Here is a 144,179-nt window from a genome sequence, read left to right on the forward strand (position 1 = left end):
TTCCAAGGTGTCTTTGTTCAGCAACACTCTCTAGGACCTTACCACTAAGTGTATAAGTCCTGCTAAGATTTGCTTTCCCAAAATGCAGCACCTCACATTTATCTGAATTAAACTCCATCTGCCACTTCTCAGCCCATCTGGTCCCGATCCTGTTGTAATCTGAGGTAACCCTCTTCACTGTCAACTACACGTCCAATTTTGGTGTCATCTGCAAACTTACTAACTGTACCTCTTATGCTCGCATCCAAATCATTTATGTAAATGACACAAAAAGTAGAGGACCCAGCACCAATCCTTGTGGCACTCCACTGATCACAGGCCTCCAGTCTGAAAAACAACCCTCCACCACCACCCTCTGTCTTCTACCTTTGAGCCAGTTCTGTAGCCAAATGGCTAGTTCTCCCTCTATTCCATTATATAGAACCTTGCTAATCAGTCTCCCATGGGGAACCTTGCCGAATGCCTTACTGAAGTCGATATAGATCACATCTACTGCTCTGCCCTCATCAATCTTCTTTATTACTTCTTCAAAAAACTCAATCAAGTTTGTGAGACATGATTTCCCAGGCACAAAGCCATGTTGACTATCCCAAATCAGTCCTTGCCTTTCCAAATACACGTACATCCTGTCCCTCAGTTAATTTCTTTTCTATGAATACTGAACCTAAAGAATCATTCACCATCTCTGCCATTTCCCAGTGGAGATTGTCAATATCCCCACTCTCAGCCTTCAGTGAGCCAATACTGTTAACCAGCTACTTTCCTTTTATATAACTGTAAAATCTCTCAGTATTGTGCCTATTTCTGCAGTAAGCCTCCTTTTACAATACGTTTTAGCCACTCTTATAAGCCGCTGTATGGTCCTTTGTCCATCTTTGAATTTGTCCCATTCTGTGGGATCTGTACTGTTTTTGATTTTTTAAAATAATATCATTAATATGCTTTTAATTTTAATGCCTTTGCTTACATCCTTAGATGCCTTCTTTGTGAAGAGGAGCTTTTCTTTCTCATGGGTGCAAACTGCTTCTGAATAGCATTAACTATTTCTTTGAACACTTTCCATTGTTCCTTAGTTATTTTACCTAAATGCAGAGCTTTCCAGTTTATGACAGACAGTTTCTGCCTCATCCCATTAAAGTTTGCCTTACTTAAATCCAAAATTCTAGTGTCCAATCTTTGCTAATCTCTTATAAACGCTACATGAAACTTGATCATATTATGATCACTACTTGAAAAAATGCTCATCAACAACTAGGTGACTGATTAAATCAGGCTCGTTGCTCAATACTAGATCTAAAATTGCTTATCGTTTGGCGCATCCAAGACATTTTGCCAATCGAGATTATTCCAGACACATGCTAGAAATTCACCACCTTTCTGGCAGGTGATTATCCATCTCCCCAGTCCACTGGAAGATTAAAATCCCCCATTAATACTATTTTAAGTATGAATTGACAATGCTAAAGAGAATAGTCAATAACATGTGAAATAGTTCAATTTAACAGCACAGGTAAACACAGAGCAACATAGGCATTAAACTATCTGGAAGAATGATTAATATGAAAAGTTTGGTCTGTTGTTTCTGTATTGGGTTTATTTGCAGAAAGCAATAAGTCTGAATTTGATTTAAGTTATTCTGTGCTGTGTATGAATGGAAAGTCAAGTCTTTGCGTACTCCTGCAGTTCTTGCTCCCCACAATGTGCTTCTTCATGGTCCAGAAAACTGAACATTTAGGCCTGACACCTAAGAAAGGGAGCGGTGTATATATTAATGGCAAGGGAAACATGAGAATATAGGGGTCATGCCAAATTTAATGAAGGGACGTCAACGGAATTTATACTCTTTTTCTAACTGGCAGCTACACAAACTGAAGGTTGGTCAGCTGCAAAGCCTGTTATAGTCAGATCAGGTCTACACTTGGGTGAATGAGCATTAACAGACTCTTTGTAGGAGAAAGTCAGTACTACAGATGCTAGAGAATCAGAGTAGAAAATGGAGGCCCTGGAAAAGCACAGGTCAGGCAGCATCTGAGGAAAACAAGAGTCGACGTCAGGAATGAAGGAGTTCAGGGAAGTGACATCAAGGCAAGCTTGTTTGAAGAGTCAAACGTAGAAGACTTCCTCCTCCTCATGGTCCACAAGATGTGCTGGAAAAGCACTGACCCTTAAGCTGTTCCTAACTACTTCCAGCAGTTGGGTTTTCCAAGCCCTGCATGCAGATGTTATTGTTGAAATGGTTCGCAGAATCTGATGTTTAATTATCAGACAGCTGTTTCTCAGAGTAGGTTACTTGACCACTCCCAAATTCTGTGATTAAACCAAAGGTAGACATGTTTACAGTGAGTTGCACCTTTTTAGAACAATACATTACTTGTTAAGACCTTCGCCCACCAGTCATAGTATGGGTTAAAATTAATTCCTTTTTATCACTTTGTAAAAAATAAACCCATTACTAAACTGAACAGGTAGTCCAGAAACTAGAATGTCTGAAAGTAAACAGATGTCCACCTTGTATATATTAGGCTGATAAAAAGCAGAATGCTTATTTTGTGCCTAGCCATACTTGCAACACAGTCACAAACTCTTTTAAGCACGTCACAAACATAAGATTTATTAAGAAATCTCATATGAAAGTATTGTGCAGTCACCACTAGGAAGTTCTTTTTAATATTACTTCTATTGGCATGATACTGCTAGTTGAAGTCAATAGAGAAATGGAGCAAACCAAAATGGTGACCACACAGGAAATCACTTTAGTACAAAGTTTGTTAAGGTGAGATATAAAGTTCCACACACATTGCACTGAAGTCCAACAACTGAAATTAAATGAACACTTCTTGTATTATAACTAGCTAAACTACAAATAGTGGTGCAGACTTTACCTCTTCAACTAAAAATTTTATACATTAAATTTCTTTTTGCAGTGCTATGTGCCCATGAGTAAATTACTACTACTATTACTACTACTAATAATAATAATAACAACTCATCCACTTTAATTGGGACATTATTTTAAAAATCAAGTGACGACTTGATAGGAGTGACATAGTGACACAGTGGTTAGCAATGCTGCGTCAGACCGCCAGGGACTCATGTTCAATTCCATCCTCAGGTGATTGTCTGTGTGGAGTTTGCACATTCTCCCATATCTGCATGGGTTTCCTCGGTGTGCTCCAGTTTCCTGTCACAGTCCTAAAATGAGCAGGTTAGGTGAATTGGCCATGTTAAATTGTCCCATATAGTGTCCAGGGATGTGCAGGCTAGGCGGAGTAGTGATGAGAAATGCAAAGTTATGGGGGGTGGTTTTTGGGGGGGGGGGGGGTGTGATGCTTTCAGAGGGTTGATGGGCTGAATAGCCTGCTTTATTATGATTCTATGACTTTAGCAGTCTCTTATTCAACTTCAAAATGCATGAGATTCAGTGAGCTTCCTATTTTCCCTCAGTACCTTTGTCTGAATATTCTCTGACAGCACACGTTTTACAGAAAATATATCTACATAATATGGGTCGAAAAACTAAATAGAGATAACAATAGATGTGCAAGCCATGAAAACATCCAGCACCAGACATAACGTCAGGCCGAAATTGCATTTTGATGTATTGAATAGCTCGAGGTATGAATAGACTGAAGAGGAAAAGCACATAAAATAACTAAACAGAGGTTTAGCTAAGAGCAAGAACACAAGTAATTAATTAATATACCCTAGCTAATAAATCTTCTGGAATGTATTGATGGAGACCAAACATGTAGGCTTAAAGTTTACAGATTACTTTAAATTTTGAGAAGCACTGCATTACTACAGAACCTTCAAATACACCAAACTAGCTAAGATTAAAATACAGGATCTGTTTGGGAATTAGAGTACTACCTTAAACTGAGGACAACTCAGAGGATACAAATCAAACAGCTTATGGTCTAAATTTTTACAATTCAGTTGTACAAACTCAGAGGAAAATGTGTACTGAAACATGAAATTTTCATTTTATGGAGTCATTGCAGACGACTATGGTGTTGTACATGGAAGCTGCCAAATGCCGAGGCACACTGAGTGGTAGGTCTGCCACATCCCACCAGTATGTTTTGAGAATATATAAAAAAAAACAGCACTCCTCCAGCTCCCTCAATCCCTGACTTCTGCATATACGCTTCAAGCCCAATTCATGCTGACCCATACCCAAGGTCCCTCATAGACTGCAGACCAATCTATGTCTTGTACCCTTATGAGAACAAGCATCTTACACAACAAATTAGATTTAGCCATATGATGAATGGTTTCTGTTCCACAAATGCAAAAGCAAACAATGAATATCTGTTCAGGCACTTCTTATAAGGCTAACCAATACCATCCTCAACTGTCAGAAGTGATTTACAACTAAGCACTGGATGTGGTAATTATCCCTCCCCCCAAAAAATTCAATGATCTCTGTGCTCAGGTCTTATTTACTGACACAGATCTTCTGTCCAAAACAAAAGCATTGAACATAATGATTTTTCATGCACAACAAAAAAAGGCAAAGTCTGCAGTGAAATCTACTTCATGAAGGCAAAGTCAACACGGCACAGTGGGCTATGTCATGAAGGCATAATGGGCGGCACGGTGGCACAGTGGTTAGCACTGCTGCCTCTCAGCACCAGAGACCCGGGTTCAATTCCCGCCTCAGGTGACTGACTGTGTGGAGTTTGCACGTTCTCCCCGTGTCTGCGTGGGTTTCCTCCGGGTGCTCCGGTTTCCTCCCACCATCCAAAGATGTGCAGGGTCAGGTGAATTGGCCATACTAAATTGCCTGTAGTGTTAGGTATGGGTGGGTTTCGCTTCAGCGGGTCGGTGTGGACTTGTTGGGCCGAAGGGCCTGTTTCCACACTGTAATCTAATCTAAAATCTAATCTAAACACAAAGTTGATTATTAACCAAATTGCCATATTCAATTAAAATACTACAAAAAAAAAGACATTGCAAGCGATATATTTTTGTCGCTAATTCTAGAAATACTGCAATAAAAAATGCAAAAATACAGTTTACTTTATCAGAATAAGAACTGACTAATGGTTTTCAGATTCATTCGCACAAAAAACACCGAAAGCTAACTTTACTTTCCATTATGACGTAATATGAAACCAGTGGTGAGTGTAACTATATGCTTTCATATATGTCAGTCTTTGGCTGTATAGTGCTGTTCTGTGCTGTCTTCTCAAAAATAAACAGATCAACTAATTTAGCCATACAAACACAATTAATATTTCCTAACAATCTGATTAAACTCAGTTACCACTGGTAGATCTTCTAACCTCAATACTCTTTGCAAACAATTACAAACTACAAAACAAAGCTCCGAACTTCAGGAATTTTTAAATCGCAACCACATTTCCCCAGACATACACATTAAAAAAGTGCAAAATTAAACTGCAGTAGTGCCATATCTGGACAAGGTGTCACACAGATTAGTCAAGCAATTGCTTGACAATAAGCTATGATTCCTGGAGTTCAGTTATGTCCCTGACAACGCCATCAACATCCCACAGACAAGAGAGAACCAGGTGGCAATACAGTGACATTGATTTGAGAGGCAGTTGCCCTAGGGAGACCTCAAAATTGATGCCAGACCTCCTGGACTCCCATGGCTGCAGTCAGTGATAAGCATGGGCAAGAAAACCTCCCATTGACTATCATCTACTGTTCCTGCAAAAACATTAACCCTCCCACCAGATTCTTAATGTAATCCGGTCAGGGAACTTCAATGTTTATCAGCGAGTGACTAGGAACACCACTATCGATTAGGCTGGCCAAGTCCTAAAGGACATAGCTGCTACGCTGGTTCTGTTACCAACTGGAAAACATTTAATTGATCTCTTCCTCAACAATCTATTTTTTATAGCTGTGTCCATCCACAACACTATTAGTTGGAGTGATCACTAGACAGCCCTTCTGCAGAAGTTCTGTTTTCACGCTGAGAATGCCCTATACATTGTGTGGCTTTACCAGAGGCTGAACAGTTCAGACTTTTGACTGGTGAAGCACTGGCGTTCTGTCCTGCTTGCTATTTATCTGTCTTGGTCTGTTGTGGTGGGCGATTTCACTTCCAGTTCTTTTTCTGAGTGGTTGATAAATGAGGAGCAAATTGATATTTTTGTTAATGGAGTTCTGGTTTGAATGCCAGGCCTCTAGAAATTCCTGTGTGTGTCTTTGTTTGTGCCTGTCCCAGGATGGATGTATTGTCCCCAGTTGAACTGGTGTCCCTCTTCGTCTATGTGTACGGATACAAGTGATAGTTGGTCACGTCTTTTGGTGGCTAGTTGGTGCTCATGTATCCGTCTATCCAATATAATGTCTGCTGCAGCCCTTGCAGGGTATTTTGTATATTACATTCGTTCTGCTGGCTGTTGGTATATACCCTGCCATACATTAAAGACATCTCAGGGATGACAAGCAGACTACTCCAACCCCTAGTCATCATGGTAGCCCACAAATTTACCACCACACTGAAAACAGCTCTTGATGAATTCAAAAGGACCCCATATTCTGGAATTCCTAGAGGAGTGGCATTCAAACCGGAACTCCATTAACAAACACAAATCGATTTGGACCCCATTTACCAACCTCTCAGAAAAACAACCAGAAGTGATACCACCCACAATGGACCAAGACAGATAAATAGCAGCGGGACAGAACACCAGCGCTTCATCGGAGGCTCACTGACGATGTTACCTAGCATGGTGATGAAACCGTCTGAGAACAAATCTGTCAGTTCAGTGAGCAAACGTACAACCTGAACCACAACCTGAGCTACAAATCCTCCCCAAAACTGCAAGGGCTAAGCAATCTCAAACAAAAGATCAGATCAAGCTTTGGTGATTTCCCACTTGCAGTTATAAATTATGGTGGACAATTGAACAACTAACAGGAGGAGGAAACTCCATAAGGATCCCCATTCTCAAAAGGTGGAGGTGCCCAGCAACATCAATATAAAAGACAGGACTGGAAACATATACAGAGGAAACTCGATTACCTAAACGAGATGGGTGGGTACTATTTCGTTCGGATAATCGATTATTTGGAAAGATCGATTAAATGCCTTTCCTCTGGGGCGCAGAGATTTAAAGTCAGCTACCCATTCAAGAGACTGCAGTAGCACACATCGTGTGAGGCCCCGCTCCTGCCCCCAACCCCAACCCACCAACAAACCCCCCCCCCCCCCCCCCCAACATAAAGCGTGCAGGTCCCGACCCCCAACACTGCTCGCAATCCCATCCAACCCCGCCCACCCAAACCCAACCCGCCCCCAACCCTGCCCACCACCCCCAACCCCATCCAATCTTGCCGCCAGCCCCCAACCCCTTCCAACAGTGTCCAACCCCACCCCCAGCACAAAGCACGCAAGCCACTGCCCCCAACACAAACCCCGCCACCGCCTCCCCCCACCCGGCCACCCCTGGCCCCTCTCCGGGGCTGCTGGACTGGACACCAACAACAAGACTGCTGCTGCTGCAGTTGCCTTTTGGGGTAAGTCTCCAAAATAATATTAACACACACAAAATGTTTTACTGCAACTTTTTGACAGGTTCCATGTTTGTCCTGTACAGAACAATATTGGAGAGATTATCTGGGGAAGCAGGGAGTGGGTTAGGGTACACCCCTCTGTAGAACTCCAAGGAAAAAAAGTGTGGAGACAGAGAGAGAGGGTCGGGGGGTGTGGTCAGTTAATTGGAGACTGTGCCAGTTTAATCACTCTAATAAAAGATGCAATCACTGTTGGAAAAACATCTTTGATGTAATGTTTCTATCGGGATCTCGAGATCTCCGTCGGATAATCTGATTTTCAAATAATTGGTATTCAGATAATCGAGGTTCCACTGTACATTCATCTTCAGCCAGTATTGTTGAATGGATGATCCTTCTTAGCCTCCATCTGAGATCCAAACATCATTGACTCCATTTGATAGCTAATTTAACTCACTCTACACAATATCAATATCAAGATGATCAGGAAGCACTCGCCATTGCAAAGGTTATAGGCCTGACCGTATTTCAGCAATAGTACTTAGGATTTGTGCTCCAGAACCTGCCACATCCCTAGACAAAAGTGTTCCAGTGAGCTACAACACTGACATCTGCCTGAGTATGTGGAAACTTGCCCAGGTTGTTATGTCCTGTCCACAAAAAGTAGGACAAATCCAAACTTTACAGTTACCACCCTATCAGTGTACTCTCAATTATCAAAGCGACGGAAAGCATTATTAAATGATACTGCTTTCAAGTGGCACTTGCAAAGAAATGACGTGAATACTGATGGTTCCTTTGGATTCTGCCAGAACCACTAAGCTATTGACCTCATTACAAAAATGGACAGAAAAAAAAACAAACTCCAGAAGTGAGGAAAGCGGGACTGGCCTTGAACTTCAAGACTGCTTTTCACCAAGTCTAACATCTAAGAGCCCCAGCAAAACTGGAATCAATGGAAATGACTCCACTGGTTAGGATGATATCTTACACAAAAGAAGATGGCTGTGATTGTTGGAAGTCAATCATGTGGGACATCTCTGCAGACAAGTTTCTCAATGCACATTGTTTATTTTAAAATATTGTCCAGACATATTGTATTATGCAGAAGGTAAGGGCATCACCATTGCACCATAAGAGCCCCTTCCTCAATTCAGACATTTTCCAATCAATCAATCTGTTCAGATGTATTGCACACTTCTGAAGATGGGACTTGGACTTCTGGCTAAGAGGTAGGCACGTTACACTGTGCCACAACAGCTCCCTAAAATTAAGGAGAATTTCTTTTCAAGCAACATGTTCAGATATATTATGACACACATCTGAAGCAGGTGGGACTTGAACCTGGATCTCTTGGCTCAGAGGTAGGGACACTTCCATTGAGGAAGTGGAGGGATCTTGAGGCACAATGTTGTTATGTCATAAGCACAATTATCTTCCATTATGAGGTCAGAAGTGGGGAACATTCATTGATGACAGCACCATGTTCAGGACCATTCATGTCTCCTCAGATAGTGAAGCAGTCTTATCCATATGCTGGAAGACGAGGACAATATCTAGACTTGGGCTGATAAGTACCAAGTAACATTCATATCACGCAAATGCTTGGCAATGCCCAGCTTCAATGAGCAAATCTAACCATCACCCTGTGACAGTCAACAATACCAATATAACTGAATGCCCCTCTAACAACATTCTGAAGGTTACCATTGGCTACAGATTGAACTGGATCGACTCCCAGAGCAATACTGTCTCTATGAGAACAAGTCAGAGGTTAGGAATTCAACCTGTCTCCCCAGTGCTTGTTCACTACTTGAAAAATCACAATTAGGAATATTCTCCAATTGCCTGGATGAATAAAGTGCCAACACTCATGAAGCTTGACACCATCAAGGACAAAGTAGCCCCCTCACTGATATCCTAACCCCATCTTCAACAGTCACTCTCTTCAACACCAACATAATGTAGCAATACAAGGTAGTATGTACTACCTACACGCAGCAACTCACTAAGTCTCTTTGGCAGTACCTTCCAAACCTCTGCTTCATGACCTCTACCATCTTAAAAGGACAAAGAGGAGCAGATGCATGTGAAACCACCACCTGCAAGATTCTCTCCAAGTTAAACACCATCCGAGTTAGACCTATATTGTTGTTCGGCCAAAATTCTTAGAACTCAGATTATTTTTTTTAAATACTCTCCCTTCACTTGAACACAGGTGTTAAACATCGTTTATCAATACTGAATATTTAATTATGCAATGAGACTAAGAATTATAGTATTACTATCAAATTAAAATTATTTTTATTTTCCAAAATCCAAATTCCAATCCCATATAAATATATTGTGATCTCACAGCAAAAGTAACAATGTTTTCATAATCTTTGATGATTAATCGTGTTGTGTTAAGATTGTAAAGTTAAGTTTCTGGTTTGAAATGTTCTCCTTTCGGTTTTACTTTTCTTATACAACTGCACTGTGGTTAACATGCTGCCTTTCAGCAATTCTCAACTTTGCAATCATGCAGGCAAAAAGGCAGGGATGACCTAATTAGTCCTGAAGGCCTGTCTTACTAAAGAAATACATTATACATAAGATTGGCAAAGGGCTTTTGTGGCACATCAGCAGTGCCCCTACCTCTGACCCAGGAACCCTGGGTTTAAGTCCCACCTGCCCCAGAAGTGTGCAATAACATAACTAAAACAGGCTGATTAAAAATAAATCCACATGGAGTTGACAACTGATTGTATTCCTGGCAATTTCATTTGCCTCTAGCTACCACTTCCAGTAAACAATTTTTCATCTTCAATGAATTATTTTATTTTGTTTATTAGTTATAAAAACATAGTTTTAATGCTTCCAGACTTTTCACTTTGGTTTTGTTCACATCAACCAGCAGATTAGTATTTAACTTTAGGAAACTGTAAATGAGAACCTTGTTTTACTTAGTACCATTTACAATCGCATTGTATCCTTACCCATTTTAAACTTAAATTAATGATTTGTGATGGAGGAAACCCTAAGCACTACTCAAACTTCGGGAAATTATAAAACATAGCACTACATTTTTCAACTCAAGATATAATGTTCACACTTTTATAGGGGTAACAAATAAAAGCTAATTTAGATTCATGTCAAATAAGAATACTGAAAAATCAATTGAACATTTTGTTATGCTTCAAAGACTGTCGTAATAAACATTGGGAACTTTACCAACATTTTAATTTCAACTCAAAAAATTGTTTTCAATTGCTATTATTTTGTGTCTCTCTATCTGTCTAGCAGAGAACAATTTTGACTAGGTACTCTTACACAGCAGTTTATTCACTAAGCTTTAATTCTGACTGACTTTAAATACTGAATTATTTTAAACAATATAATTTAGAGGGCTGCACATATGGCTTGGAACAGTTAAATAATGGTGAAGCTGTTAATTCTCATGTCTCTTCGGCAGAACAAGAGAAACAAAGGTTCTAACATATAAAACATACCTCTTATTAAAACTAAAATGCCAATGACTGGGAAGATAGAACATTAGGTTTCTAGGTTCACCAGACTCAAATGCTTGGGTGGTCTATGCTCTATGACGCATTAAAATTCTAAATATGCAGAATAGATTTCAATTTGAAATTGGTATGGTTGCAATGCACTCACTAATTTAATTCCCACAAGCAGTTTTCTATTTTAACATTGAACTATGAAATGAATGGTAATTAGAGGCAAAATGGAAGTAGTGCACAAGATATCTAACAATTAACACAGAAGTATTATTTTTAAAAGTATGTTGCCACAATATCAGCATATTATACTAAATGGAGGCAACACACAGTGCCAGAATATACAACTATACCAACTGCATGGGGTAATGTAATCCCCTTTTTCTAAGAAGTGATCAAAATACATGCCCCAAACACATCTGGAACATACAAAGAGAATTAAATAAAAGGCTGCAGGGGATGGAGACATACTTGAATAATGTTTTACCATTATAATCTGAACTGATATGTCCAGTTATAATATCAGATCCTAGGCTGAAATCTGGTTTGATTTTTTTTTTAATTTGAAAAGGGTGTCATTCACAAAAAGCACGCAATGCTACAAGTCCGGTATTAACAATGAAACAGAAGATAAAATAGAATAAACCAAGCTATTCACAAATAACATAACAATAAATATTTTCAAACAGAGTAAAATACAATTCCACTTCTCCCAACATCAACACTTCACAGTACTAAAACACCAAAGACAATTTGCTATTCTACCCCTTCTACAGGTAGAATGTTAACTGTTTCTTTCAATTTGCAGTCTTGAGAATTTGGCAGCCTATTCTTTAAGTATTCACACAACTGAAATTAGATTTCCTCAGTTTTGAATAATTCCTTCATTATCTAATCAAACACGCAGGTCTGGATCTTTCAAACTAACTTCTTTATACTAAAGTAATCTATTTCCTAACTTTTCCGAGTTAACTTTTTTCCAGAACTGTTTCATACATCCAGCCTCAATCAGAAGTTCTGCAAAATGAACCCCAAGCTGTCCAAGCTGTGTGCATTCTCCCAATAAATTAAAACAAGAAATTCATAATCTTTCCAGTTGAAAGCAGCTTAATATACCCTGTCAGCTGATAAAACTCTCTCAATGCAAACAAATTCCCATGTGCACTCCAGGAACTCAGTCCCATACTGAGTTTTGTTTAAAATGCATTTCCAGGAATACTGACAATTATAAAATCTCTCCGTACACATACAGCCAGGAAATCCTCTGCCACTAGTTTCAAAATCCAAACTCTAAACTAAACAAGAAAATGTACATATGAAAGAAAACTTAACATCACAATACTGTGAAAGAAACAAGTCTTCACATACACAATTTTTGATTATCTTGAAATAGCTGCAGCTTTTAAACTACTTCCAGGAGATGTATCTCACTGCAGCTAATGTTATTAATAAGGAAGTAAACATTTAACTTACATAGAAAAATATTTTTCCCCATTTCTAAAGAACTGGAAATATTAGGATGTTCCTATTCACAAGGTGCTGTTACAAATTTGGTCTTTTGAAATCACTATCAGTACATGACCTCTAAAATGGAGTATCCTTCCTCATTCTTGTAAACCAACCAAAATATCACACCTTCTGCTTCTGGTTTCAAAATCAGTTTGCTTAAAATTCAGCTTCAAAATGTGGGAAAACTGAAGTTACACTCACTCAGGACTACCCACTTAACAGACCAAGTTCACAGAATTCTGAACTGTGCTTCCTCCTTTCAAACAAAACTATGTTCCAAATTCTTAAATTTACATTATAAAAATATACACAGTTCATGCTGTTTTTAGTAATAATCTTGATGCATTTTAAACAGGCAGTATTTTAAACTATTTATAGTATTTAGTGCTAGGAACTGAGAGAAACATTCATGATGAGGTGGTGTATTAGTACAATTTACCTGATTGCCTCAGCTGACGTCTACAGAACTTTTCTTCTCTCTCAAGACTTTTCTCAATACACCTTTATCACACTTTAATGCTGAAAGGCAGAAAGAAATAACTTTGATATAGTGTAAACTGGTAGACAAAAACTTAAATGGATAAGATAAATAAATAAACAAACAAATAAACATCTCAAAATCATTAGGCAGAAAATTGGTCAAATGGACAGGTCATATAAAAAAGTCTTACAACAGTAACTGACAGCAGAAAAATCACTAAGTTAAAAGGTAGGGAAAAGATGATCCTGATTTTTGGTTCTCCAAAAATGTATTCTATGCACAGAGAAAAACAGTCCTTCAGCGTACTGTGTTTGTTTTGTTTTACTGTTTTTCATAAACTATTCTGCAAATGGTATCAATGTTATCTTTAATGCATTGTTTAATCTAATCTAATACAGTGCCAGATTTAGCTGACCTCAGCAAATATTTTCTCAGATTCTTGAAAACAAAATGAATTTTCCCCCAATATTCGAGGAATTAAAAATTGGTGATGCCAAACACCGCATAGACTTTGAAAGAATCTACTCACATGTTAGCTACTCATAACGTTATAGAGTTGTATGGCACTTTCTGTATCACAGACAGAAACTAAAGCATCAGTAAATGAGCAATACTGTGAATTTGTTGAGAAGTGAAACAAATCCAAGCAGTATTATTGCAGATTTAATGATTTTGATATAAAACTATGTTCAATCATACATTATAACCACAAGTGACAGGGGTGATTCCACACTGCTACATTGAACTGATATTTTAATACCCAAAGTTTAAGTAGCTATTGACTACATAATGAGCAAGACAGAGGGTTACCAGAATCCTCCATCATTTTAGTACTGTTTTGAATACACATAGTGATTGGGGAAAACACATGTGTAACAGATTAAATGAAAAAATGTTGAAGATCAACCAATAAACATCATGACAACATCGTGCCTGTCCAGTTGAGAATCATTTATCAAAGTTAGCAAATAGCCCACCCTTGTCATAAAGGACAACACCTCCAGGTTTACAGTAGTTATTTCCTTTACATAAAGCATTTCAATGATAACCCACATTGACTGAGATTAAATCTGGTTAACATTTCATTCAAATTCTATGCAGCTATACAAAAAATAATTCCACATGCTGAATCAGAATCCCATAATTAAGTAGAATGGTCTATGTAAAGATTAGAGTGGTGCTGGAAAAGCACAGACCAGGCAACATCCGAGGAGGAGGAAAATCGACATTTCAGGCAAAAGCCCTTCATCAGGGATCTATGGTTAAGTTTGGATTTTAAACACAACAGTTTTCATAAATGATGCTTTGTTGAAGGGTTATAGGCAGCATAAAGATTACATTTGCACGCAATAAATACAAAGTAAATGCACTACTCTGTGATAAAATACCATTTAAGCACCAAGACTTCACCAGAAGCTGATAAACACATTCACCATGCGTCCACAACTCTTCCCTTTAACACAGCAACCCCACTTCCTGTTCGCGGTCGCTGAAGGACAATATTTCAACTCGCAAGTGATACCTCCTATATTTTGTGTTTTTGGGGGGGGGGGGGGGGGTGGAGAGAATGTGAGTCAGGTGTTAGCAGTCCATTTACCTCGGATCAGGCTGCGCTTCCAAAAGGACTCTAAAACACAAGTCGGACAGCCTTGTACGCTTTTATTTTGAAATCAATAATTGCCGTAACCCTGCTGCGCCACACTGACTGGATCAGACTCAGCAGCCTTGGAGACCAAAATAAAACTCCAGAGGCATTCAATGATCACTTACCTGTCAAAATGCTCCACTCGATGCCCACCTGTTGTTATTTAGTCACTCCACACTTACTGTAAAACTTTCAGCTTGGCATTCTGCTGACGAGGCCTGCTGCAAATAAGAATAAAATACAAGACACATTGTACCTGCAGCAATAAAACTTTCCAGACTGACAGCCCCAACTTTCTGACACCTCGACCTACAGCTGGGACATTCTTAATCCCGTCAAGGCCTCGGACGCGGCGATACTTGATCCTCTTTTCACCTCAAACAAAACGTCTTTTAAAAACCTGCCGATTCGATTATATTTTTTGACGCACTTCGCCACGACAAGATTTTTTTTTAGGAAAACAGCAAAAGAGTGACCCCCCCTCCCCCCGCGTTAGAGGCACGACAACCTACCGCGCTGACCGGGATTGACAGCCGGTTCGACCAATCGACCGACGGCCTGCTCCCGGAGCCGGCCCGCCCCCCGGGCGTTTTCGGCCAATGGAAGCGAGGAAGGGGGCGGCAAGTTCTGTTGTGGGATGCCACGCCCCCCTCCCGGCTGTTCCGTCTGCCGCCTCGCTCCCCCCGCATGCACGCGGTGTGCCTGTAGGGTTGCTTGGCACCGGAAGCGCTGATTGGTGGGGGGACAGACCGCTCCCTGGAACAGCCCGCGAGGCGAAATCATCTGAGTTCCTGGCAGCGATGACGTCTTCACTCCAGAGAGCCAGTGCCAGAGTCCAAATTGATGGGAGTTTTGTTGTCAATCAAATGACTAAACCTTTTATTTCCCCTTTCCCCGCTTAAAAAAGGAAAAGCAGGCGATTGCATATTGTTTAATGCAAAATTTTGTATATTTATCATCTCTTTTGAAAAGCTGGATTCTGATTGATGAAATTATATGGGGCTTTTGAAACTAAAACTAACTAGCAATGTCTCTATTTTCATTGAGTGATTAGAATTATGACACTAAGTTAGGACCTGGAATGGGAAACAAAAACGGAAATTGCTGGAAACGCTCAGAAGGTCTGGCAGCATCTGTGAAGAGAAATCACTTAATGTTTCGGGTCCGAAGACCCTTGCTCAGGATGTGAAAATTGCAGATTATCACTTATGAGTAAAGTTAAAAATCACACAACGCCATGTTATAGTCCAACAGGTTTATTTGGAAGTTAGTGTTCCCAAATAAACCTGTTAGACTATAACGTGGTGTTGTGTGATTTTTAACTTTGTCCACCCCACATGGCTTATTAGCAAAGTTTTTTTTTCTGATAACTCAGCACTTAGAACAGAATCTGCAATCAAATCTATATCTATATTTGTACTCAAGAATTTCCAGTAAAGCAATTGAACTTTCATGCAAAATGAAATACTGCAAATACAGGCAATTAGAAGAGAAACGTGCAGGAAAGACTCAGCAGGCTAGCCAACATTTGTTGGAAAGACAAGTAGAATTTGCGTTTGTGATTAATGACCATTTTCTGTAAAATTGAAACTTTCATGTATCACCCCCACCTCCCACCATTCTAATAGCTGAACGGCAAGGAAACCTACAGTTCACATGGGAGTATTAATGGCAATTTCCAGTTTGCTCAATCCAAACTTAATTTAGAAGTGCATCTTTCTTTTCAACATCTTATCATCCATTGTTCAGGGATATTAAATACATGGTGTTTTTTGGCAATGCTAGAAGGACGTTTTCATCGGGACTGTAAGTTATTACGTTAGAGTGTAAAATAATAGGTTTATATAACATATGTAATTATGTATTATTTAAATTTACTGCAGCAGCCAATGAGGTAATATTTGCACTTCTTAATGTCGTCTGTTCCAGGAATTTAACCCGCCCAAAATTCCCCTCAAGCAGGAGTATTTCATCACAAATGTAGTTTATAAGTTCAAATGAAAACAGGAAAAATTAGAAGTACACAGCAAATCTGTCAACATCGGAAAGGGATTAGATAAATCAACAGACCTCTGTCTGATTCCTCTTGACAACTGCCACATTTTCCAAACTTCCAGGATTTGAATAGGAAATTAAAATCAATTCTGATATTATATTTCATTTCCGTTAGCCTTATATGGCTCGATGTCTTTTGGCAATTCTTATGGTTTGTCTTGGGAAGATTTTAGTTTTCTTTAGGTGCAGCAGAGATGCAATTTGTTTTTAGTACTGTTGTGTTTGTTAGTAAATAGAGCTGTCTTTGATCCCTGAGTTTCTCGCAATTCCAGGTCCAGTTGCATTATTGGGGTACGCAGTGGTGCTAATTCTTCTCAAGAATAATTTAGTGGTTGCATGTGTACAGATGTTTCTGACTCTGTGTACAATCAACACATGTTTTAGATCATTCATTACAGGAGACAATTAACAGTATGATAACAAAATGTTTAGAGTTTAGAATAAACAATCGCTATTGCAGAACTTAACTATTTAGCTGCAGTGAGCCTGTCAGATATTTTCTAGATTAGAGTGGTGCTGGAAAAGCACAGCAGGTCAGGCAGCATCCGAGGAGCAGGAAAATTGCCGTTTCTGGCAAAAACCCTTCATCAGGATTTTCCTGCTCCTCGGATGCTGCCTGACCTGCTGTGCTTTTCCAGCACCACTCTAATCTAGACTCTGATCTGCAGCCTCTGCAGTCCTCACTTTTGCCTAGTCAGATATTGTCTGCCTACTGGCAGTTTGGCAGGCTTCTGAATACATTTTTAAACAGTTACTGTTACAGTTACTTTAAGAAGCACATTTTTTTTCTTCTCTCCTTTCCTGACAGAACTGACTGATACTGACTGGAATATGGTCACAAAGTGCCACATTTTAAAGTCTTTATGCCAGTGTTGCATATCTCCTGTTGCAGTCTGGTACAACAGCTTGGCTTGCTAGGTAATTTCAGTGGTTCACTCAGACACACCTACATTTTTGTGGGTCAGATGCCATACACAGACCAGACCACATAGGTGAAGGAGATAAACCACATATGTTTTTAACATAACCTGCACAGACATGTTATAACACACCTTCAGAACAGGTAGTACTAGAAATAAGTGTCGAGAGTGTGGTGCTGGAAAAGCACAGCATCCAAGGAGCAGGAGAGTCAGTGCTTCCTAATGAAGGGCTTTTGCCCGAAACGTCGACTCTCTTGCTCTTTGGATGCTGTCTGACCTGCTGTCAGCACCACACTCTCGACTCTAATCTCCAGCATCTGCAGTCCTTACTTTTGCCGAGCCGTACAAGAACTAAGATCTTCTGGTTCAGAGGTACAGGCATAAGACCCAAAGATGGCGTTTTTACAAAAATATGAGAGCTTCATAACACAACTACTGAGAGAAACTTTCAGATTTATTAACTATTTAAATTTGAATGTCAGACGATGTTAGGTGGAAATTTGAATCCACATCTCCTGATCAACTTGGGCTTCTGAATTATTACCCATGTTCTGTGAAGCTCAAACTTATCATTAATGAAAACATGTAAATAGAGATATGGACAACTGTTACAATCTTCCCAAAAGGAAAACCAAGCTGGACCCTCTAGAAATAGACACTGATGAAGGTTTTGATCATTTATAAACATTTATGGACAAAAATTACAAAAGAAAAAAACATGTTAAATGTATATGAAGCATTCATAGTAGTTGTTTTTATGAAATCAGTGGATTTAGAGTTTACAAATCCAGCTATTTTTGTATTCCATTAACCAAGGTCAATCTCCTAAACAAAATATTTAACAGGTGCTATTGGTATCAGGAGAAAGAAGTTTAAAGGAGGAAATGCTAGTTACCTTAAATTATATTGGCTGTTTGTGCATCCATTTTCTCATAGATTAAAAATTCAAGTAAAGAATGAATACAATAAACATTTGAAGGTGATCAGAGGTAAATGTGAAATATGTAAAAAGGAAAGGAGAACATCATCATGATCAACAATGAAGCTCCTTGTGGAAATAGACATTTTAAAATTTGTCACAACATACTTCAATGTAATGAATAGAAAAAAAATAATTTTGCACTTAATAAATATTGTGACTAGATTTATCCAGTCCACATGAACATAAGGTAATGGAGAAATAGATACAATCCAAACTAGGGGAACTGGCTAAATTTCCAACTGACAATTTGTACATTGTGAATTTATGGATACTTGTGAAAACATGAACATTGTAACAATGAACACTGCAGGAATAAGTCCCTTTGGTATGGAATCCGTAAAATAAATCATACAGTGATGGATGATAAAAGTTTAGTGGACCAACATAAGTTGTAAGTCAATATCTGCCTTGGCTTGGACAGTCCAAGCAAAGAATTCATTGCAAATAGTTGGGGGCTACAGGCCATACCAATTGTTTTTTGGGAGAAATCCAAAAGTTGCTTCAGTAATGAGCAATCATCTCCCTGGCTTAGCCCACTTTCTCTGAACACTTGAATGTCCCACATATAGGGAGAAGACTGTTCGTTAAGATGAAGTTTCAGAGAAAATTCAGCAAGCCTTAAAACATTGTGGAGGCCATCAGAAATAAGTTTTTATACATGGGACATGAATCTGACTAATGAGCACAAGCTACTTTATTTCCATACATTCAGATCTCATTAATAGCTAATTGCACCATATTTCTACGCAAGTCATGATTCACTCCTCCTCTCCCAAATGTCTAGAAGGCACTCAATTCCCAATATTAAAACCAGAGCGGTTACCTGGCAACAATAGTTTGCTACTGTTTTCTCCGTCTCTCCATTTTTAATGCTCTTCCATCAATATGTCTTTGAATGCTCCATAAACAATGTCCTCAATATGTTCATCAACTGAAGTCAGCATCAGCAAACCATCAGCATCACAACATCAGCATTGCTGACGTTGGACCAACTCACAATCCATTTCAGCTCTTTACTTTAGAGCTCAGGTATATCTTTGACTTGCAAGGTCCTGTCAGATCACTGTTCACCCAGGGAATCACATCCATCTCACACATCTACACAGGAAATGCTTTAGGGCTCTTAGTTTCATTTCTTAGTGCTTCACTTTGTGCTTACTTGCTTAGCACCCAATCTCTGTGGTAGCTTTTTAGCTAAAGGGCAAGGATATAGAAAATAGGAGCAGAAGCAGACATTTGGTCCCAAAAGTAGTATCGGCCATTCAATAAGAAATTGGCTTACCTGTATTCATTTCAAATTTCACTCCCTTTTTACCACTGATAAGCTTTGATTCACTTGCCTAACAAGAATCTTTCTACCTCTGCTTTCATAATATTTAATGACACAGCTGTCATTGCCCTTTGACACAAAGATCACAGCTCTTCATCTCGTGGCCACATGACATGGTCAGTGTACAGCTTGGGCATTGGTATTGGCAATATAGCTGGCTTCCTCCTGCGCAGGGTGCGATAGACAGTACACCCACCACAGGACCATTTCAAATGTAGCTGAGTACCCCATTAGAAAAGACTTCCAAACCATTAACATCCAAGTAGCCTGTGATCATCAGTGCCATTTCTTAGAACTGTGTGACAGGTACACTGGGAGTTTCATAATGTCTATATAGAATCATGATTTGGAGATGCCGGTGTTGGACTGGGGTGTACAAAGTTAAAAATCACACAACACCAGGTTATAGTCCAACAGGTTTAATTGGAAGCACACTAGCTTTCGGAGCGACACTCCTTCATTAGGTGATAGTGGAGGACACAATTCTAAGGCACAGAATTTATAGCAAAAATTTACAGTGTGATGTAACTGAAATTATACATTGAAAAATACCTTGATTGTCTGTTGAGTCTTTCATCTGTTTGAATACCATGATAGTTTCACTTCTTTTATGTGTAAATCACAAAACCTTTTTTTAAAAGTTGCATTCTCAGGTTAGCTGTAACAATGGGCATTAGCTAGACAATATGTTGAAGGTGTTAGCCCCCTGTGTTTTCTATCTATGCCATGATGTTTAGATTGATTCTAATCTAAAAAGTGGGAAAACAGAGTTTTACATGAATTCATGCAGTTTTTGAGCAAAGTACAATGTAACCCTGCAAGTACAAATTCGCCCCACAAAATATAACTTATACAATTAATGGTAAGGTCCTAGGGAGTGTTGCTGAACAAAGAGACCTTGGAGTGCAGGTTCATAGCTCCTTGAAAGTGGAGTCCCAGGTAGATAGGATAGTGAAGAAGGCGTTTGGTATGCTTTCCTTTATTGGTCAGAGTATTGAGTACAGGAGTTGGGAGGTCATGTTGCGGCCGTACAGGACATTGGTTAGGCCACTGCTGGAATATTACGTGCAATTCTGGTCTCCTTCTTATTGGAAGGATGTTGTGAAACTTGAAAGGGTTCAGAAAAGATTTACAAGGATGTTGCCAGGGTTGGAGGATCTGAGCTATTGGGAGAGGCTGAACAGGCTGGGACTGTTTTCCCTGGAGTGTCGGAGGCTGAGGGGTGACCTTATAGAGGTTTACAAAATTATGAGGGGCATGGATAGGATAAATAGACAAAATCTGTCTTTTCCCTGGGGTCGGGGAGTCCAGAACTAGAGGGCATAGGTTTAGGGTGAGAGGGAAAGATATAAAAGAGACCTAAGGGGCAACTTTTTCACACAGAAGGTGGTACGCGTATGGAATGAGCTGCCAGAGGATGTGGTGGAGGCTGGTACAATTGCAACATTTAGGAGGCATTTGGATGGGTATATGAATAGGAAGGGTTTGGAGGGATATGGGCTGGGTGCTGGCAGGTGGGACTAGATTGGGTTGGGATATCTGGTTGGCATGGACGAGTTGGACCCAAAGGTCTGTTTCCATTCTGTACATCTCTATGATTCTATGACTCGATGTGTGTATGTGGGTCTTTGACTGTGTGTGCATGTCTGGGGTGGGGGGTTGTGATTGTCTGTGAGAGAGAGTGTATATATGTGTGTAGTGAGTGTAGAGTGTCTTAACTCTGTGAGGGGGTGCGTGTGTGAGTGTGGGAGTATGTGTGTCTGTAGGGGTGTGTGTGAGTGTCTGTGTGCGTGTCTGTGTATATGTGTGTCCGTGTGCATGTGTGTGTATAGGAGTGCCTGTGTGTGTGTGAGAGAGTGTGTGTGTGTAGGAGTGTCTGTGTGTGTGTGTGTATAGTTTTTTGGTGGTCACCTGTAATGTGAATGAACCCAAGGTCCCGATTGAGGCCCTCCCTATGGGTACCGAAATTAGCTATCAGCCTCTGCTCGGCCACTTTGTGTTATTGCCTGTCCCGAAGTCCGCCTTGGAGGATGGGTCACCCGAAGGTCCGAGGTCGAATGTCCTGGACCACTGAAGTGTTCCCCAACTGGGAGGGAACACTCCTGTCTGTAGATTGTTGTGCGGTGCCCATTCATCCATTGTCATAGCCTTTGCTCGGTTTCCACAATGTACCATGCCTCAGGACATCCAACGTATAAGATAGACAACGTTGGCTGAGTCACATGAGTACCTGCCACATACAAAGTGGGATGTGTCCCCACGTGTCCCCATGTTCTTCGTGACCTGCAACACATTATCAATGAGGATGAGCATCTTGCCAAGGCCTTCCCCACTCCTCCACTGCTTGCCTTTAAACAACCGCCAAACCTCAAACAAATCATTGTTCGTAGCAAGCTGCCCGGCTCTCAGGACAACTCCATACAACCCTGTCATGGTAGGCGCTGTAAGACATGTCAGAGTGTGGACATAGATACCACCATTATGCGTGGGGCCACGTCCCACCTTGTACATGGCAGGTACTCATGTGACTCAGCCAACATTGTCAATCTTATACGTTGCAGGCAAGGATGTCCTGAGGCATGGTACATTGCGAAAACCGAGCAAAGGCTATGACAACGGATGAATGGGCACCACACAACAATCAACAGACAGGAGTGTTCCCTCCCAGTTGGGGAACACCTCAGCAGTCCAGGACATTCGACCTCGGACCTTCGGGTGACCATCCTCCAAGGCGGACTTCGGGACAGGCAGCAGCGAAAAGTGGCCAAGCAGAGGTTGATAGCTAAGTTTGGTACCCATAAGGAGGGCCTCAACCGGGACCTTGGGTTCATGTTACATTACAGGTTACCACCATTGCACAATACACACACACAGACACTCCTACACGCACACACACACATACACACTCCTATACACACACATACACATGGACAAACATATATACAGACACTCACACACGCCCTTACAGACACATACACTCCCACACCCACACAGGCATCGTCTCAGAGACTTAGACCACTCTACACTCATGCACACACATATACACTCTCTCACAGACACTCACAACCCCCCACCCCAGACACACACATGCAGACAAAGATCCATATATTTTGTGGGGTGAATTTGTACTTGCAAAGTTACATTGTACTTTGTTCAAAAACTGCATGAATTCATGTAAAACTCTGAGCTCAATAACTGCATGAATTAATGTAAAATTCTGTTTTCTCACTTTTTAGATTAGAATCAACCTAAACATCACCTGATGAAGGAGTGTCATTCCGAAAGCTAGTGTGCTTCCAATTAAACCTGTTGGACTATAACCTGGTGTTGTGTGATTTTTAACTTTATTTAGAGTCATATAGATGTACAGCATGGAAACAGACCCTTCAGTCCAACTTGTCCATGCCGACCAGGTATTCTAATCTAATCTAGTCCCATTTGCCAGTACTTGGCCCACATCCCTTGAAACCCTTCCTATTAATATACCCATTCAGATGCCTTTTAAATGCTGTGATTCTACTAGCCTCCACCACTTCCTCGGCAGCTCATTCCAAACACACACCACCCTCTGCGTGAAAAAGTTGTCCCTTAAGTCTCTTTTATATCTTTTCCCTCTCACCCTAAACCTATGCCCTTGAGTTCTGGAATCCCACACCCCAGGAGAAAAGACCTTGTCTATTTATCCTATCCATGCCCCTCATGATTTTATAAACCTCTATTAGGTCATCCCTCAGCCTCTGAAGCTCCAGGAAAAGAGCAGTCCACATTTTGCTGCGTTTCAAAAGCCAGATGCCTTACAAGGATAGTTCCAGGATACAAGGGTTATCCTCTATGATCACGAATAATGACTCTGTTACACCACCCACCAACCCTACTCCCCTGACCCCCCAACACTGTGGCTGGGTTCCGATACAATACAGCCCATTCTTCAGCCAGGGTGATCATGGAGCAGATGGTGGACCTGTTGAAGATGAGATTCAAATGCTTGAATCAGTTTTGGCGGGGACTTATTGTTTATTTAATACAGAAAGAGCACATAATCCTTGCATGCTGTGCTCTGAACAGCTGGAGCAGGTAGTTAGGAGATGTGATGGAGGCTGACAAACTGGGAGAGCAATGTCAATCTTCCCAGGAGGAAGGTGAGGACACTCAGCTGGAGTGACATCACTTCATGCATAATAGAGCACAGCAGTGAGACAGACAGTCAAGGCTTGACCGGATGTGCAGCTAGACTTCCAGGAAGACACTGACACCAGGGATCCTGGGACATCCCAGCAGTGGCAAATAATGGCTTCCAGTGAGTGGGCGAATTGGGCTAGAGTTGGAAAAAAGGCTTCGTATCTAATTAATGAGCTGGACTTGCAAGAAAACCTGCAGGAAATGCAACAAAAGATTTCTGGTAAAATTTACCCCACTGAAGCAGAGAGATTTTGGAAGCAAATTTTACAGCTTAGGGTCTTGGCAGTTGTGGATGTGCCATTCATGGTATGCCACTCAAAAGGCAGGAATTAGTGAAGTGCAGATATGTTCTTGGGTAATGGGTTTGAAGGAGATTACAGAGATAGGAAGGGCATGGGGCATGAATGAATTTAAAACAAAGGATGAGAATTGTTAAGTTGAGACATTACTAAGCTGGTAGCCAACACAAGTTAGCAAATACAGGCATGATAGGCGAATGGAAGCTTGGTTTTTTAAATGCCTGAATGAAGAGCATTGCAGTGTTTACCAACATAATAAGCACTGTGTCGATATAAATTCTTTTGAACACTGATATTTCAGATGCCATCTGTTGGAAGGCATTACCTGCAGGCTGGATATGATATTATATTATATTATATTATATTAAAACTCATGTTTCAACAGCCGAATGCATCCTATGAAGCTGATTCAGGTTTGGAAATACAGCTACGTGATTTTGGAAGCCCATCACCATTGGGAAAAGGACTATCATGGCTGAAAGTAAAAACTTGTATTCCTAAATTGATGCTGGCAATGTAAAAGATACCAGGGAAACAATTCTTGCCAGTGGGTCATCAAAGGCAGCAGTAATGTGCTGATATAGCTATTGCAGCAATGGATGGAGTAAACCATGAAGGTACAGTGAGATAAATGGAAAATTAGAGAGCAGTTTTAGGTTAAGAAGGTATTCCTGCTCATTTGATTCCACCCTTCCACAATAACAATCTGGTCTTCAACTCAATGCAGATTCTAACACTTTCTGAAATAAATTTAGTGTTGAAGCATCAGTCACTTTTCTTATTACGAATGTCCAGCTTTGATAGTCTATTGGGTAAGGAAATCTGTGCGAGACCAGACTTTCAAAACTTCAAACTTATATCTTAACCCTCAGCCCAGTTATGTAAAAGCATTTATCCTGAATTATTTTATCCCAGTAATCCCTTACCATTTCTCAATGAGGACTCCTCTAAGAAGTCTCTTTTACAGGCTGACAAGGTTAATTATTTAATATTTTCTATCCTTCCCACCTTGCTTCAGCTCTATATTGGGGCAGCACAGTAGCTCAGTGGTTAGCACAGCTGCCTCACAGTGCTAGAGAGCCAGGTTCGCTTCCTCGGGTGACTGTGTAGAGTTTGCATATTCTCTCCATGTCTGCGTGTGTTTCCTTTGGGTGCTCCAGTTTCCTTCCACAGTCCAAAGGTGTGCAGGTTAGAAGGATTGGGAAAATGCAGGGTTACAGGGATAGGGTGGGTCTGGGTGGGATACTCTTCAGAGGATTAGTGTGGACTTGATGGGCCAAATGGCCTGCTTCCCCATTGTAGGGATTCTCTAATTGTATATATATTCTCCTTCGTATACAACTGAAACAAAACTATAGTGCAACATTAAGAGCTTTCCACTCAACACTTAAGCACATAGCCTAGGATTCAGTTAACTCTATTTATTGTTGTGACATGTTGTTCAGTCATGAATCCTTCAGGTACATAAAACCTCTTGGGGAAAAAACAGTGAAGTTAGTTGGCAGCATACCTGAAAGCAAGAACACTGATCAAGGAGCCAAAGATTTATGTAATCAGTAATTTTTACACATCACTTATGATGGTAACTATGAAGGAGTGCAAACTATTTTATTAGTTCAAACATTGTATGACCAAGTAGTAATTTGTTACTGTGTGCGAAACCCAAAAATGCCTGCTTAATACATGCCAGGTAGGAGCAGTTCAGCTTGGTTGGCTTTGGTTTGGTTGGTATTTACAAGTGAATAGCATTGCTTCAGATTGCACTGGAACAGCTTCTGTTAAAGGTGGAGACCAGAAATTATAGCTGTCAAGCAGAAAGATTCAATCAGTTGCCAACTTAACAATAAATTCTGACGTAGCAAATACACTAGAATGATTGAATTGCTTCACAGCAAAAATACACCCAAGTTTTCCTTTCTTTTGGTGAATCACAAGATAATACATAAATTATGTGTGGCACAAAATACAGATTTTCAAAAAAAGTTCTATTGTATTTAGGCACCATGAGTAAATCCAGATATTTGTTGCTCACTTCTAACTGTCATTGGGAAGGTGAGAAATTGCCTCTTGAATTGCTGCATCACAGTGGCTCAGTGGTTAGCACTGTTGCCTCATAGCACTAGGGTCCCAGCCTCGGGTGACTGTCTGTTGGAGTTTGCATGTTCTCCCTTGTGTCTGCGTGGGTTTCCTCCCACAGTCCAAAGATGTGGTGAATTGGCCATACTAAATTGCCTATAGTGTTAGGTGCATTAGTCAGGGGACAATGGGTCTGGGTGGGTTACTCTTTGGAGGGTCGGTGTGGACTGATTTGGCTGAAGGGCCTGTTTCCATACTGTAGGGAATCTAATCTTAAAAAAAAGCCTCAATATATCAGTGCAGGAGTTCTTCAGGATAGTGTCCTTAGCTCAAACACCAGCATGTGCTTTATCAAAGGCAGAGTTTCAGATCTTCACTGGTGATTGCAGTTTCATTTGTAATCCTCAGACACCAAGTCCCAGCTGACAGGCAACACGACTAGGACAACATTCAGTCTTGAACCACTAGAAGACACATAACACTCATTTTACGCAAGTGCTGGGCAATGACCACCACCAACAAAGGAATGGCTAACCATCTCCCTTGGTCATTCTACAGCATTAACAATATCTGTGCCTCATCATCAATAACCTGAGGGCCATCATTGAGCAAGATCTTAACTGAATCAGTCAGATAAACTTTGTGACGAAGAGCAGACCAGAGGCTGAGCATTCTGTGTTAGCTGTCTCACTTTCTGATTCCCCAAAACCTTTTCGTCATCTTCAAGGTACAAATAATGAATGTGATGGAATACTCTACACTTGCCCGGATGAATGCAACTCCATCAAATCTCAACGAGCGAAGCAAACAATGACAATATAATTCATTTGATCATCACCCCATCTGCCATTTTATACAGTACCTCCCTCCACTGCTTGTGTGCCATGACCATCTTCAACAGCAAATTCCAAATCCATAACCACTCCACCTCTATTGCCTGGAAGAACAATGGGAGCAGACCCAGAAGAATACTGGTATGTCCAGATCAATCTCCAAGTTACATGCTATCTGGCCTTGCAATACATCACTGTTCTTCATTGTCACTTGTTCAAAACTCTGGAATGCCCAACCTAACAGCATTGTGAATTGCTCTGTATCAGACAGGCTTCAGCAATTCAAAAGGCAATTTCTCAAATAACCACCAAAAAATTAATGAAGCGAGATAAAATTATATAGAGTATCAGAGAAAGCTAACCAGAAATACAAAAAAAATTGTTAGAGTTTCTCTAAGTATTGAACGACAAAAAGAGTTAATAAAGTGAATGTTGATTCTATAGAAAGATAGACTGGAAAATTAATCATGGAAAATAAGGAAACGGCAGATGAATTGTACAGGTATTTTACATTAGTCTTCACTATAAACATTACAAGTGATATCACATATGCAGTAATAAATACAAAATAGAATGAAGGGACGAACCTAAAAATCATAATCACCGGAGCTGTGATACTAAATGAATTGTTAGAGTTGCAAGTTGTCTAGTGTCTGGGTCCTGATGAGTTTTACTCTAGCATCTTAAAAGAAGTAGCCAATGAGATAGTTGTTTAATTGGATTGAATTTTCCAAATCTCCCTTGATTCTGAAAAGGTTGTTATGGACCAGGTCAGACCCCCTCAAAACATTTCAAGAAAGTAGCCCAGACTCTAACTTTTCTAGTTGTTTTAAGCAGGTGTATAGTGGATATTCCAGGAGTAATGCAACTGCCCCGACCACTTAGCTTTAAACAAAACAGAATTTATTTGCAAGATTACTGAATGAGACACGAACAATATGGGTGGCATTATGGCTCAGTGGTAAGCACTGTTGCCTCACAGCGCCAGGGACACAGATTTGATTCCAACCTCAGACAACTGTCTGTGTGGAGTTTGCAAAATTCTCCACGTATTTGCATGGGTCTCCTCCGGTTTCCCCTCATAATCCAAAGATGTTCAAGTTAGATGAATTTGGCCATGTTAAATTGCCCATAGTTTTCAGGGATGTGGAGGTTAGGTGTGCATAGTCATGGGTAAATGTAGGGTAATCAGGTAGAAGAATGGATCTGGGTGGGATACTCTTTGGAGGTTTGGTGTGGACTTGTTGGGCTAAAATGGTCTGTTTCCACAATGTAGGGATTCTATATTTAAAAAAAAAGAATATGGAATAACTTAGCCTATCTGAGAACTCAACAGATTATCCCAACTTAATGACGCTGTTCCAAATTCCTGCAACCATCCCCATAAACACCCCATTTGGCAAAAAAGTTAAAATCAAACACAAGGTCTTACAGAAGAGAGAGAGAGAGAGAGAGATGGCAGAGAGATTCAGCATGGAGCATCTTCTTCCATAGGCTGTTTTTTTGGATTCCCAGCTAACAACTGACCAGCTGCTCTAAATAGACCGACTGCTAAAACGAAACTAAACCAGAGAAAAACTGAGCTGGGAGAACTGGCCACTCCTCTGTTATTGTAGAAATGTATTTTTTTAAACTAAAATGTAGATAAACCCAAATTAGCGAGTTTTGAGAAGATTTGTAGCTCAGGTTGAGGTTCTGGATGTAGATCTGCTCACTGAGCTGGAAGGTTTGTTTTCAGATGTTTTATCACCATACTAGGTAACATCATCAGTGAGCCTCTAAGCTTCACCTGGAGGCTCATTGATGATGTTCCTAGTACGGTAATTAAATGTCCGAAAATGAACCGTCCAGCTCAGCGAGCAAACATACATCCATAAACCCAAATATCTTGGAACCCAATGACTTTATGACTTCTGAAAAAAATACCAAGGACAACATGACCTTGTTAAAGGATCAGCATCGTCACAAGGTCATATTAAATTGGAAGATAGCAATTGTCTCTCTTTTATTCAAAAAGGTAGGGAGACAGAAAGTAATTCAAGCCAGTTAATTTAATACAGAGAAAATATTTGAAGCAATTCTTAACAAAGTTATAGCAGTGCATTTGGATAATTTCAAGGTAATTGGGCAGCGTCAACATGAATTTGTGAAAGAGAAATATGTTTGATTAATCTATTGGAGTTCTTTGAGGAGGTAAAACTGGATAAAGGAGCACTGGTTAATATATTGTACTTAGATTTGTAGAAGATATTTAGTGAGGCACCACATCAGATAAAGGTATATGAGTAGCGTATTGGGATTAGCTGGCTAACAGAAAGTAGATTAGGTGTAGATGGGTCTTTTTCAAGTTACAATGACAGTTGTGCAGCTGGGATCAGTGCAAGGACCTCAACTGTTTACAATGTATATAAATGATTCAGTTGAAGGGATTGAAGCTTTGGTTGCCAAATTTTGCTTAATACACAAACACGGGTGGAACAGCAAGTTGTGAAGAGGATACATGGATATTTTTAAAAAAGGATATAAATGTGTGAGGTGTTTTGACAAAAGTATGGAAAATAGAGATTAATGCGGGAAGACGTGATCTTGTCATTTTGCCAGGAAGAATAAAAGAGAAGCAAATTGATAAATGTTTGCAGAGCTCTGCGATGCAAAGGGATTTGGGTGTTCTTGTGTATGAATTAGAAATTATTAGCATTCAGGTCCAATAACTGATTAGGAAAGCTAACAGAATGTTATAATGTAGAGGGAAAGGAATAGATTACAAAACAGGGAAGTTATGCTTCAGTTATACTGGCCACTAGTGAGACTGCCTCTGGAGTACTGTGCATAGCACTGATTGCCTTATTTAAGGAAGGATGTAAGTCCATTGGAACCATTGGAAGTTTAGTACTCTACTACACGAATGGACGGTTTGCCTTATGAGGAAAGATCTAACAAATTAGGATTGTATCTGTAACAGGTGACTTAATTGAAAAATATACAATCCTGAAGCGTCTTGACAGGGTAGATTGGGAAGGCTATATACTCTTATGGGAGAATCTAGAACTAGGGGCCACAGTGAAAAAGGCAGGGATTGCTCATGTAATACAGAAATTCTGCAATTAAAAAATTCCCTCCGAAGGTCATGAGGTTCTGGAACTCTCTTCCTGAAAATGTGGTGGAAGCAGAGTCCTTGAATTTTGTCAGGCAGTGGTAGATAGGTTCTTGTTAAGGAACTGAAAGGTTATTGGGGTAGGTGCAAATTTGGATTGAGGTTAAAATCAGATCATTCATGATCTTACAGCATGAGGAAACAGGCTTGAGGGGCTGAATGGCCAGCTCCTGCTCCTGATATGTGTGAGTGTGTGTGTGTATGTGTGTGTGTGTTTGTGTGTGTGAGAAAGAGAGCATGTGAGAGACAGCGAGAGAGTTTGTGTATGTGTAGGGTAGCTTTCCACTTTGTTGAGTAGATTCCAGTGTTCTATTTGTACTAGAAAATCTTGGCTAGAGGTACAGCTAGTTCTGAAACATAAAACATCAATGTTATTGCCAGGATGTTGTCAGGATCCAAGGTCTGTTGTGCCCAGTGCACTCAGGTTTTTTGATGTTTCTAGAGTGGATCGAACTGGCACAAAGCTGGTATCTGTGTCATTGGAGCTCTTGGGAAAATGTGGAAATAGATCATGGACTTGGCAGTTCTGGCTGAAAGTGGTTAGAAAAGCTTAATTCTTGTCTTTTGTATTTATGTGCAATATTCTTCCATCATTAAGGATGGCTTTGTTCATGGAGCCTCCTCTTCCTATTGGTTGTTTAATTGTCCACTACTGTTCCTGACTGTACTCCAGGAATTTGATCTGATCCATGGGTGGTGGAATCACTCAGCTTTCCAACAGCATACTGCTTCTGCTCTTTTCCATGTAGTCTGTGTGACTTTATCAATGTTGTCATCGCATTGTTTGGTATGCCAAGTGCTGCTCTGGCTCTCCGTATGCTCCTCATTGAATCACTCATGGCTTGACGATAAGAGGGATATTTTCTGACCATGAGATTGGGTGTATCTGCATTAATTTTATAAATATAGGCCTTTATTTAAGTTTTCTATTTTTGCTATGTTTTAGGATTGCATGCATTCCACAAGAATATTAAAGATGTTATTTGCAGTGACCAAATTGTAATAAATAAGAGAGTAATCTATTGGAAAGATTCAGACCTGTGCTGTTAACCCAAATGTACAAAGGGACAAAAATATAGTTATGTATCTACATTTCAGAATGAAAATCTAGTGATACTTTTGAATGAGATATATTGATTTGTCTCATCTTGTAAACCTCAAAATTATATTCCAGAATGACCAATACATTTATTTCCAAGTATTCATTAACTTTCCCCTCTGTTGTTCTGCATGTTGTTTCAGATCATCCATCTTGAGATGTCTGGGCACATTTGTAAAGTTTAAGTGCAGCGTTTGATACATGAACAAACTTTCTTCGGTACCAAATTAGTCTGCAATCGAAAATTGCAGAGCTGGACAAGCTGGGTTGATCCCAGCTGATTGTAATGACAAAATCTGGGGGATGATGAGCCATAATGTTACAGATTGAAGTTGATTGCAATTCTATGGCTGATGATAATGTACCTCATATCTGCCCAGCTTTCAGCTGCTACATCAGTTCCAATATATTCCATTTAGCACGGGGGCTTCCACTTTTGCCTATACTGTCAGGACTAGCTGCCCTATAACAGGTAGATTGGGGAGGATACAAACAAGTAGTTTTTGTTGATGTATTGATTCACTCAGCATCAAGTCATAACCACTTGCCTTCAACCTTGTTTGAGAATGATGTCCCTCAGAATTCGACAAGTTCAGTTGGTCCCCTGCTATCAAGATAGTCATTGAGGTAACAATGTCCGTTTTGTCCCTTCCCATCCTCAGCATTTGTTCTAAGAGCTGTTCAAAATTACTCATCATTAAGAGACGGTTGTATTCAGCAGGGATTTGTAATTTAACAGGTATTTTGCTCAGAAAAAGAAGTACTCTCCACCATATCTAAAACTTGCATATAAAGACAAAACAACTGCTGCAACAATTCAGCAGATCAGGCACCATCTGTGGAGAGAAAAGGAGTTAAAGCTTCAGGTCAAGTGACTTATCTCAGTCCAGCTCTCCAAAGTGAGTTGCAAGCTATTGGGAATTCTGAACATTAGTAAAATTACAGAAGAAAAGATTATGCTCTACACTGATGGTATTAATGATCAAGGATTTCCCTTAGCTATTATAATGGTCCAATCAATCTGTCCATGTTAATTCAGACACATTCCCTCACATTGACTGAACCATTCCAGCAATGGAATTTAATTGAATGTGTTATTCACACACTTTGTGAAAACATAATGACTAAAACTTAACAAAAGTAGAAGTTAGGATTTTAAAGTTTGGCATCATAATTTGTAGCCTATGTTTTTGGAGAGGATACTGGTCAATATTTTATCTTTGACATTCCCATAGTCTGTAAACTAATGTCACAAAGCTGTTGGTGAAGTGTTAAAAAAAAACCCACCAGTTTAAGTCATATCTGTAGCTGTGTACAAAAACTTTAAGGAAGAGGTTAGTAACTTGAGGGGTGAAGCTTCTCACTGATTATCTGAAATAGTCAACATCCAGGCAGTTTTAGGCCAATGATGAGTGAAGGGGAAACATTTATAGACAATTTCAATCCCTTGTGACATTATCATATTTATTCAGAGAATCATTTTGGGTGCAAGGAGTAAAATAAGTCTAAAAAACCCTTCAACCCATTTCTAAGATGCTATTAACCACAATTGCAATTATGAGATGAGTTCCTTTTGAGTAATCACTTTCATTTTGTGCTTTTAATCCAGTCCCCAAAGTCCACTTTATTCAGACCATAATAATATTGACAGTAATAACGCTGCGTGGATGATAGATGATGGCAGGCATAGTTAGAAAACTCATCTGGTGATTAGCTATAAACTCATGGTTTATCCCTAACTGCACTAGTTGCAGTTACTGTCTGCAAATAATTTTGGACCCAGGCAAATCTTTGCCATTCAGCAGCCAGCCATACCTCTCTGAGAATTATACAATAAGACAGTAATATGTGGACACTAACTTAAGTCCAACATTGCAAATAAAAGTCTAATTGTATGAAAATCCACTATTTTCACATCCAAGTGGTTATGCATTTGGAGGACAAACAAGTAAAGAAATACACAATAAACACAAATTAAAAAAGAGTAATGAGGGGTGTAAAGTCACCATAATGTCCATCCCGTAAGGCTGCTCTCTCATCAGAGAGAGATAACTGGTAATGGTTTGAGGCCCTCACGCTGTCACACATCTCCTACTGGAATATGCCTTCACAAAGCAAGTCTGGAGAGAGATGTAATGGTTTTTTCTCAAGGTTCATCCCAAGCAGCTCCGTAGTGCAGAATGATAGCCTTTTTGTATCTACTTACAGATTTCTTTTTAATGAATAAAATGCATTTTTGTAAGAAAAATCACTTGAGGGTTACCACAATAATGGGAAGGTGTAACCTTCATGGTATTTTTAACCAATAGAAGAACTGAAGCCATTCTGTTGGTGTTGCTTTACACTACAAATCAACTATCCAGCCAACTGAGCTAAGACAGGTGAAAGAAATGACAGCCTTAGAGTCTTTAAAGGAGGAGGGATGGGGAAATCAGGTGATTAAGAAAGTACATGAGATGCTTTCCCTTATTGGGTAGATCTTGAAATCAAAAACAGGGGGGTAATGCTCGAACTATAAAAGATACAGGTTAGACTACAGCTGAGGTTTTGTGCACAGTTCTGGTCACCACATTACACAAAGGACATCATTACTCTAGAGAGAGTACAGAGGAGATTTACACAAATGTTATCAGAGGTTGACAATTGCAGCTATAAGGAAAGATTGGATAGGATGGGTTGTTTTCCTTAGAACAGAAGAGGATGAGGTGATGACATAATTGATGTGTACAAAATAGTGAGGGATTTGGAGAGAGTGGCCAGAGAAGACCTGTTTCCCCTAGCAGAGAAATCAATGAAAGTGATTGGTGGAAGGATTAGAGTGGCCATAAGAAAAAAATGTTCCACCCAGAGGATGTGGCTATCTGGAATTCACTGCCAATTTGGGGTTGAGGTGGAAACTTATAATTCATTTAAAAGGAATCAGAACCTGAGCCTGAGCATTGTAACCACAAAGGCTATGGACTAGGTGCAGGAAAGAGGCTTTAGAATGGATAGTTTGTTTATTTAGCCTGCGCAGACACGATGGGCTGAATAGTCTCTTTCTGCACCATGATTTTTCTAAGGTTTGGTTTTATTGTGAGGGGTTTGACATGATAAACTGTCGGAATAATGTGCCCAGGAAGAGTCAAGGTTTATGTTCGATCTTTGTTGAAGTAGCTTAGGTAAATCATGGAGAGCTAAAAGCCCGGAAAGAGAAATCCAGTCATTGCTCCAGCAGCCAATTGTTGTACAGACATTTACTGCAAGCATGTCTCGTATGAAAATTGGCTGAGGAAAACTGTAATGTCCTCTCTCAGTATTAAAGGCCATAAATGAGTAACAGTCAGAGGGCAAGATACTGGAAACTCATGGAACTGTGCCCAGTGAATGAGTCATCATCCCAAGAAGAAGAAGGGAGATCACCAGAAAGAAAATTAAACTGAGGGTTAAAAACTCAGTTTTCCAATTGTATATTATTTTTTGTTTTTGTTACCTTCAATACATTGTTAATGATGTCGCTTTGCAGCAGTTTCTGTTAATTTATGGACTCATGCTGACACAATTATTACACTACAGCTTCTTTATCTCAATTGCTATGAGCTGCTACACTGAATAAAAGATGCTGCGTTGCTCAAATCAATCGGGGCCCAAACAACATCATTCAAACTTGAGGTTTGTGTTGAAAGGAGAACTAGTGTAGCTTCAATGCAAGGTCAACTCTGGAACACCAGCAAAATCTTACAGAGCATTTTCTCTGCCTACCCACAGTTTTCTGTCAACTGCATACAATTAAGAATCATGAATAGTTGCAATGCAGAGGCCATGCAACCAAGTATGGACTGTGTTGGATCTCTGCAAGTGCAGACCATTTTAAACACCCCTTTAAATATTCTACTCTACATCCTATTCAGATGGTTTCATGAGGTTAATAGGCCTTGATGCAATGAGACTTTCTGGACTGGTTAAACACAAACTACAGGCTAGCCATGCTTACACCCGAACTGTAGTGATACACAACTGACCATGACCACCCCAAGTGGCCGATTAACTACATCCAAGCCCCTGGTCAATGCCCTTAACCTGCTACACTGGGACCCCCTGATCGAAGCACGTCGAATGGACTTCACCAATGACAATAATCCTTTATTGTTTGTCATTTATATAAATGATTTGGATGACAATTTCAGAGGCATGGTTAGCAAGTTTACAGATAACACCGCAAATGTCATTGGTAGTATAGTCAATAAACCTATCTAAGATTACAAAGGGATCTTGATCTTTTGGGCCACTGGGCTGAGGTGTGGCAAATGGAGTTTAATTTGGATAAATATGAGGTATTGCATTTTGTTAAAACAAACAAGGGCAGGACTTATACAATTAATGGTAGGGCCCTGGGTGGTGTAGTAGAACAGAGCGGCCTGGTACGGACTTCTTTGAAAGTTGCAATACAGGTAGACAGGGTGGTTAAGAAGTCATTTAGCACACTTGCCTTCATTGCTTAGCCCATTAGGTATAGGAGTTGGGAAATCTTGTTAAGGTTTTATAGGATTTTGGTGAGGCCATTTTTGGAGTACTGTGGGCAGTTATGGTTACCCTGTAATAGGAAGGATATTATTAAATTGGAGAGAGTTCAGAAAAGATTTACCAGGATGTTGCCGAAAATGGAGCGTTTGGGTTATAGGGAAAGGTGGATAGGCTAGGACTTTTCCAGTAGAGCACAGGAGATTGAGGGGTTACCTTATTGAGATTTATAAAATCATAAGGGGCAGAGATAAGGTGAATGGCAAAGGTCTTTTCATTAGGGTGGGGGAGTTCAAAACTAGGGGGCATATTTTTAAAGTGAGAGGAGAAAAGTTTAAAAGGAACCTCAGTGGCAACTTTGTCATACAGAGGGCACTTTGTATGTCGAATGAACTGCCAGAGGAAATGATAGATCCAGGTACAGTTACAACATTTAAAAGACATTTGAATAGGAAAAGTTTAGAAGGATATGGGCTGAATGCAGGCAAATGGGACTAGTTTAGTTTTGGGAACGTGGTCAGCATGGACGAGTTGGACTAAAGAATCTGTTCCTGCCACATTTGGTTGAAGCACATGCAGTGTGTTTACCATGCAAGCTGCTGGCACATGTGCAGGGATGAGACTGAGACACCAACATGCTGGATGGCGAGGTGTTCACCCCTTTGACTGATGAGCACTGACCATCAAGACAAGCCACCTAGCTTTGTGTCCGTGCTGAACAAAACAATACAGCAGTACTATGAGCAGCAGAGAGCACAATATGCAAAAAGACAAGGCAGAGTACGGATCCTGTAAGAATCTAGGTTGGCGCTAGGAGAGTGAGTTCGAAGAAAGTAAGCGAGCAGACCTGAGGTCAAGCCCGGTCTAGTTATTGAGTTGGCTGTCTCTCTTTGTGTGCAACGTGTCCTTGCAGCAACTCCAAAGTGCAGGATTGAGCTGTGGAAGAGTACAATAAGTGGATTAGAGATGTGATAATGCTGCAAAGAGGCTAGCGAATGTCAAAGTGAATGTGAGGTGCATCCTGAGATATTGGTGCCAGGTGGCAAAGTTGGTAGTCCAAAGAAATAAGCAGTTCACTGGAGTCACCTACTCTGACTTTCAGGAACTTTCATCCTCTAGTTTCTATCAGCCCTATGATACGATAAGAATCTGCCCATTAATGAAGTGAGATTTATAGTCAATGCGGGTGATGACAGGCAATAATCCTGTGCTCATTCAGAAGTCTGCTGGAAAATGCACTTAATTGCTCTTAATATCAAGATGGACCTTGCTTTACTACTCACAGGATTATGTCATATTTCTCATCATAGCTCTTATCAAGCAAGGATCTCTAAGAGTCCGCCCAATGTAACTGATGATTCATCTTGGCAAAGTCTTTGCCTTTCATTGAAATTCTGACATATTTCTGTGAATGGTGGCTGTGTACACGGAAGTAAACCATCAATTCTGAGAAGTTTTGTTGCTAAAGGCTAGTTACTCAGAATTCTCGTGACAGGGCATTAATGGACTGGATGTGACTAGTGGAATCGCACAAGGATCTGCCTTGTGTCATTAACTTTCATAGCAGTTGTTAATTTCACTTGGCTGAGGTAGAAAACAACATCCAGATTCACCAAAGAAGCAGTGGAGACAGACACATTAAACTACAAATAAGCTATTGATGGTTACAGTGAAAAGGTAAAACTGTGGTGAATGTATTTAAATGTCTATAAACGTGAAATAATTCACTAGAAATTGTGTTATAATCTACTTTCTTAAGAGGGAAAAGTTCGAAATAGTGGAAATCTTAGGAAATTGGACTTCCAGGTACATGGATCTTTAAAATATTATGTACAAGTCCAAAAATAATCAGAAAGGCTCCTATAATGCTAGGAACAGAACCTTAAAAGTCCAGACCATAAGGCTGCTCTCTCCTTAAAGAGAGATGATGACTGCTGGTTTAACCTGAGGGTCACCATTCCTCAGGTGAAGGGAAAGGTTGTGAAGGAGAGTCCTTCATGATAACTTCAGAATAGAATATGAGATGCCATGTTTCAGCAATATAGGAAGCATGCTTTGATGAAACCTGGGTAACCAAACCTTGAGAAGGATATCGACTGCCTTTGTCCTTCTTGACATGTTTGGAAGTTAGGAGACAGTTAGGGGACTGTAGACGCTGGAGAAATTAGAGTTGATGAAGCGTGGTGCTGGAAAAGGCATAGCAGGTCAGGAAGCATCCAAGGAGCAAGATAGTCGACATTTTGGGCAAGACCTTTCTTCAGGATGGGGAGAGGTAAGGGGATTGAGAGATAAATGGGGCCGGAGGGGTGCAGCTAAGGGAAAGGTAGGTGATAGGTGGGCGAAGGCAGGAGATGATACTGATTGGTCAGTGGGAAATGTGGAGTGGATAACTGGGAAGGAAGATAGATAGATAGGTCAGGTCAGGAGGGTGAAACTGAGTGGGTGGGTTGGATCTGGTATGGGGAGGGGGAAGGGAGATTTGGAAACCGGTAAATTCAACCTTCATGCCGTGTGGTTGTAGGCTCCTGATGCAGAAGATGAGGTGTGCTTCCTCCAGTTTGAGGGTGGCCTTGTGTAGGCAATGGATATGTCCTTCAGGGTATGGAAGGGGGAGTTGAAGTGGATGGCCACAGGAAAGTTGGATTGGTTAGTGCATACAGACCAGATATGTTCCTTGAACCATTCTGCAAGTTTGCGCTTGCTCTCTCTGATGAAGAGGAGACTACATCAAGAGCTCCGGATACAATGGATGAGGTTGAAGGATATACAAGTAAATCTCTGCTGGATTTGAAATTATCTTTAGGGGCCTTGGAGGGAGGTGAGGGGGGAGGAGTGTGCACAGGTTTTGCTGTTGGAGGAGCCTTGGCAAGTTACCACAGTGCATCTTGCAGGTGGTACCCACTGCTGTCCCTGTGTATTAGTGGTGGAAACAGTGAATGTTTGTGAATGTAAATCCAATCAAACAGCTACATTGTCCTGAAATGTGTCAAGCTTCTTGGGTGTTGTTGAAATTGCACTCATCCAGACAAATGGGCAGTATTGATTGGAACTCTTTCGCAAATTGCAATTGATGCTAGATGTATTGTTTATTCTAAATCTAGGATTGATAGATCTTTGTTATCAAGAAATATTAAGTGACCTACAGTAAAAGCAGATGAATGGAGTTAGGATGTAGATCAGCCGACATTCACCAAGCCTACTTAAATAACACCTTCCAAACCCATAACCACTACCCTCTAGAAAGATAAAAGCAGATACATAGGAGTATCACCATCTACAAAATTGCCATCAAGCTACTCACGATCCTGACTTGGAAATATATCGTCATTCCTCCAGCGTTACTGGGTCAAAATCCCAGAACTAGCTCCTCAAAGCTCTTCCTCATTGGTCTACCAATGCCAAATAGACTGCAGTGGTTCAAGAAGGCAGCTCACCACCTCCTTCTCAAAGACGGCTAGCAGTTTTCAGTGCTGACCCAGCCAGCAACATCCACATTCCAAAAACAAATTTTAAAAATGCCTTGATCTCAGATTCACAGAATTATTACAGCGCAGAAGGAGACCATTCGGCCCATTGTGTCTGCACGGGCACTTTGACTAAGCGCCAAGCTCCTGCCTTTTCACTGCAACCCGACAAATTGTTTCTGTTTAAATAATCACCCAATGTCCTCTTAAATGTCTTAATTGATAAGGGCAGTGTTTGTCACTTGCCACCCGGGTGTATTCCTATCTTCCTGGTGGTGGAATTTGAATAAAGATTCGTGCACTTTGTGTCTTTCACTGTGTCTCACACCTGCACACTCACACCATGGGTGCTGGGGCAAAAATAAGCACTACCGCACTTAGATGGTAGTGTGGGGGTTAAAAAGGAAAAGAAAAAAAAATGTCTTAATTGAACATAGTTAAAAATCACACAACACCAGGTTATAATCCAACAGGTTTAATTGGAAGCACACTAGCTTTCGGAGCGACGCTCCTTCATCAGGTAATTGTCATCTCCAAATCAAATCTTAATTGAACATACTTGCACCATGTTATTAGATAATGCACTAACTACTCACCATGTGAAAGACACTTTCATACTTTGCATCTGCTTCTTTTTCAAATTTAAATCTTGCCCTCTCATTCCTGATCCTTTTACAGCAGTAAGAGTTTCTCCCTATTTACTTTCTCCAATCTCCTCATGACTTTGAAACCTTCTATTAAATCTCGTCTTAGCCTTATCATTCTAAGAAAAAGAGTACCAACTTCTGCCACCTAATACTGTAACTGAAGTTTCTAATCTCTGGAGCCATTCTTGTAAACCTCATCTATACGTTTCCAATGTGTATACATCCTTCCTAATATATTTCACGTGGAAGTACACACAATACTGTAACTAAATCTTTTCCTTTATTAATTATGCCATGTGTCCTTGCTCTTGTCCTCAATGCCCTATTAATGAAACTCAATGCTGCATTCTGTCCTTCTATCCCAGCATTTTTAAAGACTTAAACAACTGGTCCTGTGTACCCTTTGGGAGAAAGTGAGAACTGCAGATGCTGGGGATCAGAGCTGAAAATATGTTGCTGGAAAAGTGCAGTTTCGGGCATGAGCCCTTCTTCAGGAATTCCTGAAGAAGGGCTCATGCCTGAAACGTCGATTATCCTGCTCCTTGGATGCTGCCTGACCTGCTGCGCTTTTCCAGCAACACATTTTCAGCTCTGTGTACCCTTTAGAATGGTATCCTTTTCCTAAACACTATATCACTTCTTCTGACCAAAATGCATCACCTCACATGTCTCCAACTGCATCTGCCCCCTATTTGCTCACTCCACCAAAATGTCAATGTTCTTATAAAGCTCTGCACTTTCCTCCTCACAGCTTATAATTCTCTCAGCTTTTGTGTTGCTATGAATTATGAAATTTTCCCTGGTAGTCTGAGATCTCTAGAAGAAGCAATGGTAGTTATAGCTCACAGTGTGGAAGGAGTAACGGTACAGTGATTCCGTGCTACCTCACACCTCCAGGGACCAGGTTTTTGATTCCACCCTTGGATGTCTGTCTGCATGGAGTTTGCACATTCTCCCCATGTCTGCATTGGTCTCCTCTCTGAGTGCTCCGGTTTCTTCACACAGTCCAAAAGGGTGCAGGTTAGGTGGATTAGCCATGCCAAATTGCCTTAAGTGTCCAGGGATGTGCAGGCTAAGTGGGTCAGCCATGGGAAATGCAGGGTTCCAGGGATGAGGTGGGATGCTCTTTGAAAGGGGTGGTGTGTACTCAGTAGGCCAAATGGCCGGCTTCCACATTGTATGGATTCGATGATCTAGCTCATTAATTTGTAACTGGAAAAGCAAATGTCCCAATACCACCCCCTGGAGAACTAGCCCATTGTGTGACACTGTGTTAAATGTCTTTTGAAAATCCACATACATCACATCAACAGCTTTGGTCTCATCAACACTTTCTGTTATCTCTTCAAAAAACGCTAGCAATTTAAACATACTTTTCCTTTAACTAATGAGTCAAATGACTACAAATGATCCTACATTTTTTCTGTCTGACTATTAATTCTATTGAAAACAATTGTTTTGAGAAGTTTTCCCATCACTGATTGATCGGAAATTGTTAGGCTGATCTTTCTGACCTTTTTCGAACAAGGGCAATGTTTTGTAATTCTCCACTCCTCATGTGCCTCACTGAATCTCAGAAAGTTTGTAAGATGATTATCTGTTCCTCTGCAATTTACGTTCATACATTCTTTAATATCCTTGGATGCATTGCATCTAGTCCATGTGCCTTATCAAGTTTAAGTGCCAACAGCTTGCCCAATACCTGTTTATCAATTTCAAACCCTTCTAATGATTGAGTTTCCTCCTCTGTCACATGGCCTGGGCAGTATGTATCTCATAGGTAAACACAGATGCAAAATATTCATTTAACAATCCGGCCATGTCTCTTGTCTCTGCATTTTCCCCCTTTTTGTCCTCTAATCAACCCTACTCCTCCTTTTACTATTTTTGTACTGTTGACTCGGTTATAGAAGACTTTGCAGTTTCCTTTTTCTTGTCTTCTTTTCAAAACTCACATTGTTTCTCTTATTTGCTTTCTGAGGTAACTTCACAGAGGCTGGTATCCTTGTCACCAAGTCATTCTTTATTTACACAAGCACAGCACAATGGCTCTGAACAGCTAACTCAGAGCCAGTCCCTGGAGTGAAGAGATTCTGAAAATCCTGTTTATTTTTTCTTTTTATTCTTTTTTTTGATCTTCTTGTTTATTTCTTTTTTTCAGAATCTCGGACACTCCTATTTGTTTCTTTTTTCTTTTTCCCAGCACCCATGTTGTGTGTTGGCAGGTGTGAGACACAGTGAAAGACACAAGATGTACAAATCTTTATTCAATTTCCACCACCAGGAAGAAAGGAAAGACACTCCTGTTTAAATCTGTCAGCCAGGGCTCCCTGATTGACCCATTTTAACAACCTCAATCAAGGATATCATACTCAATGATATCCATCTATATTTCATTCCAATCACTACAATTTTCAGGCTCTGCTTTTGATCCTCTGTATTCAGCCAGGTTCTCAATTGTATTTGCAATTGTCTAGTCCTGGCATGGAGGTCTCATCCCAGCATGGAGCCCTAGTCCCAGTGTGGAGGTATGGTCCAGGCATGGTAGTCTAGCATGGAGGTATAGTCTTGGTGTGGAGGTCTAGTCTTGGTGTGGAGGTCTAGTCCCAAAGTGGAGGTCTGGTCCCAGCATGAAAGTCTGGTCCCAGCATGGAGGCTTCATCTCATTTTGGAGGTCTAGCCCCAGTGTGGAGGTTGGTACGAGGCCTAGTCCCGGGGTGAAGGCTTAGTCCCATTGTGGAGGTCTTGTCCTGGTGTGGAGATATAGTCCGAGGGTAGAGTTTTAGTCCTGGTTTCGACATCTAGTCTCTGCATGGAGGTCTAGTCCCAGAGTAGATGTCTAGTTCCAGCGTGGAGGTCTAGTCCTGGTGTGGAAGTCTAGTCCCAGTGTGGAGGTCTAGTCATAGTCTTGAAGTCTAGTCCCGGTGTGGAAGTCTAGTCTTGGAGTTGACGTCTAGTCCTGGCATGGAGGTTTAGTACTGGAGTAGACATCTAGTCCCGATGTGGAAGTCTGGTTTCAGCTTGGAGGTCTAGCCCCAGCGTGGAGATCTACTCCCAGAGTAGATGTCCAGTCCCAGCATGAAAGTCTAGTCCCAGCGCGAAGGTCTAGTCCTGGAGTAGGTGCCTAGTCCCAGGGTAGAGGTCTAGTCTTGGTGTGGATGTCTAGTCTCTGCATGGAGGTCTAGTCCCAGAGTAGAGGTCTAGTCCCAGCGCGAAGGTCTAGTCCCGGAGTAGACACCTAGTCCCAGGGTGGAGGTCTAGTCTTGGTGTGGAAGTCTAGTCAAAGTGTGGAGGTCTAGTCACAGTCTGGAAGTCTAGACCCTGTGTGGAAGTCTTGTCCCGGAGTTGACGTCTAGTCCTGGCTTGGAGGTCTAGTACTGGAGTAGATATCTAGCCCCAGTGTGGAAGTCTAGTTCCAGCTTGGAGGTCTAGTTCCAGTGTGGAAATCTAGTCCCAGCGTGGAGGTCTAGTCCCAACATGGAAGTAGTCCCAATGTGGAGGTCTTGTCCCAGTGTGGAGGTCTAGTCCCGGTGTGGAAATCTAGTCCCAGTGTGGAGGTCTAGTCCCGGAGTAGATGCCTAGTCCCAGTGTGGAAGTCTAGTCCCAGCATGGAGGTCTGGTCTCGGCATGGAGGTCTAGTCCCAGCATGGAGGTCTAGTCCCAGCATGGAGGTTTAGTCTTAGCATGGAGGTCTAGTCTCGGCATGGAGGTCTAGTCCCAGTGTGGAGGTCCAGTCTCAGCATGGCGGTCTGGCCCCAACATGGAGTTTTCATCTCAGTGTGGAGGTCTAGTCCCAGTGTGGAGGTTGGTCCCAGCATGGAAGCCTAGTCCTGGGGTGAAGGTTTAGTCCCATTGTGGAGGTCTAGTCCTGGAATAGAAGTCTATTCCCAGCGTGGAGGTCTGACCTCAGCATGGAGGTCTGGTCCCAGCGTGGAGATTTGTCTGTGAGTTGAGTTGTGGTCTCAGCATGGAGTTCTAGTCCTGGTGTGGATGTCTAGTCTCTGCAAAGGTCTAGTCCTGGATTAGAGATCTAGTTCCAGTGTGAAAGCCTAGTTCCGGAGTAGATGTCTAGTCCCAGTGTGGAGGTCCAGTCATGGAGCAGATGACTAGTCCCAGCATGAAGGTCTAGTCCCAGTGTGGAGGTCTAGTCCTGGATTACAGATCTAGTCTCAGCGTGGGAGATCTAGTCCTGGAGTCTAGTCCCAATGTCTAGTTTCACCGTAAAGGTCTAGTCTCAGAACGGAGGTCTAGTCCTGGAGTAGATGTCTAGTCCCAGCATAGATGTCTAGTCCCAGCGTGGAGGTCTAGTCCCAGCGTGGAGATCTAGTTCCAGTGTGAAAGTCTAGTCTCAGAGTGGAGGTCTACTCCTGGAGTAGACGTCTAGTCCTGGTGTGGAAGTCTAGTCCCAGAGTGGAGATCTAGTCACAGCCTGGAGGCCTAGTCCTCGAGTAGACATTTAGTCCCAGCATGGAGGTCTAGTCCTGGAGTAGACGTCTAGTCCCAGCATGGAGGTCTAGTCCGGGAGTAGACATTTAGTCCTGATGTGGAAGTTCCAGCATGGAGGTCTGGTCCCATCATGGAGGTTTCGTCACATTGTGGACATCTAATCCCGGTGTGGAGGTTGGTCCCAGCATGGAGGCCTAGTCCCAGGGTGAAGGTTTAGTCCCCAGCGTGGAGGTCTAGTTTGGGAGTAGAGGTCTAGTCCCAGTGTGGAGGTCTAGTCCCAGCATGAAGATCTAGTCCCAGAGTGGGCGTTTCATCCCAGTGTGGGGGTCTAGACCTGGAGTAGAAGTCTAGTCCCAGCATGGAAGTCTTGTCCCAGTGTGGAGGTCTAGTCCCAGCATGGAGGTCTTGTCCCAGCGTGGAAGTATAGTCTCGGCATGGAGGTCTGGTCCCACCGTGGAGGTCTAGTCCTAGCATGGAGGTCTAGTCTTGGCATAGCGGTCTAGTCCCAGAGTGAAGATTTAGTTCCGGAGTAGACGTTTCATCCCAGCATGGAGGTCTAGTCCCGGAGTAGACGTCTAGTCCCAGTGTGGAGGTCTAGTCCTGGTTTGGAGGTCTAGTCCCAGTGTGTAGGTCTAGACCCAGTGTGTAGATCTAGTCCCAGTGTGGAGGTCTAGTTCCAGTGTGGAGGTCTAGGCCCAGCATGGAGGTCGGCCCAGCGTGGAGGTCTAGTCTCAGTGTGAAGGTCTAGACCCAGTGTGTAGATCTAGTCCCAGTGTGGAGGTCTAGTCTCAGCGTGGAGGTCTAGTCCCAGCGTGGAGGTCGGCCCAGCGTGGAGGTCTAGTCTCAGTGTGAAGGTCTAGTTCCCTGTATGTAGGTCTAATCCCAGCGTGAAGGTCTAATGCAGTGTGGAGGTCTAGTCCCAGCGTGAAAGTCTAGTGCAGCGCGGAGGTCGAATCCTAGAGTGAAGATCTAGTCCCAGAGTAGACGTCTAGTCCCAGCATGGAGGTCTAGTCCCAGTGTGGAAGTCTAGTCCCAGCATGGAGGTCTTGTCCCAGTGTGGAAGTCTAGTCCCAGCGTGGAGGTCTAGTTTCAGTCTGGAGGTCTAGTCCCCGTATGGAGGTTTAGTCCCAGCATAGAGGTCTAGTCCCAGTGTGGAGGTCTAGTCCCAGGATGGAGGTTGAGTCCCAGTGTGTGGGTCTTGTCTCGGAGCGGTGGTGCAGTCTCAGCCCTGCTTTGTGTGACAGTTTCGATCTGATTTTCCAGTTTACTCCAAATCTAGGAGTCATTGATTGAACTGTGATGAACCTTTACATTTTTTCTTCTTATTTATGACATCTGTCTTTACTTTAGGCACTGTGGTATGGCGACTTATAAAAGGGATTCACGGATTATTTTTGGAAAAGTACATGTGACAATAAATTGCTATTCTAACTGTACTCCATATATTTAACTGTTTGCATTAGACTCTGATTTAGAATTCATCACTTTCTCTCTTACTTGAACTCCACCTATGAGTGGAGACTTGTGAGTCTCTATTCTAGTGTTATCAGTCTCTCCCAGTGTGTTCTGTACCCAGATATCAGCTCTTAGTACTCTCTCCTGGTTTGTTTGAAATATCCAAACAGAATCAGAAAAACACTTTGCTAGGAACTCAGTCCTAGCTTTGTTCAGCTGCAACCTGTCCAGCTTGTTTGGTGCCATCTCTCCCAGTGTCAGTGCCAATGTCTAGGAATGTAAGTTCATTGTGATAATTTTTTTGTCATATCAATTTGTGCTACAAGAGGCAGCGGGCAGTGAACATTGAGATATTCAATTGTAAAGATAAGGTGATAGGTTTGACAATTTGTCATAAACTACTTATTCTTTGTTCACAAAAGAAAACTGGTTGTTTTGTTTCTAATACTCAAGCAGATAACCATATGATTGTCCACATCATCATCACTCTGGTCACATTTCATTGTTATAATTAGTGGAGGAGTGAGATAGAAAAATATTGTCTCACCTTCCATCCACATGGTCAAAGCATCAATTATTTTAGTCCTTTGCAGTGTAAATTTCCCTGTTTTTAAAGATTGAGCCCAATTTTTTAAAAAAGCTGGTAATACATTGTTGAGTTGTTTCTCTGAGTTTAGCTAATCTTGGTGAACTTTACTCTTTCTGTTTGAGAGCCATATGTTTGCTGCAATAGACTCTTCTCTAGAGAGGAGTAAATGTGCCATTTAGGATCAAGCAGCTGTTACACAGAATTCATTATTTATCTTAAATGGATATTGTCTATCAGTGTGGAAAACATTATCCCACTGAAATATTACACTGGATTAAATAGACAAAATGGCAATGGTACTACTCAGTGGAATAAGTGAGATCTGGAGGGGTGGTAGTGTTGTGGTATAATTGCTGGACTGCTATTCCAAATACCTCGATAATGTTCCGGGGACTTGGGAACTGACCGGGTGAGAATGTCCTCATTCATTTCTCCTTCAACTTGCTGGGAGGAGCAGGCTTTCTGATCAGTCCCTCTAAACAGCAGATCAGGATCTCAGCAGGATTGGGGATCTATTTTGTCTCTCATCTTGATCAACTGCTTAGTGCCTGAGCTTGCTACCCAAGTTTCGCAATCTGTATTTCTATACAAGAATTGCCACAACAAAGTATTTTAGTATGCAAAGTTTAGGACAGTGGAGTCTGATAACCAGATTGTAAAAGTAGATATGTGTAGTACTGTCTGCCGTTTTTAACCTTATCCACAGTTGAGTAGCCTGCCATTCTTCTACATGGCGGTGAAGCCAGTTAAGGAAAGCATGAAGTTCTTATGAACTATTAAACAGGAACAGATGCAGGCCATTTGGGCCCTTGACTCTGCTGTCCCATTCACAGCTGATCATAGCTGATCTGTTTATGTTTCACCTCCCATGTTCCCATCTTGCCCTTTATTTCCCTGGTTAACAAGAATCTAACAATCTTAAGTATGCTTAATGCTCCCAACTCCACTGCCTTCAGAGGTAGCGAGTTCCAAAGCCGCACAGTACTCTGAGAATAAATGTTTCTGTTGTCTTAGAGTGAGACCTAATTTTAATTCAGTGCTCCCTCGTCTGGATTTACCTACAAAAGGAAATATCCTTTCCACTCACACCATTCATGATTTTATACTCATTGATCAAATCACCACACACTCTTCTCAACTCCAGGGGAAACCAGCCCAATGAGTTCAATCTATCCTCATAAGACAACTCAATCATTCCAAAGATCAGTACAGTAAACCGCCTCAGAACTATTTCCAATGCATTTATATTCTTCAAAAATATTTTGGTAGTTCAGTGTTAATTTGTCCACTCAGTTATTTTTCGGTAACATGATAAAGGGCCACAGCTCTCCTCTATTTCACAACTGGCTGTTAGTTAGGCTGTTCAGATTCTACCAATGCAAGTGTCCAGTAACATTTGAGTGTGTGTGGATGTTTAATGAAATTTTAGGTGGTTGTCAGATTTTTTGTTTGCTTCAGGGTGTGTAGGAACTGGAAAATGTTTAAGTTTATCCCAGTGTGACTAAGGAGTAGCTTAGACAAAATGGGAGCATGTTAGTGGGCAGCAGGGTGGTACAGTGGTTAGCACTGCTGCCTCACAGCGCCAGGGACCCAGGTTCAATCCCTGCCTCAGGTGACTGTGTGGAGTTTGCACATTCTCCCTGTGTCTGCTGAGGTTTCCTCTGGGTGCTCCGGTTTCCTCCCACAGTCCAAAAATGTGCAGGTTAGGTGATTTGGCCATGCTAAATTGCCCATAGTGTTAGGTGAAGGGGTAAATGTAGGGGAATAGGTCTGGGTGGGTGGTGGGTTGGTGTGGACTTGTTGGGCCGAAGGGCCTGTTTCCACACTGTAAGTAATCTAATCTAGGTAATAAGCTATCAAATTGAAGAAAGGAGTAAGGAATACCATTACAGAATAACCACATAAGGTACATATTACATGGTTGTTCTTTCATCTCATCCTGTTGGAAAGTGATGATCATATTACTCTGGACACCTTAACACAAAGCAGTAATACAGATTTGCACACAATGACCTCTTGTATATGAGACTGTTTTTATTATGAATTGTTAAGCGTTTGCCCACATGAAAAATACAATATATAGAAGGCAAAGATTTAAAATCTGCTGTGAAGTGTATATTCATAAACACTGCTGTTGTATTGAAAAAAGTGTAAGCTAAATATCAGTTCTGTTTTTCTATATGTTTGTTTCATACAGATATTATATGTCTGTTTTCTTGCTTCATGCTGATCTTTAGGATACAGTTATACTTTTTCCCAGTACATGTTATTGGTTTGCATTCAGATTGCTATTGACTCTTGTTGGAAATGTACACTTTGGAAATTTGGATTTTGCTGTAAGGCACCTGCTATAAGCATGGAGCAGCTAGTATTGCTTTGCATTCGGACATGACTGGATTGAAATAAAGTCAAAATATAGATCCATAAAAATAATCTAATTTTAAATGAGAATTTGTAAGATGCAAAGAGATATCAAAGCGTCTCTGTATATCAGTTATGCATTAACAGAAAAGTGGTCAACAGGAGGTATATTATGGATTAGTAAAGACCATTGAAACTGACGGTATAAATGAAACAAAAGACAGTTGGGCTTGCTTTTGGAAAGGTTGGAGGGGTGAGAATGTGACATATGGTGAGAGCTGCGTCTGTTTGACCTATTTATTTGGGTCAGACACATTAGCCCTAATGGCCTTTTCCAATTCCTTTAACATTATGATATGACACTATTCCCAACAGGCAGAAAGCTTTTATATGCTAAATAAGTTTTTGTGCATTTTTCAAATATTATGCTTGGAACATGTTTGCTATTTACAAGTCACAAAATATATAATTCCAAAATACTGTAACTATCTACTTCCAAATAGCATAGAATACCAGCAGAAGTTTCTGTTCGTGGAATCAAAGCTAAATCAACATTTGAAATATCAACATTGAAATTAAATTGCACAGTTTTGGCTTTAAGAATTTCATAAATTTGTGTAAAATTTCTTTGTCTGTTATTTGAGCACAGAAAATAACCAATGACTTAAAAACAATTGAACTAATTACATTAGCAGACAACAGAATTTCATATGAAAAACACTAAGTTTTCATCTGTAAATATTGTCCAGTATAATTTCAAGGTTTAATGATCACATATGCCCTGCTTCTAAATTTGTTTGGGAAAAGCTTACTTAGGGTGTTACACATATTCAGACAAGACTGAGCATTACCTGTACCCTGTTATGGGAAGCAGGTAGTTTAATGACAGAGTATAGTTGTAATTCAGTCGTCATTTTGAAGTTATATATTTTGTGTTTAGTTTTATATTTTTGCTATAACTTGTGTTGTCTACATCTATAATGGGCACTGCCAATGTGAACTTGTCATGCTGTGATTGGAGGTCTCTGACAAAAATGTTACCACAAAGCTTCTAGTGGTGGGAGGATGTTATTCCACTAGGACAGGTTTAGAGGTGGTGTTCCCATTAAAAATGTATACAAATGAATTTACAGTAGCAAAAAGACAACGGTATATGTAGATATAAGATTTTTAATAGATTCTAAATAAATGCAAAATAGCCTTGTATATTTCTGAATGCAGTTTAAAAACAGTATGATTAAATGCTGCAAAATTATAGACTGAAGGAATATGTTTAAAGGTATTTGGATATGGTGCAAAATCTGCTTTGCAGCAATTAAAAGGTTAATTCCACAAAGCATCAAATAACGTCTATGACTTGTAAGTAGCTGCTAACAGGAAACTGATGTCAGAATGTATATAAATTGTACAAGGATTTATTATACAAGAGTGATGCAGTTTTAATGACTGTAACATGCAATGCATTACACCTCTGCCTATTACTATGGTTACTGTGTATGAAAGCAAATTAAACAAAACTGCAAAGGTAAGGTAGGCCATGTAATTGATACGCCAGCAATGTGAACATGTTTCATTTTTTATAGACAAAAAGCATTGATGCCATACAACGTCTCATTCTCACTTGTTGGCAAGAGCAACATTTTGTTTTACTTTTAAGAAGTTCCATTGCCATAGTAATATGATGCATAATAATCTTCGGAATCATTCCCCATTCTCTGGCCTTCTTTTCACATCCTAATGTGCCAAGTCTATTCCTGGCTTATAACAACGTTAATTTAGCCTTTAACACCCTGGCCTGTGTTGTCTATTTGTTCTTTACTATTTGTTACAACAAGCTAATGTACTCTAAACTTAGGTTAGAAAGGCTATTGAGCTACATTTTATTCTGCATTGCTGCTTGATGATTTAGTTCTGGATGGCAATGTTCTAGACTTAATAATATTTGTTGCCAACTGGAAAAGGCAAATAACATCTCACTTTTCACCGAGCTTTATGAATATTGCTGAGATTAAGTTTGTCATTGTTTGATAGAGTCAGCCAGTACAATATCACATTTTACGTTGCTTGGGAAAGTAACTAATTAACAAAATAAGATTATGAATCCTAAAAGAAAGTCAACTCTGATTGACGATGACTTGTGTTAATCTTCATAATAGTTGAAAAAATGTCTTTACCTTTAAAAATTTTCATTATATACAAGCTTCTCCCCAATTAAAATCTTCAAAATTATAAGTTTTCATATCAGATTGGAAAGCAAGCATGAATTTTCTTTGAAAACAACATTGATGCCCTTCATGTCGAATTATTATTTAATGTGTTCAAAATTTTAGATTAAAAACACATAAGTGTACATTTAGAAGGCTGATTCTTCAAATTGCAATGATTTGAACATTAAATTCTGTTCAGAATTTTACCAGGGAAGAGGATACAGCTTGCTTTATTTAATCAGAGCAATGTTTGCTGACCACACGTTGCTGGAACCAGGACTAAGATTATCAGGTTGCATAAAAGTCATTTCTTAATTTACCCATACTTTAACAATCAACTATTGCCGAAACATTTCACTCTTCCACTTCAGCTTATTTGCTTTAGCCAACTAGCAAGAGTGACGTGACATCACATCCATGAAATAAAGTCATTACTCTACTCCTCTTTTCTGAAGCAGCAGGAGTTCGGTCTCCTCTGAATCTCTATCTTCCTCCAGTGATTCCTCAGGGATTTCTTCAATGAGGAGCTCAGTGTTGTCTTCATTTTCTGTCATGTGTTCCTCTCCCTGGCCTTCCATCATCTCCACCTCTTGGACCACCACATCTCCATCTCTCATCTTCTTAACCCAAAATGTAAATGGCGGAATTCTGTAGACAGTTGTCCGACACCTTGCTGTTTTCTGATGATCCGGTGTAAAGGACTTCTTCAGTCTTGCTCGTGAGTCTCTCAACTTCTCTCTCCTTTCTTGTGTTACTATCTTGTTGCCAAGCTTGTTCATCTTCTTTTCAAAGTTGTGCTTTGTCTTTTGCAGGTTTTCCCTTGTTGCTTGTCTGGTCCTCTCCATATTCTGCTTGGTTTTCATCTTGGTCTTCTCTAGGTTTTCCCTTGTCCTTTGCTTAGCCTTTTCCACCGACTCTTTGGAGAATGCCTTTTTGAACTCATCCACACGTTTCATGCTGCTTTTTTTCAGGCGGATTGCAGTTGTCTCCTCTTCAATGACTTCGAGTTCCACCTCTTCATCAGAGGAGAGAGAGATTGCTTCACCTTCAGGATGGTTCTCGTTGATCGCAAGTTCTCTTCCTTCCTCACTTCCTTCTGGTGCTTTCATGTGTTCTTTTACAGATTTGCTCAGGCTTAGTCTTGCAGGCATTGGTGTTTCGTCCTGAAAGATATAAAATGCAATATTATAGCAAACCATGTCAGTTTCTTTGACAAAAATCCTATAAAAGCTATTCACTTACAGTTTTTGATAATATATTATTCAGATTAGCTCACTGTTTCCACTATAGCTGGAATCCTAATATCTATCAACAAGACAGGGCCTGATTAATTATGATATTTTGTGATGTGCTCTCCAGTCCAGCATTCCTTTTGTGTTTTTTCTCTTGTAGTCATGGCATAGAGGAGGGGAATGAATGGGCAGGATACCTGGTCCCTCCATTGGAGGTAGAATGGGCAAGACATGACAGCCATTCATATTATAGAAGTGTTGAAGAATTGGGGATTTTATTATAGTTAATTAAATAAGTCTAGAATTATGAAACTAGTGTAATATGGCCACAAAACTATCATTGATGTGTGTTTGGGCATGAGTGGTCCTTAGAGTCTGCAACATTGACTCCAGACCTCACAAAAGTTACAGACAAGAATGAGCAAGGAACCCTCATGTCAACTATCACCTATTGCCCTTCCTCAGCTGATGAATCTTTCATTTTGAACATCATTTGGAAGAAGTGTTGAGGGAGGCAAGAGTAAGAGGATTTTTCTGGCTCAGTCATCGAATTGCCCATCACCAAGAGTTTCTCAGTTATTCCAATAATGACCAAGCTGGGCCTGGATGGAATGGAGCAGAAGAGTTGATGCTTCGAGCATATAGCCTTCGTCCAGAATGACATTACTGATGAAGGGCTTATGCCTGAAGCATCTATTTCCTGCTCCTCGGAGGCTGCTTGACCTGCTGTGCTTTTCCAGTGCTACACTTTTCAACTCTAACTCTCCAGCATCTGCAGTCCTCACTTTCTCCTGGATAAAGTGGACCTGGAGAAGATGTTTCCACCAGTAAGGAGAGTCTAGGATCCAAAGTCACAGCCTCAGATTGAAGTGACAATCCTTTAGAACTGAGATAAAGAGGAATTTCTTCAGCCAGAGGGTGGCAAATCTGTGAAACTAATTGAGTGTATTTAAAACAGGGAGAGATAGGTTCCTGATTAGTAAGGAGATCAAGGGTTATAGGGAAAAGGCAGGAGAATGGGGCTGTGAAACATCAGCCATGATTGAATGGCAGAGCAGACTCTAATTGCCTAATTCTGCTCCTATATCTTGTAGTCTTATTGACCACATCTTGTTGGAGATTTCAGCCAGCAGCTGGTAAGAAAAACAAAGGGGAGGACATACTTGAACTTATTCTCACTAATTGACCTGCCCGCAGAGGCATGTCCATAGCAGGATTGGGAATCCCACTCAATCTTTGTGGACATGATTTGGAGATGCCGGTGTTGGACTGGGGTGTACAAAGTTAAAAATCACACAACACCAGGTTATCGTCCAACAGGTTTAATTGGAAGCACTAGCTTTCGGAGCGCCGCTCCTTCAATTGTGTATTCCACAACCACCTGATGAAGGAGCGGCGCTCTGAAAGCTAGTGTTGGACTATAACCTGGTGTTGTGTGATTTTTAATCTTTGTGGCGACTAACCTCGCAGCCTGATATATCATCCAATCTCTCATTACAATCAAACATGGACTTTACGCTGGTTCAATGAGGAGCGGAGAGAGCACAGCAGGAGAAGCAGGAAAAGCAGGAGGCAGAAGTGAAAATGCCGTGGCGACCCAATGAAGCTACAACAAGGGTTTCTTTTTTAATTTAAATGCAGGAAACAACAGAGATAGAGCTAAAAGCAAATCCTACCATCAACAACTAAGATCAAAGTCCCAACACATCCCAGTGATGAATGGCAGGGATAATGGTGTGACAAAAGACACAAGGCTTCACTGCACAACCATTGTCAAAGATGGAAGAATCCTAACATCTGAGTGCAAGGCTGATGCTTTGGCAATCACCGTTAGCCAGGCATGCTGAGCAGACCTTTTGAGTCTTGTGCATCACAGACACAAATCTCCAACCAATTCGAATGATTCCACATAATATTAAGTGGAGCTGTGGTCACTGGACACAGCTAAAGGTTCTGGCTCTTGACATCATCCTCGCTATGGTGCTGAAGACTTGTGCCCCAGAGCCAACCTTGTCACCACTAAAACTATTCCAGCACAGCTGGCATCAACTGGCAAAATGAAAATTGGACAGGTATATTGTAGCCGCATGATAAAATAAATGGAGAAGGACAACAGGTAGTTGGAAAAATAACATAATGAGACAATAACAGTCTGTATAATGACAATGATGTCTCATGATTTAATGATGATATTTGTGTCATATGATTGTGCAGGGAGAACTGGAAGGAGGCAAAAGTTTCAGCAAAGTCTTGAGAGAATGTTTGTATCAACTAAGTTGCACATAAAGAGTTCCTACAAAAAGTACCATGGACTCAAAAATCAGTACTTCTAAGGCTGATTGGGGTTAGATGCCATACACATGACTGAACAGGGAACACCACTATCCCTGAAACTCTTCATTCCATTATACATTAGCCTTACTTGGAAAATGTACTGCTGTTTTTCATTATCATTGGTTCAAAAACTTGAGAGTCCCTCCCTAACAGCCCTGGAGTGCTCAAGGGCAGTTCAGGACGGACAATAAGTGGGGCCTAACCTGTGACATCTATGTTGTGTGAACAAATAATTGAAAGTACATCCCTTTTGATAGCTGCCTCAAATGTGACAATTTGTCCAGTAGATTTACTTTATGAATCAGCAAGCAAGATGATCTCAGGGAAGTACTTATAATTTAATCCAAGGATTAATCTGTACAGCCCCAGGGGAAAGTCAATAAAAAAACCAGTTCTACTTGGAAATGAAAATACTGGTCACACTGACCCTCCATTTTGAAGATACAAGATGAATTGGACCATTATGTGTCATTGGTTATTTTTACTGGTGTTTCCCTCTGGGAGAGGGGTTTTTGAGCATGGCTCATTTTGCTACTGATCCAATAGGGAATAGGACATTCAGCAAATGATGGATGAGGATTGATTGTCACTGTAAACACTGAGGGAAGTTATCTTATGTGTGTTGGCCTTTATAGTCTCACTACTGACTCAGAAGGGCCATATTCAAGGCCCATTCTAGAAACTTGAGTAGACATATAGGCAGACAACCTGAGTGTAGTACAAGGGAGGGGCTAGATTTCTTTCTTGATGTTGTACCAAGGTTCCCTTTGTCTTCTCAGAAACTAGAAAATTCCATGACAGTATTCAGACAAAGAAAGCAGAGAACTCTCCTGATATCCAACACCGCACAAATTGATGATCTGAGACTTGTTCTGTTATGTTTTAGTGGACCTCAGTATGTTTAATTTGATTATCATGGGCTCTATCTTCTGGACTTTAAAATTTTCAGTCTTTGGAACCATTTTCTCAGTTCCTGACCCCCTCTTGCAGCAATCACAGGCCTTTAGGTGTGACCTCAAAGAGTTGGTCAATTGAAAAACAACCTCTGGGATCACAGTCCTATTGGGGGCAGTGGGTAGCCTGAGGGTGCAGAGGGATCAATCAGTGCCCAAGTTATGAGGCAATTGACACCCTGGCAGCAGTGGGAGTTCTGCCTGGGATACAAGAGACATGATGAAAGGGAAATGATGTTACTGATGCAAAAGGCTTTTGTTTAAAGCAAGGACTTTCTATCTTAACGCCTCCTTGGGAGACTGCTAAAATGGCATGAATCATCATAATATTGTCACCGCTACAATTTATTTCTTATTTATTTAGCAAAAATTATCCCCCAAAGCCAAGTGATAGCATTTCTTTTTGCTGAATTGAAGGTGATACGTCTGCCATAAAGTTTGTCGAGGGACCTCTCTTTGGTAATGTGTAGCTTTGTTTGTGTCTCTCAAACACTGTAGAGGGGATTTAATCGAGGGCCCAGCAGTGGAAGTTGGCTGCACCAGAGTCCTGGCCTCTGCAGTCTGTTGTCATGGTGATGGATGATAGTAGAGGTTGTGTCCTTGGTAGGATCTAAAGAGATTACTTGTTTAAGCTGTTGGTAAGATTGATTCCCCATCCACTTAAAATTCTGCTGACTATGTGCCCCATGAGGCTTAATATTAGACTATACACCAGAACTTCTCTCTCCAGGTTCTGTTAACATGCAATTTCTTACATCATTTCTGATGTTGGCTTACTATTCACATCTTTGAATAATAACCTTTTTGTCTATATCCTGAACCTGTTAATCAAAGAACTACTACTCTCGGTGTAGTAGTTCAAACCCAGGTTAGAGACAAAAAAAACTGCAGATGCTGGAATCCAAAATAGACAGACAGGAGGCCGGAAGAACACAGCAAACCAGGAGGTGGAGAAGGTGTAACTGAAGAAGGGCTACACCCGAAACGTCGACTTCTCCACCTCCAGATGCTGCCTGGCTTGCTGTGTTCTTCCAGCCTCCTGCCTGTCTATTTTGTAGTTCAAACCTTGCCATTCAACAACGGGGTTGGTCACAAGGCACTTTGTGACTCGCCATTTCCCAGTCCAAAGGTTTTCCACAAGGTCAACATCAGCTTGGTTGTATCTGTCAAGCAGCTTGGATCCCCCACTGCACACTGGCCTGAAGAGGTTACTTTCTTCAAACTTCTCCAAGCCCATCTTCATCCCTTCCTCGCTGTATTTTTCTGTACAATGCAGCATTGAGGTACTCAACAATCTGAAAAGGACTATTGTAAATGCTCATTTTGTCCTTTCTCTCAAAGTTTCCTACTCAAGGTAAAATCTTGTGCCAAAATCTCTGTTTCCGGGTGACCTTTGATCTGCTTCATTTCTCAGAGCTGAGCAGTCGTGGGATACCCACAGATACCTCTCTCGCAACATAATGTGGCCATAAGTTTCGTGCCGCAAACTGATGTATTATTGACGCTTCTCACAGCAGCATGTAAATTCTTCATCGGCCTTGCAATATCAAACAGTCGCTCAAACTTTCAAATAAATCTAAACGATGAAAAAACATTAAAAGGACATTTACAAAGAAATGCCCACAGGGATTTTCCCCGGAGGAGGTGAGAACAGATTTACTGCCAGTGACAGCATGAACAGCAGAAGGGAAAAACCCACCCATATTAGAGTACAATCAAAATGTTTCAGAGCAGTGATAAGCTGTTGTATTGCACGATTATGTGTTTCACCCTATCAGCTAAATTGGTGGCAGCGGAGTTGAATCTACTGTTGCCGGGCGCACAGTTTTAAAATCGTCGCGGTAACTTTCACCTACGCGAAAGGAAGCCCCAGAATCTGTTCTGAGAACATCATCATTCAGGGGAATTAAACAAGGCCACTTTGTAACCCCACACTCTGCCGCCTGGTGTAACGCAGTTGAGCTAAGGGCAGGATCATCCTGGTTACACTGCGGGGTTAGTCAGTTCAGGACTCACAGTGACACTTCAGGTGTCAGTGTTTGTACTCCATCACTAAGATACCCACCCTGATCTCCATCAGTGAGGGAGCCTAGTGCCTTTGAAAAGGAGCAACAAAGTAGAGGCTGCTTTAAGGGGGAAGATGTACCTTGATGTGGCAATTGTTTTGAACCCGGAAGTCGGGGAGGGGAGGGGCAGGAGTTCTAATGCCGCTCTCTTCCGAAAATCAACCAAGTGGGGATTTGTCACCGCTGTCTCAGGTCTGCCACCATCATTGATGTGATATCAATGAACACTCTATACAGAACTGCACAAGAGAATGGAATGGTGCAGTCTGAATGATTGCACACATACCCAGCTAATCGAGGGCCAATTTGTGATGTTTACTCTGGGGAACCTGAAGCTCTCAACCACCTCCACCTCAGCCCCATTGATACAGTCAGGAGCATATCCTCCACTCCGCTTCCTGAACTCGATGACCAGCTCCTTCATTTTGCTGATGTATAGGATAAGATTGTAATCTTTACAACATGCCACTAAACTGCATGCAGTAAACTGATCAGAATGATCCAGCCAGCTGTACAATGCTGTGGGTCACACCTTAACCGGCCATAGAGGAGCTCCCTGTGACTCTGCTTAGTTAATGCTTAATGCTGGAAGTATGAGATTGGGATTGTCTGTTTGCTCTCAACACTAAAAACCATTGAAAATAGAAGTACCCAGGAAGATAGTTAAACTACAGCCAGCGTCTGGCTGAAAACAGTCCTCTCATCTCTTTGCTCAGTTTTGCAGATGGAATCTTTTAGGCAATTAACAATAACATAGAGAATTTTAAATTGCTGTCATCAAGGTTTTGATAATTGCAGAGTCCTATCCATACTGGTGTTAGTTCAACAAATGACAAATGAATTTACATAGCTCACATGTGCCCTCTGGTGACAATAACTAAGTACTGAAACATATTCCTCATTCTGAGAACAAATATTGAAAAATAAAATTCTGGGGAACACTTAGCAAAAACGATTCAGGTGGATTTCTGATCTAACTCACAATGATTCAATCCCTTCTTTATTTTAGATGTTTTCATGTCTGCAGTCGATTTCATTTTTTCATTATCATGACAGAATTTTAACCTGAATCGCAGCATGGTGGCCCACAGTGCCAGGGTCCCAGGTTCAATTCCAACCTTGGGCGACTGTCTGTGTGAAGTTTGCACATTCTCCCCGTGTCTGTGTGGGTTTCCTCTGGGTACTTTGGTTTCCTCCCACATTTCACAGATGTGAAGTCAGGTGAATTGGCCGTGCTAAATTGTCCACAGTTGTTAGGTGCATGAGTCGTGGGGGATGGGTTACTCTTTCGAGGGTCAGTGTGGACTTGTTGGGTTGAAGGGCCTGTTTCCACACTGTAGGGAATCTAATCTAAAAAGATGCGTTACTGTTAAAGTGTTCTGTTGTAATGATGTTTCATTAGCCATTACAATGGTGAACATAAGAATTTGTAATGACAATTAACTTTGATGTAACATTGTGTGATGCTGTGGTTGAATTGGTAGCACTCTTTACTTCTGAGTCACAAAGTTCTGTTTTCAAATACTGCTCCTGAGATGAAAAAATCAGAACTGATACTCCAGTGCCCTGCAAAAGGAGTGTTTCATTGTCAGAGGAGCTAATCTGATGGCATGTGAAACCACAGTCCCGTCTGGCTGTTCAGCTGGATGGAAAAGATCTTATGGCAAAACTGACAAAAGAGAAAGAGAGCAATCTCTCTCTCCATTGTGTCCTGGTCAATAATTATTCTTCAATCAACATCAGAAAAACAGATCATCACATCATTATAACATTGCTGCTTATGGGATTAAGCCCTACTGCATACCCTACATTACGGCAATGAATATACTTCAAAAAATACTTCTTAGCGATAAGGCACTTTGAAAATGGTTGTTAGAAGTGAATACAAGAATTTATTTCCTTTTAAGTTGCAAGATCACTGCCTTAATTTTTTTTAGATTCCTGACAATGTAGAAACAGGCCCTTTGGCCCAACAAGTCCACACCAATCTCTGAAGAGTAACCCATCCAGACCCATTTCCCTCTGACTAATGCACCTAACACTATGGATAATTTAGCATGGCCAATTCACCTGACCTGCACTTTTTGGAGTGTGGAAGGAAACCCATGCAGACACAGGGAGAATGTGCAAACTCCACACAGTCACCCAAGGCTGGAATCAAACTTGGATCCCTGATGCTGTGAGGCAGTAGTGCTAACCACTGAGCCACCAGGCTGCCCCGAATGTAATTAGGCAGCTCCCAAGTGTGGATACTTAATAAGATAAACTGGGTGTGCAGGTTCAATCATCTTTGGAGTGGAGGTCAAACAATGTAAGATGAGAAAGCTGAACTCCTGCAACTTGTACTCAATTCTAAAGATTTCTGTGTGTCAGACACAAACATGTACAGATATCATTTATCTGACTTTAATTTTGTCCAAGTGGGTGCATTTTAAATAAACTAAAAACACATTTTAAAATTTTGTTTTTCATAGTTGCAAACATAGCAGGAGTAGAAAAAGTAAAAACAACCTGCATTTGTTTCTTTTTAAAGGGCCAAACATTATGATGGAAAATCTTTCTTTAACTGTTCCACACTTTTCAGAACTATAAACTTGCTACTTAAACTTAAAACTAACACAGTGGGTGGCACGGTGGCACAGTGGTTCGCAGAGACCCGGGTTCAATTCCTGCCTCAGGCAACTGACTCTGTGGAGTTTGCACATTCTCCCCGTGTCTGCGTGGGTTTCCTCCGGGTGCTCCGGTTTCCTCCCACAGTCCAAAGATGTGCAGGTCAGGTGAATTGGCCATGCTAAATTGCCCGTAGTGTTAGGTAAGGGGTAAATGTAGGGGTATGGGTGGGTTGCGCTTCGGCGGGTCGGTGTGAACTTGTTGGGCCGAAGGGCCTGTTTCCACACTGTAAGTAATCTGTAAGTAATCTAATCTCATTAACCTGTTGTTTGAACTTCAGGAGATTTATTTTAAAGGAACCAAATCTGGCCTTAGGGGTGTGGGTGGAAGGGGGGATGTATAGAAGCTGAGACTACAAAGGTCCAAATGAAAAAAGGGAACAGGGGAGGGTACACCCTAATTCTAATTGCAAGCTTCGAGATTCAAAGCTTTTCTTTGCATCCTTGCCAAGCTTACAAGCAAGTTGATGAAAGGAATTTTCCAGCTCTGAATTGAATTAACTAAAGTCGAATTAACTTAAATTATCTCATTACTGTACTTGCAATGAAACAACTGTGATACGTGGCATTTTACTTTGAATTTACAGCACAGTTACAGGCTCTTTGGTTCAACAGAGGTTAAGTAAGTCTTAATATTATGAACTTCATTGAAACTTTGTTCATTTCACTTTTATCAGAGTATCTTTCCTTCTGTTCTCCCTCATGTACTGATCCAGCATCCACTAAATGCACCTGTGTCTATTTTCTAGTGGATGGCAACTACTCTCCATTGGAGACATTTCTCCCAAATTCTTGACTGGATCTGGCTGTTGCTCTGTGCAACAATCCTTCTTGCTTCCAAGATGCATTCAATCGGGTATCACCGCTGACTGGATGTGCATGTATTTTGTGAAAGGAGATGATGCCGTTAGAATTCTAAATAGTGCTAATTGGGATGGGGCTCTGAGTATCCAGGCTGGGCAGCAAGATGCAGGGCCCAGGGGTGGGGTGACATCAGTTTGTGGAGAGGGAAGGTGTAAGTTTGAGTCTCCAAGACAGGGGCTCCCCAATGCCCCCCACTTTCAGCAACTCACATTTAGATGGTTACAGAATAAGATTGATCGGGGAATGAGTTACCTTCTTAGCAATGGGTTGGTGCACTGAGCAGGGAGACTATAAAGAGGAAGCCAAGGAAATGGAACAATGTAGTCAACAACAAATCAAAACTGAATCTCAAAATGCTTAGAGTTATTGTAGCTGCATGTCTGGAAGAAGCAGAACAACTCTGTTCTTGTCAGAAGTTGCAGGAGACTTCTGGAAAATATTTTGTTCATCGTTGGAAGTGATGTGAAGGTATGTGTCCCTGAGGGAAACATATTTCTTCTGCTTGTTTGGAAAAGATTAGCAGAAGAGCCATGCCCAACACAAGCAATTGTCTTTGCATTGAGAGATATCAAGACAGGGTCCTTTGTCCTTTTCTTCAGTAAGGGCAATAGGGAATTTAGTCTTCAATCAAACTCTTTTGACTACCAATACCTGGGCATTGTCCAGATGTGAAAACTCACTTCCCAAGAATGAAAGTGAATGACAGTAACTGAAAGCATTGTGTTTCTGCTCCCTCACCAACTGGCTTTTTAGCCTGGCTTAAAAGATTTAGAGGGGAGCTTTTCAAGTCCACATGAACAGGGAGCTGCCTTGAATTTACTATCCAACAGTTACAGAGGTAAAGGTTAATTTAAAACAGAAAGATTGTAGATGGTCTCTGGACTCAGCAAGTGGAGCTCATGAAAGTGGAGGTGTGGATGAAAGGGTTAAGCCTACCTTTAGGAGAAAGTGAGGGCTGCAGATGCTGGAGAACAGAGCTGAAAATGTGTTGCTGGAAAAGCGCAGCAGGTCAGGCAGCATCCAAGGAGCAGGAGAATCGACATTTCGGGCATGAGCCATTCTTCAGGAAGAAGGGCTCATGCCCGAAACGTCGATTCTCCTGCTCCTTGGATGCTGTCTGACCTGCTGAGCTTTTCCAGTAACACATTTTCAGCTAAGTCTACCTTTACTCTAAGAATAGCTGCAGAGCATGTGCAAAAGCAGCAGTGTCAGATTAACATCAGATCATTTGGAACCAGAACCTGAATCTGTCAGGGGGACTCCTGAACATGTCCTCTCTTACCCTCCCTTGTCTCTAGTTATGTCTAATAGAGCCTGCTAATGTTCATTCACATGAGTCTAGACCTGATTTTATGACGGGGTAAAAACTGCAGATGCTGGAAACCAGATTCTGGATTAGTGGTGCTGGAAGAGCACAGCAGTTCAGGCAGCATCCAAGGAGCTTCGAAATCGACGTTTCGGGCAAACATCTTATCTTACTGCAGGAGGCAAAAGATTCGGTGAGAAAATGGAGAGAATGGTGTCCATTTGAAGGCAACTAGAAAGCACAGGAACCCTAAGTAGAGCTCAGCTGCTGTGGGAGGATGGGAATTGCCAAATCTTATTCTGTGTGAACTGGGAGGTTAGAGAGGGTCTGTAAAGTGTGCGTGCGCATGTGTGAGATTGTGTATGCGTGTGTGTGGAGGGTGGGGGGTGAGGGTGGCTGTATGTCTGTGTGTGGGGGGTGGGGGTGTGGGGGTGTGTGGGTGGGGAAGTAAGTGTAGGGGTGGTTGCATGCATGGGCTAACAATAGTTTCCAGTAAATGTACTTCAATGTTGCAATCAAGCTCCTAAGGCCATATAGGATTCCAACTTGCATTTTTAAACATCCTCCCACTCAAACAAAGCAGGTGGATTAGGAGCACATTTACAACTCATTACCCAGTGGACCCTGGAGCCAAGGGGCTAGCACAGAAAGATCCCAGCTGTTAGAGAAATACAGGGGAAACTGTAACATGTGCCACGTTACCTGCACTGCACCACTCTCCCCCACTTTCTAAGTGTTGCTTGAGTCAGGATTCCAAAAGCACTGTTCTGCCAATGAAATCATTTTCAAAGTGTTCAGTTGTTGTTGTTAACAGCAGCATGCAATTTCCTCAAAGAGAAATGCTGTAAGTAATCGTGAGATAAATACACACATCATCCATTCTATGAATGATAATTGATTAGTGCTGTTCGGAAAACTGGAGTAACTTCTATGCTTATCTTTGAAGAATACACTGGCTCTTTTTATGTCCAATTCAAATAGAAGAGAGCTATTTAGACTCATAGACAATTACAGTACAGAAGGAGGATGTTCAGTCTGTTGTGTCCATGCTGGTCAACAAAGATCTGACTACAGTAATCCTATTTTCCAGCTTTCGGCACGTAGCCCTGGAGAATAAGACAATGGAAGTAAATATCTAAATACAGCTTAAATGTTGTGAGAGTCTCTGATTCAACTGCCCTTTGAGGCAGTGAGTTCCAGACTCCCAACACCGTTTGAGTAAAAAATATTCTCTCCACTCTCCTCTTAGCCTTCCTCCGTAAATCCATGTGCACTGGTTATTGACCCCTCTACTAATGGAAGAAGACAGAATCCCTACAGTGTGGAAAGTACGAAGATGAACTGCAAGCATTGGTGTGGGTGGTCACCATTTTGAAATGACATCAGCTTCGGACACAAAAAAAATAGGCAAGTTGACATTTCCACACATCGTCACAACACAGCCCTTAACACTGGCTTGATCCTTTTGATTCAAATGTATTCATGAGATGCGGGAGTAGCCACCTACGTGAGCATTTATTGTCCTTCTATCCCATTATGAGACACCAGTAAGTAAAATATGCATCTGTGGGGGTGAAACATTGAGGCTGACAATTAACATGCCATGCCTGAAAGATTGGGACAGGGTGGCTGGTTAGACATACACTCAGGAAGCACAAGAGAAAGATTTTTGAAGCTGGGAAAAGACGGTCATCATATTCTGGTTCGATTTATGTGTTATGATTCGTGATAACTCTCAGGAAAGATAAAGCTTGTAACAAAGAATTTCTGAGTCCGGTGAAGTTGCAACCTCTGGTGACAAAGAGGAGATCACACCCTCAAGGATCGTGGAATGCAGCCAAATTTCCCCTCAGCAGCTATAAGTTTGAAGATTAGAGGTAGCTCTGATTGAATCCCGAGTCTTTTGGAAGAGTTTTGTCACGGGTAAACTGGGCGATGACATGGAGACTCTCACAGCAACGGGAGATCTGTCCCGAGGGCAGGAGCACTTTCAGACTCTCGCTAACTAGCCAGAATGTGGGATCAGTGCCAGTCACGGTGCCAACTCTTCAACACAGCTGGGAGAAGGACTAGTGCCAGGGGGAACGTACAAAAGAAATGTAAAAGAAAAGTAAATAAAACTGGGAAAGAAATTGAAGAAATGGGATGTTGGAGAATGAGGTATAGTGGGAGTGTCCAGAAAGGGAGCCTGATGGAGCTGGTATTCACAGAGACACAGAGGGCCTGTGTGCGATTGCCCCAATTTCTGATAATTAGATTTTCCACAAGCTTCTATTCATGCTTTTACAATTAAACAATTAAAGCATTAACTTCAGCCCTATGTACATCAAGGAATTAATATTTACAACATTTAAAGAAATGGAGTGACTCAAAACTTATTCGAGGCAATGAACAATCATGTCAGGAAAAGAAAGGGAATGGCATTCCAGCATTTTGGACCATTTTAAACAAACCCATCTGACAGGAAACTGACACAATTAGATCAACCGTGCATTGCCTGACTTCATTTCCCATTGATTTCAGGTTGGATTAAGATCACAATGGCTATTTGTTAGGGTGAAACTGAGTATCGATAAGTGTGACACATTAGTTGATCATTACTGGGGCACGTTGCACTGTCAAGCTCAGACTGATTTCATTCCACAATGCAGTCAATACACAATCTGGGCTTGATTTTTTAACTTCCCCACTCAGGACATGTTGATGGATTTGGGATAGGGGTTGGGTACAGGCTATCTGTCCACATGGGGGAGCTAGCAATTCCATCTTGATGACTCGGATAACACAATGAAAGGAGGTTGATTGAGATTGTCTCTCAGTCTTCAGTTTCTCGCAGGCAATAGGGGCCTGTTTCATTTCCTGTGAGGCAGGCAGCACCCAGCAATAAGTAGGAATATCCAACAGATGCTTCAGGCAGGATTGGAGACCTGTCTAGAAAACTACACAGTGGAAATGCTCCCAGAGACAGTCCAGCCCATTTTGAAAGACACACTGACTTTCACTTACCCTCCACTGTGGACTGTTGCACTGTTTAAGTGGAGAGCTCCTTTAAACCCTGTCCCCCACATGTCCTTAATTAGATAGTGAGGCAACCATTACCATCACCCCTGTCCATTCATTGACCATCCCAGTGAAAATTCTATTGAGTGACTGACCCCCAACACAATGTGGGTTTCCAGCCTATGTAGAAGCTGAGGGTGGGATTCAAGAGGGCATTGGGAAAGTCCAGCCCCTGAAAGAGATTAGACATGGAAAGATAGAATGGCAGATGTAAAAGATGAATTTTTTTAATGCTCTTCCTGCATTTGCAAAGCATTTCCAGTGATTGTATACATGCAAATGAAGTCATTTAAACGAGGAATTAGCATCATCAGTATCACCCAGCAATCCAGGGGGTGGTACGGGAAAGTCATGTAGCTGCCCTGCAAGAAAATTGAGTGAAGGAAAGCTCTGCATCAGAGACCAAATTGATCACTGGGAGAACTTACCTTGTGGCTGATGTGGTGACTTATCGGAGATGGATTTCCAGAAGATCACCTTATTCAAAATGGTGATACTCTTTTAAATGATAACGTTTTGAAATGCTTTATTTTCTGATTCTGATCTTGATGGTCTACCACACACATTGAACAGCAAATCCTGGATCCTGGAATCCTGATTTCCACCCCTCCCACCCAGCACCATGACACTGTGGTCAAATGTCTATTGCTGAGTTGTAAAACATTGAAAAATACACTTTTCTGACTCAATATCTCTTTACTTGTTTCACTCAAGCTGTCCTGGCACTTTGCCACCTCATAATGAGCTGTTTTTCACATTTTACTAAAACAAAAGACACTGTCTGGGAACTTGTAAGCAAATAAACTTTGCTAATTATAGTACAATGTGCAAAAACGCTCACTCTCTTCAAATTTTCTGTTCATTTCCAATCTACAGATATATTATTTTAACTATTGCCCTAGCAACGAAACATGTCAGGCTCCCCTCCCCCACACAATTCTATCTGCATGAGTCATGAGACTAAAAACAAAAGTGCACAGCAGTATCTGGAAACATGTTATCAGCCCAGTATAAAGTGCCAGTACCATCCCATCGAACTTTCTGATTGTCTATGGCCATTGATACTTTCAAAGTTTATACACTTTTCTAAAACCTCAACTAAAATTGTCCAACTCTGAGCTGCACATTGCTTTTTTTGAGTGAATAGTCCATGGTGCTGTTTGCTTGACCCTTCATCTGAATCAAAAAATAAATGATCTTCCTTATGCTCAATTCTCTCCATGGTCTTATCCCTTACTAAACTCTTACAGTCTTATCCCCCTGCACTGCGCTGGCTATGTTCACAGTCTGCCTTCGCTACCTTTCTGGCCAGAATGAAGCATTAGTTGAGCACATAGACATCTCTGTGCAAAGAAGACCACACAAGAATGGAACTTGACTTTGGCTTTGCTCTAATCAACCACACCCAGGAGCAATTTCTCCTAAGGATCCATGAGAGTTAAAATTTCCACATTAGAAAATAAAGTCCCTACTTTTTGGAAGTACCAGATGAAGGCACTCAAGGTTTGTTACAACGTCTGAGAACTCTGTAACCTCAGTTCACTAATTTCTGGATATGAGCAGGACTCTCTGGACAAAATATGCTGCAGCCTGTAAACTGCTTTTGCTAATCTCTCTGCGGCATTAGCAAGATGTTAGACTAACATTTCAGTTTGTATTGAGTACACTTCATGGAAGTAAAAAAGAGAGGAAAAACTGATCTCTTTAACTCCCTACCTGAGTGTTAAAGCAAAGGGATCAGAATGTAAGAAGTTGCCACACGTTAAGGAGAGCGGGAGGTACTTGTAGTTTGGTTTCTATTATAATGGGCAAGTCGGACTCAATGAATCTATTATTTTGCACATTCTGTACCTAACTGCTGAATAGACAAGCACAGCTCTTTGCTTTTCAGTATTCAGATATTGAATTGTTGAAACAGGCGCACTTGGACAGTGTAGCGATATAGATAGTTGATCTCTCAGTGGTATGGCAACACACCATTCAACAGCAGAAAATCCCACCCAGTAAGACAGCTGCAAGCTGATCAAGAGTGCATCTGAAGTGATGGGAATTCATGTGCCTCAGCCGACAGACCACAAGAATGTTCAACATGCTTGAACATAAGCAGTGTTTCCCTCATGTATTGATACCTTTATCTCAGTTTTGTTTTTGCACCAGATTCTTAGCCCTTCACCGTGTTTAATCCTGCAGGTTGTCTGACAGATCCACTTTGGAATCCATGGACTGCTGTCAAAATACAGGCCTGTGATTTATTGAAGAGGAGGAATGCACAGAGCTGGACCCGTGGGTGTGGACTGTCTGAGAGAACAGCCCATTTCTGCAATCACAGCCTCAGAGATGTTTAAAAACTCATTCACCCATAAAAACTCAAGATTTTATGAAAAGCAAGGTGGGGGCAAAATAGTTCTGTGGAGAGAAATAAACCGAAAATGTTCAACAGAAAACAGCCAAAATGCACAGAAAATGTTCTGAAAGAGGAAGTTAGGAAGGCTGAAGGTCACTGATGAAGGGTCAAAAAAAATCTGTGTTCTTTCTGAGGTGCATTCTCCTAACTGATTTCTCAATTTCTAAACATCAATGTTTTTTTTAAAAATCAAATATTTGCCACATTCTCGCCCATAAGAACTACTAGGTGACCAAAATCTGTGTGTTGTTTGGAAAAGAATAGATCCTGAAAATCATAAAAGGAATATTCAAGGCTACGGGTTGAAAATATTGTGTTTTTCAAAAAAGTAATGATTTCTTTGAAGCAGCCTAGAGCCACAAACCAAGGAAACCACTGAAACATTTTCTGTGCCTGGCAGTTTGGGAGTGCAGATTTCTGCCTTATGATACCTCTTGCCCATTTAATTAATGTGCGTCTTGAATAGTGCTGTGGTTACCTCATCATCAGTCAAAGCTTTAGCACAGGGGAGTGACATTACTCCCTTCGATGGAAAAGCATGGATATTCCATGTTTTTCTCCATAAAGAATAATCCGATGGCAAAATGTTGTGGTAGGAAAGCGTGGTGCAGATTTTTGACCTTTCTTCTGCTGTGTTTTGTATGTTGAGAACAGGGAATGAATTCAGGTGAAGGGGACTGCAAGAAACCAGTTCAATATCACTTCCATCAATGACCATTAATGCAAGGTCAATAGTGTGTGCGTGTTGCAGGAGAGCAATTATTACCTCAAGCTTATCCTTAACCCTCTCGACTTGGATGAAGCTTAATGCCAGCTGGTAAAGGCAAAAATCTACACCCACACTTTTCAAAACCCAAACAACTTTCCAATTTTATCAGCTCATTAATAATGGTAGCTATTTTCCCAACTCATTACCCAAAGGGCAATTTCATTTTTCAAGTTATGCAGATAGATCTTGATCACTGAATTCTATTTTGGGAGGAGGGCCTTCATTAAATGGATGAAAGGGCTCATGCTATTAAAAATAAAGCACATGATTTGAAGTGATCTACAGGATGCTGCGGCATAGTGGTTATGGCTCTTTCTTGTTATTTGTAGGTAAATGTTGCTGGGAAAGCTAGTTTGGGTTGCCTGCCCAATTTCCTGAGAGAAGGCGGCAGTGAGACCCCTCTTGAACTGCTGCAGTCTGTGTGGTTTAGGTACAGCCACAAAGCTATGAGGGAGGGAAATACAGGATTCCAGATTAGGTTATGTTAGTGAATTTGTAATCCAGAGATCTGGATTGATAATCCAGAGATGAGCAACTAAATATTAATCTACACGTGCAGTGGCTTGGAGGGTGAGGGCTTATAACACCCATATTGGAGCCATTTGTTTATATGGTCAGAGGATGTGAGTGCCACTGGCTGGGCCAGCATTTATTGCCCAACCCTACTTGCCCTTGAGAAGGTGCTGGTTAACCCATCACTCATCTGCTTCCATTACAACTTTACAAGGTGGCGTGAATGGTTTGGGAGGTTTCCCTGTGCAGGCTGGTAGAAGGTAAGGGAGTGAGGGGGCATGGGTGGTATCTGGGGAGAACAGGGACTCAATCAAGGACTTCCTATCAGACGCTACCCATTTCATCCTCCATGGCCTTCCAGACCCCAAGTGTCACACACTTACTGGGGCCCATCAGCTTGTCACTCAGAAATGGCCACCAATACCTCCCAAATACAATTCACCTCCCAAGACGCGTACCTTCAGTGACCACCCTGGGCTCTGACAGTGCTGAAGAGCTGCTGATCTTGTGCCTGTAGTGAGAACAAACCCACTGCCACTGTACTCCCAGACAGTCAGCCATTAAATGACCAGGGGCAGCTATTATCCCCCTGGGCAGACTTGACTTTCCCCTTGACTTTTTAACCAAGGGTCAGGAGCCACAATGCCCGATAAGATCCAGTTCACAGTTAAAGTCCCACCATGTCACTCGGTCAATTTAAATTTGATTTATTAAATAAATCCACAGTAAATTTCGGTAATGGTAAGCTCTAAGCTACCATATTGTCATAAAAGCCCAGCTTGTCTCCCAATGTCCCTTAAGGAAGAAAATCTGCCATCTTTTACTCCCCACCAACAGCCATGTGATTGAATCCTAATTGTCCTCTGAAATGCCCCAGCAAGTCGTTCTGCTGCAGCCAATCCTATGGAAACACTGCCACCAAAACTGACCGCAGCAGTTCACCACCACTTCCTCAAGTGGCAATTGAGAGTGGGTTACAAATGTTGAATACACGGAGAAAAATATTCTTTCAATAGGATAAAGGGTAAAGTCACCATAGTCTTGCCAGACCATAAGGCTGCTCTCTCTTGAGTGAGAGAGTTGATTGATAGTGGTTTAACCCAAGGAGAGAGGTTGACAAGGAGAGATTGTCATGGTAGCCACATCTGGTGCAGGAATTGACCACACGCTGTTAAGGTCACTCTGCATTAGCAACCAGCCAGCTAGCCAGATAACTGTCCCCTGTTAGAAATCACTTGGTTAGTGTGTTTGATAAGTTAAGGTGATCATTAGGCTGATGGACTTGATTAAAAATGAGGCACAAGCCCATTGGGAGTGGGAATGTGCTGGCAGCATGGAAAGTTCCAACTTTACAGTACATACTGTATAACATAATGCTATTGGCTTGGCTTCACTGGAACTGGGTCCGGTTTCTGTCATTCGGGAGACATCTGAAGCAGCTGATAAGGCAAGAGCTATAGTGGTTCCATTCATCAGCTGACATTTCCATCTCACTAATGTCAGCTTTGAAATCTTCATTCCAGGCCAGCACTGGATCTATTTGACTTACAAACCCTTTGAATAACGAGAACTGAGATTCCAATTTGGAGTCACTTTTCATCTCCTCGGCAAGAAAACGGCCGAGCAATCAGGCTGAATCCACGCAGGAGTGAGAGGCTCCATTAATACTACCTGGTCAGGCCTTGTTGGCATCCCATACGTGAACATCCCTGAATGTTCGCAATCGTCTCTGTCTCAAAATAAGGGGGTGTAGGGGCTGAATGAGATGAAAGTTGGTCAGAGGACAGGGGAGAAGTGAGGATGCGAGAGGTGAAAGTTTTCCATCGAGGCCTAGAATGCACACCTCCTCCTCATCTATTACATGCCCCACAAAAACAAATGGTAAAATATTCACAATACTGCTTGTTTTCAGAATCTGGCTCCTATTGCCATTACATTTGACCTGGCTGGGAAATTGCCATTATCCCCCAGCTCAGGCCTCTGGTAAAAATAGATGATAAGTTGCAATGATGTAACTGGAGCCTGATCTACATACTTAAAAGTGCCCCACTGGCGTAGGTTGTGGAGGATCCTTTGCATTTGCAATTTACCGCTAATCAACTCTGATCAGGAACCCCACAGATTAAATCCACCATCCCATGCACAGCCAATGTTTTCATGGGTGACAAGCTTCCCCATTGTCTCTACTGAGGGCTGGCAATTGAGTTGGCTGATTATCATGAGGCTTAGATAATGGCGTTTGTGTCAGTTCAGTTCCTGTTCTGGCAGAGGTTTGGACGTGCATCCTTAACTCTGCTGTGCTTGATACCCAATGGTACTCTCCCAACGCTAAATAACCAATTGTCTGTGGAGAAAGAGGCTAAGGGAGTCTGGCTAACTACATACCTGTTATTTCTAAAAAGATTTGTCAGTCTCTATCAAAGAAATTCCGATTGTAAAGAAAATGTTCAGAAATTATGTTTTCCAACAGAAATATCCATCATTAGTTTCTCATTGCTGAAGGAAATGAATTATTCCACAGATTCCAGATCAGGTGAGTTGAGTAACTTTCAGACAACTGCATGACATAACGAAGTGCAATGTTACATAATGTGCTCATTGCACTGAGAATGTGACTGAAGACAAGTGCAATGTTTCATCATGTGCTCATCTTGTCTTCAGTCACGTTCTCAGTGCAATGAACTCAGTGTGGTGTGTTCAGTCAGTCAATTGTGTTAATGTAATGTACAGTAACATCAGTAACTATAATATTGCAATAAGCTGTAATATTATAGCAATGTATGTACTTAGTGCTGTTTATAAACTTAAAGATAACTATCTCAACAACAACACAATCTTTGTGCTTTATGTTGTGTGATCAATTATAAAGGCAGCACTCAGACCATATCATATTTACAGTGGACTTTGACCCAAGAAATCATATCAACCAACCCATCTCCTTTAGTTTGGACCTAGGGTTTCCAATCCTACAGGAACTTTTTCTTTTCTTTATTTGTTTTGTGGGATGTGGGCATTGCTGGCTGGCCAGCATTTATTGCCCGTCCCTAGTTGCCCTTGGTGAGCTGCCTTCTAGAACTGCTGCAGTCCACCAGCTGTGGGTTGACCCATAATGCCATTAGGAAGGGAATTGCAGGATTTTGACTCAGCGACAGTGAAGGTACGGTGATATATTTCCAAGACAGGATGGTGAGTGGCTTGGAGGGAAACTTAAAGGTGGTGAACTGAAGATCAATCTCCGAGACACAACATGTGAGAAAAATCATTCAAAGAAAATTAATCAAAGAAAGAAGTGCTTTAATTTTATTTGAGTGATTTTAATTATTGGTTGGAAAGATATTGAAAATAGGAAGAAAGGGATGTTTTGCTAAAAGCCAATTGTTTGACAAAAAGTCCCTTCATATTGGTGGTGGGAAAGCCGTGTGTCCAGGAAATGGATCAATTATGTGAGTTTTGGGAGGTTGAGGGACGTTGTGAAATGAAATCTCCCAGAAATAGACTCAGCAGTGTTGACAACTCCACCAAAAGTCAGGATGGTAAGTGTTAATGCTGCTTTGCAGGTGGTTGAAGGAAGCCAGTCTTGCAGTTGACTAACTGAATTTGAGTGAGTCTCAGTTCTTCTCCTTTAAAGGATGCGCTTCTGCATGAGAAAAGATGGAACACATTTGTCAAAGACATGTGCTCAGCTCCAACTGACTACAAAATAAGCCTGATGGGCATGGAAAACAAAAGTGACAGATTCCATTCCAAGGTTTCTGATAATAACACTAAGAGAGTCAACTTACTAAACACCACTGTACGTTTTGCTATAGCTTTTCATGTACACATCAGTTTAGGTATATATTTTGTAGGAACAGCAGGGTTAGATGGTTTTATTTTTTTTATTGCTTCGCTGTGTTGCAGTACTGGCAGATTTTACCTGGTCTCGAGAAATATAAAAACAAGTTCAAACACTCTGCGAAAGTTAGGTTTATGAAATTTTGCTTTTTCCTTCAGCTTGACTTTTTTCAAACATAGAAACCAGTCATTGGGTTTATCTGGTCTATGCTGCTGTCAATGTGTCATGCAAGCATCCTCCCAGCCCTACTCACAAAGGCTATCACATATCTTTCTATTCTGTCCTCATTCATATGAATATCTAGGAGCTTTCCAAATGTGTCTTTGCCAACCACCTCAATCACTTGGCAATGCATTCCACATTCCGAACAATCTAGGTGTCCGTGCTCCTTTTCAAAAAAAATATTTTCAACTTTTATTTCATTCCATTGAAGCATAATTTTATTTTTATGGTTTATTCTTTACCATAGTCAACCATTCTTGACCGTTCATAGAATGATGGAATATTTATAGCGCAGGTAGCAGATCATTCAGACCATTTTGGCTCCCTCCAAGAGCAACTCAGACAGTCCCACTTTTCTGCCTTTTCCCGCTAGTTTTCCAACTATTTTCTCTTCATATATTCTCCAATGCTATATTGAAAGCTGTAGCTGAATCTGCTTCCACCATGTTCGTTGGTAGTGCATCCCAGATCCTAATCACACATTGTGTAAATGTTTTTCTCTCACTTTGATTCTCTTGTCATTCACCCTAAAGCAGTGTCCCTGCCCCAGTTCGCAACCCTTTTGCCACCAAGGAGAGTTTCACAACATTTACTCTTCCAGGATGTCCCCTGGCCTTACATATCTGTGTCAAATTTCCTTCAAATTTCTCTTCTCCGGGGAGAATATCTCCTGTCTTTCCAATCTCTCTACATAACTGAAGGGTCTTCTTGTTCTCTTAAATCTTTATTGCAACCTCCCTTGTTTTTCATATTTCATCTTGCTTCTAATACTTTGGACTATTTTGTTTTGGTTCCTTGACCAGGATGCAATTTTCTGCCATTCATTTTGTTTTTGGGTTAATCCACTGTAAATGTTACACCTTTGGTGTGTGTGACATGGAGGACTGAGTAAGTTGCAACCCAGTGCTATAAATTGCAGTCTGATAGCACCAGTGCAGAGCGAGGTGTTGAATTTTGAGGTTGAATGAAGCATGTCTCAGAAGGAACCTGACTAAAAAAAAATTAAACCCTGTCTTCATGAGCCTCTCCTGGTCCTCTATCTACTTTGAGGAAGTAGAAATCAGGAGAAAGGAATCATAGTGTCAAGAGCAAAACATGATCCCAAAACGTTGGTATGTGTCCTAGCCAAGTAATAAAATTAGGATGAACATATTCATAAACTTAACTTTTAAGCAGAGTTAAAAATGGCATCCCAAATTACCAGTAAAAATTCCCCAAATCTTATGTGATAAAAATTGAATTTTTCTCATTAAAGCAATCACTGTAAAGCAATCTCCCTGTCATGATAGTTATGATCACACAATCACATAGTTACACCATAGAAGAAGACCATTCAGCCCTCTGTGTCTGTGCTAGGTTTCTAAATAAACAATTCACTCTGGAGCTATTCTGTTGCTTCTCTCCATGACCCTGTACAATTGCTCTTTTCACAGAATAATTTAATTCTCTCTTCCTTGCTTCAATTGATCTCTTCATCAAACTTCTTATTAGAGCTGAGCTATCAAAAGCTGGGTTCTGTAAGAATTCTTTTCTCTTATAGTCCTTAGCTAAAAGAGCAAATTCATCATCAAGATGAAAAGGAACAAGAGAGAAGGTAAGATAAATAAAGAAGTTTGGTTGAATCATTCTAAACTGTGGTTTTAAGTGTCTTTCGACTGTGTGAGCAACGTAAGAGATACTACAAAGAATTTTAAGTTGTGTGTTGTGGAAAAGAATAGTTTACAGTTGGAAACTGAAAGAGTTTTTAAATTGATGTAGATGCGTCTAGGACAACGTGCTTGTAAGTGATGCACCTGGAGCTCGAGCAACAAGAGAGGGAGGTTTGGAGAAGAACATCAACCACATGAATCAGATTTAGAGTTCCTACAGTGTGGAAACAGGCCCTTCGGTCCACCCCTCCAAAGAGTATCACAACCAGACCCATTACCCTTACATTTCCCCTGACTAATGCACCTAACCTATACATTCCTGAGCAATGTGGACAATTTAGCATGGCCAATTCACCTAACCTGCACATCTTTGGACCATGGGAAGAAACCCACACAGACACAGGGAGAATGTACAATTCCACACAGAGAGTTGCCCGAGACTGGAATCAAACACAGGTCCCTGGAGCTGTGAGGCAGCAGTGCTAACCACTGAGCCACTATGGCACCTGCATGAGAGGGCAAGAAAGTTGTAATTAAGAAATGGTCAACACGGTGGCTCGGTGCTGCAGGAGAATTCCTGATGAATGGCTCTTGCCTGAAATGCTGATTCTCCTGCTCCTTGGATGCTGCCTGACCAGCTGTGCTTTTCCAGCACCATACTCTAGACCCCGTGCTAAAATTGCCTATAGTGTCCTGGGGTGTGCAGACAGGGTGGATTAGTGGTTACAGGGATAGGGTGGGTCTGGGTGGGATGCTCTTCAGAGGGTTGGTATGGACTAGATGGGCCAAATCAAGATGAAAGTGGTGCTGAAAAAGCACAGCAGGTCAGGCAGCATCCGAGAATCAGGAAAATCAAGGTTTCAGGCAGGAGCCCTTAATCAGGAATCGGGTGTGGACTTGATGGGCCCAATGGCCTGCTTCCACACTGTGGGGATTCTATGATCCGTGGGTTGTCTGGATTGGCCACACTAAATTGCCCCTAGTGTCCAGGGATATGCAGGTTAGGTGGATTAACCATGAGGAATGTAGGGTTGCTGGGATAGGGCAACACATTGTAGGGATTCTATGAATGAAGGTTTGTGGAGAGGAACTGCATTGCAGGCAGTTCTGAGCTGTCTAATTTCCACAATGGTTTGTGCTAAAGATGATGTAGAAGTTTTAAATGACGTCTGAGGGAAATACTGGAAATATATTTGCTTTCTTAATGGCAGTGAAAAATGGATTGCCGCTGTGTACTCGCTATCTGAAAATATTCAATTATTGCCTTCAAATGCATTTGTTTGAGATAAATTAAGCTGGAGTAACACAACATACAAGGTCGCACGGCATCACCAGAAGTTACTTTCAGAGGAAGAACAAACCTAACCACCGTCCCTCAAAGGCCTCTAAACATACAAATTAATTTTGGGCTCTTCACTGCAAGGATATATTTAATTGTTTATAAATAAAATAGTGGCTGACTTCTACAGCTATGCAATTCATTGACCAAGTGCATCAAAACTAACTTCAACATTATGGCACAATGCTGTTTGTTTGTCGTTTTTAACTTTCTTTTCTTAAGCACTGCCACAGCGAATCCTTTAATATGTCCCTTTAAGGGAATATCCATGGTATTTTCTTGGCAGCTGAATTAGGCCCATAAACCAAACAGTCTCGCTCACAGCATGGAAAAAATTACTGCTGTTGCATCCCCTGGGCCTCTTTGATAGTCTGATGGAAATAGAACATGCAGCCGGCTAACAGAGGATGTGTATTTTTCTTTAAAGCTGAGGTACAGTGCTGGAAACAGTGAAAAGATTTGGCAGAAGAGAGCACCGCTCTGTTTGTCTAAGAGGTGACTGTCGGCAGAATAAGTCACAAGGAAAACTTTACACACCTTTTCCCATGAACAATGAAAATCAATTTATGGTGCGCAACATTTAATAATGTTTCATAAACTGGCTTGTACTCCAAATGCATGTCAAATTGGTTTGGTTGAGAAGGCTTTTTTTTTGTTCTCCTCTTTTTATAAAAAATACTGACTCTTCTTTGTGCATGAACCTATAAAGTGAATGCTAGTAGCTCCAGGAGCATGATGGATAGCACAGTCAATTCTAAAATAAAACAAAGAACTGTGGATGCTGGAAATCTGAAAGAGAAACAGAAATTACTGGTGAAACTCAGCAGGTCTGGCGACATCTGGGAAGGAGGGTTACTGGATTCGAAACATCAACTCTGTTCTCTCTCAACAAATGTTGGCAGACCTGCTGAGTTTCTCCAGTAATTGCAGTCAATTCTGTCATCATATGTACAAGCTTTCTAGCAATTGGCCACTGAACAGTGGTGAACATTTGACAACAGTGTGAGTACCTTCAGAGTTACTTGAATACTTAATAGGGCTTTGCAGCACAAGGTAGCAATTATAATTGAGCAATGAACTCCTTCAATTGATCCCACTTCTCAGATTAATCTGAAAGGCTTTCATAAACCATTCATTCTTGCCTTTTGCTTTTTTTTATATAAATCTGAATGTCAAAAATTAGATTTAAGCTACAATTAGCATTGAAATACAGAATTGTGTGCTACTTTAACACAATAGGGTTAATTGTTGCTTTGGCTGATTTTCTTCTCAATGACTTGAAAGGAAGTTGGGAAAGATGTATAACAGATGACTGAATCAATATCGAAATCTTTTATGCTTACACCCAAAGTCAAATTACTTGCATTACAATTTCATGACCAATATATTCTAACCAAGAAATGAGAAGGCAGAGTCCAGGTAAATTGTTTAATAAAATTTGAATATTCTCTGGCCTCTTTGGTAACAACATTGAAAATAAATTGCATTTGACTTTTTTTTGTGTTGAAGTAAATCTGAAAATGCAAAGGCCATGAGTTAGTGGGCTCACCAGGGTGTGATTTTCAGTCTAGGGCTGCTGAGTTCAGAAGGGAGAAATCCCTGTGAAGTATCTGCATCATGAAGTGCTGGCATCTAGCATTTGTTAATTTCTCTGAAGTGGTGCATTTGAAATTAATCTTGTCAATAGTGACTTGATCAGCTTAATTGATTAAAAACCCCTGAGTAATTGCACTCATAATTTTGGTGCAGGAGCATTGCAGTAAAAATCCGTCAAGGCCACTGATTTCTTTCAAGGGGAAGTTGGAAAAAAAAGACATAAGCTCTTCAAAATGTTTGTGTTTTAAACAGGACAGGATTACAAGGACTCGTGTTTACAGTGGAACAGAAGTTCTGAATGTAGGGATGGCAAAGGAGGTGACAAAAAGAAGAAATAAGAGTGCACCTTGGCTCTAGACAGACCCTCCTTGCCACCTCTGCAATTGGGTTGAAGGTGAGAAGGTCCCTGCATCCCCTTCTTGACCCACCACCAATTAAAGCCTACCAATAGTCAATTAATGGCCACATTGGGGCTTCAACCCATCACCATTTCTCAACTGGGGAAACCACAGCAACTTTCCTGCCAGATTGAGTGAGGATTCCATTTGCTCTGTTCTTTGGCGACCACACCTTAGCCCTTATCATTGTTATTCCTTTTCATCCTCTTCCTCTCTTCCCCACAATTACCCCACCCGTGCCTATGCCTACTAATAAAATCTAAAACATCAACTTGCCTACTGTCACTACTGGATCTCCCAAGGAGTAGCCCAGCCAGTGGTCCTTAAGACCCAGAGGCAGCTGGCCTCTGGTTGGCCAGTATCATCCAGCAACTTCAGATGCTAGTGTCCAAGTCGGCTAGAGGCATTGAAACTCCCCGACTTCCTCCTACTGGCTTTTGAACATGCTGTTGGTGCACAACAGAGTGAGATTTCTCGGTGGTAGGGGATGGTATGTTGGTTACCACACACTTACAAAAATCTGAAAATTATACCTTTACCTTTAAAGCATTAAGTAATGATATTCAGATTTATATAATCAGTGCTATTATGTTGATGTGAATACAAGGGAAGGCAACTGGGCAATGAAAAGATTTTTAATCCTTTAAGCAATATTATAGATCTGAGTTTTTACTGATGGCGCTCATTTATGAATACTTACATCAAAGGAGTAGTAAATGACAAAAACAGCAAGCACTGCCAAAAGTAGGGCACATACATACAAAAGAAAACTTGCATTTAGCTGTACCTTTCACCATAGGATATTCAAAACAGTTTCCCACCCCTGAAATCGTTTGAAGTGTAGTTTCAATGTAGGAAATATGACAGCCAAAGTGTGCAGAGCAAGCTCCCATAAATCGTAAATAAAGGTAAAGGCACAGTGGTCCCAGAGGACCATACATTTGCTCTTTCAGTAGATAGAGAGCGATGAAATAGGAAGGGTTTAGAGTAATACGGGCCAAATGCTGGCAAATGGGACTAAATTTATTTAGGATATCTGGTCGGCATGGACAAGTTGGACCGAAGGGTCTGTTTCCGTGCTGTACTGCTCTATGACTCTATGGCTGGTGGCAAATTTAACTTGATGATCACCTTGCTTCAGGCAAGGGGTGAGGTTGAGATGGTGGGACCTTGATGGTAACCTCAGAAGGTCATAGTGGCCAGATCATCCATTTTTGTGATATATCAGGGAGAAGAATTAAGCAGAACACCAAAGACAACCTTTCTGTTCTTCTTTGAAACCGTATTCATAGATATTTTTTGCTCAGTTGAGTGGACAAAAGGTCCCTTTATATACCAAAATTACAGAGCATGATTTCAGAATCTGGAACCAACTTCATGATTGCTCGTTGGTTAATGTAAAGCCTTGTGTAGGATGGTATCACATGGATTCAAGAGATCCGACATCAAGTGCTTGCTTGATGAGCTACTCTTACCCAGGAGCCACTGGAACTCCTACAATTAACTAACACAGGGAGGCAGTGAGGTTTGCAGGTGCTGGAGATCAGAGTTGAGAGTGTGTTGCTGGAAAAGCACAGCAGGTCAAGCAGCATCCAAAGAGCAGGAATATCGACATTTTGGGCCGGAGCCCTTCGTTATTCCTGATAAAGGGCTCCGAACTGAAACATCAATTTTCCTGCTCCTTGGATGCTACCTGACCTGCTGTGCTTTTCCAGCAACACACTCTCAACTCTGATCTCCAGCATCTGCAGACCTCACTGTCGCCCTGTGTTAGTTAATTGTAGTTAATTATTAGTTAATTTTCCAGCAACACACTCTCAACAGAGTGAAGGCATAGGGAGACAGTAGGCATGATTTCTGTTCCCACTGGTTGTTGTATAAGACCATAAGACCATAAGACATAGGAGCGGAAGTAAGGCCATTCGGCCCATTGAGTCCACTCCGCCATTTAATCATGGCTGATGGGCATTTCAACTCTACTTACCAGCATTCTCCCCATAGCCCTTAATTCCTTGTGACATCAAGAATTTGTCAATCTCGGCCTTGAAGCCATTTAGCGTGCCGGCCTCCACTGCACTCCGCGGCAATGAATTCCACAGGCCCACCACTCGCTGGCTGAAGAAATGTCTCCGCATTTCTGTTCTGAATTTACCCCCTCTAATTCTAAGGCTGTGTCCATGGCTCCTAGTCTCTTCGCCCAATGGAAACAATTTCTTAGCGTCCACCCTTTCCAAGCCATGTATTATCTTGTAAGTTTCTATTAGATCTCCCCTTAACCTTCTAAACTCCAATGAATACAATCCCAGGATCCTCAGCCGTTCCTCGTATGTTAGACTTGCCATTCCAGGGATCATCCGTGTGAATCTCAGCTGGACACGCTCCAGTGCCAGTATGTCCCTCCTGAGGTGTGGGGCCCAAAACTGGACACAGTACTCCAAATGGGGCCGAACCAGAGCTTTATAAAGGCTCAGTAGCACATCGCTGCTTTTATATTCCAACCCTCTTGAGATAAATGACAACATTGCATTCGCTTTCTTAATCACGGATTCAACCTGCATGTTTAGCTTTAGAGAATCCTCGACTAGCACTCCCAGATCCCTTTGCACTTTGGCTTTATGAATTTTCTCACCGTTTAGAAAGTAGTCCATGCTTGTATTCTTTTTTCCAAAGTGCAAGACCTCACATTTGCTCACGTTGAATTTAATCAGCCATTTCCTGGACCACTCTCCCAACCTGTCTAGATCCTTCTGCAGCCTCCCCACTTCCTCAGTACTACCTGCCTGTCCACCTAACTTCGTATCATCGGCAAACTTCGCTAGAATGCCCCCAGTCCCTTCATCCAGATCATTAATATATAATGTGAACAGCTGCGGCCCCAACACTGAACCCTGCGGGACACCGCTTGTCACCAGCTGCCATTCCGAAAAAGAACCTTTTATCCCAACTCTCTGCCTTCTGTCAGACAGCCAATCCTCAATCCATGCCAGTAGCTCACCTCGAATACCATGGGCCCTCACCTTACTCAGCAGCCTCCCGTGTGGCACCTTATCAAAGGCCTTTTGGAAGTCTAGATAGACCATATCCACTGGGTTTCCCTGGTCTAACCTACTCGTCACCTCTTCAAAGAATTCTAAAAGGTTTGTCAAGCACGACCTCCCCTTACTAAATCCATGTTGACTTGTTCTAATCCGACCCTGCTCTTCCAAAAATTTTGAAACTTCATCCTTAACGATGGATTCTAGAATTTTACCAACAACCGAGGTTAGGCTAATTGGCCTATAATTTTCCATCTTTTATCTTGATCCTTTCTTGAACAAGGGGGTTATAACAGCGATCTTCCAATCATCCGGGACTTTCCCTGACTCCAGTGACTTTTGAAAGATCTCAACCAACGCCTCTGCTATTTCCTCAGCCACCTCCCTCAGAACTCTAGGATGTAGCCCATCGGGGCCAGGAGATTTGTCAATTTTAAGACCTTTTAGCTTTTCTTTTGTAATGGCAACCATACTCAACTCAGCCCCTGAATCACTTTAATTGTTGGGATATTACTCATGTCTTCCACTGTGAAGACTGACGCAAAGTACTTATTAAGTTCTCCAGCCATTTCCTTATCTCCCATCACTAGCCTTCCAGCATCAGTTTGAAGTGGCCCAATGTCTACTTTTGCCTGTCGTTTGTTTCTTATGTATTGAAAGAAACTTTTACTATCATTTCTAATATTACTGGCTAGCCTACCTTCATATTTGATCCTCTCCTTCCTTATTTCTCTTTTTGTTATCCTCTGTTTGTTTTTGTAGGCTTCCCAATCTTTTGATTTCCCAGTGCTCATGGCCACTTTATAGAATCTCTCTTTTTCTTTGATACATTTCCTGACTTCCTTTGTCAGCCGTGGCTGTCTAATCCCTCCCCGGATAATCTTTCTTTTCTTGAGGATGAACCTCTGTACAGTGTCCTCAATTATACCCACAAACTCCTGCCATTTTTGCTCTACTGTCTTCCCTGCTAGGCTCTGCTTCCAGTCTATTTTCATCAGTTCCTCTCTCATGCCCTCATAATTACCTTTATTTAACAGTAACACCATTACATCCGATTTTGCCTTCTCTCTTTCAAACTGCAGACTGAACTCTACTATATTATGATCGCTGCTTCCTAAGTGTTCCCTTACTTTAAGATCTTTTATAAAGTCTGGTTCATTACATAGCACTAGGTCCAGAATAGCCTGCTCCCTTGTGGGCTCCATGACAACCTGTTCCAAAAGGCCATCCTGTAAGCATTCCATGAATTCCTTTTCTTTGGATCCACTGGCTACATTATTTACCCAGTCCACCTGCATATTGAAGTCCCCCATGATCACCGTGACCTTGCCTTTCTGACATGCCTTTTCTATTTCCCGGTACATGTTGCGCCTCTGGTCCTGACCACTGTTAGGAGGTCTGTACATAACTCCCATTATGGTTTTTTTTGCCTTTGTGGTTTCTCAATTCCACCCACACAGACTCCACATCATCCGACCCTATGTTGTTCAGTGCCATAAATGATCTTTCCTGTGAAATATATGTGAGTAGATATGGGAAAGATGACAAGCCAGAATTTCTGGTACAATATAGGAAGCTTAGGAGGCACCCGACAAAGTGGATGCTGCGTGGCATTATTCTGAGGGCGACCTGGGATATTGCTCATTGAAATAGTTCAGTTATGATTGAGGCATGGACAATACCATTGTATCTCTCCCTCACTGTCCTCCTCCCATCTCCTCTCAGAGTCTGTACTCTGAGCTGTGCATGCAGCAAGTAAAGCAATGGGGATTGGTTAGCTTAGTTGGCTGGACAGCTGGTTCATAATGCAGAATGAGGCCACAGCACGGATGCAATTTCTGAAAACAAAAATTGCTGGAAATCACAATAGATTGGATGGCATACTTGGAGAGAGAGCAAGCTAATATTTCAAGTCTAGATGACTCTTCATCAGAGCTGACATGAAATGTGGTGGGGGCAGCATTTATGCAACAGTAGAAGGAGAGAGAGGACATGGGGACAGAGAATGTAACAAGTAAAGAAAGGGAAGGAATGGGAATGGGCTCACAATCTGAAGGTGTTGAACTCAATATTAAGTCCAGAAGGTTATAATTGCCTAATCTGAAGATGAGATGTTGTTCCCTCAGTTTGCGCTGTGATTTGCTGGAGCACTGCAGCACACTGAGAGTAGTTGGATTCGAAATGTTAGCATGCTCTTTTTCCATGGATGCTGCCTGACCCACTGTGATTTCCAGCATTTTTTGTTTTCAGTACACATTCCATCGCCTGCTGTAATTTGTCCCTATGTTGGGTTCAATTTCTTTACTAGCTGAGGTTACCGTGAAGGAGCCTTGCCTGAGGAGTAATGACCCTTGGGTTAAGTCACCGCCAGTTCTTACGCTGATTTGAGAGCAGCCCATTGGGATTATGGTGAGTAAATTTACCTTTACATGCAGCAACTGTGAACCATGGTCTCCTGACAGTCTAGTGCTTTTGCTTGTAAGCTCCTTTTCCTCTTACTGTGCTATCTGACCGACCCATCAATATGACAAGCAAGGGTTTGAATTCCAGCATCTCAAGCTGATGGATAGTAATCTAATATTTTGTGAAAGGATAATTGAATAGCAATGGCACGGAAAGCTTTTTTTCCCAGAAGGCAGCACCTGAGATTTTTTCCTGGAGTTCTGTGCTGACAGAATAACTGAATATCTTGTGAATGACAGTAAACTCCAGTCATTCTTTTTATTGTGTGAAAGAACCTCAGTCACTTACCGTACGCTATCCTCCATTTCTGTACCCATGACACGACTGCACAAAAATAAACCTGAAGCATTCCAGTAAGCTATCAGGCAGAGTATTCTCTGTCAGTGCATTAACCACTTCCACATCTAGCAACAACCATTTAAGCCAAATATATTGGCAACTCACCAATGTCTGGTAAGCTTGCAATAACCTGTTTAGGAAAATCAATGGTGATTGTAGAGGATGACTCATATCTGATAAGTAATAATTTTAAGTATATTTACAATAAATGTAACTACAAAAATAATTTCCAGAATGCTTTCATATCTTATTTTTCAATATACATAATGATACACACACATATATAAAAACATTGATGAATAATTTCTTCTCTTCAAAAGATATTTTGATGTTGCAAGTATATTGTATCAAATTGAACAAATATCAATTTTTAAGCCATTAATGGAAAAAAGAACAGGTTTTGTGCTATTTCTGCAGGTAGAGCATCACAGCAGAGATTTTAATTCATTTTATTATCATACAATGAATCTTGTTTTGCTTCAGATTGTTCATTATCTTCTGCTGAACACATGAGTTTTTGTCAATTTGTTTCCCCAAATGAAATGGCTTATGGAGTCCTTAAAACGTCTGAAAATGGTTATTTTCCCAACTCTAAGATTGCCCAGCTGACTGACATTTGAGTGAGCAAACTAGAAATGGCTATAAGTACAAACTGGGCAACAGAGAGTTTCCCAAACTCAGTGTTGTTACAGTCTTCAGTTAATTTCTTTCATCAGCAAAAACAAGTATCAGAATCCAAACCATAACCCACAAATTCTGCCCCAGTATCACCCCACCCTTCAACTTGATGCAAGGTGGAAAAACTATCTGAGGCAACTTAACAAGAAGGTATCATATTCACAAATAGTATTTGCTTATTAATTTGGCTGTGAAATTAAACTGTTCTAAGTAAGAGGATTCCTTTCAGGCAAACATTTATTAATATAGTCAGTCATTTTGATGTATTCAATCATTGAATTGAATTTATTGTCACGTGTACTGAGGCACAGTGAAAAACTTTGTCTTGCGAGCAATACAGGCAGATCACACAGTTAAGTAGCATAGATAGTAAATAATAGGTAAACAGCGGCAAAAACAAAAACACAGGTACAGGTGAATGCTAGTTTCTAACAACAGTAGGGTAGAAACTGTTTCGAAACCAGCTGGTGCGTGTGTTCAGGCTTCTGTACCTTCCCCCCGATGGTAGAGGTTGTAGAAAAACATTGCCAGGGTGGGATGGATCTTTGAGAATGCTGGCGGCCTTTCCTTGACAGTGGGCCTGGTAGATGGATTCTATAGATGGGAGGTTGGCCTTTGTGATTGTCCAAGCCAAGTTCACCACTCACTGTAATCGTCTCTGATCTTGAATGGTACAGTTGCCATACCAGGTAGTGATACATCCAGACAGAATGTACTTAATGGTACACCTGTAAAAGTTGGCACAAGTATTCGCCACCATTCCAAATTTCCTCAGCTGCCTGAGGAAGAAGTGATGTTGATGTGCTTTTGTAACTAGTGTGTGCACATGAAGAGTCCAAGAAAGCTTGTTGTGGATGACCACTCCCAGCAGCTTGACATTCTCCGCTCGTTCCACTTTCTTTGGTTGTAGTATTTATTTTTAAATATTAATTATTGCTGCATATTTCAGATCTACAATGGATTTCGGATTCAGTGTTCTCCCGGAAGAGAATACAGTGTCTGTTTCAAACTGCAGTTTACCTTCACTGCACAATGTGATAATAGGACCCAAGGGAACTATAAGAAATAGACTCTTTGTTTTGTGAACTGAATAGTGTAAACCTACATGTTCGTTTCTCAAGTTCAGAAAAGTGGATTTAGTGTGAAGAGGTGAGGTATGAATGATCAAACTTTGCTTTAAAGAAAGTGAAAGGGTGGAACAATACTTAGTATAAACCTCAATTTATACAATTTAACTCAGTCACTCGTAATTGATAAAAATTATAAATATGTCATGTTGTCCTTGTAGGCAGGCTAAGCAATTTTGCTGCTCTGTCATCTTTCTGCTGCTGCATGATGTTGAAATCATGGTGAGAGACAATTTGCTTCTCAGATATTATCAAATCAACCACAGGTGATTCACCTCTCCCTTTTCCTCCCACAATCCAAAAATGCACAGATCAGGTGAATTTGCCATGCTAAATTGCCCATAAGTGTCAGGGGTAAATATAGGGTACAGGAATGGGTCACTCTTAAGAGGATCACTGTGGACTTGTTTCCATGCTGTAGGGAATCTAATTAAACTCCATACAGGCAGCAGCCCAAGGCAGGAATCGAACCCAGGTCCCTCACACTGCTGAGGCAGTAGAACTAACCACTATGCCACCCTATTAGATTGCAACTACAGTGCACTATTTTATGGTTTAATGTTTAAGACACAAAAAGCATTTTCCATAGCAAGGTCTCAGGATTAATAATCTCGGGACAATATCCCTAAGCCACCTGCTCCCAGTCAGGCGAATACATTCTGGGAAATATTAATGATTATGTTACAAAATATAGGAAATAAACCAAATGGAAATGTGATTTAATTGTAGTGGGGTATGAGTGATACTCGAACTGTGAACAATGAACTAACTGAAGGATGCAAGAAAGTACAATTAGAGGCTAAGAGAACTGAGAATTTGCATTTGAGAAATAGTTTTGTTTGCTGCATTAGAACACTTCCATAATTCCCATAAAATCAGAGGGATTATGGTACCCAGATTATCTGTTTTCTCCAGTTTGAAGCAAATATAGCATTATTTCTTTTGAACTTGACAGTGAACATAAAAAAGGCCATATAAATGGATGTAATCCCCTCTGTTATCCATACAGGGAAGCTGAAAGTCTGTTTGTCTTTCCCAATTTCCAGTATATTATTGTCTATTTTTCTCCTCCCCTGGAAAGCAAAATGTTTGCTGAAGATTATTCCTATTCGGAACACGTGAGGTCCCTTGGGATATTTGCATCATATAAGATCAATTCTTATAAAATTGGTGTGACCAATTAATGCAGACTGTGGCAGAATTGATAGCGATATCCTGCTAGAAGGTCTAGCACAACATTGGTACAGATGTCTGATGTACATTACACTGGAAAGCATGTATCATGTAAACTGGTATATGGGATTATGCTATGGAGATGGAAGGGGTGCTGAATTCCATAAAGAAATTAGGTTCTGTGACCCAGGTCAATCTATCACAAGTAATAAAGAGATAAATATGCCTAAACCCCAACCCAGCACTGAATAGCTAAAGAAAGTGTGTTCATAACCCTGCCAAAGAATTTGAGTATCAACTGTAAATCCTTCCAATACAGACTAATGGCAAGCAGTAGGAACAAGAGAGATTCCTGCTCAACCATGTGATGGAAAGAACATAAGACCATAAGACATAGGAGTAGAGATTAGGCCATTCAGCCCATTGAGTCTGGTCTGCCATTCAAGCATGGCGAAGGTTTCTCAAACCCATTCTCCCACTTTCTCCGCATAACCCTTGATCTCCTTGATACTCAAGAATCTATCTATCTCCATCTTGAATATACTCAAAGACCTGGCCTCCACAGCTTTCTGTGGCAGTGAATTCCATAGGTTCACCACTCACTGGCTGAAGAAGTTTCTCCTTATCTCTGTTCGAAAAGGCCTTCCCTTTACTCTAATCCTATGCCTTTGGGTCCTAGTCTCTCCTATCAATAAAAATGTCTTCCCAACATCCACGCTGTCCAGGCCATTCAGTATTCTGTAAGTTTAATTAGATCCCCCTCATCCTTCTAAACTCCATTGAGTATAGACCCAAAGTCCTCAAGCATTCCTCAAATGTTAGGCTGTTCATTCCTGGCATCATTCTGGTGAATCTTTTCTGAACAAGCTCCAGGGCCAGTACAGGACAACCACCGTATCTGCAGAATTGTCTTCCACAGTCTGACCATATCACATGGAACATTCCAGAACCAGGGACTACTGGGAAGGTAAATCTCCCATTTAAATGAATGGGTTCACTCTTATCCATGGTTTCGGGCTTCCGCAGTACATCTTCGAACATACCCCTCGTGGTGCGGGAGGACTATTCCACATTATGGGGCCCATAACTGTGCATAATACTCCATATGTTGTCTGACCAGAGCCTTATAGAGCCTCAGAAGTACATCCCTGTTTTTATATGGGCAGCATAGTGGTTAGCACTGCTGCTTCACAGTGCCAGAGACCCGGGTTCAATTCCCGCCTCAGGCGACTGACTGTGTGGAGTTTGCACATTCTTCCCGTGTCTGCGTGGGTTTCCTCCGGGTGCTCCGGTTTCTTCCCACAGTCCAAAAATGTGCAGGTTAGGTGAATTGGCCATGCTAAATTGCCCGTAGTGTTAGCTGAAGGGGTAAATGTAGGGGAATAGGTCTGGGTGGTTTGCGTTCCGGTGGGTTGGTGTGGACTTGTTGGGCCGAAGGGCCTGTTTCCACACTGTAACTAATCTAATCTAATCCTCTCAAAATAAATACCATCATTGCATTTGCCTTCCTAACTACTGACTCAACCTACAAGTTTATCTTGAGAGAATCCTGGACTAGAACTCCCAAGTCTCTTTGCACTCCAGATTTCTGAGTTTTCTCCCCGTTTAGAAAATAGTCCATGCCTCTATTCTTCCTACTAAGGTGCATGACCTTACACTTGCCCATGTTGTACTCCATCTGCCACTTCTTTGCCCACTCTCCTAATCTATCCAAATCCTTCTGCAGCTTCCCCACCTCCTTAGTGCTACCTGTACCTCTATCTATCTTTGTACCATCTGCAAACCAAGGCAGAATGCCCTCAGTTCCTTCATCTAGATTGCTAATGTATAAAGTGAAAAGTTGTGGTCCCAACACTGAACCCTGAGGAACACCACTTGTCACCAGCTGCCACCCTGAGAAGGACCCTTTTATTGGTGGGCGGCACGGTGGCACAGTGGTTAGCACTGCTGCCTCACAGCGCCTGAGACCTGGGTCCAATTCCCGCCTCAGGCGACTGACTGTGTGGAGTTTGCACGTTCTCCCCATGTCTGCGTGGTTTTCCTCCAGGTGCTCCGGTTTCCTCCCACAGTCCAAAGATATGCAGGTCAGGTGAATTGGCCATGCTAAATTGCCCGTAGTGTTAGGTAAGGGGTAAATGTAGGAGTATGGGTGGGTTGCGCTTCGGCGGGTCGGTGTGGACTTGTTGGGCCGAAGGGCCTGTTTCCACACTGTAATGTAATCTAATCTAATCCCCACTCTCTGCTTTCTGCCAGATAGCCAAGCTTCTAGTCATGCTAGCACCTTGCCTCTAACACCATGGGCCCTTATCTTACTCAGTGGCCTCCTCTGCAGCACCTAGTCAAAGGCCTTCTTGAAGTCCAGGTAGATAACATCCATTGGCTCTCCTTGGTCTAATCTGCTCTTTACTTTCTCAAAGAATTCTAGCAGATTTGTCAGGCATGACTTTTACTAGATGAAACCATGCTGACTCTGCCCTATTTTACCATACACTTCCAAGTATTCAGAAATCTCATCCTTCATGATGGATTCCAGGATCTTACCCACAACCAAGATTAGGCTAATTGGTCTGTAATTTTTCATCTTCTGCCTTACTCCCTTTTTAAACAGGGATGTTATGTTAGTGATTTTCCAGTCCTCTGGGACCCTCCCTAATTCTAGTGATTCCTGAAAGATGACCACTAATGTCTTCACTATCTCTTCAATGATCTCTCTTAGAACTCTGGGGTGTAGTCCATCTGGTCCAGGTGATTTATCCACCTTCAGGGCATTCAGTTTTTTTCAACTCAACTCTGGCCCCTCACTCCCTTGAAGTTTTGGGAGTTTACTTGTATCTTCCACTGTGAAGACTGATCTGAAGTAATTATTCAGTTCCTCATCCATTTCTTTGTTCCCCACTACTATCGCTCCTGTGTCATTTTCCAGTGACCCAGTGTCCACTTTTGCCTCTCTTTTGCCCTTTATATATCTAAAGAGACTCCTACAGTCTTCCTTTATATTACTAGCTAGCCTACCCTCATATTTAATCTTCTCCCTCCTTAATTCCTTTTTTGTTGCTCTCTGTTGGTCTTTGTAATCTTCCCAATCCTCTGATTTCCCACTGCTCTTCATTACTTTATATGCTTTGACTTTTGGTTTTAGCTCTCCCTGACTTCCCTGGTCAGCCATGGTTGCCTCATCCTCCCTGTACCATGCTTCATTTTCCTTGGGATGAATTTCTGCTGATATTTGGAGCTTTTACCTTATTGATAGTTCCAGGCTACAACATGCATATAAAAAGTTTACATTGCCATGGCAACCATTCTTCCCTGTATGGGGTGCAACCCATCGCCATTTATCTTTTGAAAAATGGTGTGTTTTGCTTTTTGGAAATGTTCTGGCACATTTTTGACAACCCCACCTCAATTTTATTAGTACTGTTTGAAATTTATGTTAACCAATAGAAGAAGCTTTGAAATGCCCAGTTCATATGGTTCGTTACCTTCATAAAGGAGCCTTGGCATTATGCCTTAGTGTTAACACTATCCTAAAAATTGACACAACGTTTTCACCAACACTGAACCAAAGCCACATTTTGTGTCTAGACTGAAGACATCTATTTTGGCAAGTACAAAGTGTCCTAGTTAATATAATTGGACACGTGTCCAATTCATGGCCTATTTATGTGTGAAGAGAAGAAATTGACAAACCATCTTAATTCACAGTGTCCACAGACTTTTCTCAGGCAAACTTTGACATTTCCTTAATAACATTTATCTTTGCTTTAGCAATCATCTTCTATTTCAAACGCTAAGCTGAGTAGAACAGAGAAGTGTCTTCTTTCAAAGTACAAAAACATTCTCTCAATTAGCAAGAATGGAAAGGCACATTCCCGAAAAGAACAATATCAGGAACAGGCGAGTGCTCTACTGGAAAACTCAATTTGCTCCGCAGAGGAATTGATTGTTTAGCTTTTAATCAGTATGGGTTTTCCACAGCTTGGAACATTAGCTGTGCCACAGTGCTATGGCGACCAGAAGTAAACTGTCTCGGTATAGGAAATCACACTGCACGTATCAGCCAGTTTGCTGACTGGCCAGCGGGTTCTCTTACACCCATTGTTTCAATAAGACAATGCAAGTTGGGTGTGATCCATGTACTTCCTTTTCAAAACATGCCGCATTATGTGCTGCAACACCTGCACAGTTATGTTACATATTTGTTTTCAAAGTCACTTTTCCCCCCAATACTTAGATCTATCCTTGCAGAAATAAGCAAGGCCCAAATTCCTGTTGATATTAATTTTCACATGAGCAGCAAATACCATCTGTCAGCCCCCAATGATTCACTTGAGCTTGAGCCAGGCTACAAATAGACTGCTGTTGGATGAGATCTGCAGCTGTAAGTGAGTCCACGCAATGGGCTGGCTCTGGGATTTATTAGTCATACACATTTCCACTGAGGAGGGAGGGCCCGATGAATGATAGAGCCACATAGCTGGAAAACAAGAGCTTAACTGTTGCTTTAGTTATGGGACCAGAGGCAACATTTGTTGGCTATGGAATCCCTTAAAGGATTCCTGCACCATGTCCAAAGAAAATACAAGAGGAGGATTCTTTCATTTTCTCAGGCATTACCCCAAAAATCTATGTCAAGTGCCAAGTCTCAATGTTTTGCTGTATTGCGAGGTGCACGTCTGTAAAGGGGAAAATTAATACTTTGCCGAACTGTCACTGAAAAGGGAGAAATACCATTTCCTGACCGTGTATGAACACACATCAAATTGATTACATCCAACTAAATCTTCAAAGATCTGTAAGAAAATGATGAGGGAAATGTATTGGTGGGAAAATGCAATGGGCTGATGAAAATGGAAGGCTGCTGGGCAATGGGATAGAGCTGTGTGTGTAAAGGAACATTGGAAAATGGTGTGGGACACGTGCGATGGAGTCTGTGATCTGAGATGTTCAAATATTAACCAAATTAGTTTCTTTTTCATGAGATAAGGTGTTCACTGGCAAGTACCCATCCCTATTTGCCCTTGATTTCTGTTCCTTCACTTTGTGTGTGTTCAGGTCCCTACAGCAAGAGCTCAGACGTTTGGATTACTAATCCAGTGACAGTAGCCCCACTTCTTGCCTGACATAGACCATCATGAATTTCCCCTCATCTATATGAAACATGGTTTCCAACAACATTGGGAATTCAGTTTTAGTTATTTAGGTCTTTAACATTTTTTCCAACTATACTTAACAATTATATGCCAATAATTGCAGTTTAATTATGCTTTAAATAAAGCTTCCAAATCAGTGCAAGGAAAATTTTTAGTGTAAATCTGCACCCTTGAGAAAAATTTAGTCACCACGTTCCCAGCCAAGCCTTAGTAACTGAGGGAACCCAGTCCAAAGCTCTCACTGCACTTTATTTCCCTTTATTCAACTTGGAGTCAATTCTCAGGAAATGGGGAAATGCTGCAAGTCTTTTCTCTCCCAAGTCTGGATTCAGTCAGTCTTAGGGAAGGATAGAACGTAGATCCTCACTCAGGCTACAATCAGCAAGAAGGTCAGGAAGATATTGCAACTGGAGACCTGTGTTTTGGGGAGAGTTGAGGGGCGTGAGAAGGTGCAAAACGTTGTACGTGCTGCAAAGTCAGCCACTATCATCTGATGGTTGGGACACAGTGCTACCATCAATTTCCCTTTCTACTCTTTTAAAACCAAACTCTAATCAGGTTGGACAGCCCCTGGGGGCAGGGGGAGTGAGGGAGGAGCTGCAACAAAAATAAATCACATGGTGAATGGAAACTTACAGAACTGGAACAAAAGATTTGTTGACGCTCCCTCACTCAATCATGGGTTTGATTGAACGGTTCACCGGCAGTGAAATTGCAGGTGGTGAAAGAGCTTTTCCAGTAAAGCATCTGTCATTCTGCCCTCCCCAGTCTCTCCCCCCAACAGTGGGTGGGTTTGGCATCAGGAAGCCTACCTGCCTTTAGGTCTATTGAGATTTTTAATGGTCACTTATTCCATCTTTAGCATGCAGCAAGGGAAGATGGAGGCAAAGGGGACAGCCCAGCAGCTTTCACTGCATGGGCTGAACTTGGAAGTCTTCCTTGGGCATTGCCATGTGCCCACCAGAAGTAATCATGTATCCCGATTTAACCCGTGACCCCACATTTCCAGTTTCTCAAACCGATTACACCCCCTACCCATTTCACCTCCCACAGGGCTGGGAGAAAGAGAGGACTGCAGGTGCTGGAGATCAGAATCAAAAACTGTGGTGCTGGAAAAGCACAGCCGGGCAGGCAACGTCCAAGGAGGAAGAAAGTTGATGTTTTGAGCATAAGCTCTTCATCAGGAATGTGGGTTGGACTAGCCAGACCCTTCTAACATCCCAGATTTACCGTTAATGCTGGGCTCCATTAATCTTTTCCTTCGGGGACTGCCTGTAGTCCCATAATTGGCCACCATTCGACTCAGGCACTGCTGGCGGAGGCCAGCAGTTCTCGAAGGGTGGACCTTTCCCCCAGTTGGAGGTGGAGGTCCACCTCTGAAAAAATAAAGATTGCACCAAATGCAATATTCCTATCAGGCAGACAGGTTTCAGGCAGGCAGGCTTACCACCCTCTCCATTGGCTGGGGGGACAATACCCCACAATCCAACCCCATGTGTCTGGAAGACACTGGTGGAGTCCAAAATGTTAATTGGTTAACTTAGAACTGGTTGGAATTCGGGCCTAGGACAGTCTGGGTTTCTGGCATTTGTAAAGAGTTTTTAGTTTGACTTCCAGTGAGATTCTAAGGAAATTCCTAGCATCTACATTCCAGCAGGAAGTCACTAAGTAATCTTGGGAATTTTGACTGGCTTTCCTGCACCTAAGAGAGAGTGAGACCTGCAGATGCTGGAGGTCAGAGTCGGGAGTGGGGTGCTGGAAAAGCACAGCAGGTCAGGCAGCTTCCGAGGAGCAGGAGAATCAACACTTTAGGCAAGAGCCCTTCATTGGGAATGGGGCTTGTGAGCCGAGGGGGTGGAGAGATAAATGGGAAAGGGGTGGGACTTGGGGGGAAAGTAGCTAAGAGTGCGATAGGTAGATGGAGGTGGGGGTAATGGTGATAGGTCAGAGAGGAGGGTGGAGCAGATGGGTGGGAAGGAAGATGGACAGGTGGGACAGTTCATGAGGGCAGTGCTAAGTTGGAAGGTTGGAACTGCGATAAAGTAGGTGGAGGGGGAATGAGGGAACTGGTGATATCCACATTCATGCCATGGGATTGGAGGGTCCCAAGGCAGAAGATAAGGCATTCTTCCTCCAGGCATTGGGTGGTGAGGATGTGGCTATGGAGGAGGCCCAGGACCTACATGTCCTCAGCGGAGTAGGAGGAGAAGTTGAAGTGTTCGGCCATTGGGCTTTGGGGTTGGTTGGTGTGGGTGTCCCAGAGATGTTCTCTGAAGCATTCTGCAAGTAGGCGTCCTGTCTCCCCAGAGAAGAGGAGACTGCATCAGGAGCGAAAAATACAGTAAATGACATGTGTGAATGTGCAGGTAAAACTCTGATGGATGTGGAAGGCTCCTTTGGACCCTTGGATGGAGGTGAGGGGGGAGGTGTGGATGCAGGTTTTGCAATTCCTACGGTGACAGGGGAAGGTGCTAGGAGGAGAGGGTGAGTTGGTGGGGGGCATGGGCCCGACAAGCGAGTCGCGGAGGAACTGGTCTTTACGGAAAGCGGATAGGGGAGGGGAGGGAAATATATCTCTGGTGGTACGGTCCGTTTGTAGATGGCAGAAATGGCAAAAGATGTGATGTATATGGAGGTTGTGGGGTGGAAGGTGAGGACCAGGAGGTTGGAAGGGTGTGGTTCGAGGGCAGAGGTGCAGGAAGTGGATGAGATGCAATGGAGGACATCATCAACCACATGGAAGGGGAAATTCCGGTCTTTGAAGAAGGAGGCCATCTGGTGTGTTCTGTGGTGGAACCGGTCCTCCTGAGAGCAGATGTGGCAGAGACAGAGGAATTAAGGATAAGAGAGAGCATTTTTACAGGATGCAAGGTGGGTGGAGGTGTAGTCCAGGTAGCTGTGGGAGTCAGTGGGTTTGTAGAAGATGTCTGTGTAGAGTCGGTCACTGGTGTTGGAGATGGAGAGGTCCAGGAAGGGGTGGGAGGTGTCTGAGATGGTCCAGGTGAATTTAAGGTCATGGTGGAATGTGTTGGTGAAGTTAATGAACTGTTCAGCCTCCTTGTGGAAGCACGAGGTGGTGCCAATACAATCATCAATGTAGTGGAGGAAAAGGTAAGGAATGGTTCCGGTATAACTGCAGGAGATGAACTGTTCTACGTAACTAACAAAGAGACAGACAAAGCTGGGGCCCATGTGGGTGCCCATTGCAACCCCTTTTGTCTGGAGAAAGTGGGAAGATTCGAAGGTGAAATTATTGAGGTTGAGGACCAGTTCAGCCAATCGAATGAGAGTGCCAGTTGAGGGGTACAGAAGAGGAAGAAACAGAGGGATTGGACACCCTCATCATGGCAGATGGAGGTGTATAGGGACTGGATGTCCATGGTGAAGATGTGCCATTGGGGGCCAGGGAAACAAAAGTCCTGGAGGAGGAATTTCCTGCACCTAAGTAAACTTTGGCCAGTGATAGTCCCCCAGTTGTTGGTTGGTCCATGTCAGTTGTTACATGTTGACCAGGGCACCTGGAAACCTCCCTTGCTCTCCTTTGGAACAGTACTATTGTGAGATTTTTTTGTAAAGTCATTTAGAGAGCAAACTGCGTTTAATGTCTCTCTGAAAACCAGAATCCCTGCCAGGGCAGTTCTCTTTCAGTACAGCACAGGGTGTTGTGCTCGGGTCTGTGGAGTGGGACTTTTATAAAATGGAAGATTGATCTGCCAAAATACAAGACCTAAGATTTATGATCAAAGATATAAACTGCATGGTCTGTTCTGCCAATGGACCAAAGGACAATGCCAAATTTTAAGTTGGAACATGTAAGATCGACAGGGTTTGACACATGAGCAAGCTGACTGCCCTAAAGTCAGTGTGCACCTGAGAATAGCCATGGAGCCCAATAAAGATTGAACAAGCAGTTTAGAATTACAGGCTTTCTTTGTTAAGAATGTACATTACTCACAATATCTGCAGGAGAAAAACACTGGGCTCCACCCTGCATTGCGATCGAACTTTGGAGGTCAGATTGCAGCTGAATCCTGGTAAGTGTTTACATAATTTGCTGTGACCTATTATGCTTGGATGGGGATCGATGTACAGAGTAAGTGAATGAGAATGATGCATTGGAATTTAAAATGTGAATCGGTGTTATGTCTGGATTATCCAGGCGTTTTTTGATCTGGACTATTTTGTACCAGTTCACTGGGCCGGTAGAGGAGGGTATTTGAGAAATGCTTTAATTTGATCAATGACATGAAAAGAGGCTGTTCAAAGCCATAAAAACTCCTGAAGAGGTGTGTGCAGATAAGGTTGGTTCTTGGCACATCTAGTTCCATAAACTCAGATAAAAAGATCCAAGTTATGAATGCTGGAAATTTTAAAGAAAAATTTTTTAAAAAGCTGAGCACCCAGCAGGCATTTGTAAAGACAAGCCAGCCTGCAATGTCAAATACAGAAGCTTTGACAAAATGCCTGGAAATGAATAAACACCACCCCCTTCATGCGATTGACTGAAGAGGGCGAAAGAGCAACAAGCAAAACTCTCAATTCAGGCCCATTCATTCCTCCAACTTTAGCCCAGATGAAGGGCTTAATAGGCAGTAAACAGATTTTTAAAGATATGTACAGAAAATGTTGAAAATACTCAACAGGAGCATGATCAGAGGAGGTTCACGAGAATAGGCCCAGGAATGAAAAACTTAACATATGATGAACGCTTGAAGATGCAGGGTTTAAACTCAATGGAGTTTAGAAGGATGAGGGGTGGATCTAATTAAAACATACAGAATGCTGAATGGCCTGGACAGAGTAGATGTTGGGAAGATGTTTCCATTGGTAGGAGAGAGTAAGACCCAAGGGCATAGCCTTAGAGTAAAGGAAAGATCTGTTAGAATGGAGATAAAGAAAAACTTCTGGCAGAGAGTGGTCAGTCTGTGGAATTCATTGCCACAGAAGGCTGTGGAGGCCTTGAGTGTATTTAAGATGGAGATAGGTTCTTGAGCATCAAGAGTTTTTCTTTAGATTAGATTAGATTCCCTACAGTGTGGAAACAGGCCCTTTGGCCCAACAAGCCCACACCGACCCTCCAAAGAGTAACCCACCCAGTCCCATTTCTCTCTGACTAATGCACCTAACACTACGGGCAATTTAGCATGGCCAATTCACCTGACCTGCACATCTTTGGAGTGTGGGAGGAAACCGGAGTACCCAGAGGAAACCCATGCAGACACAGGGAGAATGTGCAAACTCCACACAGACAGTTGCCCAAGGCTGGAATCGAACCTAGGATCCTGGTGCCATGAGGCAGCAGTGCTAACCACTGAGTCACCATGCCACCCTAAGGAGAAAGCAGAAGAATGGGGTTGAGAAGCTTACCAGCCATGATTGAATGGCAGAGCAGACTTGATGGGCTGAATGGCCTAATTTCTGCTCCTATGTCTAATGGTCTTTTAGTCAGGCAGCATTGTGGAGATGGAAAAAGAACTCATGGGAGAGAGCTTGTTGAAGCCAGTAGAAGTCTTTTTAGTCGATTGGAGAGATGGTGAGAGACCCAAGCTGCCTTTTCCCGTGACCAAACCACACAGCAGTCACGCACGGGTGACGATACTTCCCCCGGGATTGAAACACATGGGCAGAGGTCCCACCCAGTGAGAAGTGCTAGTCAATCAGAGGCTAGCAGCTCTTGCACTCAGCAGCAAGAGGAGGCCATATCTGCTGCTAAAGGGAGCAACCCTGGAGTCCCAGGATCACAGAAGACCCAGGACTAGGTCAGGGGAGGTTGTTGGAGAGGAGAGTTACTTGGGATTCTTTGGGTTGGATGTTGCAGGAAGAGGGGGAATCAGGGGATCAGGAAGGACCAGCAGCTGTCTGCCAGTGGGGGTGCTCCTGCTTAATGTCCCATGGTCCACTTGCCAAGCAAACAGTACTCTCCTCTCATGAAGTATACATGTTGGTATTCTTTCCCTTGAATTATTTTAGCAAAATATCCTGATGACCGCAAGACAAAAAGTTGAGACAAAATGCAACTTTTTTTTAGAAACTACTCAAGTTCTGAACTACCAAATGACAGAATATCGTTTTAGGGTTGGTTATCTCCATGAAATTATGGCCATAGTTAGGATCCATGTTGGTTACTATTGAGTGCGGGTTGAGAATCTGTTTCAATTGCAATGATTTGCAACTTCAAGGACACCTTTAACAGCAGCCAGCAATACATCTCCTCAAAACTGGCTGTATGCCCTAGTACTATCCTCAAATCTGCTTAGAATTTGGCACTGATTTGGAAATCTCACTAGCAGGTTTATAACAATAGTTGCCTTGAAAGCATTAGTTTGATTAGGGTTATTATTTCTGCGACTAAAATCACGCTGCATTAGTGAAGAATCCTAAAATATAAGGGCATGCAGAGTCGACATGATAACAGCAGAAATAAAAGGAACATAGGTCTGGTATAAGAAAGTTGCTGAAATCATCAGTGAATTTTTCAGAAGTGGGGTTGGGCATGCGTTTCCACAAATTGGCTATGTTACTGTTCCTTCACTGGTGAAAAATGTGTTGCTGGAAAAGTGCAGCAGGTCAGGCAGCATCCAAGGAGCAGGAGAATCGACGTTTCGGGCATGAGCCCTTCTTCAGGAATTAGATTAGATTAGATTAGATTAGATTACTTACAGTGTGGAAACAGGCCCTTCAGCCCAGCAAGTCCACACCGCCCCGCCGAAGCGCAACCCACCCATACCCCTACATTTACCCCTTACCTAACACTACGGGCAATTTAGCACGGCCAATTCACCTAACCTGCACATCTTTGGACTGTGGGAGGAAACCGGAGCACCCGGAGGAAACCCACGCAGACACGGGGAGAACGTGCAAACTCCACACAGTCAGTCGCCTGAGGCGGGAATTGAACCCAGGTCTCTGGCGCTGTGAGGCAGCAGTGCTAACCACTGTGCCACCGTGCCGCCCACTGAGGAAGGTGTGCCAAGCAGGCTAAAATAAAAAGTAGGGAGGAGGGACTTGGGGGAGGGGAGTTGGGAATGCGATAGGTGGAAGGAGGTGAGGGTGAGGGTGATAGGCCGGAGAGGAGGTGGGAGAGGAGAGGTCGGGAAGAAGATTGCAGGTCAAGAAGGCGGTGCTGAGTCCGAGGGTTGGGACTGAGATAAGGTGGGGGAAGGGGAAATGAGGAAGCTGGAGAAATCTGCATTCATCCCTTGTGGTTGGAGGGTTCTTAGGCGGAAGATAAGGCGTTCTTCCTCCAGGCGTTGTGTTGCCATGGTCTGGCGATGGAGGAGGCCAAGGACCTGCATGTCCTTGGCAGAGTGGGAGGGGGAGTTAAAGTGTTCAGCCAAAGGGCGGTTGGGTTGGTTGGTGCGGGTGTCCCAGAGGTGTTCTCTGAAACATTTCGCAAGTAGGCGGCCTGTCTCCCCAATGTTGAGGAGGCCACATCGGGTGCAGCGGATGCCTTAAATGATGTATGTGGAGGTGCAAGTGAATTTGTGATGGATATGGAAGGATCCCTTGGGGCCTTGGAGCGAAGTGAAGTGGGAGGTGTGGGCACAAGTTTTGCATTTCTTGCGGTTGCAGAGGAAGGTGCTGGGAGTGGAGGTTGGATTGATGGGGGGTGTGGACCTGAGAGGGACTTGCGGAGGGAGTGGTCTTTCCGGAACGCTGATAAGGGAGGGGAGGGAAATATATCCTTGGTGGTGGGGTCTGTTTTGAGGTGGCGGAAATGACGAAGGATGATACGATGTATCTGGAGGTTGGTGGGGTGGTATGTGAGGACCAGTGGGTTCTGTCCTGGTGGCGATTGGAGGGGCGGGGTTCAAGGGCGGAGGAGCAGGAAGTGGAGGAGATGCAGTGGAGAGCATCGTTGACTACGTCGGAGGGGAAATTGCGGTCTTTGAAGAAGGAGGCCATCCGGGTTGTTCAGTATTGGAATTGGTACTCCTGGGAGCAGATGTGGCGGAGGCGAAGGAATTGGGAATATGGGATGGCTTTTTACAGGGGGCAGGGTGGGAGGAGGTGTAATCTAGGTCCGTCCACGCATCAATGAATTTAATACACGCCGTGACATCGAACAATTCTTCCGTCGCCTCCGCCTCCGAGCTTACTTTCATAATCAGGACTCCCGCCCACCTTCCGAGGACCCCTTCGCCCACCTCCAACACACTGCATCCACCTGGACACCCCGCGCTGGCCTATTACCTGCCCTCGACCTCTTCATTTCCAACTGCCGCCGGGACATTAACCGCCTCAACCTGTCGACCCCCCTCCCCCACTCCAACCTCTCACCCTCACAACGCGCAGCCCTCCAATCCCTCTGCTCCAATCCTGACCTCACCATCAAGCCAGCGAACAAAGGGGGCGCAGTGGTAGTCTGGCGCACTGACCTCTACATCGCTGAAGCCAAACGCCAACTCGAGGACACCTCTTCCTACCGCCCCCTTGACCATGACCCCACCTCCCATCACCAAACTATCATCTCCTAGACCATACAGAATCTCATCACCTCAGGAGATCTCTCACCCACAGTTTCCAACCTCATAGTCCGGGAACCCCGCACTGCCCGGTTCTACCTCCTTCCCAAGATCCACAAGCCTGACCACCCTGGCCGACCCATTGTCTCAGCATGCTCCTGCCCCACTGAACTCATCTCTACCTACCTCGACACTGTCCTATCCCCCCTAGTCCAGGAACTCCCCACATACGTTCGAGACACCACCCACGCCCTCCACCTCCTCCAAGACTTCCGTTTCCCCGGCCCCCAACGCCTCATCTTCACCATGGATATCCAATCCCTCTACACCTCCATCCGCCATGACCAGGGCCTCCAAGCCCTCCGTTTTTTCCTCTCCAGACGTTCCCAACAGTACCACTCCACCAACACTCTCATTCGTTTGGCCGAACTGGTCCTCACCCTTAACAATTTCTCCTTTGAATCCTCCCACTTCCTCCAGACCAAAGGGGTAGCCATGGGCACGCGTATGGGCCCCAGCTATGCCTGTCTCTTTGTTGGCTATGTAGAGCAGTTGATCTTCCGTAATTACACCGGCACCACTCCCCACCTCTTCCTCTGCTACATTGATGACTGCATTGGCGCCACCTCGTGCTCCCGCGAGGAGGTTGAGCAATTCATCAACTTCACCAACACATTCCACCCTGACCTTAAATTTACCTGGACCATCTCTGACACCTCCCTCCCCTTCCTGGACCTCTCCATCTCCATCAGTGACGACCGACTTGACACTGACATCTTCTACAAACCCACCGACTCCCACAGCTACCTGGATTACACCTCTTCCCACCCTACCTCTTGCAAAAATGCCATCCCGTATTCCCAATTCCTCCGCCTCCGCCGTATCTGCTCCCAGGAGGACAAGTTCCACCACAGAACACACCAGATGGCCTCCTTCTTTAGAGACCGCAATTTCCCTTCCCACGTGGTTAAAGATGCCCTCCAACGCATCTCATCCACATCCCGCACCTCCGCCCTCAGACCCAACCCCTCCAACCGTAACAAGGACAGAACGCCCTTGGTGCTCACCTTCCACCCTACCAACCTCCGCATAAACCAAATCATCCGCCGACATTTCCGCCACCTCCAAACAGACCCCACCACCAGGGATATATTTCCCTCCCGACCCCTCTCCGCCTTCCGCAAAGACCGTTCCCTCCGTGACTACCTGGTCAGGTCCACGCCCCCCTACGACCCACCCTCCCATCCTGGCACTTTCCCCTGCCACCGCAGGAACTGTAAAACCTGCACCCACACCTCCTCCCTCACCTCTATCCAAGGCCCCAAAGGAGCTATCCACATCCATCAAAGTTTTACCTGCACATCCACTAATATCATCTATTGTATCCGTTGCTCCCGATGCGGTCTCCTCTACATTGGGGAGACTGGGCGCCTCCTAGCAGAGCGCTTTAGGGAACATCTCCGAGACACCCACACCAATCAACCAAATCGCCCAGTGGCTCAACATTTCAACTCCCCTTCCCACTCTGCCGAGGATATGGAGGTGCTGGGCCTCCTCCACCGCCGCTCCCTCACCACCAGACGCCTGGAGGAAGAACGCCTCATCTTCCGCTTCGGAACACTTCAACCCCAGGGCATCAATGTGGATTTCAACAGTTTCCTCATTTCCCCTTCCCCCACCTCATCCTAGCTTCTAACCTCCAGCAACTCGATCCCCTGACCTGTCTGGACTTGTCCGACCTGCCCAGCTCCTTTTCCACCTATCCACTCCACCCTCTCCTCCCTGACCTATCACCTTCATCTCCTTCCCCACTGACCTATTGTACTCCATGCCACTCTCTCCCCACCCCCACCCTCCTCTAGCTTATCTCTCCACGCTTCAGGCTCTCTGCCTTTATTCCTGATGAAGGGCTTTTGCCCGAAACGTCGATTTTGCCTGTCTTCGGATGCTGCCTGAATTGCTGTGCTCTTCCAGCACCACTGATCCAGAAGCTGTGGGAGTCAGTCGGTTTATAGTAAATGTTCGTGTTGAGTTGGTCGCCCGAGGTAGAAATGGAGAGCTGAAAATGTGTTGCTGGAAAAGCGCAGCAGGTCAGGCAGCATCCAAGGAGCAGGAGAATCGACGTTTCGGGCATGAGCCTTTCTTCAGGAAATGAAGGGCTCATGCCAGAAACGTTGATTCTCCTGCTCCTTGGATGCTGCCTGATCTGCTGCGCTTTTCCAGCAACATATTTTCAGCTCTGATCTCCAGCATCTGCAGTCCTCACTTTCTCATAGAAATGGAGAGGTCTAGGAAGGGGAGGGAGGAGTCTGAGACGGTCCACGTAAATTTTAGGTCGGGGTGGAAGGTGTTAGCAAAGTGGATGAATTGTTTAACATCCTCTTGGGAGCACGAGATAGCGCCAATACAGTCATCGATGTAGCGGAGGAAAAGGTGGGGAGTGGATCTCCCATCCACCGCCTCCAACCTCATAGTCCCACAACCCCGCACCGCCCGTTTCTATCTCCTGCCCAAAATCCACAAACCCGACTGCCCTGGCCGACCCATTGTCTCAGCCTGCTCCTGCCCCAGCGAACTCATCGCTGGAACCCTCGACACGTTTCTGAATGCAGATTTCTCCAGCTTCCTCATTTCCCCTCCCCCACCTTATCTCAGTCCCAACCCTCGGACTCAGCACCGCCTTCTTGACCTGCAATCTTCTTCCCGACCTCTCCGCCCCCACCCCCTCTCCGGCCTATCACCCTCACCTTAACCTCCTTCCACCTATCGCATTCCCAACGCCCCTCCTCCAAGTCCCTCCTCCCTACTTTTTATCTTAGCCTGCTTGGCACACCTTGGCATTCCTGAAGAAGGGCTTATGCCTGAAACGTCAATTCTCCTGTTCCTTGGATGTTGCCTGACCTGCTGCGCTTTTCCAGCAACACATTTTCAGCTCTGATCTCCAGCATCTGCAGTCCTCACTTTCTCCTGTTCCGTCACTGGGTTAAAGTCCTAGAGCTCCCTTCTTAAAAACACTATCGGTGTATGCTACATTGGATGGAGTGCAGTGGTTCAAGGAGGCAAATCATCATCACCTTCTTAAGGACAATTAGGGAGAAACTATACAGACTGCAAAACCTGAGAAAGAATAAAAGCAAACTACAGTAAAAAAGACCCTGAAACAATCTTGACATGTTCACTGGTTATAATCTCACTGACCATAGGCAGGAATTTTTTAAAAATCACAGCTCCATTCAGGGTAAATCTGCTCAGCCTGACATTTATCTTTTTTCTAAATCAAAGTGTTCTGACAAGGAAGACAAGCATTCATTGCATTTTGTCAGAGCTAAAGACTACAGTCACTATTCAGGCCTATTGCAAGAGCTAACCAATCATTTTCTTTCCTTAATGTGATCCTTTATCTCAGGCTCAGCAGTACATTCCCAGCCCTTCATATCTCTTCCAGATATGGTATTTTCTAACTACACTTATATAATGCCTTATTCTGTTGAATCATCTCCATGCACTCAAAAAATCAATTAATTTTGAAATGTCTTTACTGTTACTACATAGGTGAAAACATCTAACCTAAAATCCATCAAGTCCCTCTCCAGGAATTAAACACAAAAGTGTACAGTGACACTGAGGGAATGCTGCATTGGCAGAGGTTCCTTCTGTCGGAAGAGATGAGAACAAAGAACAAAGAAAATTTACAGCCCAGGAACAGGCTCTTCAGCCCTCCAAGCCTGAACCGATCCAAAACCACTGTCTAAACCTATCGCTCAATTCCTAAACATCTGTATCCCTCTGCTTCCCACCTACTCATGCATCAGTCCAAATGCGCCTTAAATGAACCTACCATGCCTGCCTCTACTACCTCTGCTGGCAATGCGTTCCAGGCACCTACCACCCTCTGTGTAAAGTACTTTCTGTGTATATCGCCTTAAACTTTTCACCTCTCATGTTCAACACGTGACCTCTCATTATTGAATCCCTCACCCTGGGATAAAGCTTATTTCAATCCACCCTTTCATATCCTTCATGATTTTGTAGACCTCAATCCCCCCTCCCCCACCGTCTCCTTTTTCCTAATGAAAACAATCCTAACCTACTCAAAGTCTCTTCATAGCTAGCACCTTCCATACCAGGCAACATCCTTGTAAACCTTCTCTGCACCCTCTCCAAAGCATCCACATTCTTTTGGTAATGTGGTAACTAGATGATAAGACAAGACTTAGGCTGTTTTCTCAGATGAATGTCAAAGATCCTATTTTGAAGATCAGGGGTATTCACCCTAGTGTTCTGGCCAATATTTATACCTCAATCAATATCACATAAAACAGATTATCTGGTTATGATCACATTGATGTTGGTGGGACCTTGCTGTGCATTAATTGTATTTCCTTCATTACAACAGTACCTGCACTTCAAAAGCACTGCATTGTAAGGAAATGTCCAATGGTCATGGAATATGCTGTATAAATACATTCTTGCCACTTTTTCAGGAGGCATTCCTAAAGCTAGCTCATGTGGAAACACAGGAATAAAGGAAAGGAGAAGGCCATTTGACCCATCAAGCCTGCTATGCCACTCAACTGGATCATAGCAAATCTTCCCCCATGACCCTAATCTCTCACATTATGCCCATATTCCTTGCCATCATTATAATCTCAAAATCCATCAATCTCTGTCTTGATTATACTCAATGATTATAATCCCAAAGATTTATTATATTCAGAGTGAAAAAACTCCTCCGATTTTCAATCCTGATGGGCCTACCTCCCATTTCAGGCTGGTTCTAGACTGAGGGGAAACATAACTTCCTACATTGAATCTGTCAAGCCCTGTAACATTTTTGTATACTTACGTGAGATCACATCTTATCCTTCTAGAGTCAGAGAATATAGGCCCAGTTTTCACAATTTCTCTCGTAGCAGAACTCTGCCATCGAAGGAAACAGTTTTAGTGAACTGTGGGTGAACTCCCTTTGTGGCAAGTACATGCTTCTTAGTTAAAGGGAGCAAACTAGATATAGTGTACCCGATGTGTCTCCCCAATACTCGATACAACTTTAGCAAGACCTCTTTGCTGCTGTCCTGAAACCTTCTTGGAATACGGCCAACATATCATTTGCCTCCCTAATTTCTTCTTGCACCTGCATGTTAGCTTTCAGCAACTTATGAAAAATTATATCTAGGTCCCTTCGGATATCATCATTTTCTAATCTCTCAGTATTTAAAAAATACTTTGCTTTTCGATTTCTTTTTCGACAAAAGTGGATAACTTCACATGTTTTCCACATTATATGCCAACTGCATATTCTTTCCCACTGCTATATCTGTGTGAATTCCTTTGAAGCTGCTTTTCATCCTCTTCCCAACTTGCATTCCCATCAAGTTTTGAGTCATCAGTAACATTGATATGATTTCTCACAAACTTCAGGAACTTTAGGCACAGTGAATGATTTTCTTCCATTGGAAAGCAGCTACAAGAGCAGAAAATACTGAAAACACACATAGAGTTAGGTTGGATTGTGAGTGGACGTAAGATTGTGTGCGAATCCAGCATGTATGTGCACAGAAAGAATCTAAAACACACACACTCAATCTAACTCTCACAGGCAAAATTTAGCAAACATTCATGGATTCCAACACACATACACAGACAGACTCCATCTCATACAGACAGAATCCAGCATACACACAGAATCCAAAATACATCAACAGAATCCCACACACACGCACAAACAGACTCCAACTCACACAGACAGAATCCAACTGTCCAACTTGTACATAGGCAGAATCCAACACACAAACAACAGACACAAACAACTCAATGAATATGTACAGACTAACACAAATGAACACATCTAATTCAACTCAGAGACTAATGGCCCTCTAAAAGCTATGATTTACAGTTAACCATAGTTGGGTAATTATCTTATGATTCAGTTTTTTAGCATTAAGACATCAAATTTTGTTGAAAGATGCATGAAAACTAAACTGAAGAACTTGGTAAATTATTAATTGTGTCTGGATAGTAATATAAAAACAATTAAAGTGTTACAGTTGGAGCAAATGCGCGCGGACACGCTTTGAGAGCATCAGGTTCAGACAAATCCTGCATTGAGCAAGATGGGGCTGACAAGCCAACTCTCTGAAGTAAATCCAATTTCAAGTATCATTATTGCACTGTAAACCAACTATTCACAAAAAGCATAGCATTTGTACATAACAGTGGACGAAAGTGAATGAATTCAGCACAGAGCGACAAAGAAAGTATAATCAATTTGAAATAACGTTTAAAAGTGGGTGTATCAATTGATACAGTTCTCCCACAAGCACTGTGCAATAAATGTACCCTGACTTTCTCCGAAGTGGTAAATTATGTTACAATTGAAATAGACATTATATTCGTAAAATGTATATTTGAATGGAAAATAAAAGTTAAAGAGAATATCTACATTTGAAATCAAGAAGATTGTGACATTAGTCAAGCTGCATTGTTGCATTTTTAATACATTGACATAAGTATGTAGGGGAAACATCTGATTGAAAATTAATTTTGTTAGCCTTTGTTGGATTCATATGTGGGTTGCAGATTCAGATAAGGAGGTTGGTTGGCTCAGTGCTGAATGACTGGGTTTATGATGTTGAGTGACACCAATTACATAGGATCAATGCCCATACCAGCTGAGGTCACCACAAAGGTCCCATCTTCTCAACCTGATCTATCACTTGAGGCTTGTTGAACCTTAGGTTAACATCACCACCAATTGATTCTATTTATATCTGTTTCTCTCATGAGAAAGTGAGACTTTGGTGACTTTACTTTTATTTGCAGTGAAAAGTTTTTCCAATATTAAAGGTGTCTGGGAGGTCTGAGTCATCTCTGGCAATAAGTAATGCACCTATGATCTTTTATACATTATCTCTGATTTAACTTTCTCTCCACTGACTTCAAAAAAAAAGAGTGGGGTGGGAAGTATAAAGGACAACTCAGCCACTATCATCCAGAGTGCAGCACAGACTGTCTATATATAAATGTCATCCTCTCAGCTACGTATTATCTGTTATTTTACACTGTGTAACAGTCAAACAGTAACTAAACTGCAAAAGTACTTCATTGAATGTAAAGGTCTTAGAACGTCATCAGCTTATGGAATTATTAATATAAGCCTTGTTTGCATTTTACAGACATTTGGCCATGGGATTCCTATGGGTTGTTTTCTGAAAAATAAATTTGAATTTTGCAAATCAAATGTATTATCTAAATGTTGAGGGATTGCAGAGCTCTGAGAGGCATCTGGATCTCCAAGAGGTTTGTAAGCACGTACAGCAAGTCATTAGGAAAACTAATCGAATGTTATCATTGACCCACTGCATTGGTCATTCTCTGGACATTTTAAAACCGATAACACCTCTAGATTTTGTTTGGTGATGGATCTCCATGAAGAATTCCACATCGATTGTGATCTCCTTTGAAGTAAGCAAAGCTTTGAGCAGAACTAAAACACTGCTCTGGTGGGAGAGCAAACATAGGGGGAGGTGGGGTGATCAACACTGGTGTCACTCTCTCACTGGTTTGCATGGCCAGCTCAGGATTACACAGGAGGAGGCCAGACAATTCATTATGAATCCAGTGTTGGGAAATGAAACCAAGAGCCTTACAAAAAGAATAGGATATTTATGATAAGTGCTATATGTGTCCAAATCCCTTTTGAATGTTATCAAAATTTCCTTTCAAGGAATAATACATGCAGCTCTGTACTGTCAATACATTTCCTTTACATTTTCTCCTGCTGGGGCACCCTACCCCTGAAATAAGCACATGGCCACAAGTTGTCAAAGTCCATGGCTTGGAGCTCTTCACTATCTCACTGTTGACACATTTAGAGATTAACCAACAATAACCACATATTTTCTCAGTGAAGCCTCAACAGTCTGGACCGTCCAATCCTTTGGAACATTGGTTTTCAAGGCCAAATGGGAACAAATCCATCTCCAATGGCAAACCTACACCTCAGTAACAATAATAGGTCAATTAGATATTTGATTAGTAGCTCTTCTGCAGATGAAAGACTGGATTTCAATCTCCCACCAGTTGACATATGGCCATCGAAAGTTCAGTGCGTAAGTGCCTGAACAAACTCAGTGTTGCTCCAAGCTTTAAAGTAGGCCAAACTATGTCATACATGGCAAGATAGCTTCCACAGCACAGCTATGGCAGTGATATTCAATGTGCTTCAGGAGTTGCTATCTGCGTGGCAGAAGTATAAGAAATAGAAGCAGCAGTAGACCATCCACCCAATCAGACCGCTTCATCATTCAATAAGCCGATCTTCTACCTTCTTGCTGGTTCCCTGTACTGCTTGATTCCCCCAGGTATATGAGCACTAACCTAGTTTTAATTTCATAGAATCCCTACATTGAGGAAAGAGGCCATTCAGCCCATCTAATCTGCACCAAAGAGCATCTCATCCAGACCCAGCCACACACCCAATCTCTGTAATCCCACTTTTCCCATGGCTAACCACCTAGCCTGCACATCTCTGAACATTACGGGGCAATTTAGCAGAGCTATTCCACCTAATCTGCACACCTTTGGAATGTAGGAGGAAACCAGAGCACTTGGAGAAAACCCACGCAGACACAGGGAGAAGGTGCAAACCCCACACAGACAGTCATTAGAGGCTGGAATCGAACCCAGGTCTGAGGCACTTAGAGGCAGCAGGCTAACCACTGTGCCACCCATAACTTAGTCAACTAATGTAGAAAATGCTCTGCAAAAGTAGCACATTTTCCTTCTCTACCACTAACTTGGGGTGGGACATTTAAGCCAATGAATATGTTCAATATAGGAATCATTCGAATTAATGCCTTTAGTAAGATTTTAGAATTAGAATCCTACAGTGTGGAAACAGGCCCTTCAGCCCAACAAGTCCACACTAACCCTCTGAAGAATAACCTACCCACACCCATTCCCCTATCCTATATTTACTCCTGACTAATAGCCTACACTAGAGGCAATTTTGCATGGCCAATTCACCTAACCTGCACATCTTGTTGGATTGTGGGAGAGAACCGGAGCACCCAGAGGAAACCCACGCAGACACAGGGAGAACATACAAACTCCACACAGACAGATGCCCGAGGCTGGAATTGATCCCAGGTCCCTGGCGCTGTGAGCCACTGTGCTGCCCCTTTCGGGTACCTTTAGGGAAACAGTTTTGGTGCTTTTGAAGGTGGGTGTCTGGCATTGGTCCTGTTGGCTTCAGCCTTGCTCCTGCTTCCAATTCCAGCACATACTTTTCTCAGGAGCATGATATTAATCCCTTGAGTCTATTGTCACGCAGAGGAACAGAATCTTTTTTTATGCAAAGAAATCTGAAGCAAACCCATTTACACTAGTACGCAAATGTAACTGATAAAATTCACTTCACTTTCAGCCTAATATTTTTGTCAGGAGCCAAGAATGTTTTCAGATGCGTTGTAAGGATTTGAAGAAATTCTAGACCCTGCAGTCATTTACAGCCTCACAACAAGATAGAGCCATAACTGAAATGGGGACCAGCTGTATACAGCTTTCAGAAACCAGTCCAACATATGGTTTTTATGGATTTCTGAAAATGTTCCAACACCACTTTTGAACTGAAGAAAGCTCTGAAGAAACTTTAAGAGTATCAAGTCAAAAAAATAAGAACGACCAAGATCGATTTTATTGCTGAAAAAGACACATTCATGAGGATATTATTTTTCTCAATTTTTAAAATCCAATTATGCTGTTATTTGTGATTTTTCTAATATTTCTAAGCAGTTTAGCTATATCACAAACAGATTGCATACAGTTGGTTACTGGCTCAGTCAGAACAAGCTGAAAGTTGTTATATTCTCTCACAGTGAAAGGCTCCACAAGGCTCAAATGTAGCTAGAGGATTGTACGGTACATAGAGCTACACAAAAACAGACTATTTAGCCCTACAGCGCGATGGCGTTGCTAATATTTCAGAAGAACACCCTCCCACATTATCTTAACTCTTTAACTCATTCTTCTCTTACTTTCTCCTCCTATATCCTTTGTTAGCTTCTGCTTAAATGAACATAACTGCCTCAACCACTTCTTGTGGTCGCATATTTGACATAATTGTTGCTCCATGAATAAAGTGCTTCTCTCCATATATTTTCTTGGATTTATTAGTGATTATCTTATACACAGAGATTATGGTTTTAGACTCATCTACTAGTGGAAACATCTATCATCAAATTACAGCAGAACTGGATTATTGCACTTTACTCAAATAGGGGAATCCTCAGGTCAGAGTGAGGACCGTTACTGTTGTGACGCTCTGAGATCATTTAAAAGATTTCAATGACTGGTGGATTTCTCTGTTGATTGATAGGTGCTGGTGAATGGTTGGTTAACTATTTTTTTTCTATCCTTTATAAAAAATATTGGCACAGGCATTTGTACAAGATGAGACATCTGAAATGTGAAAGCCATGTCTCAAAGTGTTTGTCTTTTTTGATAAATGATATAACAGTAAACAAATCATCAAAATCAACACAGAAAGAGGCCATCCTCAGTCTTTCTTAATCCTATTCCCCGTCCTTTCTGAATATACTTACATTCTCTTAAATTTTAAAAACTTAATATTGCTTGATGCGTAAATGCAATTGATTTTTGATGATACATTAAAATCCATCTGTAACAGTCCTTCATGAGAAAAAGCTTCCTCTTAGCTCTCTCTTTCCTCCCATGGTAAATTTAACTGTTCCCCGTGTTACAGATTTGTTAAATAGCGACAAAAATCTTTCATCGCGTTACATTCTTTTCATTATATTTCATTTTCATCATGACAGTGCAGAAAACTTTCAAGAAAGTACTGCATTCGGCTGTAAAGTGATGTGAGATGTAAATGGTAATGGAAGGCGCGATATAAATGTAAATCTTTTAATTCAACTTTTGGCTTCCAAAAATTTGTCATTTTAAAACCTTTTTTTTGTTTCTTTCTCCTTTAATCTTTCTGGAACAAGCCTGAGTTTACAAGGTTGCCTTTTGATTGAAAATGTTTAATTTCTGCGATCATTCATAAATGGATCTTTACCACACCCTTTCCATGGAGTTCCGTTACAATAGGGTGTGCAGAATCACACACAATACCCCATCTGTGCCTTAATTAATGCCTTGCACAAATTTAACAATTCTTTCCTTTCATATTCAACGCCCCCACATATAAAACCCAGAGTCCAGCTTGTCTTTCTAATGACCTGTATTTCCATTCAATTTAATGTCCACTACTACAAGAGTTAGAGGGGGATTTCTATTTCCTGAAGTTAACTGCTCCTCAAAGGGTGCTTTAGATTTGCTGAGAGTCAAGTGTGGACAACAGTTTTACACATCTATTTTCAATGTTGCTGGTTTCCTTTTGTTTTGTCTTTTATATTACGCCCAACCCAACTCATGCCACATGTAGGTGGAATGGGTTACAGCTTATTGCCAGGTTTCAGCAGCAGACTTTCAATTGCATGAATTTTCAGTGATACTGACAAACTTGACAAAACCCCGGGAGCGAACCTCTACTTTTCTGTGAAGCTTCATTTTTCAGTAATTCGCCTGCATTGGTTGTGCTTTCCAGTTTGCTTTGGGCTGCTTGGGAAGAATGTCACAAGAATGTCTGCAGCTAGTGGTTATCTTGCTTCAGTGCCAAGGACTGACACACATGCAGGATCACAGAGCAGAATGAAGTTGCTGTGACATATTGGAGGAGATTCCCTCTCAGCACAATGTTCATGATGTGCAGTGAAATGGGACAATTTCATGTTATGGCAGTGTCCAGTAATGTCTTAAAGTGGTGAAAACAGAAATCTGTGATGACAGTATCTCTGCTACCTAATGATCGGACGATACCATCCACTTCATAACCTGGTCACTGGTCTGTGTACTCAAGTTAGCACGATTTGAACTGTCTGATGATGCACACGACTAAGATATTTTTGTGTATAAAAGGATTGGAGCCACATTGTTAACTGTGCACTGCATAAATAGCTCATGTAATTGTCATTGCACGTAGCTCATTGATCAATCTTCTAACATACACAGTTACTCCAACCAACAAACAGTCTCACACCATTCTCTCCTGCTCCTCAGTGAATTTCTATTGCCATCAGTTTTGATAAAAGTCAAGAAGTTAGAGATCAGATAAAAAGAATTGGTTTCCTGCGCCTTGTGTATTAATTTTTCACCCGATTATTTCAGCATGTGTAGATCCACAAAGGTACTGGTATCAAACTGAACCCTGATCACCCAAATATCACTATTGCTCTGTCACACACATTGTTCACTTCAGTGGGAGGCTTACCTGGTAAATCATTACTTTGAAGTTATTCCGTTTCAGTAGCGTGGCTTCATTCGCCTCGAGTTTTTTGATCTGTGCGCCTTGCTTCTCCATACTGTACTTGATGGTCTTCACGTTGACATTGACTTTTCGGATCTTTTCGAGCATCTTGTCCACGCTATTGCTGGCGTTGGCGTGTGACTTGGTCAGCTTGCTCAGCTCGTTCTGGATGTGGTACACGGCGGTTTCCATCTCCAGATGCCGCTGCTCCAGCTGTTGCTGGCTGGTTTGGATCTTGTCGACCATGCCCATCACTTTGTCCAGGAGGCTGAGTACCAGGACCCCATTGAACTGGGGCTCTTGTTTCGGGGTGGTTTCATCTTGCTCCTGTGGCTCGGGAACCTCAGGACTCTCCTGCTCTTCAGTCTGCATGGAGTCTGCCATGGTTAGAAATGTCAAACTGGGATTAAAAATACCAACTGAGCTCAGGCTCGTTGTGCTGGGACGTAAGCCAGTGAGTGAAGAGAAAGAGAGAGAGAGATGAGAGCATATGTGTTTGCTTTCACTCCAGTTGCACAGCTGCTCAAGAAGTGTCCAAAAAGAATTTGCAAGCTTAAAAGGACATCAGCTAACTCCACCTAGCTGTGCACAACAAGACTGCTAAAGTGTACGTCAGACCCTCCTTAAATTATTAGAATAGTTGGGTAGGAGTTGAAGACTTTCAATACAGGCACGGGCACATCTAATGAGGAATGCACACTGCGAACATAAAATATTCCAGATCTTAGTCAGGAATGTACACAGAGCAGGGCTCTGTATTTTGTAGAATTCCTAATAGATAAATGCAGCTTTGAAACAGATTGCTGCACAACTGAGCTACATATACCCACACATACAAAGAGACAGCTGAATTTCCATTGTCAGCAATGTACTTGCCTAAGCAGTTTTTGTTTGTAAAGAAAGCTGGATTTTAGTAGAGTCCAAGCCGCTGGTTAATCCAGTCACAGTTAACATCCGATCCATTCTTTACTGCAACCTTGAACCAATTTCCTTCAGAATGGGCATAGCCCTATATTTAGTTCTTGCTGCTATCTGTGTTTCTCTATGGATTGGTTAAACTCCACGTCTGGGTAACGTTCTACAAATGGAATAGGCTTGAACTAGCTGTAAACACTTTTCTGAAAGATTGTCTTTTTAAAGGATCAGCCCATGAAAGGGGAATCATACAAAATGGGGCTATGAGCCAATGTGTGTTCATAAGGGGAACTCTTTGGGTAGTAAAGGATTTAGGCAGAATAATGGATAAGGAATAACATGGGATTGTTTTCTCCATGTGATGATTTATTCGTTATGAAGATCATGGCATGGTTCATTTTTTTCAAATACTAGCCAAGTGCCTTCCAATTAGTAAACTCATAATCATTTTTCCTATTTTGTTTCCTCTGTTTCTCTTCCTCGTCCTGAAGGGACTCAATCTCGCTGGTCTACGGTTCTGTCTTCTGCTGGGAAATAGCCATTTAGGAGTGATATCAAAGCATATTTTAAGCTACTTAATCCTAAAAATCATGCCCATTCCTCTTCTCCTCAAAAAAAATAAATCTTCCCCCATTATCTGTATTCCAAATGGATCTTAAATTCTTGACTAACAATGAGCAATGTTCTGGGGGTCAGTATTCCTGTTCCCAGTTTAATTAGCATTTGTTCTGCATCCAGGATGAGCTGCATCAATGAAAGCTTCCCTGGGCCTGATCTTGGTGAACCTGTCCCTTAACGTAACCCCGCCACTCCCGAGCAGATCCCAGCTCTTCCATTGGGAGATAGGGATGGAAAGCAGAATGCAATGGAAAATCTGAGACCAGCAGCCGCCATCTTAACCTGCGGGCCAACAAATAATGCATGGGATAGTAAGAACTCAATTTCTCAGCCCTCTGGCTATCCACTCAGATCCTTTGGTATGACAGAGTTGAAAACACAAGGCCCATCACCAGACTGTTGGATATCATCACCAACTAGATGAAAAGATGGCAATTTGGAGCTGGGAAATGGTTTCTAAATACTGTAGTAATGTTGGTGTGGTGATTGTAATGAGGTCGGCTAGGTGGATCTCATAGAATATGAGTTCCCTGACTGGGGCTGTTAACATGGTCCAATCAGGGAGCCCTGGCTGACAGATGCAAACAGGTGTGTCAGAGGTTCTGTTGACTCTGAAAGCTGGATCTGAGGTAGTCAGACCAGTGTCAAGTATTATGCACGCGTAAGGGTGACTTGGTGATGGGATACGGTTTCTGTGGAGTTACTTCAGACAAGAGAAAAAAATGCTCCCAAGGAAATTCACTTGTAATAGTCATCATTGAATTGGGGATAGCATTTCTGGCAAGGTGCTGTTATTTGGGAAGCTTCGTTCAATCCTGCCAATGAAGGCTGGGCCCAGTATGTGGAAAGATTGCATTATTTTTTCCGGGCAAAGGACATTGAGACAGATGAAACAAGTAATTCTCCTGACAGCTTGTGGACCCACAGCTTTTTCGGTTATTAGGAGCCATACATTTCCTGAGGCACCAGATACTAAAACCTTTCAAGAGTTGACGGATTTAGTTAAGGAATATTATGACCCCAAGCCTCTTCTAATTCCAATGCATTATCAGTTTTATTCAGCAGTTTGATAACAAGGAGAATCTGTATCAGAATTTTTGACTAGGTTAAAATGGCTGGCAGAGGCATGTGGCTTTACTTAAACCTTAATGATATGCTGAGAAACTGGCTGGTATGTGGGATTAATGATGTAGCCATACAAAAGCACCCATTGCTGAAGCCCAACTGGACTTCAAACAGGTCCCGCAACTGGCTATATCATTAGAAAATGCAGCAAATGGAGCATATGAGTTACAGGGTATACCGATTGAAGTGGATACCCTCACCAGGCCAACAGAGCTGGGGGAGCACCACTTGAGTGAAGGAAATTGCATTGTCTTACTCAGGACATATCCTGAACATCGAGACTCTTAGTCAACCCACAGAAAAACCCCAAAACAAAGTCAAGCCATGGCCAAACGGTTAACATTTTCTTCAGGATCTGGACTGGCTAGTCATTGTAGTTGCTGCTGGTATGTGAACTCGAGACAGCAAATGAGTGCCCTCAGCCTGAATTGAGTAAGAGAACTCATAGGGCGGTATCCAGGAGAGTGCCCGCTCTGAAACGTCCACCTAATCTGGCTTGGAAAGTCCAATTGCTTAGCAACATCCAAATCAGAACCAATCAAAATAAACATCTGGTTAAATGGTCACCCAATGGAGATTGATATCAGCATGGCTGTATCACTAATTACAGAACCAGTCTCTAACAAAATTCATTCCGGTCTCCAATCCTTAAGTTTGCATAACACATTGGCTAGGCTGAGAATCTATGCCAGGTAATCTCAATAAAATGTGACTTGGTGACAGGATACTGGCTTCTGTGGAGTTATTACAGTTCAGACTGCCCCAATTGCAAGAATGGATCCTACTCTGTCCCCAGAAGTGTCAGGCTAAATTAGAAACGTGAACAGCTGGTGAAAGTGGAGACCTGAGAATAGGATTAGTCACTGTAATCAATCACATGTAGGTTCAACAGTTAATCACTTTGAAATATATATTGTTGTCTTGCATTATCTGGAGTCTTGTTGGCTTTCTGTTTGTTTATGACAACAGTGACTGTCTGTGAGGACAATAATCTACTCCCTCTCATCTGTAAACTCAATCCTTTCAATTAAATTACAAGAGCACATTAGACATAGATGAAGGATGTGTGTACTTTACAATCATAAAATTATAGAGGTTTACAGCTCAGAAGAAGGCATTTCGGCCTATTAAGTCTGTGCTGAACAAAAAGAAACACCTAACTATTCTAGTTCCATTTTCCAACACTTGACCCACAACTTTTTATGCCTTGGCATTGCAAGTGCCATCTAAATACTTCTTAAATGCTATGAGGTTTCTATCTCCACCATTAATTCAGGAAGTGAGTCCCGGATTCCCACATGTCACAATTCTTCTCGGTCTCCTGCCTCTTTCCTTAAATCTATGCCCCTTGGTCATTGATCCCTGTACCAAGGGGAAAGAGTTCCTCCTGGCTACCCTGTCTAAGCTCCTCATAATTTATACATCTCAGTCATGTCCGCACCTTGGTCTCATCTGCTCCTAGGAATACATCCTTAATCTGTCCAAGTCTGTCTTCATAACTAAACCTCTCCAGCCATCAAAGACTTAACTTAAATATTTTGAATTTTGACTTTGAAATGAATGATTTCAAGGTTTTACTGAAGGTCTATAATTTTTTTTCTAATGTTGCTTGGTCACTGTGAGGTAGGTTTCCCAGAGACTTGTTGAGATTAAATGATGAGAGGTTGGTGCATTTTACAACTGTTTGTGATATTGTGCGTGTCAAGAATTTTCCCAATGAGGGAAGAAACTGACAACAGTGCCCTCTATGGGTGATAGTTGGAGAGATTGGCGTCCAAATTCTTATCAGAATGTGCCAATGAACAATTTTCTCCACAATTTCAATTTTTAGTTGCTTAAAGCCATATTTCACAGTTGTGTCACCAACATGTTGTTGCCAAATATAATTAATGCAGTCAGCTCATATGAGACAGCCAATAGCAGCATAAAACAAAGACTACTCATTGTGTTTGGGTCGAATACTCTCATCAACTTGGTTCCTTACAGAACTGAGAACTATTCTTTAGCTTCAAGTTGGAGCGTCGGTTCTGTTTTAGAGTCTTAGGGTTGAATCTTCTCCCCCAACACCCAACAGAGACAGGGTAGTCGGGGTTACAGGAAGATAACGAGCTTGGTCAGCATATCTGGAAACTTCCTTCATGCTTTAGAGCCTACACAGGAACCAAGTTCTTGGGTGAAGTGGCCCAAGCTTGGACAACCTGGCTGGCTGCAGATCAAAGCTCTGAGGTGGTTGATGAACAGCCACTTAAAGTCTTCATAAAAACCAAAATAACTACGGATGCCGGTCATCAGAAACAAAAAAACAACAATTGCTGGGAAAACTCAGCAGGTCTGACGGCATCTGGGGAGAAATCAGAACTGAGGAAGGGTCGCTGGAGCCGGAATGTTAAGTTAAAGTCTTCATGCTGCCCGGGCTGCCATTAGTTCAGCTCCAGGTGGAATTAGAAAGAGTCAGCCTAGCCAACCAGATGTGGGTTTTAGAGTCATAAAGTAACAGAGATTTACAGCACAAAAAAGGCACTTCAGCCATTCATGTTTGTGCTGGCCTTTTAGGGAGTGGTGGAGGAGATCCTCAATCTGCTCTCATTTGTACAAGACTGAGAGACCTGTCTCAGGGGGAAGAAGGCAGTTGGTAAGAGTTGCCCCACACCCTTGCTTCAAACTGCAACCCCAACCCCTCTTCCTGTGACCTTTGAGATCAGAAACCCCTGCCCAAGTAACACTCACCTTTCCTGGTAGTGATCCTCCATCTTGGAAATTTGGGGGAATGGCATCCATGGAGGTGCTGATGAGTTTTGGAACTGCTGGCTTCTGATTGGGACTTCCTACATTGTCTAGCAGTCAATCAGCAATCGGATTCTGAGACAATCTGTGAACAGGCTGTGGGCTTTCAGCCTGGAATTTAGTCTAAACGTAGTCCAAAAAATGGGAAAACTCTGGCTATAAAGTTGTTACAGAACCAATGGAAGCCATTCAGCCCATTGTGTCTTTACTAGCTTTCTACAGTGCAGTACAGTCTATCCCATATTTACCCATAGCTCTGTATCTTCATGAAGTGCCTATTCAATTTTCTTTTGAAATTATTGATCACCTTGGCTTCCACCATATAATGTTAACAGGTCTTTAAAAAATTCTCAATCTGAATCCATCATAATGTAGTACACCACTGTCAAATGTACCCTCACTCTCCTTTGCATCAAGGAAAACAATCTCAATTTCTCTACAGTCCTAACGTCTTAGAGATGTACAGCATAAAATCAGACTCTTCGGTCCAAGTTGTTCATGCCAACCAGATATTCTCCATTACTTTACTCCCATTGCTAGCATTTGGCCCACATACCTCTAAAACCTTCTTATTCACATACCCATCCAGATGCCTTTTAAAGATTGCAGTTGTACCAGCCTCTACCACTACTTCTGACAGCTCATTCCATGCACCCACCATCCTCTGTGTGAAAATATTGGCCCTTAAGTCCCTTTTAAATCATTCCCCCTCACCTTAAACCTATTCCCTCTAGTTTTTGACTCTCCTACTCTAGGGAAAACACCTTGAATATTCACCCTAACTATACCCTTCATAGTTAAAAATCACACAACACCAGGTTATAGTCCAACAGGTTTAATTGGAAGCACTAGCTTTCATCAGGTAGGAGCGTCGCTCCGAAAGCTAGTGTGCTTCCAATTAAACCTGTTCGACTATAACCTGGTGTTGTGTGATTTTTAACTTTATACACCCGAGTCCAACACCGGCATCTCCAAATCATTATACCCCTCATGATTTTAAAATCACTCTAATTTTGTGGCCTCCACTTTGAGCTTAAGTTTGTTCCTGCTTTGGAATTGTTCTACATCTCATTACCTTATTACAAATTCTAGTTTGAGATGTAACATTTAGATATAATTTAAATACTGGTGGAGAATGGCAACGTGCACATATGATTCCTCACTATTTTTTAACCATCATTCCCGATCCTAGGGCATGGTTGCCAACTTTGGGTGGGTGTATTCCTGGAGGTTTGGTCACATGGCCTCTCAAATCAAACTGCTCACTCCATACACACAGCTCTAACCGTGGTCTTGTAATGTATTATGTAGCTTTAGTGTATCTTAAATTGCTGCCTATTTTTATCCACAAGAAAGCAAGAGCTGATGTGTAATCTGAGGGATTGCATTTTGCAGAGGCAGGCCACTATTTCTTGTCCCACTGTTGAAAATGCTAAGAAGTCCTGCAGAGTTATTCCACTCTGGGTGGTTTTTACAAGAAGAGAGGGGGACCTCTGCCCCCAGTGGAAAGAGGAACTGCCCTCAAAGGCAACGATTGGCCCGTAGCTCTTGATGTACCAGCAGTACCTGGACCATAGAAGTGAGCACAAACAATTCTGAAGTAGAGTCATATCAGACTTGAAATGTTAACTGTTTCTTTGTCCATGGATGATGCCAGATCTGCTGTGTTTCTCCAGTATTCTCTATGTTTGTTTCAGATTTCCAGCATCCGCATTATTTTGCCTTTATTTGAGGGTTGGGGGTAAGATCGGAATGGTGACAGGGGAATGCAGCATCATACTTACATGATATTGGTGCCTCATTTCCACCTAAATTAAAGTAGAGTGTTCCTGAAGAAGGATCAATGGACTCAAAACATTAACTCTGCTTTGTCTCCACTGATTTTGCCTGACCTGCTGAGCTTCTCCAGCAATTTCTGCTTCTGTTTCTAATTCAAATGGACACACTTTATTGCTGTGCATGTTGTTTTAAATTTTGGAAATAAATTGTATCATTGGTGAAGTAAACTGCCTGACTAACAGCTTGCCTGGTCCAAACAATCTTTAAATCCAGCTCAAAATTAAATCACAGTATACACACAAGCTTGAGTGGCTCAATTGTATAATGCTTTGTAATACTGATAAAACTGAGGAGATTCTGCTACAATACCCAGATACGTGGATCAACCCATCGCTCTCTCTCTCTCTCTCTGTGCCACTTAACAGCAGCTTCATTGCATTCTGTGCTTAAATTCAAAATGAAGCAAAATGTAGTAAAACTAGAAAATGCTGGAAACACTCCTCAGGTCAGAGAACATTTATTTGATGGAAAGTCATGTACCCAATCAGAAATGCCTAGAATAACAAAGCACAGAGGAGATCATTCAGCCCATCAGGGTCATACTAGTTGTTTTGTAGAACACCTTCATTCTCCCACTCTTCAAGCTCTTTCACCACATTACTTTACTCCTTCAAGTGTTATGTTATCTTTGCATCTCTGCAGATTTGTTGTCTGATTTTCTATTCTTGCAGTATTTCGCATTTTATCCTTAAGGCAAATTCTGTTCAGTTCCACACTCAGCACAATGAGCACAATTTACTGCCCTGGGTCTACCTATTTGGAACACGTGTTTTGACAGATAATGAAAATAATGCTGTCCAATTGGATGTCACTGGCAATAAGCCATATGCCACGGGACAACTTGTTTCCTTGTAATGGGAATTGGCATTGCTAATCTCAAGGCCAGAGAGAGTGAAAGAGGGGTATGTTGAGTGCCAAATTGAGAGGTGCTACCACAGAACAGAACAGAATGTAACTAGCCACACCTTGACTCTCTAAGACCTTAGCACTTGTCTAATTCTGGCCTTTTGGAAATTCTCCATTTTAAGTGTTCCATCATTAGTGGCCATGCCTTCAACTGCTTAATGCTGATGAAGGGTTTATTGTCAGTTATTATTGTTTGGGAATATAGGTTCTGAAGTGGAAGAAAGGTGTATATAAATCAAAGTTTGATCTGTACTCCTATATTGTATGTGCTAAAAAGGGGAGGCTATGGTCTTTAGTTTTACTTTAGATTTATTCTAAGAATGGTACTGGTGAAAGAAAAGGAAAGTATGAATCCAATTTTAAAAAGCAAAACAGAAGGTAGGATTCATTGGAAAAGGGATAGTCAGCTTGACTGTGTTACCAGTGTGTTCTGATGATAAGACGTGCACTGATTTAACTCTGTCAGTCTGTGCTGGCATCTGAATGCATGCCCTCTGCTGAACTTTAGCATGGCAATGCTGTTGTTATATTTAATGGTGTTTCTTTGAGGCAGAATGTCACAGCATTAATATATTCATCATGAATCTGTTTCCAGCTTTTGATTCTGTCCTGATAACGAAATCCTTTCTATTTTCCTCACAACAGCCGCTGAAAGACTGATTTCCCTGACTTCCTGTTTTACTACTAATGAATTGACCATAGGTTAAAAGCATTTCCTGCCCTTGATTTCTGCAGGAAATGTAATCAGATGTAAGGTCACGCTAATCACCAGACCCAAGCAAAAATCCATTAAATGGTGAGAATGAAGAAATATTTGCTCAGCCAAGGGGAGTACCATGGGCCTTAGTGTGATTTCTGCTTCTGGGCCTATTAGTTCTCCTAGTACGTCACTCCCTTTTTAACCGCAGACAGATACTGTCAGGCGCCTTCATGATGTATTTTGGATACAATAGAATAGTGTAGGACAGAAGGAGGCCATTCAGCCCACTGAATCTGTGCCTGTTCTTTCAAAGAGAAATTCAGTCAGTCCTAACACTGACACATCTCTCCCACCTACTCTTCCCCAAATTTTAATTTCACCAGTGCTTAACCCATTTCATTTCAAGCACTAATTTGAATCCATATCCACCTCAATTTCAGGGAAGACATGCATTTCCAAATCCTAACCACTGTGTGAATATTTTTTCTTCAGATTGTGAATCTCATAATGTCAACATTAAGTGAAGCAAGGAGCATGTGTCCGCAAAGGGAAAGCCAAAATCATTTGTGAGTGGTGGAAGTGTGTACAAGTAAAGGAAGGCAGGGAGAATTGGGTTTGGACTCTTCCATTCCCAAGGGACAGACTCTGCTGGGTAAAGGCAGTTTGAAAACTATGTCTCCTCCTGAATGGTTTGAGTGACACAATAAACAGAGTTCTGGCTCCCAGGAAACTGTTGTCTCCTAACATACAGGGTGGAGGAAATAAGGAGAAGAACGAAAACTAAGCCTTGCATCCTGCCTAACCCCAGACCCTTTCTGTACAATGCGGATCAGTTTGTGGTATACATTAAACTCTGATATAGTAAAACCATTCCCTAACTCAGGAACCACTCCACCATGTACTTGCTCCAGGGTTGGGCTCACGTCAGACCTGACACCGAACAACCTGCCAACAGTCTGGAGCAGTCACTTCAGGTTACAGTTCAATTCAGGACTGTATCTTCTATGAAGAGGAAGAACATACGGCTAGTTGCCATGGTGGCATGACATTATCAGTGTCATCTTTGTCAACCATCTTGGCATTTACACCTCCATTTTCCTCATGTTATCTTGGTTCTCTTGCCAATCAGTTTAAATGAAGCTAACTCTGGATCATTTAATTATCACCCCCTTAGCCATTGGAAGTAATTTCTAATTATTACATATGAGCCCTTTTTAATTTTACACACATCCCCAATAAGTTCCCTCATGTTTTTTGGCTTTTAGGGGAAGCAACTACAGCTTCTCCATAATCCCTTATTTCAGTAAATGTAATCCCTACCCTTTTACAAAGCTTTCACTTCCTTCTGTTGTCCGGATTTAGAAACCACACTCAGAAGCTGCTTTATATTGCTTCAGCAAAATGTCTTTGCTTTTGTATTCTGTGCTTCTCTTTATAAAACCCTTGACAGCTTATTTTTCAATATAGAACACTTTGCAACCATTCCTGTATCAAACAGCTGCACACAACTCGATCATTCTCATGAATCTCTACAGTGTGGATGCAGGCCATTCTGCCCATCGAGTTCACTGAAGAGCCATCCACTGAAGAGTATCCCACCCAGAACCACCCCCTTACCGTCACCCTGTAACCATGCATTTCCCATGGCTAAGCCTACACATCCCTGGGCACTATGATCAATTTAGCATGGCTAATCCACCTAACCTGCACATCTTTGGACTGTGGGAGGAAAACAGAGCACCCAGAGTAAACCTACGCAGACACAGGGAGAATGCGCAAACTCCACAAAGATAGTTGTCCAAGGGTGGAATCGAATCCAGATCCCTGGCACTGTGAGGCAGCAATATTAATCACTGAACCATCATGCCAGCCTAATTATGTAAATACATCCACTTCTTTGAACTTACAATTATTTTTTCAAGAACTCTACTAAGATTTTGTTGAGGGCTACCTCATAATTTTCAGAGGCTTTGTTTTGGTTTGCAGGGTCTCCTTTTTATATTCTCACAACTCATTACTCAGTGTTGCTGTCAGGTAGGAACCACATCTTCTGTATTTGAGTTGACACATAAGATATTTGGTTTCACACAGAAACAGAATTAGAAGAATTCATCAACTTCCTCAAGTAGCAACCCTTCATTCACCTTAAAGCCATAACACACAAGATAAGCACTTAATTAATTCATTAGGGACATAGGAACAGGAATAGGCAATTCAGCTCTCGAGCTTGTTCTGTTCATCAATGAGATTGTACCTGATCTGTGCCCTAACTTCATATACCTGCCTTTGGCTGATATCCCTTTGTATCTTATGCTTAACAAAAATATCATCCGTCATAAAATTAATAATTGATTCTGTATCCACTACCCTTTGTGGAAGAGAGTTACAAACATTTCCCACCCTTTGTGTGTAGAAGTGCTCAACAGTGTAACCCTAATTCTCAGACTGTGCCCCACACTTCCAGAATCCCCAGTCAGTGGAGATAGTTTATCATTGTCTACCCTGTATTTTCCTGTTAATATTTTGAAGACATTGATCACCCTTTAACACTCTAAATTCTAGAAAAAAACAGGTCTAACTTGTACAATCTAAACCCATAACCTAACCCTTGAAGCCCAGCTATCATTCTTGTAAACCTGTGTTGTTCTCGCTCGAAGTCCAAAATATTCTTCCTAAGGTGTGGTGCCCGGATCTGCTCACAATGTCCAAGTGGGGTCTAATCAGTGTTTTGTATAACTTCAGCATAAAGTCTGCATCATTGTACTCCAGTCTTCCAGATATAAAGGCCAGCAGTCCATTAACCCTTTGATTATTAGATTATGCCACAGTACTCACATTGCCTCAATACAACAGGCATAAGTTAGTAGCATTTTTTTCAAAGTAACTGACAGATTCTTTGACACACAAAAAAGGCATCACCTGAAATAGATCTTTCACAGAACTGAAAGGGCACAGCGTATGAGCTCCTGGAATGTATGCACAAATCTGGAACATATTAATTGGACAGTCACTATCCTATTTACTGCATCTTCCACCTGAATTGCAGATTTAAATTTAAAAATTGACAGCATTGAGCATCCATTAAATTTCTCCACAAATAGTAGCTGCCAATCTTATGCAACTTTAAGCTAGAGATGCCACATTCATTTTCAATCAATTCACTGCCCTAGGGATTAAGTGTTCCTAGTTCCAATATTGTTGAATGTTCCATTGTTGATGGGGATGGAACTATTCCCTTTGCAATGGAGATTCCATCGCTGTCCATCCCTTTTGCAGCTTTCATCTTCCTCCCTGACCCACTGCAGCCTTCTGCTCTCCCCTCGATCCCTTGCAGCGTCCTCCTTCCTTCACCACTCCCTCCACACCCCTGCAGAAGGTAACAGGCCAAAATAACCAGCCAACAGTAACCCCTGAGGCCTGAAGCAATGCTAATGACAATCCCCGAGATTCAAACCCACACTGACAGCAGCCCGCGTGACCCACTTACTGGAGCCCCTTACCTTCCAAGATGCTCCTCCAATTGCAGGCTGGTCCTCTCGCACGTTCAATACGGATACAGGTCCACAAGTGGAGGAGAGAACCAGGCTGCGATTGGAGGAGCAGCTGCTTACAGAATCTGTCTCCCTTCTGGACCGCCTTGGTCACCAACGTGTGGGGGTTTGGGGTGCATCGCTGCCTGAGCCCCTCTGAAGGCACCATGTGCAATCCCTCTCCTAGGGACTGGAAGGCATGTGAAAGAGAAATGGAGATGGTCTTGCACCAGAGTAGGTAGTGTGCCAGAAGATGCAGGTTCAAGTGCACTCCAGGACTTGATGGCCAAGGAAGGCAGACTCTTAAGTATGTTAAGCATCAATTTGTAAATCCTTCCAACACAAATCAATGGAAGAGCTTCCTGTCAGCAGTATGGTAGAACATACCAAGACCCTGTAAAATCACTATCCACATGGCTTCATAACGCAAGATGTGTGGAAAGATGTATGTTTCCACAGCAACCAAGACTCTACATAGGCAGGGATGTAAGGTAGCTGGAGTGGACCAGATTGATGTTTCCTGCAAAGAGCTCCACTACCCCAGTGTGGCCTCAGGACCTTGCTCCATCTGTTATGAATGTCACGGTGCTGTGAGTTGGGTCTACCTTCAGGTTGATGTTGATTTTATGATTATTGATTTCTATTTCATTACCACAAGAGGGAGATATCACATGTCTGCCTCAACTGCTAACATTTAGAATCATAAGAGCTCTACAGCACGGAAACAGATCTTTCATTTCAACTCCTTCCATGCTGACCAAATATCCCAAATTAATCTAATCCCTTTTGCCAGCATTTGGTCCATGTCCATCTAAGCCCTTCCTCCCCATCCAGATGCCTTTTAAATGTTGTAATTTAACCAGCCTCCACCACTTCCTCTGGCAGCTTTATTCATATAAATACCACCCTTAGGTTCCTTTTAAATCTTTCCCCTGTCCCCTTAAACCTATGCCCTCTAGTTTTGGACTCCCTTACCCTGAGAAAAAGACCTTGGCTATTTACCCTATCCATGCCCCTCATGATTTTATTAACCTCTATAAGGTCACCTCTCAACCTTTGACACTCCAGGGAAAAAATCCCCACCTGTTCAGCCTCTCCCTATAGTTCATACCCTCCAATCCTGGCAACATCCTTGTAAATCTTTTCTGAATGCTTTCAAGTTTCACAACATCTTTGCTGTAGCAAGGAGACCAGAATTGAACACAGTATTCTAAAACTGACTTCTGCAATGTCCTGTACAGCCACAACGTGGTTAATAATGTATGTTAAATTTGGCTGGTTTGTTACTTAATATATTAAATGAGAGTGTATTACTTTAATTCATGAATATTGCTGTATATGTGCTTGGAAAAGAACATCTACCATGACCCCATTTCGTGACTTACGATTAATGTTGCTGTATTTAAATGTATCAAGTTAATTATAGATCCAGTGTCAAATTCTGTACACTGATAGTCATGCCAAGTACAGCTGTCAAATAAATGCAAAGGGGTTCACAGTTATTGAAAATTTTCACGTCATTATGTGAAAAACTGATTCCTTTCTGTTGTTTCACCTCTTTACGAAAGTCTACATAAGTGGAATTATAAAAAGGAATACGTAGGATGATTATGTGACAGTGAACAGGAAAGTTATGCTGGCATCCAGACTCTGCTAAACCTTAGCCTTAGTTTCCTGCATGCTGAAACCTTTAAGTGTCAGTCATGGACAGTTGGTAACACTCTCATCTCTGAGTTCAAACATTGTGTATTCCACTCGACAGATTGAATACATATTCTGAGCTGACACTTCAGTGTAATAGAGTGCTGCCCTGTCAGATGCTCTGTCTTTTGCATGAGATGAAAGGATAGACACTGTGTATTGTGGTTTTGTGTTTACTCACAAAGTTAATAATCTCATATCAGGACTGGTAAATAGACATAGCTTCTGTTTACTTGAAGATCTGTTTCAGGATTACTTAAAACAAAACTTAATTACAGAAGTTCAGCAACTATTGTTGTTGGAAAAGACAGTTACATTGCTTTACATTACATGCTGCAAATTAGGCTAACAATAGCTGCTAGTCACATGCTCTACATCCCAGTTACCTGCTTAACAGCATTTTCCCCCTAAAACTGATATCACCACATCATTGTACCTTGCCTGCTACTGTCTCCAAAAATGCCCCAACCCTGACCTGTTTTCCAGGGTTAGGAGTGATTACAAAGAAATGCTGGGTTTTCAGTGATGTTTCTACCAGCAAAAGGGAACTTACCAGTGACAATGAGCAAATCTGTGCTGTGGTGTGGACATTGCTGTGGACGTAAGAGTGCTTCATGAAGAAAGATGTCATGTAGTAAACTGTAGCTCCACGATTGCAGGCCTTAGAACAGAACCTTCGGTTGGGAGTGGCAAGATTGGATGGAGAGGATGTGGTGCAGATATTTCAATTAACTTGTTCAGACATGCTGTGATATGTGTCCAGGTGAATGTTGAATGCAGACCTTCTGGCCCAAGTGTAGGAACACTCCCACTGAGCCTGAGGCTGTGGTGTAGATATTTTCAAATTAACTTGCTTGGAAATGTTGTTATGCACCTCTCGATGAGGTAGGAATTGAATCTAAGGTTTCTGGTTTGGAGGTAGAGATACTGTCATTGTACTACAGAGCTCCTCTGAGGCTGTGGGTTATCACAATTATAACTCCATTATTGAAACCAGGTACAATCTTCAATCAATTCCCCCAACGTCAGGTAGAGGGAGCTAGACTCACAGACACATAATTGGGTTTGCTGAATCCATCTTGACCACTACACAAAGGTAAAATAATTGATTCCACACAGGTTGGTATCCCAACTCACCCTTTATTTACACGTGCATAGCACTTGACACTGGTGTGGATTCCTCAGAGCCAGCTCACAGAGTGAACAGAACCTCTGACATTCCTGTTTATGTCTGCCAGCCAGGGCTCCCTGATTTGGCCAGATTAACAGATCCAATCAGGGAACTCATATTCCAAGAGGTCCACCTGGCTGACCTCATATCAATCACTACAAGAGAAAGAAAATTGGTTAAGAGTGTGACTCCATTCCTGAGAGTCTAAATTTCAATTAGAATTAAGCAGGATTATCATTTTGGGGACAGTAGAAGAGTTAGGGTGTAACTCCTCCGTAAATACAGTCAAGCTCACTGCATTTCGAGACAGAAGATTAGCTGAGACCATTTAACTTTTAAGCATATACACAATTTATTATTCCAATGAAAAAGCGTGGAACTTAGTGATTGGACATAGGATATACATCACAAAGCTAAATCAATCCTGAAAAGAAAACAGCTGGTTCTAATTTATAAAAGAGAAATGAAAGTTGAAACTTGTTGTAGTTATAAGATGTTTCTTAATGATAACCATTCATTATCAAAGTGAAAATTACCTTAATTCCTGAGAGTGCATGATTCATTAGGTTTAGAATAAATCTTAAGTAAATGTAAACAAATCTAATCAATCATTCAATTCAAATTTTATTAATATGCTTATAATATCAATAATTATCAGTGATGCGAAAGACGGCACTTGATCATGAATAGGCCACCCCAATCATCATCCCATATTAGGGAAAGACTATTATAGTAAAAGTGCCCATTCAATTTTGAGAGTCATAGAGTCCTATAGCATGGAAACAGACCTTTCGGTCCTACCAGTCTATGCTGACCATAAACTCAAACTACTCCCACCTGCATGCTCCTGGCCCATATCCCTCCAAACCTTTCCTAGTCATGTACTTATCCAAAAATCTTTATAAATGTTGTAATTGTGCCCACATCCACTACTTTCTTTGGAGGTTCATTCTACATATGAACCACCCTCTGTGTAAAATATTTGCCCCTCATGTCATTTTTAAATCTCTTTCCTCTAACCTTAAAGATGTGCCCCTACTCTTGAAATCCCCCATCCTAGGGAAAAGACAACTCTCATTAACTCTATCTATACCTCTCATTATTTTATAAACTTTTATCAGATCGCCTCTTAACCTCCAGTGAAAAAGGTCCCAGCCTATCTTTATAACTCAAACCTTCCATACACAGCAACATTCTGGTAAATCTCTTCTGAACCCTCTCTAGCTTGGTAATATATTTCCTATAACTGGGAGGCCAGAACTGGACACAGTAATCCAGAAGAGGCCTCACCAATGTCCTGTACAACCTCAACATGACTTCCCAACTCCTGTATTCAAAGGACTGAGCAATGAAGGCAAGCGTGTCAAACACCTTTTTATCCACCATTTCTTTATGTGATGCAAAGTTCAAAGAATTTCCAAATATTCTTGCAAATTAGCATTAGGGTTTAGTCATGTTGGTCAATCTATTTCATCAAGGCACTATGTTCAGTAACATAATAAAATTTGAGACTTGGTACTTATTTTAATCTGACAGTGGTTCTATTGCTCAGAGCAAACGTTTTAGCTGAGTGATAGTGTCACAGTAAGAATTACCAGTTTATTTTTTTATATGTCTGTGTAATATTATTAGCAATTTAACATTGTTCTGAAGGGAGTTGACCACATTCTGTTTGCAAGCCAGCTTTCTCCATTGTTTTAAAAAAAGCAGTCTTCTCCACATTTTATTGAAAAGCAGTTTTTAACCTAATATTCATGTATCATATATTTTGAACTTTGGTCCTTCATGAGGAAGTCTAGCTGGGTTCACTTGGTGAGTGTGACAGGTTATCAATTTTAAAAAATTCGCTTGTGGTATGTCACTGGCTGGCCAGCATTTATTGCTTGTTCCTAGCTGCACCTTGAGAATTTGGTGGTGAGCTGTATTCTACTTGCAGTCTACTTGCTGTAGGTTGACCCTCCCTAATGCCTTTGGGGAGGGAATTCCAGGATTTTGATCCAGCAACAGTGAAGGAACAGTGACATATTTCAAAGTCAGAGTGGTGCGTGGCCATGAGGGGAACTTGCTGGGGAGGTATTCCCATGTATCTGTGGCCTTTGTCAGTCTAGAGCAGTCATGGGTTTGGAAGGTGCTGTCTAAGAAGGCTTGATGAATTTCTGCAGTGCATCCTGTAGATGCCAGGGTGATGGAATATTCAGTAGCAGTGTTGGTGGTGAAGGGAGTGGATATTTATGGATGCGGTGCTGGTCAAACGAGTTGCTATGTCCTGGATGGTGTCAAACTTCCTGAGTCTTCTTGAAGCTGCATGCATCCAGGCAAGTGGGGAATATTCCATCACCCTGGTGACTTGCACCTTGGAGATGGTGGACCGGCTTTGGCGAAATAAAGAGGTGAGTTATTTGCCACAGTATTCCTAGCTCCTGACCTGCTCACTGTGTTTATGCAATAAGGTCAGTTGAATTTTTGTTCAATGGTAACTCCCAAGATGTTTATCATGGGGGATTCAGTGATTGTAACACCATTGAATGTCAAAGGCAGTAGTTAGAATTTCGCTTACTGGAACTAATCATTGCCTGGCATTTGTGTGGCACAAATGTTACTTATCACTTGTCAGCTCAAGCCTGGACTTTGTCCAGATCTTGTTGCATTTGGGCATGGATTGTTTCAGTATTTGAGGAGTCACACATGGTGCTGAACATTGTGTAATCATCAGTGAACATTACCACTTCTGACCTTATGATAGAGGGAAGGTCATTAATGAAGCAACTAAAGACAGTTTAGCCCAGGTCACTACTCCAAGGAATACCTGCAGAGATGTCCTGGAACTGAGATGAATGACCTCCATCAACCAGGATCATCTTCCTAAGTGCCAGGTATGAATCCAACCAGCGGAGAGTTTGCCCCAGTGCTCATTGTGTCCAATTTCTGCTAGGGCTCCTTGATGCCATACTTGCTTGAATGCACAAAATTAAAAATCACACAACACCAGGTTATAGTCCAACAGGTTTAATTGGAAGCACTAGCTTTCGGAGTGCTGCTCCTTCATCAGGTGGTTGTGGAGTGCACAATTATCAGACACAGAATTTATAGCAAAAGTTCACAGTGTGATGTAACTGAAATTATACATTGAATAATTCCTGAATTGTTTGTTGAGGCTTTCATCTGTTAGAATACTATGATAGTTTCACTTCTTTCATGTGTAAATCACAAAACCTATTTTTTAAAATTAGCATTCTCCGGTTAACTGTAACAATGGGTGTTAGCTAGACAATATGTTGAAGGTGTTAGCCCCTGTGTTCTCTGTCTTTGCCATAATGTTTAGACTGATTGTAAACTAAAAAGTGAGATAACAGTTTTACATGAATTCATGCAATTTTTGAGCAAAGTACAATGTAACTCTGCAAGTCCAAATTCACCCCACAAACGTATATGTATATGTGTGCATGTGCGTCTTTGAGTGTGTGTGTCTGTCTGCCTGGGTTGGGGGGGTTTGTAAGAGTGAGAGAGAGTGTATATATGTGTGTATGTGAGTGTAGAGTGTCTTAAGTCTGTGAGGGGGTGCATGTGTGAGTGTGGGAGTGTGTGTCTGTAGGAGTGTGGGTGTGTCTGGGGTGGGGGGGTTGTCAGCGTCTGTGTGAGAGAGTATATATGTGTGTGCGTAAGTGTAGAGTGGTTTAATTCTGAGAGGATGCATGTGTTAGTGTGGGAGTGTGTGTGTCTGTAAGGTGTGTGTGAGTGTCTATGTGTGTGTCTGTGTATATGTGTGTCCGTGTATGTGTGTGTGTGTAGGAGTACCTGTGTGTGTGTGAGAGAGTGTGTGTATGTGTAGGTGTGTCTGTGTGTGCGTATAGTGCAATGATGGTCACCTGTAGTGTGACATGAACCCAAGGTCCTGGTTGAGGCCCTCCCTATGGGTACAGAACTTAGCTATCAGCCTCTGCTTGGCCATTTTTTGCTGCTCCCTGTCCCAAAGTTCGCCTTGGAGGATGGTCACCTGAAGGTCCGAGGTCGAATGTCCCGGACCGCTGAAGTGTTTTTTTAGTCTACAATCAGTCTAAACATTATGGCAAAGACAGAGAACACAGGGGGCTAACACCTTCAACATATTGTCTAGCCAACACCCATTGTTACAGTTAACTGGAGAATGCAACTTTTAAAAAAAAGGTTTTGTGATTTACACATGAAAGAAGTGAAACTATCATAGTATTCTAACAGATGAAAGCCTCAACAACAATTAAGGTATTATTCAATGTATAATTTCAGTTACATCACACTGTAAACTTTTGCTATAAATTCTGTGTCTGATAATTGTGTCCTCCACAACCACCAGATAAAGGAGTGGCGCACCGAAAGCTAGTGCTTCCAATTAAACCTGTTGGACTATAACCTGGTGTTGTGTGATCTTTAACTTTGTACACCCCAGTCCAACACAGGCATCTCCAAATCATTGCTTGAATGCAGCCTTGATGTCAAGGGCTGTCAGTGTCACTTCACCTCTGAAATTCAGCTCTTTTAACCATGTTTCATCCAAGATGTAATAAGGTTAGGAGCTGAGCAGAACCCAAAGTGGGCATCACTGAGCAGATTATTGCTGAGCAAGTGCTTCCATCACTTTACTGATGATCTAGACTTGACTGATGTGGTGGTAATTAGCCTGGTTGGACTTTCTCTGTTTTTTATATACAGAAGATACTTGGGCAATTTTCCACATTGTCAGGTAGATGCCAGAGTCAAAAGGTGTGGTGCTGGAAAAGCACAGCAGGTCAGACACCATCCGAAGAGCAGGGCAGTCAACGTTTCGGGCATAAACCCTTTATCAGTAAAGTGTTGTACTGGAAGAGCTTGGCAAGTTTCCAGAGCACAAAGTCTTTAGTACCAATGCCAAAATGTTGTCAGAACACATAGCCCTTGTAGTATCCAGTGACTCCAATCATTTCTTGATATCATACAAGTTAATTAAATTGGCTGAAGACTGATATTTGTGCTGCTTGGGTCCATTGGAGCAGGCAGAGATGAATCATCCACTCAGCTCTTCTGGCTGAAGGTTGCCGAGAATGGTTCAACCTTATCTTTTGCAATGATCTGTTGAGTGCTTCCATTACTGAGGATGAGGATATTTGTGGAGCCTCCTCCTCCAGTGCATTGTTTAATTGTTCACTACCACTCACAACTGGGTGTAATAAGACTGCAGGGATTAGATCAGATCCGTTGGTTGTGGGGTCACTTAGCTCCGTCTATCCCTTGCTGCTTATGCTGTTCAGTATGCAAGTCATCCTGCTTGATATCTTCAGTAGGTGGGCACCTCATTTTTAGGTATGTCTGGTGCTGCTCTCCTGCACTCTCCATTGAACCGGAGTTTATCCACTGGCTTGATGGTAATGGTTGAGGGGGTATACGCTAGTCCATGAGGTTACATAAAGTGTTGGAGAACAATTCTGCAGCGATTGATGGCTCACAGCAGCTCAATGATGCCCAGTGTTGAGTTGCTAGATCTGTTCAAAGTCTGTCCCATTTGATAGTGCCACACAACACAATGGAGTGGCACGATGCAGTGCATTCTCAGTGTGAAGGCAGACATTGTCATGTACCGATGCTTCTGCAGCCAGAAGATTGGAATGGATGAGGTCTAGTGCGTTTTTCGTAGAATCATTGAATCCCTACAGTGTGAAAGCAGGCCATTCGGCCCATCAAGTCCACACTGACCCTCTGAAGAGCATCTCACCCAGACCAACCCCATTATCCCTGTAACCCTGCATTTCCAATGGCTAATCCACCTAGCCTACACATCCCTGGACACTATGGCCAATTTAGCATGGCAAATCCACCTGCACATCTTTGGAATGTGGGATGAAACCAGACCACCTGGAGGAAACCCATGCAGACATGGGGAGAATGTGCAAACTCTACACAGAGAGTCACCCAAGGCTGGAATCGAACCCGGGTTCCTGGTGCTGTGAGGCTGCAGTGCCACCCACTGAGCCATGGTACTGCTCTCTTGTTGGTTCCCTCACCACCTGCTGGACTGAATCCTTTAGAATCTGACCAGCTCAATTAGAGGCATTATTGCTGAGCCACTCTTGATGATGGACACTGAATCCCCTAGCCAGAGTACATTTTGCATCCTTTCCACTCTCAGTGCCTCCTATAAGTGTTGCTCACTTGGAGTTGTGAATGAGGGGTAAGCCATTTAGGACTGAGATGAGGAAGAATTTAATCAGTCAGAGAGTTGTAAACATGTGAAATTCTCTACTACAGAAAGCTGTTGGGGTCAATTCGTTAGATATATTCAAAAGGGATTTGGACATAGCCCTTGCGGCTAAAGGGATCGAGGGGTATGCAGAAAAAACTGGAGAGGGATACTGAAATTCCACAATCAGCCATGATCATATTGATTGATGGTGCAGGCTCAAGGGGCTAAATGGCCTGCTCCTGCACCGCTCTACGTTTTCTATATTTCTATGTTTCAGCTGACTCATCAGCCAAGGGAAGACGGTACATGATAATCAGCAGGAGGTTTTCTTGCTCAATATTAACCTGAAGCCTTGAGAATTCATGGGATCCGGGCTCAATATTTATTCCCAAAGCAACTCTCACCCGACTGGATGTCCTTTGTTGCCATCTCTGCTGGCTCTGTCCTAGTCGTTAGACAGGACATATCCAGGGATGGGGGAATTGTCTGTAAGGTATGATTCCGTGAGTATGACTATGTTATGCTGTTGCTTGGCTAGTCTGCAAGAAAGCTCTCCCAATTTTGGCAATAACCCCTAGACGTTAGTAAGGCGGACTTTGCAGCGTCGACAGGGCTGTTTCTGCCATTGTCTTTTCAAATGCCTAGATCAATAACATATAGTCTGTCTGGTTTCATTTCTTTGTTGAGACTTTGCAGCAATTGATACAACTGAGTGGCTTGATAGGCGACTTCAGAAAGTAGAGCTGAAAATGTGTTGCTGGAAAAGCACAGCAGGTCAGGCAGCATCCAAGGAGCAGGAGAATTTAAACATGTCGGAGAGTAGTTGCAGTAGAATCATTAAATTGGAGCAGGAGTAGACCATTCAGCCCTTTGAGCCTGCACCCCATTCAATTAGACCAAGGCAAATTTTTGTCCTCAATGTCTTTATCTTGCATGGTCTCCATATCCCTTGATGTATTTAATTAATAAAAATCTATTGATCTCTGTCTTGAATATACTCAAAGACTGATATTCCATAGAGCTCTGGGGCAGAGAATTCCAGTATCACCACTCTCTGAGGGAAGAAATTCCTCCTTATTCCAATCCTAAATGGCATATCTCTTTATACTGAGAACCATTGCTTCTTCGCTTTGTCTTTCTTCTTCCTACAGACCAGATGCTTCTGAAATCCAAGCTTGTTGCTTCTTAACCACTAGTTCTTGACATGTTATATCTACTCTTCTACTTTTTTTCAACTTTGATGTTCTCCTTGTCAATGTCCTGGTCAATCTCTTTTCTTTTTGAAGACTGAGAAACCTAAAATACAAACCAGAGCATATAAACTGATGTTAATAGTGAAGGTTGTTATAAGTACAATTGTAGAGTACGATGTCACAATAAAGTGTAATATCCCCACTGGATGAGTCAGTGAAGATCCCTGTTGTGAATGAATATTATTGTTAATTGTCTTCAGCTTTATTGCAAGTATTTTTTAAACTTGTCCTTGATGAATCAGAGTATTTAGTTTTATAACTGTAGGAGAAAGTGAGGTCTGCAGATGCTGGAGATCAGGGCATAAGCCCTTCTTCCTGATTCTCCTGTTCCCTGGATGCTGCCTGACCTGCTGCGCTCTTCCAGCAACACGTTTTCAGTTTTATAACTGTACCCTTGCAAAATGCTAAAATGAATTACGTGAGAACAAGCCAGGGATTGAAACTGGCATCTTGATGATCTGCACAACTCTGGGCACACCATATGTAAGCGGTAGGGCGAGTCAGGGAAAGGTTCCAAGAGTTTTATTTATTTTGTATCAAAACTCTAGGTGTATCAAATTTCACAAGACTCTTAGAACAGTGGATTTGTGTGCCTCCCAAAACTTACCCTTCTTTAACATTCAACCTTGTGTTTCCGAAGCATTCCTTCATGAGTTTACTGTTATAACATGTATAATGTAGTGAAACATCCAAAACCACTATAAAGGAGCATCACAAAACAAAATTTGACACAATGAACACAAGTGGATGTTGGGCCACTAACAGTCATCACCAAAGACGGTTGAACTTTTAACTTATTCATTTATTTTCCTAGTTTAAACTATGAAAGATTTTAATGTAAACTACTACCTATTTATCTTTTTTTCTACTATTCTATGAAAGAATGATTAACTTTTTAACTCTTGTTTCTCTTGCTACTTTGAATCTCAGTTTTTTTTGTACCTAGGTACCTCGGTACCCAAGATGGCACTATGTGTGGCGACATTGTACACTTATCACTGTACTCCTACACTTCTGTACTTGAGTACACAAGACAATAGAATCTAAAATCTAAATGTAGACATATTGATTCTGTTCTACATGCCTGAGGCTGCTATACGCTGATGCTACTCCACGTCTGCTGCCTCCCTATCTTTACCTTAACTGAGACTGACTGTGATCTGATCCTGAGGAGTTCCATTCAATTCATTATTTCCATATTTGACTACAGAAAACTGATTCAAGTTCTCAAGTACATTCCTCCATCTCTGTCTCAGGAGCGTGTCTGTCTGATGTCACATCATTGCCGACAATATCATCGTTAACGTAATCGTGCCCATCATACCACAGTATTTATCAAACTGCACTGAGTCACTCCTCCTATACAGATGAACAGGTATTTTTGAGATAATTTTTAAAGTGATTTCTGAAATGATTACTCAGCTACACCGGATTGTGTTTGATGATCTGGAAATGAGCTTGAGTATGGACTGTATTACAGGAATCACTTTACAGATGAGGCATCACTTCGAGTACCTGACTGTGGCCAAAGCAAAAACTCTTAGTCCCTTTTACAATTTCCGAGGCCACAGTATGATTTGGAGAAGTGAGAACTGTCATAAAATATCTGCATAGCATGTCATCTTATTTTTATTTTCATATTTAACTCTCCCTAACCAATCTCAGTTCTGCAATCATTTTGTCCTTTGTAATGTATTTGTTATCAAAGAAGCCAATTGTTTCAAATGTTTTGAATTTTCTGAGAAAACTTTTGTACTTTGTTGAATTGTTCATAAATTAAGTATATCGTCTTTTGTTTTTCTGAACCTTCAGTAGTTTTTACAATACACTGACTGCAGTGGGTCAACTCCAGTGGGTCAACTGGACCTCTGTTTGAGAATACAAGAACTGCGCAACCTTTGTCGGACTGAAAAATGCCAGAAATACCATTAATTCAAAGAAAATAATTTACAACCGTCGTTGATACCTGGCTTCAAGTTCATGAATTCAACTTTAACCCTGCATGTTTTGTGCTGAGCTATATGGATGTCTAGTACTTGTTGTAGCTTAAATGCTATATTTCTGACAAAAGGTGGTAAGGGTGTGGAATTCCCTACCTGCCAATGCAGTTAGCTCATTGACATTAGGGATAAGCACATGGATGATAATGTGTAATTTAGGGAGATGAACTGAGAATAGTTCACAGGTCGGCACAACATTGAGGGCCTAAGAGCCTATTCTGCACTGTTTTGTTCGATGTTCTATGTTCTAAAATAGCATAGGAAATACCAAAGCAAAAATCAGAAATTCTGAAGAATTTATTCTCCAACTGGACAAAGCAATTCTAGAGCAGAATTGTGTTTACTTAATAGCATCAGAGGATTCTTGAAATAAGAGGGCTCAGAAAACAAGTGATTACATTAAATAATTGGCCAAAGAGGACTACTTCCATTAGAATGGTGGTTTGCTGTTATCCAGATTCTGCTGTGGTAGAATCATACTGTCATAGAGTCATACAGCATGGGAACAAACCAGTCCAACTAGTCCACACTGATCAAATTCTCAAACTAAACTATCCCACCTGCCTGCTCCTGGCGCAAATCCCTCCAAACCTTTCCTATTCAAGTATCCATCCAAATGTCTTTTAAAATGTTGTATCGGTACCAGAATCCACCACTTCCTCTGGTAATTGATTCCACATACTAGCCACTCTCTGTTTAACAAAGTTGGCCCTCATGTACTTTTGATATCTTTCTCTTCTCATCTTAAAAATATGCCCTGTAGTTTTGAACTCTCTCACATTAAGGAAAAGATCTTTGCTATTCACCTTATCTATGCCTCTCATGATTTTATAAAGCTCTATAAGGTCACCCCTCAATCTCTATGCTTCAGTGAAAACATTCCCAGCCTACTTTTATAACCCAAACCTTCCAATTCCTGCAACATCCTGGTAAATATTTTCTGAACCCTCACCAGTTTAATAATACCCTTTGTATAACAAGATGACAAGAACTGTACACAGTGCTCAAGATGAGGTCTCACCAGTGTCCTGTACAACTTCAACATGATGTCCCAACACCTACGCTCAAAGGTCTGAGCAATGAAGGCAAGCATGCCAAATGCCTTAATGCCTGTCTACCTAGTGATACAAATTTCAAAGAATTATGGAACTGGCCCCCTAGTTCTCTGTTCTATAACACTACGCAAGGCCCTACCATTAATTATATAAGTCCTGCCCTCATTTGTTTTCCTAAAATGCAATACCTCACATTTATCCAAATTAAACCCCAACTGCCACTCCCCAGCCCATTGACCCAATTGATCAAGATCTCTTTGTAATCTTAGATAATCTTCTATACTGTCCACTATACAACCAACTTTGGTTTCATCTGCAAACATTACTAACTGTGCCTCCTATATTCTCATAATAATCATTTATATAAATGACAAGAGTGGAACCAGTACCGATCTCTGTGGAACACTGCTGGTCACAGACCTCCAGGATGAAAAACAACCCTCCACCACCAACTACTGACTCCTACTGTAAAGTCAATTTTGTATCCAATTGGCATGCTCACCCTAAATCCTGAGAAGGCAACTTTAACAATTATTACTGGACTTGCTTACTGATGCCAACTGTGCATGCACAGACAATTCCAATTGCAGATATACATCATAATTGCTCATGGATGTAATCAAAATGCACAAGCTCATCACCAGTAATGTTACCACTCAAATGTAATGAAGTCACAACTGCTCAGCACGATAGGCAACTTTAACAATTATTATTAGTTTGATCTGAAAGGTTTGTAGCTATTAAAAATCCAGAAGCTATAATCCAGCTGTCACCTACTGGTCCTTATTAACTGCTGCACAACACAGTTGGTTCTGCTATAACACACATTTCTTCAACGTGAATTGGCTATAACACAATTGAAAAGTTTAGACCATTATTTGTACCTGTATTGGTTAAACACGATTCTGTCCTATTGGTTTAAATGGTGCTGCTATTTTGCGATTTTCTTACAACGCAGAAGAACTGGAAACGAAACTATCATGTTATATCAGAAGTGACTGCAATTGCCCTGCCAATACTAACAGGAGTTGTTGTGTCTCGCTCTCCCATTTAGATTAAAGTATGTGGCTAAAAGGAACAAAATCCTGGGTTTAGCTATTCCTCTTAATTGGCAGTTTAGCATTGAAGTTGGCTTTCCATTTACTGCGGGGTAAAAACAATGACTGCAGATGCTGGAAACCAGATTCTGGATTAGTGGTGCTGGAAGAGCACAGCAGTTCAGGCAGCATCCAAGGAGCTTCGAAATCGACGTTTCGGGCAAAAGCCCTTCATCAGCCCACTAATCCAGAATTTCCATTTACTGCGTTGACCTTACCATCCCAAATCATTTTCATGTATCGGATTGTTAAGCAAGCATGCCAAGCTCTCATGGAGCCTCACCATCAAGTGGGAACCCAAACAAACAAGACAAGTAATCCTGACACCAACTTTGATGGAAGGCCTGTAGAACTCATGAAGAAATGTCAGAAAAGGCACAGGCAATTTCTCCAGTGTTTTCACAGATTTTCAGCCAAAGAGTCAGTGAATGATCAGAAAAATTCTGCCTCATGTGCACACATGCATAAAGAATGGTCGATAATGTTCAGCATTGAAATCACAACAAGCTCTTTGTGACAAATGCTGTTGGTCAAATGGCAAATTTTGTACCACCATAGTGAGAATGGTCTTTGCTATACAGATCAGGACAAGTCTGGGCTCCTATTCAGCCAATTTACACCACTGCAGCCTCAGTAAAAACCCATTAAGCACTTTGGAGAGACACAAACAATGTTCAATATTATCAAGGAGTCCATTGTATATTCATGCACTAGACACTTAAATTGGAGGTGATTGCATGTCTCTGGAGATTTGCATTTCCTCAATAAATAAATATTTGAACCATGTTGTCAATTTATTTGCCACAGATAAATCAGTTGACAGAGAAATAAAATAAATAATTAAACTGCTATAGGCAAATCTGATCAGATTCAGGGAGCCCATTTCCACCTGGTAAAATTGCTATTAATGGGACATGAGTGACCTCACCACATGGCCAGCAGACTCAACTTCCATTATCATATTGCTGTAAATCACAGATCACATTAGTCAGCAGGGACTTTGATTATATACATCGTGTGGTATGATAAAGTTTGAATTTTGATTGTAGATTTTAGGGGCAGAATTGCTATGCATGCCCCATTCACTTGTCCTGGCATTGAGCGGTTTACCTGTAGGAACTTAAAGGAACCTCTGGTGGCTACTTCAAAAACAGTCCAGTGACATCCCCAGGTCTGTAAGTTTACTGTGCCAGCTGTGGTTCAATCAGTTGTACACCTGTCTTTGAGATAAAAGACTCAAATTCCACTCCAGGTTCTGAAGCACCAAAGGTCATGGCTAATACTCCAGTGTAATCCGGAGGGAATGCAATCCTGTTAAAGATGCCATCTTTTGAATGAGGAAGTAAACCACACCACCAGCTGCTTGTTTGTTTGGATGTAAAAGATCATGTGATGCTATTTTGCAAGGTAGTTATCTGTGGTGTCCTGTTCAAGATTTATTCATCGGTCAACACCACTAAAACAGATTATTTGGTGATTGTCAGATGCTGCTTATGATGGTTTCTATATGTTAATGGGCTGCCACATTACAGCAATGGCTACATTAAAAAGTACTTCATGAGCGGCAAAGCATTTTGAGACATTACGTGATCATAAAAAGCATTATAAAATGTTTTCTATGCTTCTGGACAGGTAGGAAGGGCAGATATAATCTTTTAGGAATCACAAAAGTGCTGCAGGTATTGATATGACTATGACTCGCCCATGAATTTGCATTCTGACCCTCCAAACACTTAGGCGCTAGCAAACTGTAGCAAAACAGCTGCTTGTAGCATGCTGGGGAGATTTAAGTGAGATTCAAGCTCAGCTTGTTCAAATTTTCTCACTCATCTGACTGCTGGGTGATTGTCACACTCTGTTCATTGGCCTTTCTAAAGTGAACCCTGCTTTTCAAATCACAAAGCACCACTGAACATCTTAGGTATGAAGAGTTGATTTCAAATCATGAGACATTGTGGCCTAACAATGGGCTATCTATCAGGTTTTTTTTAGAATGTACACCATGTGCCCGAATGCCTGAGGAGTTTTTATGAATGATGAGTGTAACAGTTCATAGATCTTCTTTTGAAGTCAATTGAACAAAGAGGGAAAGTACACTTATGTTGCAATGATTCAAACCCAATGTTAATGATAAATGGAAAAATTGCCAAATGGATCTGTGAAGAAAGGATTTATTTTGATAGGCATATATTTCTGTGGATTGGTCTCAAGCAATCGGATATCGTAAATTCATTAAGTTCTCAGTACAACTAACCTTTTGTCATTATATACAATTTATAATTCTCCCAAAATCACTCCTGTCCTAGCTCATCTGCTGCTCAAATCCTCATCCATATCTTTTAGCCTTCAGGGTCAATTATTCCAATGCACTCCCAGCAGGACTCCCACATTCTACCCCTCATAAAATTCAGATAATCCAAAATACTGCTGCCTATATTCAGGCAGCAAATCCCATTCCGCTATCACCCTTGTGGTCATTGACCAAAGTTGACACTCAGTCAGGGAAGATCTTGACTTTAAATTTCTCATCCTGATTTTCAACTCTCTCGATGGACTCAGCCCTCCTGATTTCCCTAATCTTCATCAACCCCAAAAACATCCAAGAAGATATGTGCTCATCAGATTTTGACCTCTTATGCATTCTCATTTCAATTGCTGCTCCATTGCTGGCTGTGTCTTCAGTTTTCTAGGCCATGAGTTCCAGACCATCCTCCCTGGATCTTTCTGCCTCCCTTTCCTCCTTTCCAACATTCCTTTTGTTATCTGGCATTAGATCTGCCAATTTGACTTGTACTTTAGAATATAGAACAATACAGCACAGAACAGGCCCTTCGGCCCACGATGTTGTGCCGAACATTTGTCCTAGCTTAAGCACCTATCCATGTACCTATCCAATTACCTATCCAATTGCCGCTTAAAGGTCACCAATGATTCTGACTCTGCCACTCCCACAGGCAGCGTATTCCATGTCCCCACCATTCTCTGGGTAAAGAACCTACCCCTGACATCCCCCCTATACCTTCCACCCTTCACCTTAAATTTATGTCCCCTTGTAACACTCTGTTGTACCCGGGGAAAAAGTCTCTGACTGTCTATCTATTCCCCTGATCATCTTATAAACCTCTATCAAGTCACCCCTCATCCTTCGCCATTCCAATGAGAAAAGGCCTAGCACTCTCAACCTATCCTCGTACGACCTATTCTCCATTCCAGGCAACATCCTGGTAAATCTCCTCTGCACCCTCTCCAAAGCTTCCACATCTTTCCTAAAGTGAGGCGACCAGAACTGCACACAGTACTCCAAATGTGGCCTTACCAAGGTCTTATACAGCTGCAACATCACCTCACGACTCTTGAATTCAATCCCTCTGCTAATGAATGCTAATACACCATAGGCCTTCTTACAAGCTCTATCCACCTGAGTGGCAACTTTTAAAGAGCTATGAACATAGACCCCAAGATCCCTCTGCTCCTCCACCTTACTAAGAACCCTACCGTTAACCCTGTATTCCGCATTCTTATTTGCCCTTCCAAAATGAACAACCTCACACTTGACAGGATTGAACTCCATCTGCCACTCCTCAGCCCAACTCTGCATCATATCTAAGTCCCTTTGCAGCCGACAACAGCCCTCCTCACTATCCACAACTCCACCAATCTTCGTATCATTTGCAAATTTACTGACCCACCCTTCGACTCCCTCTTCCAAGTCATTAACAAACATTATATACAGCAGAGGACCCAGAACTGATCCCTGCAGAACTCCACTTGTAACTGGGTTCCAGGCTGAATATTTACCATCTACCACCACTCTCTGACTTCAACCGGTTAGCCAGTTCTCTATCCAAATGGCCAAATTTTACCACTATCCCATGCCTTCTAACTTTCCGCATAAGCCTACCATGGAGAACCTTATCAAATGCCTTACTAAAATCCACGTACACTACATCCACTGCTCTATCCTCATCCACATGCTCGGTCACCCCCTCAAAGAATTCAATAAGACTTGTAAGGTAAGACCTACCCCTCACAAATCCGTGCTGGCTGTCCCTAATCAA

At 42.0% G+C, this 144,179-nt stretch overlaps 2 protein-coding genes and 1 long non-coding RNA gene across 9 annotated transcripts in view; 1 reads left to right on the top strand and 2 right to left on the bottom strand.

Moving 5' to 3' along the window:
- stat3 (signal transducer and activator of transcription 3 (acute-phase response factor)) overlaps positions 1-15,113 on the bottom strand; it is a 93,064-nt gene extending 77,951 nt beyond the window's left edge. For 3 of the 7 annotated variants that reach the window (XM_087977821.1, XM_087977825.1, XM_087977824.1), the window contains exons 1-2: positions 14,886-15,113; positions 12,943-13,022 (exon numbers count right to left, since the gene is read on the bottom strand). The gene's annotated coding sequence lies outside the window, so the exon portion shown is untranslated. Of the gene's footprint in view, positions 1-12,942; positions 13,023-14,372; positions 14,397-14,754 lie in introns of those variants that run through there. The other 4 variants (XM_087977822.1, XM_087977827.1, XM_087977826.1 and 1 more) reach the window with 2 other exon arrangements.
- A 2,385-nt stretch (positions 15,114-17,498) lies between these two features.
- On the top strand, positions 17,499-23,236 carry LOC148141771 (uncharacterized). The gene is made up of 3 exons (XR_015752437.1): positions 17,499-17,602; positions 22,478-22,690; positions 23,153-23,236. It is a non-coding gene; the product is annotated as an uncharacterized LOC148141771 (long non-coding RNA).
- Positions 23,237-48,671: 25,435 nt separating this feature from the next.
- cavin1b (caveolae associated protein 1b) lies at positions 48,672-113,966 on the bottom strand. Its single transcript, XM_043674979.2, has 2 exons — positions 113,202-113,966; positions 48,672-52,388 (listed from the first exon to the last, which is right to left on the bottom strand). Exons 1-2 carry the CDS (start codon positions 113,619-113,621, stop codon positions 51,657-51,659), a joined length of 1,152 nt encoding a protein of 383 aa, XP_043530914.1. The 5' UTR covers positions 113,622-113,966; the 3' UTR covers positions 48,672-51,656.
- Positions 113,967-144,179: the final 30,213 nt, after the last annotated feature.

Source organism: Chiloscyllium plagiosum, unplaced genomic scaffold (genome assembly GCF_037043375.1).
Source record: "Chiloscyllium plagiosum isolate Xiang-an unplaced genomic scaffold, Cpla_swu_hap1 HiC_scaffold_32, whole genome shotgun sequence".
NCBI lineage: Eukaryota > Metazoa > Chordata > Chondrichthyes > Orectolobiformes > Hemiscylliidae > Chiloscyllium > Chiloscyllium plagiosum.

Bases quoted from the DNA above. Each gene is read 5' to 3' on its own strand.
- cavin1b (XM_043674979.2), bottom strand. From the start codon at position 113,621: ATGGCAGACTCCATGCAGACTGAAGAGCAGGAGAGTCCTGAGGTTCCC. The intron at 52,389-113,201 runs GTAAGCCTCCCA...TATATCTTTCAG, and splicing joins TCAAAGTAATGATTTACCAG to GACGAAACACCAATGCCTGC.